The 144179-nt window shown below is 44.4% G+C and overlaps 2 protein-coding genes and 1 long non-coding RNA gene across 3 annotated transcripts; all 3 read left to right on the forward strand.

Moving 5' to 3' along the window:
• The first annotated feature begins 19565 nt into the window (after window positions 1–19565).
• On the forward strand, window positions 19566–46997 carry LOC120930575 (mucin-2-like). The gene is made up of 5 exons (XM_040341750.1): window positions 19566–19611; window positions 27373–32334; window positions 35083–35181; window positions 43184–43305; window positions 46980–46997. The coding sequence occupies exons 1-5, from the start codon at window positions 19566–19568 to the stop codon at window positions 46995–46997; spliced, it is 5247 nt and encodes a 1748-aa protein (XP_040197684.1).
• Window positions 46998–47155: 158 nt separating this feature from the next.
• LOC120930938 lies at window positions 47156–52596 on the forward strand. Its single transcript, XR_005747789.1, has 3 exons — window positions 47156–47214; window positions 47909–48057; window positions 52543–52596. It is a non-coding gene; the product is annotated as an uncharacterized LOC120930938 (long non-coding RNA).
• Window positions 52597–52770: 174 nt separating this feature from the next.
• LOC120930939 (mucin-17-like) lies at window positions 52771–72666 on the forward strand. The gene is made up of 5 exons (XM_040342071.1): window positions 52771–52862; window positions 56631–56795; window positions 64554–64654; window positions 70818–70873; window positions 72401–72666. Exons 1-5 carry the CDS (start codon window positions 52843–52845, stop codon window positions 72452–72454), a joined length of 396 nt encoding a protein of 131 aa, XP_040198005.1. The 5' UTR covers window positions 52771–52842; the 3' UTR covers window positions 72455–72666.
• Window positions 72667–144179: the final 71513 nt, after the last annotated feature.

Genomic DNA, 144179 nt, shown 5'->3' on the forward strand with positions numbered 1-144179 from the left:
ACTACATGGGGCACAGCAGTGCCACTGAGTCGTTGGTCCCGACTCACAGTAGTACCACCATTACACCGGTGCCTGTAGTACCCCCCCCCAGCCCCCAAGAGTCCAGCATCTTACTGTTCGACAGCGACAGTGATAGGGATATCTTGGGGGAGGCCATGCATCAGGCAGACCTTCAGCTCTGTCCTGATGGTCAGGACCTTTTTGAAGGGATGGATGAGGAGGATGGGATACCTGCTGGCAGTATCCCAGAGACATCCCTTCAAACTGGTGCTGCTGTTTTGGTGCAGGAAACAGCAGCACCTAGTCAGACCCAGGCGTGGGTGAGGGGACAGCGGAGCCAGGCTAGAGGCTCCATGTCAGTTGGTTCCCTCAGACCAACACATTTCAGCCCTTGGTCTGACATCTCTGGGGGCGAAGAGGGTGACCCATCATGGTTGCCATCTGACGCGTCGGCTCACTACGTCAGTGACGACGGGGAAGGTAGGCACCCTGGTGAAACGGTGCGCCAGGTCACCACCAGGGAGACCATCGTCAGGGTCTCCACTGGTGATGGCAGCAGGAGGTGTCAGGAGGAGGAGCAGCAGCAGCAGCAGCAGCAGCAGGCAGCTCCACCTGTGCGCACCGAGTCCCAGCAGGTGCAAGTAAGCGTCACCCCATCTGACAGGAGGGCGGTGCTGAAGTCACCTGTCTGGAATTACTTTACCCTGGTGGCAGACAACCCTACCGTGGCCATCTGCCGGATTTGTAAAGTGAGGGTGAAGAGAGGGAAGTGTTTGGCTCGGGTGGGTACCACAGCCCTGAACCAGCACCTGAGGATAAACCACTGGGCGGTGTTTGACGAGATGAAGCGTGGTGGTGGTAAAGCAGGTCTGCCAAGTGTTGTCCTCCTTCGAGCAGGCGACCAAGATGGTCAGCAGTGAGCACATCGGCCTCAATAGCGTGCTGCCAATAGTGTTCATGCTGGAGAGGACACTAGATCGCCTGCTCGAAGCTGGGGAGAGTGCCTTGGTGGAGCAGGAGGAGTCAGCAATGCTCCACCGAGACCAGGGCCAGGACGAGGAGGAGGAGGAGGATGATGATGATGAGGAGGAGGTGGTTGCTGGTGTCGTCCCGGAGTCAGGGCCTGGTCAGGAGGGAGAGCCGGTGTTGGGGGCACCGATAGTCCGGGGGTTGGGCATCTCTGAGCGTGACCAGCAGCGCCTCAGGGATGAAGAGTCGGACCTCATTCACCTGGCCAGCAGTGTGGAGTCACAGCGGGCTGTGCTCTTCCCCATGGCTGCCCACATGCTGAGATGCCTCAGGAGGGACCCCCGGGTTAAGACCATCAAGGCAAGGGATGATTTCTGGATGGCCACCCTTTTGGATCCCAGGTGCAAGGGGAAACTGGAGCAGTTCATCCCAGCCAGCCGGAGGCAGCACCGGATGGAGGAACTGCAGGCAGGCATTGTCAGCCGGTTGGAGCAGGCAACTCCCCGGCCTCCAGTTGTCCCCCCTCATCTCACCCAGCAGGTGGCTGCACCCAGCAGCAGCCGAGCAGGGGACCTAATGGATGAGATGAGGATGTTCTTCCAAACCGAGCGACCCAGTACCAGCACCAGCAGCAGCAGCAGTCACCACCAGCGGCTGGCCCACATGGTGGCAGACTACATGGCGTCCGTCGGTGCTTCTGACAGTATGAGCACCGACGACCCCATGGAGTACTGGGTTGCCAGATTGGACACCTGCCGCGAGCTCGCTCAGTATGCGCTGGAGTTATTGTCTTGCCCCCCCTCCAGCGTACTATCTGAGCGGACATTCAGCGCGGCAGGTGGGGTGGTCACGGACAAGAGGACCCGTCTGTCCACAGACTCCGTGGACAGACTCACATTCATAAAGATGAATGAGTCCTGGATCGGCGGTGACTTTCTGGCACCCGTCGTCGGTTCAGGGCGCTGAAGGGTCCCTTGTCATGCATTCCCTGATGAAGCCCCGGACCTGATGTATTTACAGTGCTGAATATAACTATTTTAACATCTGAGAAAATCAATGTTAATATTTGGTACAGTAGGCTTTCTTTGCAATTACAGCGGTCAAACCTTTCTTGTAGTTTTACACCAGCTTTGCACACACTGGAGGAGGGATTTTGGCCCACTCCTCCACACAGATCTTCTCTACATCAGTCATGTTTCTGGGCTCTCGCTGAGAAACACGGAGTTTGAGCTCCCTCCAAAGATTCTCTATTGGGTTTAGGTCTGGAGACTGGCTAGGCCACGCCAGAACCTTGATATGCTCCTTACAGAGCCAATCCTTGGTTATCCTGGCTGTGTGCTTTGGGTCATTGTCATGTTGGAAGACCCAGCCTCGACCCATCTTCAAAGCTCTAACTCAGGGAAGGAGGTTGTTGCCCAAAATCTCGCAATACATGGCCACGGTCATCCTCTCCTTAATACAGTGCAGTCACCCTGTCCCATGTGCAGAAAAACACCACCAAAGCATGATGCTACCACCCCCATGCTTCACATTAGGGATGGCGTTCTTGGCATGGTACTCATCATTATTCTTCCTCCGAACACGGTTAGTGAAATTATGATCAAAAAGTTATATTATGGTCTCATCTGACCACATGATTTTCTCCCATGACTCCTCTGGATCAGTCAAGACACCTATGTCAGCAGTTATTTCACACCCTATATACTCTTATTAATACTGCTGTTCATCATGGCACCTCCTGCCCAAGTGATATGACTCTGTATCAACTACTACTGCTAATACTACTACTGCTGCTTCTGCTGCTGCTGCCCAGTCAAGACACCTATGTCAGCAGTTATTTCACACTCTATATACTCCTATTCCTACTGCTGTTCATCATGGCACCTCCTGCCCATGTGATATGACTCTGTATCAACTACTACTGGTAATACTACTACTGCTGTTTCTGCTGCCCAGTCAAGACACCTATGTCAGCAGTTATTTCACACCCTATATACTCTTATTAACACTGCTGTTCATCATGGCACCTCCTGCCCAAGTGATATGACTCTGTGTCAACTACTACTGTTAATACTACTACTGCTGCTTCTGCTGCTGCTGCCGCCCAGTCAATACACCTATGTCAGCAGTTATTTCACACTCTATATACTCCTATTCCTACTGCTGTTCATCATGGCACCTCCTGCCCATGTGATATGACTCTGTATCAACTACTACTGGTAATACTACTACTGCTGTTTCTGCTGCCCAGTCAAGACACCTATGTCAGCAGTTATTTCACACCCTATATACTCTTATTAACACTGCTGTTCATCATGGCACCTCCTGCCCAAGTGATATGACTCTGTGTCAACTACTACTGTTAATACTACTACTGCTGCTTCTGCTGCTGCTGCCGCCCAGTCAATACACCTATGTCAGCAGTTATTTCACACTCTATATACTCCTATTCCTACTGCTGTTCATCATGGCACCTCCTGCCCATGTGATATGACTCTGTATCAACTACTACTGGTAATACTACTACTACTGCTGCTTCTGCTGCCCAGTCAAGACACCTATGTCAGCAGTTATTTCACACCCTATATACTCTTATTAATACTGCTGTTCATCATGGCACCTCCTGCCCAAGTGATATGACTCTGTATCAACTACTACTGCTAATACTACTACTGCTGCTTCTGCTGCTGCTGCCCAGTCAAGACACCTATGTCAGCAGTTATTTCACACTCTATATACTCCTATTCCTACTGCTGTTCATCATGGCACCTCCTGCCCATGTGATATGACTCTGTATCAACTACTACTGGTAATACTACTACTGCTGTTTCTGCTGCCCAGTCAAGACACCTATGTCAGCAGTTATTTCACACCCTATATACTCTTATTAACACTGCTGTTCATCATGGCACCTCCTGCCCAAGTGATATGACTCTGTGTCAACTACTACTGTTAATACTACTACTGCTGCTTCTGCTGCTGCTGCCGCCCAGTCAATACACCTATGTCAGCAGTTATTTCACACTCTATATACTCCTATTCCTACTGCTGTTCATCATGGCACCTCCTGCCCATGTGATATGACTCTGTATCAACTACTACTGTTAATACTACTACTGCTGCTGCTGCCGCCCAGTCAATACACCTATGTCAGCAGTTATTTCACACTCTATATACTCCTATTCCTACTGCTGTTCATCATGGCACCTCCTGCCCATGTGATATGACTCTGTATCAACTACTACTGCTAATACTACTACTGCTGCTTCTGCTGCCCAGTCAAGACACCGATGTCAGCAGTTATTTCACACCCTATATACTCTTATTAAGACTGCTGTTCATCATGGCACCTCCTGCCCAAGTGATATGACTCTGTATCAACTACTACTGCTAATACTACTACTACTGCTGCTTCTGCTGCTCAGTCAATACACATATGTCAGCAGTTAATTCACACTCTATATACTCCTATTACCACTGCTGTTCATCATGGCACCTCCTGCCCAAGTGATATGACTCTGTATTGTCAATGTCTACTACTACTACTGATCAATCAAGACACCTATGTCACTAGTTATTTGCCACTCTATACTACTATTACCACTACTGATGCTGCTGCTGCTGTTCATCATGGCACCTCTTGCCCGAGTGATTTGACACTGTATTGTCAATGTCTACTACTACTATTACAGCTCAGTCAAGACACCTGTGTCCCAATTTTTTGGTACACTATTGACTACTATGACCACTACTGATGCTGTAAAGTATTCCCCAAGTGTTTTTATGCTATCTATTACTATTACCACTACTGCTTGTAAATCATGCCTGTGTGATACTTAGTGGGAATGCTTTAATAAGCATTCCCAGTATGGATACCCGTAAATGTATTAATCTTAATTAGTGTGAATGCTTTAATAAACATTTCCAGTATTGATATACGTAAATTTAGTAATCTTATTATTCCTTACGTTTTTTGGTTCTGCGTAACTTCGGCATACTTTCAGCTATTGAGACCATTCAACTGTAAAAATGTTCGTCTCGTTCAGCTAATGATGGGACTTCAAGTTTTTTTCTACTTTTTACACTTTTATAAATTTTAAGCTTTTAGACCCTTTTTTTTTAACATTGAAGTCAATGAGAACATCCTTTTCCCCTTTGAATTCACATGCCCTGCCAAAAGTTTCAGCTACTTCATACTTTCACTTACAGACACTGAAAAAACTTTAAAGCGGTCACAAAATATTTAGCTATCCGGCTATGACTTTTCAGATCGTTATCGTTTACAATTTTTTGGTGAAAACGCAATTTACGTTTTGCGAATTTTTCACAAAAATGCAATCGGTTATAATGTAATCCTATGGAGGGGATTTAGAGTCTGTCATGTGACCTTAACATTGGAGATCTTTGTAATTAAAAATATCTTTAGAAAAAGGGGAAACAAATTGGTCTCACGCCCACAAGATCTACTTTTCATACACAATTTTTATATCAAAACGTAGCTATGCTTGTCTGGTTTATGGCAATGTGATCAATTCTGCGATACGTATTTTAGTTTTAGTTATTGGAGCAACAGCCAGAAATTATGTCTCATAGACTCTCATGTTAAATTATCTAAAAAATGTTGCTGCAGAACTCACAAAGACGCTATTTTCTAAATCGCAGACATGGCCACATTTTTAAGTTTATCAACATAAATTTCATATCGATGCGTTTACAAGGGCCGTGTATTTCAAACGGTGTAGTCGTTGTATCAATTGCATGTACGTTTGAGGATTTATTAAGCTTTGTTTGGAGGCTTAAATCATGTATTAGATCTGTGAATTAAAAGCGTTTGTAATGTTATTTCTTTCCATAAATAACTTTCCTGACCTCAGTGCAATATTCCTCCTCACTGACCTGGGGGGGAGGGGAAACCTATTGAGGGGGGAGGGGCGACCAGGAAGTCAGCATACTCTATACTTTGCAGATAGAGAAAGAAGCTGTGTGTCCTAAAGATAGTGTAGTGGTTATGGTGAATGTCTTTGGCAAGGGGCTCACCAATTAAGCTATTCAGCATTCCCACTCGCATTTTCCTCAGGAAATGCATTGTCTAGTTATATTATATTTTAATACTCCTGCTGCTGCCTCCATGCTGAGTAAAGCTTCATGACCTCTCTGGCACAGCGGATCCACCAACAGCCTCCGCTACAAGCTACCAGACCGGATCTAAACAGCAAGTGTAACTATAACAATGAACCTTATGTTAAACCCTGTTTTGCGGCATTTATACTGCAACCATTGGGCTGTCTGCAAGAGCTCATCTGCATTCTCTCTCTTTCTTGCTCTCCCTCTCTCTCTCTTTGTATATATATATATATATATTGTTGCTTTTGTTATGTTCATTTTTCAACAGTTTATTTTGTGTTCGTCGTGTCTGTGTCGTGTGCTTTAGTTTGTCCTAGGTTACTGTTAAATAAAATAATAGTATAAAATGTTTTTGCTTATTATGAAGTTAAATGTGTTGATGTTGATTTGTTTGATGTGAAGTTAGATGTGTTGAAAAACCTACAACTCTATCTAAAAAAGAAATGAAACATTTCCAAAAAATAAGATTTTTTTATACAAAAATAAATTCAAATATAACTATCAATGCGTTTCTGAATGCGTTCCAGTTCCGCAATATGATCCGATAGCTGCTGCTCTAGCAGAGCATTTTGTTGGGTTAGGTAGCTCATCTTCCGCTGGTTTTGCAGGATCCTCTGGTGGGTCTTTTTGATGAGTCTGTTCTGCCTTCTCAGATCTCTTGATGCTGTTAGGATATAATAAAAAAACATTTGGATTTCAAAGAACGTTACCAAATAAATAAAATATTTTTTTGGCTTATTAATCAATCATTATCATGTGTATACACTTGTTATGTGTCTAACACATCCCGGGAGTGCAGAATTATTAGGCAAATGAGTATTTGGACCACATCATCCTCTTTATGCATGTTGTCTTACTCCAAGCTGTATAGGCTCGAAAGCCTACTACCGATTAGGCATATTAGGTAATGTACATCTCTGTAATGAGAAGGTGTGTGGTCTAATGACATCAACACTCTATATCAGGTGTGCATAATTATTAGTCAATTTCCTTTTCTTTGGCAAAATGGGCCAAAAGAAGGACTTGACAGACTCTGAAAAGTCCAAAATAGAGAGATATCTAGCAGAGGGATGCAGCACTCTTAAAATTGCAAAGCTTCTGAAGCGTGATCATCAAACAAAAGAAGCGTGTGGAAAAACAAAGGTGCAAAATAACTGCCCATGAACTGAGAAAAGTTAAGCGTGCAGCTGCCAAGATGCCACTTGCCACCAGATTGGCCATATTTCAGAGCTGCAACATCACTGGGGTGCCCAAAAGCACAAGGTGTGCAATACCCAGAGACATGGCCAAGGTAAGAAAGGCTGAAAGACGACGACCACTGAACAAGACACACAAGCTGCAACGTCAAGACTGTGCCAATAAATATCTCAAGAAAGATTTTTCTAAGGTTTTATGGACTGCTGAAATGAGAGTGAGTCTTGATGGGCCAGATGGAAGAGCCCGTGGCTGGATTGGTAAAGGGCAGGGAGCTCCAGTCCGACTCAGACGCCAGCAAGGTGGTGGTGGAGTACTGGTTTGGGCTGGTATCATCAAAGATGAGCTTGTGGGGCCTTTTCGGATTGAGGATGGAGTCAAGCTCAACTCCCAGTCCTACTGCCAGATTATGGAAGAGACCTTCTTCAAGCAGTGGTACAGGAAGAAGTCACCATCCTTCAAGAAAAACATGATTTTCATGCAGGACAATGCTCCATCACACGTGTCAAAGTACTCCACAGCGTGGCTGGCAAGAAAGGGTATTAAATAAAAAAAAGTAATGACATGGCCTCCTTGTTCACCTGATCTGAACCCCATTGAGAACCTGTGGTCCATCATCAAATGTGGGATTTACAAGGAGGGAAAACAGTACACCTCTCTGAACAGTGTCTGGGAGGCTGTGGTTGCTGCTGCACGCAATGTTGATGGTGAACAGATCAAAACACTGACAGAATCCATGGATGTCAGGCTTTTGAGTGTCCTTGCAAAGAAAGGTGGCTATATTGGTCACTGATTTGTTTTTGTTTTGTTTTTAAATGTCAGAAATGTGTATTTGTGAATGTTGAGATGTTATATTGGTTTCACTGTTAAAAATAAATCATTGAAATGGGTATCTATTTATTTTTTGGTTAAGTTGCCTAATAATTCTGCACAGTAATAGTAGTCACCTGCACACACAGATATCCCCCGAAAATAACTAACACTAAAAACAAACTAAAAACTACTTCCAAAAAAATTCAGCTTTGATATTAATGAGTTTTTGGGGTTCATTGAGAACATGGTTGTTGTTCAATAATAAAATGAATCCTCAAAAATACAACTTGCCTAATAATTATGCACTACCTGTATACTTCTAGCATCAATACCATATTATGGTTCTACAATCTGACAGGTGCGCTTTATATGTTGTCCATTTTTATATCTACATTTTATTGTTGAAATGTTATTAATCATTGTGCACATATTTACCTTCCTGAACGAGGCTCACAGGACCGCTGTCTTCCTCCTGCTCTTCTGCTTGAGAAGTTGGGGTGGTGGGGGGGGGGGAGCTCCTCAGCTTGCTCCTCAACAGGAGCTGGGGTTGGGGAGTGGAAGGGCCCTGGCTGCTCCTCCTCATCCATCTCCTCCTCTGCCGCATCCTCCTCTGCCGCATCCTCCTCCTCCTCCTCATCGGCCTGGCGCCTTCTGCGCTTGGCGCGCACAGCTGGTATTGGAGCACCTATAAAAACACAATGTTCATATATTATAAAAATGTTTTCTAATGACGTATGCAAATTCTGTGTACTCTGCTGTATTGTATATGAATACAAATTGATTTATATAGACAGTTAACCAATGGGACAATGTTATATTAAAGGGTCTTGTGGGCACTACAGGGGACTGAGCGTGAGCTGGGATGCCACCATGTTAAAATTAGCTGTTTTTGTCTCCTTTGTTTTGTTCAGACGATCTCATGTTAAAAAAAGGGCCTGATGGAGCACACGGGATTACTATAACAACCCCACGCCTAACACAGGAATTTAGTGGTAATCTATATATATAAAACTCAACGTGTGTGTGCATGCATGTATGTATGTATGTATGTATGTATGTATGTTCCAGCATCACGTACAAACGGCTAAAGATATTTATATGAAACTTGGCACACAGGTTACTTATATGTCAGCCACAAACATAGGATAGGTGGTTTAAACCTTACCCACCCCCATTTGCCATGGTCGGGGTTTTTCTTTAAAGTCCCATGCAAAGCAATGGGAAAAGTATGTTCCCACATAACTTCTGTGTTCCTGTCTGCTGTCCCATGTCTTTTTTCAACAGTACTATGAATACCTTGGCTGGTGGTGATATATGTTAGCACAACATGGCATCTTGGTTAACAACATCTGACCTTACATGAATTACATATGACCTTACATAACTGTCACCAAAGGAGCTGTGGTGGCTCCACGCGATTGCCACTGCGCTGACAAGTGATTCACCTCTGCAGCTAGGGGTTCGGATCCCGCTCTCGGCTACATGTGAATTGAGTTTGGTGGTCTCAGCCCCGCCCCCGGTGGGTGTGCTATGCGAGGTTGGGTTGGGAGGACCCCCTCACACCCGCCATTGCCAACCGGGGCATGGAGAAAGGTGGCAGATTGCCTCTGGGGGAGGCCTCCCAACTCCTGCAGGCCGGCTCCTCTCTCTTTCGAGTTCACGCACAAAATACACTTTTGAAAAAAAAAACATAACTGTCAACAATAACTTACCTGGATGATATCTAGCCCGAAGACGTCTGACCTGATCCATTTGGCGCCTCTTCAGGTCAGACCACTTCTTCACAATCGCCTTGTGGTCGTGTTGGCCGCCAAAGTCAGCGATTAGGGCGCTGACCACAGCCCTTTTCTCTGCCTGCCTGCGGAGCAGGTCGTATCCTGTTTCCAGGAACTTCTGCAAGATGAAGAACAAAGTATATTGTAATACTTCTGTTGACAGCCTTATGGATATATGACGTAAATGTATGCTATTCAACAATTGGAAGCATTCTCGCCTTATTAATCAATGACAGGGGTAACATGACAGATTTTATATCCTGCCATTTCGGTCGCCACCTTTTTTGCATAAATATAGCAGCCATTATCATTTGCATAATTATGAATATATTATTAACAACACAGGATACACGTATAGGGGAGATATGCGTTGCTTAATCTTTTCCCTGTCAGGAGCTTAACGCCCCGGGGGGTCAGAGACGGGACCTTTTTGGAGGACCACTGACGTATGTACCCGTCGCAGTTTTTTGTGATGTCACTCTTTAGGTGTGTGCACATTTTTCACTGCATCCGGGTGGAGTTTTTGGGTTGTGTTTTGCACGCTACAGGCTTTTCAACAGAAAAAAACCAGCTGGAGGCAGAATGGTTGCAAAACACTACGGGTTTGTTACCTAACTCTGGGTTTCAAGACCAGTCCACCTCCAGCTGTTGCAAAACTACTACTCCCATCAGCCACGGTCTGTCAGTGCATGTTAAGAATTTTACTTTTGCTGCATCTAGGGTGCCACAGTTTAGAGACCCGTGCATAAAGGCCTGAAAAATGGGGGCCTGCAGAACTTACAATACTAGAAGTGCCAGCATTCCCAGGCATGCTGGAAGTTGTAGTTCTGCAACATCTAAAGGGCAATATGTATTCGAACGTCCTTGGGCCTTGAGGACACTGAAGTCAGGACGTTCGCATACGTCCTATGTCCAAAAAAATGTTAAATTCATTATGCTAAATAACAAGGAAAAGTGCCTAAATACACATTTGCCAACCAGGGTGTCTGCAGCTGTCCAGGCATGCTGGGACTTGTAGTTTTGTAAAAGCAGGAGACACATTTTTTGTGAAATACTAATATCTGATCATATATACTAACTTTTAAACTAGACTAAAATGCAGTTGAAGATGATGAAATAACAGTGGTCAAAATACTTACACAAATCAGCATCTTTTCCTCAGACTTAGTGAAATTGCTTCCAACCATGTTGCTGTGTGATTGCGCTGCGATCATAAGTTGGAAACTGGCAAGGCTCCAGGAAATGGTCGCGTGTTGTTCGCGCAATTGCGCATGCGCGATCAAAAAATCGCAATCGCAATATGTTTTTTGGTTAAAATATCATAAATATTCGATTTCAGAGTGCTGCTACAGCAGTTTTCGAAATATCTGCAATCAATTTCGCATTCGCATTTTGTGAAATTGCGTTAAAATATCTCGAATATTCGATTTCAGAGTGAGCCAATCAGAGCGCTCCTCCAGCATATCTCGAAATTGCGCAATAAATATCGCATTTGCATGTTGCGATATTTCGATAAAATATCAGGAATATTCTGAGCCAATCAGAGCGCTCCTCCAGCATATCTCGAAATTGCGCAATAAATATCGCATTCGCATGTTGCGATATTTCGATAAAATATCACGAATATTCTGAGCCAATCAGAGCGCTCCTCCAGCATATCTCGAAATTGCGCAATAAATATCGCATTCGCATGTTGCGATATTTCGATCAAATATCACGAATATTCTGAGCCAATCAGAGCGCTCCTCCAGCATATCTCGAAATTGCGCAATAAATTTCGCATTCGCATGTTGCGATATTTCGATAAAATATCACGAATATTCTGAGCCAATCAGAGCGCTCCTACCGCAGTTATAAAAAAATCGCAATTATTTTCGCATTCGCAATAGCGAAAAATCGCAATCAATTAATTTCTATAAAATATCACGAATATTCGAATTTAGCGAATATATCTCGAATATTCGAATATATATTCGAGATATATCGCGAAATCGAATATGGCATATTCTGCTCAACACTAAACAAATCAATAAAAGAAAACCATATAGGATATATGATATAGAAAATATCCTCTGTGCATCGACGATACACAGAGGATATTTTCTATATCATATATCCTATATGGTTTTCTTTTTTTATTTGTTCTGTAAAAATATTTTGTAAACTTTTTTGTAATAAATTTATATATTTTTTGATATTCCCGCCTTGCCTCTAAAGTCCGACCACTAATTACCATTCCTTGAGTAATTATTTTTTCTTCCAAATTTACGGATGTGGCAAATGTGAGTGCTTCCCCCCTTTCTCCCTTCCCTAATTTTCTTGATTCAACTAAAAAAAGATGTATTATTGGCCTCAAAGCCATCAGACGGAGCCACTGGTATAACAATCCCCAAGTTTTTGAAGAAAGTGATTATTTTGAGTTGAAATTTAAGAGAGGACACAGTCTGTATTGTACAACGTAGGGCCACCCTGTCTGTTTTTTTTATTGCTGCCTGTGTCCCTACTGAAGAGGTTTTCCATGTTATATGTCCTAGTGACTCTGTCACCCTTCTTGTGTATGTATTTACATTTTCACTATCGTAGGTACAAACACATATGTTTTTCGAATGTCCCTTGAACAGGTTTGACTATATCTTGTATCTTGCCCATATTTCCCAAATTTCACATTCTATTTTTTTTTTCTACAGGACAGTAGAAGGAAATCTACCCAATAGAACACAGACAGTAAAAATTAAAAGTGATTTTATTATTATTTAATTGCTTTCAAAAAAATCTGTTGATGAATCCTTCGGTGAGGTAGTAATTTGCATTAGTACTAATAGTTAGACATGTGCATGTGCATTCGTTTTCGTCCGAATGCATTTTCGTCCGAATTTCAGGTATATTCGTTATCGTTTTAACAAACGATAACGAAAGCACAGAAAACGAGAAACGAAAGATCCGACATAAACAAATGCTTTATTTTCGTTTTCGTTGCGGTCGAATGTGCCTAACCTTAAGGCCCCATACTCACGACCAAACATGTCTGCTGAAACTGGCCCGCAGGCCAGTTTCAGCAGACATGTTTGGTCGTGTGTGGGCGCGAGCGGGCCGAATTCCAGCAAACATTTGCCCGCCGGGCCTTTTCCCAGCGGGCAAATATTCCTGGACTTGTTTTAAAACAGCCCGCTGGAATTCAGCCCGCTCGGACATGTACGGTCGTCAGTACAGACCTACCGTACATGTCCAGGCGCCCGCCGTCCCTCGCATGCGTCGAATGACTTCGACGCATGCGTGGAAGCATTTTAAAGGCGGGCCGCCCACGTCGCCGCGTCATTGTCGCGGCGACACCGCGTCATCGACGCGGCGACACCGCGGACACGCCCCGCGTATTGTTTACGCGCGGACTTCTGTACGATGGTGTGTACAACCATCGTACAGAAGCCCTCTGGCAGACATGTATGGTGAAAACGGTCCGACGGACCGCTTTCACCATACATGTTTGTCCGTGTGTACCCGGCCTAAGAGTCGGTTCACACTAGGGCGACACGACTTCCAGCACGACTTTCAGAAGCGACTCCGACACGACTTGAGCATGAACCACAGGGCAATCTGGGGAGATTTACAACACGACTTGAAGTCGTCTCCAGGACAGGAGACATTCCAGTGGCCAATAAAACAACCATCAGCTCTGGGAGAGGGAGGGGTTTGCCTGAGAAATGTATGTTATCTTCCTGGAAAGTAGCTTCAGTTAAAGACAGTGATCAGACTTGGAAGTGACTTCCATTGAAATCAATGGGTACAAATCGCCTAGAAGTCGGATTGAAGTAGTACAGGAACCTTTTCTGAAGTCGGAGCGACTTAAGTAGTGTGTATTAACACCGCTCCCATTCACTTACATTGCTTTTCTGGACAGCGCGACTTGGGACGACTTGAGACGACTTCAAGTCGGATCCCAAGTCGCCCCAGTGTGAACCGACTCTCATTCTATTAGTCCAATATTATTCTTCCAGTGACCAGTATGAGAGAGTGAGAGCGATAACTTTTATACTTTTCTTTTTTTTTTGTATTTGGACTATCATTGAAATTAAAACAAACATCTAGCCTTCTTACTTGTCATTTGTCTTAATTATCAGTATACACTACTGCTACTACTATTATACTAGTATTGTAATCGTGGTTAGAAGGAATTATGGTCATTAGTAATTATTTTGGGTGTAGTGGGCTGGTTGATGTATATATAAATGGTGGAGAAGCCGGTGGTTTCTACACTTGAAGACGTAGCAAATGAATGATGAAACACGTACGTAGGGACTTCCAGTTATTTCACTTCCACTTTTTGGAATTGGGGGATTTAGCAGCATTTCCAGTTTTGGGAATTCGGTTTGCTGTGTTATTGCTATGCAATACTTCTCTATTTATTTGGGGTTAAATAAATGTATTTCACAGTGAGAGGCTCTTCCTTCTCTTTTTACTGGTCCTGCTGCACAAGTCTGCTTTGAAAAGATCTGAATAAAGCATCGGAGTATCTTCAACACTGGTGGAGGATTCAGCATATGGTGTATCCAATATACAGGAGTTTACTTTAATCCAGTGTATGAAGTTTCCAGCATACACAAGCACAGTTTGACTTTCTTGTTTTATACAAGGGGTCACCATGGTCTGGTGAGTGTGGTGTGTGATTTCATGGTGGAGTGGAACACGCACAATTTGGCCACCTCCATCTTCACCCCTCTTTCTTCTGGGGCCGTGGACTCTGGCTCTTGGACTGGCTAGAGTCTCATGACGTCACTCCTGCGCATGCACGCGGGAGCCAATGCTCAAGGCACAGGCCCTTTAGAAAGGGCACGATCATGCCCCTTCTTTAATGCGCATGCGCCGATGACGTCGGCACAAGTGTATATGGTAAATTTCTCTTAAACCTTATTGTAGGCTTACCTGTAGGTAAAAGTGGTGTGCAAGGGTGTACAACCACTTTCCTTTATTTTATGTTCACAAGTTGCACATTTATTGTTGTGATACATTTTTTTTGGCAGCTCTGGTGTTATTTATTGATTTAATTCAATGACAATATTATGAAAGTTGACACTGGGACCACATCAAATGTTTGCTATGGTTTCCTATGATCTGTAGCTCCTACCTATCATGATGTCTCACATTATCAATTTTCTTCAGTTCTCATAAGCAAAACCCTTTGAGATTGGGCGAAAGGTCCTTTCTAAAACCTCAAGCTTTATTGAAGCTGACATTTGTTTTTTAATAACAATCTCAGTTTGAGAATGTTTTAAAAGTCTATACTTCACTACAAAAGTCTGCAGTACGTAGGGACAAAACAGTTATACAATCTGTTCTGCCTTTGGCTTGGCATTTATCATAGAAACCCATTAAATAATTAATCTAGGGCTATAAAACGTCTTGCTATATCATCCCATAAAGTATTCGATTGCGTAAGAGAACTGAGTCTATTACATTAAAGTTACTTGCAAATGTAACACTCACCCCTGTAAGGGCCGCTGATTTTTGTCCCAGGTCCTTCTACCAAATATGTGCAAGAGCAGCCAGGCACACAGCACCATCCACTCTTCTGGCTCAATCAATAGTCTAGGGCAGGGGTCTCAAACTGGCGGCCCTCCATCTGTTGCGGAACTACAAGTCCCATCATGCCTCTCCCTGTGGGAGTCACGCTTGTAACGGCCAGCCTTGCAATGCCTCATGGGACTTGTAGTTCTGCAACAGCTGAAGGGTCACCAGTTTAAGACCCCTGGTGTAGGGGCTGCCTTTTTAAAATCTATTGCTGAACAACTTAAAGGGGTTGTAAAGGAAAAACATTGTTTTCCCTAAATAGCTTCCTTTACCTTAGTGCAGTCATCCTTCACTTACCTCATCCTTCTATTTTGCTTTTAAATGTCCTTATTTCTTCTGAGAAATCCTTACTTCCTGTTCTTCTGTCTGTAACTCACCACCATAATGCAAGGCTTTCTCCCTGGTGTGGAGAACGCCTCTTGAGGGGGAGGGGGCGAGCAGGCAAGTCAGGACACTCTCTACTTTGCAGATAGAGAAAGGAGCTGTGTGTTAGTGAGTGTCCTGACACTCCTGCTCGCCCCCCCTCAAGAGGCTTTCTCCACACCAGGGAGAAAGCCTTGCATTACTGTGTGGAGTTACAGACAGAAGAACAGGAAGTGAGGATTTCTCAGAAGAAATAAGGACATTTAACCTCCCTGGCGGTATGATTATTTTAGGATTCAGATTTTAGGTGCTGAAAGCAGTACCATTATTTTCAAGGAAATTTGGCGTTTTATACTGTAAGCCTGTAATTCTTAGGAATAACTCACTTAAATCTGACCAAACAAGAGTCTAGTAGGCATCCCGGGTATGAATTTTTTTTTAAAAACAAAATTATAAATTATAATATAATAAATAATTATAACAAATAATAATATAATTATAATAAAAATTATTCAATAATGTAATCAACTCAAAATCACTGAAATTTGCTCAGTTGCAGAATTGTCGCTGTCATTACTTTTATTTTTTTATGACGAATTTCCCCACAAATCGCTATCGCTCAATTCTGCAAGTGATTATAATTTATTATCGCGGTTTTCTAGCTGCTCTAAAATCACTTTTGACATAAAGGGACACTTTTGGTTGCTATGGACATCTACAGTTTGCGGGGAGAAAGAACAGTTTTTATTATATAAAAGTACATGTAGGACACTGGGCAGACCACTAGGGACAAGGGGGGGGGGGGTGGTGTATTTTTTACATACAGTACTGTAATCTATAAGATTACAGTATACTGTATGTAATGTGTTTGTTTACCTTTTTGAATTTGGCGCCGTTCTCCGCCCTTGTGCGTCGTAACGTCGCAGGGAACGGAGATCGGCGGCACACAGAGGCACTGTGTGAATCGAGCGAGCACCCGCTCGCAGTGGTGGCATCGCTGGATCCAGGGACAAGGTAAGTAAACCATGCCTGTGGATTCTGACTCGGGGGTTGCCGATCGCAGCACAAAAATTTAACCCCGAGTCAGACTCGGGAATACCACCAGGGGGGTTAAAAGCAAAATGGAAGGATGAGGTAAGTGAAGGAGGACTGCACTAAGGTAAAGGAAGCTATTTAGGAAAAAACATTTTACCTTTACAACCCCTTTAAGTAGGATAAAGGGAGACATGGGATATTTCAGTACCTTGAAAAGTAATAAGAGGACACTCTTCTCTCTGCAGCTACTTTCTGGAAATGTCCCTTCAGCAATAGCTCATGAAATGGACAGCACTGGGACACCATGAGCAATGTTCTGGGCCAGGCAAGCATTAGTAACAGTGCACCAAGGTTTTAACCCAGAAACAGTCACTAGCATCATTCACTCAGGTCTATACTCACAGTCAGTGGCGGCTGGTGCTCACAATTTTTGGGGAGACGCAAACAAACTGAAAATTTCTGAAAAAAAAAATTCAATTGCAGCCTGTGCCCATCAAATGCAGCCACTGTGCTATCAAACACAGCCACTGTGCCCATCAATTGCAGCCACTGTGCCCATCAATTGCAGCCAGTGTGCCCATCAAATGCCGCCACTGTGCCCATCAATTGTCACCACTGTGCCCAAATGCTGCCACCATGCCCATCAAATGCTGCCACTGTGCCATCAAATGCTGCCACTGTGCCCATAAAATGCAACCACTGTGCTTATCAAATGCTGCCAATGTGCCCATCAAATGCTGCCACTGTGCCATCAAATGCTGCCACTGTGCCATCAAATGCAGCCACTGTGCTTATCAAATGCTGACACTGTGCCGATCAAATGGTGCCACTGTGCAATCAAATTCTGTCACTGTTACTCCCCCTCCGCTTGCTCGACGTCTGCCTGTCTCGTTGGGGCAGCGGATGTCGGCGACGAGCGGTGTCCTCCATGTGTCTCTTCTCGCCCTGTCTTCCTGATAGGCATCCAATTACAGCGCCTATCGTTTCAGCCAATCAGGTGACGGGTAACAGACCCGAGCTTTCCTGATAGGAAAGCGAATATTCATTTGCTGTTCTAACACACCTGGGTGAACTGCGAGCACCAACCATGGCACTGGCAGGTCACCTTTTTTACGCCTTTTAGAGCCTATGGCTCTAATCAGGTGCTTCAAAAACACCCCGCCACTGTAATTCAGGCGCCTGGCGCCCTAAAAGGGGGCGGGCGCCTGAATAGGGGGTGGTAGTGGCGGCTATGCAGAGTTTAAAGTTATGCATGAATCTATCCATTGGTCATAGAGGGGATGGCTGGAGAAAGGGGGCGGCGCCCGTGCGCCCTTATGCCCCTGGGAACCTGGATGCCTCTCTCCAAACTCAGCAGTAGCCAATCCCAGACGAAGTCCGTGGTGACGAAATGCGTAGGCGTGGCTTGCAGACCCGACGTCATCACGCCGTTCCAGACGAGGAAGCACAGAGCATACACAGGCAGGAGAAGGAGGTGAAGCTGCCGCATCTATTGATACGCCGCGTAACTTCTAGGATGCTCCGGCGTATCCTTGTTTTGTATCCACAAAACAAGATACGCCTGAAGCTGGGCTAGATCCGACTATCGTACGTCTTAGTACGCCGTCGGGTCTAAGGTGCATATTTATGCTGGCCGCCAGGTGGCGCTTCCGTTGATTTCCGCATTGAGTATGCAAATTAGCTAGATACGCCAATCCACAAACGTACGTCCGCCCGACGCATTTTTTTACGTCGTTTACGTAAGGCTTTTTTCGGCGCAACGTTACCCCTGCTCTATGAGGCGTATGCAACGTTAAGTATGGACGTCGGGCCAGCGTCAAATTTTCCGTTGTTTACGTCATTTGCGTACAACGTTCGCGAATAGGGCTTTGCGTAAATTCCGTTCACGTTGTCTAGGCATTGAGCGGGCGTAATTTAATTTGAAAATTCGACGTGATACTGACCATGCGCCGTACGAAAAAAGCGTAATTTACGTGGGGTCAAGCATATTTTACATAAAACACGCCCCCCTGTTCCTCATTTGATTTAGGCGCGCTTACGCCGGCAGATTTACGCTACGCCGCCGTAACTTTAGAGGCAAGTGCTTTGTGAATACAGCACTTGACTCTCAAAGTTGCGGCGGCGTAGCGTTACTACGATACGCTACGCCCATGTAAAGATACGCCTATCTACGTGGATCTGGCCCTCTAACTTTTGCGCAAACCAATCGATATACGCTTATTGCGATTTTTTTGTCCAAAAATATGTAGAAGAATACGTAGCGGCCTAAAGTGAGAAAAAAAATGTTTTTATATATTTTTGGGGGATATTTATTATAGCAAAAAGTAAAAAATGCTGTTTTTTTCTAAAATAAAATAATTTGCAATTCTTTAGAACACGCTAGCGTGTTAGCAAATTAAATGTCTTCCAGTTCGGATTTAATGCTATTTTCTTCATTGTGTTGTGCTTTTAATATTTTGTCATTTTGCCCCTTCTGTGCCTTTATGAAGCACAGGACAGGCACACTCGACTCTCCTATACACCTTTGTACCTGTAGGTTTGGAGTGTCAGGTTTTTCTTTATTATCGTACTATCAGGAAGTTCAAGCATGCAACAGTGACATAAGAGAAAGGTATATAAGGAGGGATTTCTAGCCTCAGTCTCCTTATTTCTGTTAAGCGAGAACCTTCTACAATCTCATCTATGAGAAGTCATTTTATCATTGGATTTGATTATTGGGGAGACACAACCATGAAGCTTTCAGTGATGACTGTGTTGCTACTTGTTGCAATTATGGGTAAGTAAAGCTCTTCTAATTACTGCCTTTTTATCCTCTTTTGTAGCTGTCTTGCTTTTCTGTTTGAAGATGCTTTTCTTTTTTCTTCTTAATTCAAATACGATACAGATGCTTTGACAGAATAGAATTTTGTCTTTTCATGTTCTTTAACCACTTAAGCCCCGGACCAAAATGCAGCTAAAAGCCCAGGCCAGGTTTTGCGATTCGGCACTGCGTCGCTTTAACAGACAATTGCGCGGTCGTGCGACGTGGCTCCCAAACAAAATTGACGTCCTTTTTTTCCCACAAATAGAGCTTTCTTTTGGTGGTATTTGATCACCTCTGCGGTTTTTATTTTTTGTGCTATAAACAAAAATAGAGCGACAATTTTGAAAAAAATGCAATATTTTTTACTTTTTTCTAAAATAAATATCCCCCAAAAATATATAAAAAAACATTTTTTTTCCTCAGTTTAGGCCGATACGTATTCTTCTACCTATTTTTGGTAAAAAAATCGCAATAATGGTTTATCGATTGGTTTGTGCAAAATGTATAGCGTTTACAAAATAGGGGATAGTTTTATTACATTTTTATAAATTTTTTTTTTTTTTACTACTAATGGCGGCGATCAGCGATTTTTTTCGTGACTGCGACATTATGGCGGACACTTCGGACAATTTTGACACATTTTTGGGACCATTGTCATTTTCACAGCAAAAAATGCATTTAAATTGCATTGTTTATTGTGAAAATGACAGTTGCAGTATGGGAGTTAACCACAGGGGGCGCTAAAGGAGTTAAGGATCACTGTGTGTGTGTTTACAACTGTAGGGGGGTGTGGCTGTAGGTCTGACGTCATCGATTGTGTCTTCCTATAAAAGGGATGACACGATCGATGCAGCCGCCACAGTGAAGCACGGGGAAGCCGTGTTTACATACGGTTCCCCCCGTTCCTTCAGCTCCGGGGAGCGATCGCGAGGGGGCGGCTAGAAACAAATAGCCGCCCCCTCATCCTGGATCGCTCCCCGACGATTTCCGACTGCCGCATGTACCGGGGGGGTCCCGATTGGACCCCCGACCGCGGAAAGGCAGCGACGTGCGGGCACGTCGTTCTGCCTGTCGGTGCCATTCTGCCGACGTATATGTACATGCATCGGTCGTTAAGCGGTTAAAGGGGTTGTAAAGGTACAATTTTTTTTTTCCTAAATAGCTTCCTTTACCTTAGTGCAGTCCTCCTTCACTTACCTCATCCTTCCATTTTGCTTTTAAATGTCCTTATTTCTTCTGAGAAATCCTCACTTCCTGTTCTTCTGTCTGTAACTCCACACAGTAATGCAAGGCTTTCTCCCTGGTGAGGAGTGTCGTGCTCGCCCCCTCCCTTGGACTAGAGGAGGGTCAGGACGCCCACTAACACACAGCTTCTTTCTCTATCTGCAAAGTAGACAGCGTCCTGACTCGCCTGTAGTCCAAGGGAGGGGGCGAGCACGACACTCCATACCAGGAAGAAAGCCTTGCATTACTGTGTGGAGTTACAGACAGAAGAACAGGAAGTGAGGATTTCTCAGAAGAAATAAGGACATTTAAAAGCAAAATGGAAGGATGAGGTAAGTGAAGGAGGACTGCACTAAGGTAAAGGAAGCTATTTAGGAAAAAAAATAATTGTACCTTTACAACCCCTTTAACGGCTTACCGATGCATGTACATATACGTCGGCAGAATGGCACCGACAGGCAGAACGACGTGCCCGCACGTCGCTGCCTTTCCGCGGGTCGGGGGTCCAATCGGGACCCCCCCGGGAAATGCGGCGGTCGGAAATCGTCGGGGAGCTTATCCGTATCTGGAAGCCCCCTTTAACAAGGGGGCCCCCAGATCCCGTCCCCCTATGTGAATGAGTATGGGGTACATTGTACCCCTACACATTCACTTAAAAAAGTCGTGTAGTGTTAAAAAATACAGTAGACAGTTTTTGACAAGTATTTTATTAAAAATATCTTCTTCTCCTTCTCCGCTTCTTCCACCAGTATTCCTCCATCTTCTCCCACATCTTCATCCTCCGGTCTTCTCCTTCTCCCCCTGCTTCTTCTTACGCTCTTCTTCTGTCTTCTTTGTCCGGTGTTCTTCTTCCTCTGCCTCCGTTCCCACCAACAATCCCACCTACAACCGCATAAACATTTTTTATTTTTTTCAAACCTGCAAGGCAAAAGGCATAATCAGCTAGTATGCACCGCATACTGGCTGATTATGAAATACTTACCTCGGAACGAGGTGAAGAACACTTACCTGGTCCACGCCGAGCGTGATGTCATCTTGCTCCGGCGTGTCTTCCGGGTATCGCCGCTCCAGCGCTGTGATTGGCTGGAGAGGCGATGACGTCACTCCCGCGTGTGCGCGGGAGATTTAAATTCGGCAAGGTCCGGCAGGTTGCCGGTCCTTTCGCCGTGGATTCCCCCCTGCGCATGCGCTGCTGCAATCAGCGGCGCATTGCGAGGGGAATATCTCCTAAACCCTACAGGTTTAGGAGATATTCTTTATACCTACAGGTAAGCCTTATTATAGGCTTACCTGTAGGTAAAAGTGAAAAAAGTGGGTTTACAACCACTTTAAATAACGATGGGGGCGTGGTAATTGGATTGCGTCATTTGGAGACCATGCCCCCTTGTGACATCATGGACCCATCATGCCCTGGGCGGTGATGTCACAAGGGGGCGTGGCCTCCGGATAACATAATCAGATTGCCACGCCTCCATCGTTATTTAAGAAATGCAGGACATCGGCACTGACAGATCAGTGGGACGCAGCATCTGAGGAGGGTTGTCGGTGAGAACGGCGGCAGAGGAAGAAGAACACCGGACACAAGCTACTTCTGACTCGGCTAGCTGAAGTAGCCAGAGTCGCAGAAGGTGATTTATCTTGGTTCTCCTCTTTTATGGACAACCGATCGTGCGGAGTCCCTCAAGGATCGCTTCTGTCGCCGGTGTTATTCAACATCTATCTTCGTCCGCTTTTTGAAATCATCAGCAGCCAAAAACTGCTTTATCATTCATATGCAGACGACACGCAACTATATTTCCACATTTGCAATAAAAAGGATCATCACCTCAATCTAGAGACATGCCTCTCTTTGATAGAGAACTGGATGACAAAGAGTTATCTTAAACTCAACGGAGCAAAAAAAAACTTCTCCTGTTTCACGTCAAGCGTATGAAACAACCTGCAACAACTTGGACCCCCCCGCCCATTCTGGGCAAAATCATCACCCCTAGCGCCAAAGTCAAAAGTCTCGGGGTCATCTTCGACTCCTACATGACAATGGATGCACAAATAGGGTCAGTAGTCAGCGGATCTCACCATCTGCTGCGCCTACTACGCAGACTTACTCCTTTCATTCCCAAAGAAGACATAGCAGTCGTAGTGGGAACAATTGTGAACTCCAGACTGGACTATGCAAATGCCCTCTACCTCGGACTCCCAAAGTACCAAATCGCTCGTCTGCAAGTCGTTCAAAATACGGCCGCCAGACTTGTGACTGGGAAAAAACCCTGGGAATCAATCTCACCTTCACTGAGAACCCTTCACTGGTTACCAGTTAAAGACAGAATTGCTTTTAAAGCACTCTGTCTAACGCATAGATGTATCCATGGGAAGGCTCCCCATTATCTATGCGAAAAAATAAAAGCTCATAATCCCAATCGCGTTTTGCGATCCACCAATCAAAATCTTCTTCAGATAACGAAAGCCAACTACAAATCCAAAGGAGAAAGGAGATTAGCGGTCCAGGGTCCCAGACTATGGAACGCTTTACCAACCAGCATTCGGTTGGAGGAGAATCACTTAGCATTCAGGAGAAAGATCAAAACGCATCTCTTTTGATACCAAAGGAGACAGGAACAACAAGCGCCCAGAGGCGATTAAGTTTGCATGTGCCGCGCTATATAAGTTTTTATTCATTCATTCATTCAAAGAAGACAGAAGAAGAGGGAAGAAGAAGCAGGGGGAGAAGGAGAAGACTGGAGGATGAAGATGTGAATGTACCCCATACCCATTCACATATGGGGGCCGGGATCTGGGGACCCCTTGTTGAAGGGCACTTCCAGATTTCCGATAAGCCCCCCGCCCGCAGACCCCGACAACCACCGGGCAAGGGTTGTCGGGAAGAGGCCCTTGTCCCCATCAACATGGGGGCAAGGTGCTTTGGGGTGGGGAGCGCAGAGCGCCCCCTGTCCCTAAGCGCCCATCCCCCCCATGTTGAGGGCATGCGGCCTGGGATGGTTTAGGAGGGGGGGCCCTCGCTCGTCCCCTCCCTTTCCTGACCTGCTGGGTGACATGCTTGGATAAGGGTCTGGTATAGATTTTGTGGGACCCCACACCATTTTTTTTTTATTTGGTGTGGGGGGTCCCCTCCGAATCCATACTAGGCCCAAGGACCTGGTATGGACCTGGAAGGGGGGGACCCCATGCTGTTTTCTTTCCACATTGGGCGGGAAGCCAGCTGATGGCCCCCTCCTTAGCAACCAGCTCTATACAGTGTAAAAAAAAAAGTAAAACGCAAATCGCTGCAAAATCGCAGTACTTGCGTTTTGGATGCGGGTCCATTGAATTCTATTACATGCAAAACACTGCATTTTGCAGGAAAAAAGTCCCCGACCCTTTCCAAAAATGCAGAGGAACAAAAATGCATTGATGTGAACATGTAAAATGCAAAGTGCATAAAAAAATGCATTAGTGTGAATTGAATAGAGCCTTAGGGGGGGATTTGAACTGTTCTGGCCATCATAAATAAGCAATTTAATATATATATATATATATATATATATATATATATATATATATATATATATATATATAGTATATACATATATATATATATATATATATATATATATATATATATATATATATATATATATATATGTGTATGTATGTACATATATATATATATATATATATACAAAAGACTGGGAAAACTTATTTAGCTAGATTCACGTACGGCGGCGTATCTTTTTGCCGGCGTAGCGCATCCCATTTGCACTACGCCAACGTAACTTAGTGAGGCAAGAACTGTATTCACAAAGCACTTGCCTCCTAAGTTACGTCGGCGTTGTGCCAAGTAACCCCGCCTAATTCAAAATAGGCAGGTAGGGGGCGTGTTGTATGTTAATGAATCGTGACCCCATGTAAATGAGGGCCGTTTGTACGGCGCATTCTCAGAATCACGTCGCAAATACTCCTTGCTTTCGATGTGAACGTAACCTACGCCCAGCCCTATTCACGTACGCTTACGCAAACAACGTAAAATTAGACGGCACTTCCAACGTCCATACCTTGCATGGGCTGCGCCATCTTTTTGGTGGTTTATCTTTACGCCTGAAATACGCCTTACGTAAACAGCGTATCGGGCGCAAGTACGTTCGTGAATAGGCGTATCTTGCTCATTTACATATTCTAGGCGTAAATCAACGTACACGCCCCTAGCGGCCAGCGTAAATATGCAGCTAAGATACAACGGCGTAGGAGACTTACGCCGGTCGTATCTTAGCAACATTTAAGCGTATCTCAGTTTGAGAATACGCTTAAAGATATTACGGTGCAGATTCGGACTTACGACGGAGTATCTACTGATACGCCGTCATAAGTAATAATGAATCCGGCTACCTGACTCTAGTATAAGCCTAGGGTGAGAAATGCAGCAGCTACTGTATGCGGAGAAGAGGGTCAACAATGCCCATTTGCACGCCTCACTGTGCCCATTTGCACGCCTCACTGTGCCCATTACAACCTCACTGTGCCCATTACAACCTTTCTGTGCCCATTACAACCTCTCTGTGCCCATTACAACCTCGCTGTGCCCATTGCAGCGTACCTTGACAGGCTGTGATGCGGGCATCCATTTTTTTTAAACTCGCGGCTTCCCCCTGGTCCTGTCCCGTTCTGTGATAGGCGTTTGACACTGTGTTTAGTGTTCCGCCTATCACAGACATTCTTTCATCCTTGGACTCAGTTTCCCAGCAGACACTGGGGCAGATTCATCAAGAGATACGACGGCTGATCTCCTGATCCGCCGTCGTATCTGTGAGACCCGACGGTCGGATCTGTGAGATCCGACGGTCGGAGCTATGCGACTGATTCATAAGAATCAGTTCCGCATAGATCTCCCTTAGATCCGACTGGTGTAAGTGACTTACACCAGTCGAATCTTAGGCTGTAATCTCCCGCCGGCCGCTAGGTGTCGTCGCTTTTTTTTACACGTCGCATATGCAAATGAGGAGAACCGCCGATTCAAGTCCGTACGCCCGCCCGTCGCTCTTTTTCAACGTCGTTTGCGTTCGGCTTTTTCCGGCGGATAGCTACCCCTGCTATATGAGGGGTAGCTAATGTTAAGTATGGCCGACGTTCCTGCGCCGAGTTTTAAATTTGTTACGTCATTTGCGTAAGTCCGTCGGGAATACGGATGGCCGTAAGTTACCTAGCCGCCGAAAACAATGACGTCCTAGCGACGTCATTTGGAGCATGCGCACTGGGCTTTTTCGCAGGCGGCGCATGCGCAGTTAAATCGGCGCGGGAACGCGCCTGATTTAAATTGTACACTCCCCCTAGCCGCGGAATTTGCATTCCGCCGGGGGGAGTTAGGATACGACGGTGCAATTTGCGAGGTAAGTGCTTTATGAATCATGCACTAGCCTCGCTAAATTGCATGAATCTGGCCCAGTGTGTTCAGTGTTCCGCCAATCACGGATGTTCTTTCATCTTCAGACAAGAGAAGGTCCATGATAGGCGGAACACTGGGAAACTGAGTCCGAGAATGAAAGAAAGTCTGTGATAGGCGAAACACTGAACACAGTGTCAAACGCCTATCACGGAACAGGACGGGACCAGGAGGAAGCCGCAAGTTTTAAAAAATGGACGCCCAAGGTACACTGACTTGAGTATAAGCCGAAAGGGGTATTTTGAACCGGGGGGGGGGGGGGTTGCTGCCGCCGCAAATTGAGGGCAGGGGGCTTTGGGTTCAAAAAAAGGGGGGGGATCTCTGGGCCCTTAAAAAAATATACACATATATAAAAAAAAGGGGGGGGTTGCTATCCGGGGACCTCCAGGCCCCGGGGTCCTCTAGGCCCTTTAATAAAAACAATATATATATATATATATATATATATATATATATATATATATATATATATATATATATATATAAAAAAGAAAAAGAATTACAAAATAAAAAGACAAAAAAAAGGGGGGTGCCATTCGGGCCCCTAGCGACCTCCGGGCCTCTTACAGGTGTACTGCCTGTACCCCCCTGATGGCGGCCCTGTATGGTATGTATATATATATATATATATATATATATATATATATATATACACACACACCATAGTTTGTAGACACCCTGACTTTCACCTTCCATGTAAATCAACAATTTTACACAAATAAATTAATTTACATTCATATTAGAAAAATTTCATACAAACCAATAACTATACACTTATTGTTTTTTTTTTTTTTTTTTTTTTACCAGAATACATTTTAGCCTAAATGTATGACATTTGATATTTTATTATATATATTTTATAACAAAAAGTAACAACATTTTTTTTTTTTAATGTATATCACAAATGTGGGCCCCGTTGATATTCATATCTTTGATAATTTTGTAGAAGAAGTCCCCTGAGAATATTCAGTCTGAATGTTTAGGAATACCATTACTGTGTGATTCATTTTATGTTGAAATATTTTTCAGGGTCCCATCCATTTTGATAATGTTTATTAATCTTGATTTAATTTCTCTAGGAAGTACTACAACTGCTTCTAGTACAGCATCTTTGAGTACAGGTGCTACAACTGCCTCTACTACAACACTTACGAGTACGAGCTCTACAACAACCATTTCTACTACAGAACCTAAGGCTACAAGCACTACAACAACCACCTCTACTACAGAACCTAAGGATACAAGCACTACAACAACCACCTCTACAGTACCTAAGGATACAAGCACTACAACAACCACCTCTACTACAGAACCTAAGGATACAAGCACTACAACAACCACCTCTACAGTACCTAAGGATACAAGCACTACAACAACCACCTCTACTACAGAACCTAAGGATACAAGCACTACAACAACCACCTCTACAGTACCTAAGGATACAAGCACTACAACAACCACCTTTACTACAGTACCTAAGGATACAAGCACTACAACGACTGCCTCTACTACAGAAACTAAGGATAGAAGCACTACAACAACTGCCTCTACTACAGAAACTAAGGATAGAAGCACTACAACGACTGCCTCTACTACAGAACCTAAGGATACAAGCACCATATCAACTGCCTCTACTACAGAACCTACGAATACAAGCACTACAACCACAACCTCTACTACAGTACCTATTACTACAAGTGCTAAAACAACTGTCATTACTACAGCATCTACAAGTACAAGTACTATATCCACTGCCTCTACTACAGCATCTACGGGTACAAGCATTACAATGGCTGCCTCTACTACAACACCTATGAGTACAAGTGCTACAAACACTCCCTTAAGTACAGCACCTTTGAGTACAAACGCAACCACCTCTACTACAACCCATTCGAGTACAAGTGCTACAACAACCACCTCTAGTACAGTACCTACAAGTAAAAGCGCTACAATTGCCTCTACTACAGCAAGTACAAGCACTAGATCAACTGCCTCTACTACAGCACCTACAGGTACAAGCACTACAATGACTGCCTCTACTACAGAACCTACGAATACAAGCACTACAACCACAACCTCTACTACAGTACCTACGACTACAAGTGCTAAAACAACTGTCATTACTACAGCATCTACAAGTACAAGTACTATATCCACTGCCTCTACTACAGCACCTACGGGTACAAGCACTACAATGGCTGCCTCTACTACAACACCTATGAGTACAAACGCTACAAACACTCCCTTAAGTACAGCACCTTTGAGTACAAACGCAACCACCTCTACTACAACCCATTCGAGTACAAGTGCTACAACAACCGCCTCTAGTACAGTACCTACAAGTAAAAGCGCTACAATTGCCTCTACTACAGCAAGAACAAGCACTAGATCAACTGCCTCTACTACAGCACCTACAGGTACAAGCGCTGCAACTTCCTCTACTACAGAACCTATTAGTACAAGCACTCCAACAACCTCCTCTTCTACAGCATCCATGAGTGCAAGTGCTAAAACAACTGCCTCTATAACAGCACCTACAAGTACAAACACTATAACACCTTCCTCTACTACAGAACCTTTGAGTACCAGCACTACAACAACCACCTCTACTACAGCATCCATGAGTACAAGTACTATATCAACTGCCTCTACTACAGCATCTACGGATACAAGCACTACAACAACCTCCACTACTACAGCACCTACAGGTACAAACACTCTATCAACTGCCTCAACTACAGCACCTACAGGTACAAGCACTACAAACACTGCCTCTAGTACATCACCTTTGAGTACAAGCACTACCACAACCGCCTCTACTACAACACATTCAAGTACAAGCGCAACAGCAACTACCTCTAGTACAGCACCTACAAGTAAAAGCACTAAAACTGCCTCTCCTACATCAAGTACAAGCACAATATCAACTGCCTCTACTACAGCACCTACAGGTATAAATACTACAATGACTGCCTCTACTAAAACAACTGCCTCTACTACAGCACCTATGTGTACAAGCACTACAACAACCACCTCTCCTACAGAATCCATGAGTACAAGTGTGAAAACATCTGCCTCTACTACAGCACCTACTGGTACAAGCACTACAATAACCAGCTCTAGGACAGCATCCATGAGTACAAGTGCTAAAACAACTGCCTCTACTACAGCACCGACAAGTACAAGCACTAAAACGCCTGCCTCTACTACAGCACCTATGAGTACAAACACTACAACAACCACCTCCTCTGCAGCATCCATGAGTACAAGTGTTAAAACAACTGCCTCTACTACAGCATCTACAAGTACCAGCACTATATCAACTGCCTCTACTACAGCACGTACAGGTACAAGCACAACCATAACCACCTCTACTACAGCATCTATGAGTACAAGTGCTAAAACAACTGCCTCCATTACAGCATCTACAAGTAACAGAATTATATCAACTGCCTCTACTACAGCACCTACAGGTACAAGCACTACGATGACTGTCTCTACTACAGAACCTACAAGTACAAGCACTACAACAACCACCTCTTCTGAAGCATCCATGAGTACAAGTGCTAAAACAACTGCCTCTACTACTGTACCTACAAGTACCAGCGCTATATCATTTGCCTCTACTACAGCACCTACTGGTAGAAGCACAACAACTGCCTCTAATACAGCACCTATGGGTACAAGCATGGGTACAAGCACTACAATAACCACCTCTACTACAGCATCAATGACTGCCTCTACTACAGAACCTACAAGTACAAGAACTACAACAACCACCTCTTCTGCAGCATCCATGAGTACAAGTGCTAAAACAACTGCCTCCACTACAGCATCTACAAGTACCAGCGCTATATCAACTGCCTCTACTACAGCACCTACAGGTACAGGCACTACAACGACTGCCTCTACTATAGCACCTACAAGTACAAACACTATATCAACTGCCCCTACTACAGCACCTACAAATACAAGCACTATATTAACTGCCCCTACAACAGCACCTACAAATGCAAGCACTATATCAACTGCCTCTACTACAGAACATACAGGTACAAGCACAACAATGACTGCGTCTACTACAGCACCTACAAATACAAGCACTATATCAACTGCCTCTACTAGAGCACCTACAAATACAAGCACTATATCAACTGCCTCTACTACAGCACCTACAGGTACAAGCACTACAACAACTGCCTCTACTACAGTACCTACAAGTACAAGCACTATATCAACTGCCTCTACTACAGCAACTACAAATACAAGCACTATATCAACTGCCTCCACTACAGCACCTACAGGAAAAAGCACTACAACAACTGCCTCTACTACAGTACCTACAAGTACAAGCACTATATCAACTGCCTCTACTACAGCAACTACAAATACAAGCACTATATCAACTACCCCTACTACAGCACCTACAAATACAAGCACTATATCAACTGCCCCTATTACACCACCTACAAATACAAGCACTATATCAACTGCCTCTACTACAGAACATACAGGTACAAGCACTACCATGACTGCCTCTACTACAGCACCTACAAATACAAGCACTATATCAACTGCCTCTACTACAGCACCTACAAGTACAAGCACTATATCAACGGCCCCTACTACAGCACCTACAAATACAAACACTATATCAACTGCCTCTACTACAGCACCTACGGGTACAAGCACTACAATTACTGCCTCTACTACAGCACCTACAAATACCAGTGCTACAATAACCACCTCGACTACAGCATCCATGAATACAAGTGCTAAAACAACTGCCTCCATTACAACATCTACAAGTACCAGCCCAATATCAACTGCCTCTAATACAGCACCTACAAGTACAAACACTACAGTGACTGTCTCTACTACAGAACCTATGAGTACAAGCACTACTGCATCCATGAGTACAAGTGCTAACACAACTGCCTCTAGTACAGCACCTTTCAGTACAAGCGCTATATCAACTGCCTTTATTACAGCACTTACGGGTACAAGCACTACAACAACTTCCTCTGGTACAGCATCTACAAGTACCAGCGCTATATCAACTGCCTCTACTACAGCACCTATGAGTATAAGCGCTACAACAACAACCTCTATTACAGCATCCATGAGTACAAGCACTATATCAACTGCCTTTACTACTGCCCCTACAAGTACAAGCAATACAACGACTGCCTCTACTACAGCACCTAAGAGTACAAGCACTGCAAACACTGCCTCTAGTACAGCACCTATGAGTATAAGCGCAACAACAACCACCTCTAGCACAGCATCTTTGAGTACAAGCAGTACATCAACTGCCCCTACTACAGCACCGACAGGTACAAACGCTACAACTGCCTCTAGTACATCACCTACAGCTACAAACACTAAAACTGCCTCTACTACAGCACCTACAGCTACAAACGCTACAACTGCCTCTAGTATAGCACCTACATCTACAAACGCTACAACTGGCTCTAGTACAGCACCTACAACTACAAACGCTACAACTGCCTCTAGTATAGCACCTACATCTACAAACGCTACAACTGGCTCTAGTACAGCACCTACAAGTACAAGTGCTACAGCAACTGGCTCTAGTACAGCACCTACAGGTACAAAGGCTACAACCGCCTCTAGTACAGCACCTACAGCTACAAACGCTACAACTGCTTCTACTACAGCACCTACAGCTACAAACGCTACAACTGCCTCTAATACAGCACCTACAGGTACAAACGCTACAACTGCCTCTACTACAGCACCTACAGGTACAAACGCTACAACTGCCTCTAGTACAGCTCCTACAGCTACAAATGCTACAACTACCTCTAGTACAGCACCTACAGGTACAAACGCTACAACTGCCTCTACTACAGCACCTACAAGTACAAGTGCTACAACAACTGCCTCTACTACAGCACCTACAAGTACAAGTGCTACAACAACTGCCTCTACTACAGCACCTACAGTTACAAACACTACATCAAGCACCATAGAGGTCAGTAGCACAACAGTAAAGATATCTGAGAAACCTCTTCCAGGTGAGTTATGTCTAAGTATTGAAGTATTCATTGAAAATAATCTAACTTGGGCCCCATGTGTTATCAGTCAGTAAGAATATCTTGATTTACAATGACGGAGATTTACTAAAACTGGTGCACACAGAATCTGGTGCAGCCGTGCATAGTAACCAATCAGCTTCTAACTTCAGCTTGTTCAATTAAGCTTTGACAATAAAACCTGGAAGCTGATTGGTTACTAAGCACCGCTGCACCAGATTCTGTGTGCACCAGTTATAGTAAATCTCTCCCACAGTGTACTATAGAGCTACTAGACTGTTGACTGTTCTGTAGAAGCTCTTTGTGTATCTGTAGCCAATATTTCAAATCGCACAATCAAAGCAACTTGTGCTCAGGCTGGAGGGAAAACAGGACTGGCTTGTTGACGGTCAGTCTATTTCCCTAAAAACCTGAAATCACAGGCCCAGGCGGTAAACACGTGATGCAACAGGCATCAATATGAATTATCAACTTTAGGCTTAAAGTTAGAGTTCCTCCTTAGTGAGTATAACTATAACCACTAAGTCACTGCTAAATGAAGAAGAAACAGGAGAGTCCTTGCAATGGAAATATCCGGTATCTTCAGCTAGCTTTGCGTTAGTGCCCTGTTTGGAAGGATGAGCAAAGTGTATTTCAAGGTATCCTGGCAGTCAGCGGTGATGGACAGTATGCTGGCAGTATCCTGGTAAGCAAGATGGATACTTTGACTTCTCAGCAGGGTGAAAGTGTAACACAGGTTCTACAGGTGTAGGCAAAGATAAAGCAACGTTGTCTGCATGCAATGTCGTTAAAGTGGGCAAATGCCTGCTCACCAATCCTGCAACCAAGGCCCAAAGGAGATGTCCTGGCAGGAAGGTTCTTCGGGTGGCCCAAATGGTTACCTCACAACCTGGAATGCCTCACGCCTTCAGGGATGCCTGGAGATTCACTTGGGTCCTCCCTCTGATGGGGTGTCCGTCACCAGCCTTGGAGCTGTGACAAAAACAGTTACACCAACTCAGGATGAGGGCACCTCTTCCCCTGTGTCTGGTTTCTCTCCTTGCCTTGAGGTGTCTCCTTGCTCCCAGGCAGCCTGTTGGTGTCCCATTCCTCCTCTCCCCTGTGTGCAGGCTGGCGTGTGTAGTCTTTCCCCCATATAGTCACAATAGGACCACCTGTGTTGGGGACTACATGTCCCAAGATGCCTTGCAGCCAAAGTTTTGGCTAATTGGCTCTCATCCTCCTGCCAATGAGGAAGCAGGGGAGGGAGCAGGGTGGGCAGCAACACTGTCTAATGCGAGGAAAGGGAGGGGGGAGAGATTTCCCCTGCAGCTGCTGACAGGCTCACTCTCACTCCCGGCGAGCCTGTCAATGTGCTTACTCCATTATGAATGGTAGTTTTAAGAATGAGCGCTCCCGTCTCATAGCTCACTTCTGGGCATGCACGGGTTTAAAATGTAGTTTTAGCCCACACACGATCATTTTTTACAACCCGAAAATGACATTTTAAAAAACGATGTTAAAAAATGCAGCATGTTCGAAGCCGAAAAACGATGTGAAGCCCACACACGATGATTTGAAATTAAGTTTTTAAAAACTTTGTTTTTTTTAATGCCGAAAAACGACCGTGTGTACGCGGCATTAAAAGCGCTCCGCTAGCGGCCGAAAAGCGCTGCCAAAATTACGATAAACTGCCCGTTAACCGACGGCTGGTCGCTGGGAGTTCGAAAGCACTCTTAGGAGCGGTGTATTCACCAATCCTAAAGCACTGAAAATAAGCTGCTGGTAGGACTTTTTTTGACGCCCTGCCTGCACGGCGCCCCAGTGTGAAAGCACTAAGGCTCTCATGCCCGTTTTTCATGACGAGAAAAATTCAATTTTTTAAATTGGATGTTAAAAACGATCGTGTGTGGGCTCCAGAGCATTTTTCTCGACGAGAAAAATGGGCATTAAAAATTTAGAACCTGCTCTATTTTTTTCGTCGTTTTTCTCGTCGTGAAAAAAAAACGCCCATGTGTAGGCTGTAACGACGGCAAAAAAAACCTGCATGCTCTGAAGCAAGTTATGAGAAGGAAAATTTGCATAATCAGCCCAAAGGGTGGCACCATTCGAATGGAACTTCCCCTTTATAGTGCCGTCGTACGTGTTGTACGTCACCGAGCTCTGCTCCAGCCTTTTTTATCACGATCGTTTGTAGGCAAGGCAGGCTTGAGAGGAATCACGTCGAGAAAAACTTTGTTTTTTTCCATGGCATGAAAAACAGTCGGGTGTACACGGCATCACACTGGGATTGCAGTTGAGGCTTTTTTCAGGCGCTATTTTTAGTCTCCAGTGTTAAAGAGGTCAAAAAGCTTATTTTGGGATGTCAAGGTTTTGTTTATCTCTTCCTGTATAACCAAAAATGACCAACGGCCCTTTAGCAAATAAAAGAGTGAACCATGTCAACTAATGCCAATACTAACTATGTTTAGCCAGTTCCATGCCACACAGCACCCTCCAGATCTGACCTCACTTTTCTCGGCTGCAGTTAAAGCAATAAAGCTTGGTCTAGGGCCTCCCCAGCCAATGATTGGATTGAGAGCTTTTTCCTCCTATCAGAATGCACAATGTGTACTGTACAATATAAGAAAGCCTGATTGGCTTACAGTGTTACTTTTTCTCATGACAGGCAACCCTTAAACCACAATAAAGACAAATACATATGTTTGGTTGCTTTTAACTAAGTCTGTATTTTTTCTTCTATTCCTCTAGTATGCCAAAATGGAGGTACCTATGTTGAAGGCAAATGTGTTTGTTTAGAAAATTTTCAAGGAGATCTTTGTGAATTTGTAAAAAACATTATAGCTGTTGGTAAGTGTGAAAAAAATGTATATAAAAATTTTTTTTTTATGTAACATATATCCTGCATTGAAGTTATAGTGGAAGTAAACCCTCCTATCGTTTTCAGCCAAGGAAGCTGCCATCCTGGCCTCTGTTTAATCTACAACTGCCATGATGCTGCACATGTGATCAGTTATGAAACCAGCCATTGGATGGTTTGACAGTTTGGTTGAGAGCACAAGCAAATGTGACAGCTAGCATTTCCGGGAATGTTAACTGTTTTTTGAAACTATCAAATCGATGGGTTTACTTCCGCTTTAAGTTATAGTCATGTAAACAGTTAGTTCGAGAAGTCGAGAAGACCCTCATCAACTTGGCAAAGTGCCATCTGTGTTTATTAGCTAACACTTCTAGACAAATTCCAACTTTCTACCATTTTCACTGTGTTTACGGAAAATTGGTGTTATCTCATTCCACCCCCCCCCTTTTTTCCTCAACCTTGTCCCTTCAATGTAATAAGCAGCTTCACTGGCCAATAGAGAGGCACCCAGATTAATTCTCACGGCAATACTTTTCGTATCTCCAGTGCTGTCCCCTGCAAAATGTTATTAGATGGTGTTGCTCTCTGCAGCTTTATCCTTATAGCCTAGGCCAGTGATGGCAAACCTTGAAACCCAGATGTTTTGGAACTACATTTCCCATGATGCTACACTGCAGAGTGCATGAGCATCATGGAAAATGTAGTTCCAAAACATCTGTGGTGGCAAGGTTTGCCATCACTGGCCTAGGGTGTCAAAGACCCTCCCATTGAATATTCATCATCAGGCTACTCTGGATTCGCAGAGGAGTCATGCCTCATTCCACCCTTCTTTGCCACACCATTGGGCTCTCAATGTGATGAGAGGCTTTGCTAGGCAATAGTGAGTAGACATGAGTAGACATGTGCATTTGTTTTTGTCCCAATACATTTTCGTCAGAATTTCAGGGATTTTCGCTTTCAATTTAACAAACGATAACGAACGCACAGAATCCGTAATCCAAAAGATCCGACATAAAAAAATGCTTTATTTTCATTTTGTAGCAACGATAGTTTGATATAGATAGAAGATTTGACATGACGGTGACAATATCTGTGTCTATCGAACCTGTGATCGAATGTGCCTAACATAACTCTATTAGTCCAAGATTATTCGACATAGAGAGAAAAGATTTGACATTATAGAGACATGAAGATTCGACATAGAGAGAAAAGATTCGACATAGAGACATGAAGATTCGGCATAGAGAGAAAAGATTCGACATTATAGAGACATAAAGATTCGACATAGAGAGAAAAGATTCGACATAGAGAGAAAAGATTTGATATTATAGAGACATGAAGATTCGACAAAGCAGCTAAAAACATACGATAGCCACGAGCGGACAAATGCTCCGCCCATAGGCTATAGAAGAATTCTAATGTTGGTTGACTAGTAATAATAATTCACAGTGATAAGTCCATCAACAATGATATGTGAGTATAATGATCACAAGTAGTGCAAGTGTCCCAAAAGACAAAATGAAATAAAAAATTGTCCATAAAGGGTGACAGTGGGATAGCATCAAATTATACACCAGGAATGAAGCATGGTTCCTTGCAATGTACACGTGGATAAAATTCCCCTCAGGAACAAAAACACCATCCGATCAGAGAAGAATTAAATATCCTTACCGGATTTGGTGGACCCAAAAAAACATACGGCGGTGGGTTTGATAAGCATGGACAGCCCAATGACTGGTCTGGATGGTTGTGTTGTCACGCTCCTCGCTTTCCACCGGGGTGTAGATCTCCACGGAAAATTATTGAATTATCAAACCTGCTTCGATCCCCTTGCCGTGATGGAATATATCACTTTTCCATTTACACTATATTTGATGATCACCAAATGCAGGAAAAAACAAAAAACAAAAGAGGATGCCTCCTCATAGTGTAAAAAAATACAATTTTTTTTTATTTAAATAGAAAAAGACCGGCCCGAGATTGTTCTTTGGGCTAGGTACATAGATGACATCCTCCTCCTTTGGAGAGGTGACCAACCATCTCTCGACAATTTTATGGCCATTTTAAATGACAATCAGGTGGGAATTTGCTTATCCTATGAGGCCAGTTATTCCAACATACATTTCCTTGATCTGGAGATTATGGTACAGGATGGTCAATTAATGACCAAAACTTTCTTTGAGGCCACCGACCGGAATGGGTACATTACGGTCGATAGCCATTAACATTCTTCATGGTTGGAATCAGTGCCCCCATAGCCAGTTACTCAGGATCAGGCGTAACTGCTCTAACCTCTCAGATTTCTATAATCGGGCAGAGGTATTGAAGATCAGATTTATTGATAAATGCTATCAGGGCCATGCTATCGATCTTGAAATTGGTAAGATTGCCATAATAGATAGGAAACCGCTAACATTAGAGCAATGTAAGCCCATACAAGAGCCTAAATATAAAAAATATTTTATAACCACCTTCTCTACCCAACACAAACAAATCAGGCATATTATACGGAAACACTGGAAGATCTTAAAAAGCTACCAAGTGTTAGGTCCCACACTCCCTTTAAATGCAGGAGTAATCTATAGGGGTGCTATGTCCTTGAAAGGACAAATTGCGCTGAATGTAACAGATCCTCCCACACATACAAGTTTCTTTCCACTTTCCAAAGGATATCATCCATGCTGTAGGTGTCCATAATATATGTGGAAGAAGAAAGACTATGGTTTTTCAATCTACCAGTACCTCCCTCTAATACCCCATAAAACATTTTTTTACTTGTGCCACCAAGCACATTGTATATCTTATCACCTGCCCTTGTGGAAAGCAGTATGTTGGCCGTACTATACAGACTTTTTCCACAAGGGTAGGTGAGCATATTACGAGCATCAAGAAAGGACATACTAATCATACGGTACCTAGACATTACCTTGAGCAACATAACAAGAATCCTTTGGGTACGAGTTTTCAAATTATTGATAGATTTGTTCCCCATTGGAGGGGTGAATCTAGCTTGAGAGGTGTATCCAGGCTTGAAACGTTTTGGATATACCAGCTCAAAGGTTATGTGCCGTATGGCCTTAAAGCGGAGCTCCGCTGAAAAACAATATTAAAAGCCATCAGCTACAAATACTGCAGCTGCTGACTTTTAATATTAGGACACTTACCTGTCCTGGAGTCCAGTGCCGTCCGCAGCAGAGGACGAGCGATCGCTCGTCACTCTGCTGCCCCCGCCATCCTCGGTGAGGGAACTAGGAAGTGAAGCACTCCGGCTTCACTGCCCGGTTCCCTACGGTGCATGCGCGAGTCGCGCTACGCCTGCCGATTGGGATATAAATGCTTTCATTAACCAGTCATGAGGCCATATTGGTATATTCTGGGAATAATTTGAAACAAAGTTGTTTTATATTAACCTTTGTTCTAATTTCTGTAACTTACCATTTGGGTTATGTCCAAAGTTTATGGGGTTAACGATTAATAGTTGCTTCATTTATATTTTACATTTATAAATTTGTATCCCTATATTTTCTTTTTTTCTCTCCGTTTCGGGGAGGAGGTGGGTTTTTACTGACTCCCGTCTGAAAGCCAGAATCTTATGATCACACTGAGAGAGATTGACGATTGTCATCTCGCTCCCTCTAGATAGGAGAGGCTTCATGGGCATATAGACTGGTGAGTTTATCCTCCCTGGAGTGCGCATGCGTAATACATTCAGGTGTACGTGGTCTCTGTTGCAGGGCAACGATCAGTGTTGTTGCCGCGATCACGTTGCCTGGCTATGACCTGTGACGCGATTGCGCATTTCCGCTCTCTCGCTGGCCCGTATGATTGGCTGCTTCTGTCTCCTTGGTGGGTCACGTGGTTCCGGCGTGACGTGGGTATTTCCGGTGTTTGTTTGGTTTCTCTCTGGCGACACTTGTGGAGGTGCACCTGGAGGGAAGTGGCCATTGGAGATCGGGTTTGTTCCGGTCTTCTGCATCTAGGAGAGAGTTTTGGGATGTTCAGTGGGAGTTCCTGTGTATTACAACTTCCGGTTTTTGGAACGCATGGAGTGACGTCATCACGGGGCTGCGGATTCCTATATGGAACGCACGCCCAATCCATGCGGCACTGAGGAGCGGGGTCTTACGTAAGCACCTCATTATTTTAATTATTTGCATTGGTATTTAAAGCGGAGCTCCACCCTAAAGTGGAACTCACGCTGATTGGAACCCTCCCCCCCTCCGGTGTCACATTTGACACCTTTCAGGGGGTGCAGATATTTGCACCCACTTCCGGCCCAGCATTCACGGGCAAAAGACGGGCATTGCATCACATCCTGTCACCCCCCGTTGTGTGCTGTGAACACTCGGCTCCCAGCACACAGCGGGAGCCAATCGGCGGGCGCAGCGCGACTCGCGCATGCGCCGTAGGGAACCAGGCAGTGAAGCCGGAGCGCTTCACTTCCTGGTTCCCTCACAGTGGATGGCGGGGGGCAGCAGAGTGACGAGCGATCGCTCGTCCTCTGCTGCGGATGGCACTGGACTCCAGGACAGGTAAGTGTCCTAATATTAAAAGTCAACAGCTGCAGTATTTGTAGCTGCTGGCTTTTAATATTTTTTTGGGCCGCACATCCGCTTTAAGCACAGCGGAGTGGAGGGTGAGTGTATGCCCCAGTTGAAGTCTTAGTAGACGAAACTGGTCGGGCACATACACTGGCCCCAGCCACTCCAATACTGTGCAAACTTTTTTTCTTACCTTTTACTTGATGTGGACATTTTATATGGATTTTTATTTTTGTGGATGGAATTTTTCTATTTGAATAAAACATTTTTAGTCTTTTTTTACACTATGAGGAGGCATCCTCTTTTGTTTTTTCTTTTTTCCTGCGTTTGGAGTTCATTAAATATAGTGTAAATGGAAAAGTGATATATTCCATCACGACAAGGGGATCGAAGCAAGTTGGATAATTCAATCATTTACTGTGGAGATCTACACCCCTTCAAATGGAAGGTGGAGGAGCGCAAGGTCTCTAACACCCACCAGCTCTGTGATATCATCATGGAGGAGTGGAAGAGGACTCCGGTGGCGACCTGTGAAGCTCTGGTGAACTCCATGCCCAAGAGGGTTAAGGCAGTGCTGGAAAATAATGGTGGCCACACAAAATATTGATACTGTGTTCCCAATTTGGACATTTTCACTTAGGGGTGTACTCACTTTTGTTGCCAGCGGTTTAGACATTAATGGCTGTGTGTTGAGTTCTTTTGAGGGGACAGAAAATTTACACTGTTATACAAGCTGTACCCTCACTACTTTTCAATGTAGAAAAGTGTAATTTCTTCAGTGTTGTCACATGAAAAGATAGAATAAAATATTTACAAAAATGTGAGGGGTGTACTCACTTTTGTGAGATACTGTATTTCTGTGACTTCAATTAGGCTTTAAAGAATTAAAATTTCTTTAGTAATGTAATGGTGGCCATACACATAACGATCTGATTAAATGAGATAGGCCTCGTACACACGACCGAGGAACTCGTCGTAAATTAAACATTGTTTTCCTCGACGAGTTTCTTGTTAGGCTTGTCGAGAATCTTGACAAGCTTTCTTTGCGTACACACTGTCAAGACAAAATCTCGTCGTTCTCAAACGCGGTGACGTACAAGACGTACGACGGCACTATAAAGGGGAGGTTTGATTCCACTGGCGCCATCCTTGGGGCTGCTTTTGCTAATGTTACTGCGTGTTAGGTAAAAGTTTGGTGAGAGACGATTCGCGCTTTTCAGTCTGTTACAGCGTGACAAATGTGCTATCTCCATTACAAACCCTACTTTTACCGAAGGCACGCTCCCATACTTTATTCTGAGCATGCGCGGGTTTCTAAGCATACACACGAACGTGTTTCTCGTCGTAAACCAGTCCGACGAGAAACACGACGAGGAAATTGAAACTCCCGAGTCGAGTTTCACGACAGTTTTCTCGACGAAAAACATACACACGACCGTTTTCCTCGGCAAAAAAGCTCTGCCACCAAGTTTCTTGATGGAGTCTGACGAGAAAAATGGTCGTGTGTACGAGGCCTCAGACAATGTGATCAACCATATGAGTTATGGAAAGGATACTTAGGGGACTCTTGATTAAAAAAATTAGCTGTGCGAATGTCTAATGCCGCGTACACACGACCGTTTTTCGGGATGTAAAAATTTTTTTTTTTTTAATGTCATTAAAAATGATCGTGTGTGGGCTCCAGAGCATTTTTTACGACGTAAAAAATGGGCATTAAAAATTTAGAACATGCTCTAAATTTTCACTTAGTTTTTAATGTCGTAAAAAATGGTTGTGTGTGGGCTTTAACGACGTGAAAAAAACACGCATGTACAGAAGCAAGTTATGAGACGGGAGCACTCGTTCTGGTAAAACTAACGTTCATAATGGAGTAAGCACATTCATCACGCTGTAACAGACTGAAAAGCGCAAATCGTCTTTTACTAACACGGAATCAGCTAAAGCAGCCCAAAGGGTGGCGTCATCCGCATGGAACTTCCCCTTTATAGTGCCGTCGAATGTTTTGTACGCCGACGTCACGCAGAGAGACAAGCACCGAATTCACAAAGCACTTGCCTCCCAAACTGCGCTGGGTTCCCTCGGCATAAGCCGTCGTAGGTGGAAGTGGGCGTGAGCCATGCTAATGAGGCGTGACCCCATGCAAACGATGGGCCAAGTGCCATACAAGTACTTAAAATGAACGGCGCATACGCTGTCCCGTGGACGTAATTCAGTGCGCATGCTCAGAATCACGTCGGAACTACTCCCTAAGATACGACGGATCACTGCCTACTAAGTGAACGTAACCTACGCCTAGCCATATTCACGTACTACGTAAACAACGTAAAATACGACGGCTGTGTTCCCTGGTCCATACCTTAGCATGAGTTGTGCCTCATATATGGGGAATAACTTTACGCCGGGCGCAAGTACGTTCGTGAATCGGCATATCTCCCTCATTTGCATGTGTGCATAGAAAATCAATGGGAGCGGCAAATGCGCCCAGCGTAAATATGCGCCCACGATACGACAGCGTAGGCAAGTTACGTCGGTCGGATGAAGCCTATTTTCAGGCGTATCTCAGTTTATGGGCACGGCGCATGGATACGACGGCGCATATTTACACTTACGCTGCGTATCTCGAGATACGTCGGTGTAAGTGCTTTGTGAATCCGGGCCAGTATGTTTATTTCCTGTGATCATCAGCTCCAAGTAGATAGATCCATATGATCGGTAAGTGTGTGGCACCTTGAACAATCTTTTAGATTTTTGGATCATATTTTTGTTTTGGACAATAAATCAATCAACAGTGCAATTGTACAGTGGAACCTCAGATTGTGAGTAACACAGTTAATGAGTGTTTCGCAAAATATGAGCACTGTATTTTAAAATATCCTAACTCGGTTTGCGAGTGTTGTCTCACAACACGAGCAGCATTCAGGCCAAAGCGCTGTGCAGTACCACGTTTTGGCCTGAGGTGGGGGGGGGGCGCCGGGTACCGAACGGCACAACGCCGTTCGGTAATGCACGGAAAGGCCTGAGGACAGCTCGGCTTACCTCGGCAAACTTTGGAAAGGGAGTCTTTCCATCTGTTTTCGAGGCTTTCCGGAGCCCCCGCCTCTGGTCGCATGCGGTATTGCATGCCATTGAAGTCAATGCGGAACAAATTATTTTAGTTTTCATTGACTTCAATGGGGAAACTCGCTTTGATAAGGGAGTACTTTGGATTACGAGCATTCTCATGGAACGGATTATGCTCGTAATCCGAGGTTCCACTGTATATAAGATTGTTCTGTAAATAGCCTTTATAAAACAGTTGTATAGCTTAAGGAAGGCTGGTAGAAGCAAGAGCAAAGAAAGCAGGTCCTTACTGATTGGTAGAAGTCATTGTGAGTGCTGGAAAATTGTCTGTTCTTTTTAACCAATAGTTTTTCTTTATCGTTAAACAAAATCATAATTAATATCATTGTAGAGAAAACCACCACTGCTGTTTTGAATGTAGACCTAACCTTCACCAAGATGAATTTTACTGAAAATCTGGCAAATAACGAAACCGTGGAATATAAAGCATTTGAAAAGGACTTCAAAAAAAATGTAAGTGCATTACAGCCTGTACTTAAAGAGGACCTATCATTATTACAATTCCAATTGCACCTGAATAGGTGGAGTGCACATAAGCATGATCAAACATCATTGAACTTTTAACCACTTCAGCCCTGGAAGATTTGGCTGCTCAATGACCGGGCCATTTTTTGCGATACGGCACAGCATCGCTTTAACTGACAATTGCGCAGTCACGCGACGCTGTACCAAAACAAAATTGACGCCCATTTTTTGGTCGTATTTGATCATCTCTGCGTTTTGTTTTTTTTTTTCGCTATAAACAAAAAAATGCGACAATTTAGAAAAAATACAATATTTTGTACTTTTTCTTATAATAAATATCCCCATTTAAAAAAAAAAAAAAGTATATATTTTTTTCCACAGTTTAGCCCGATATGTATTCCTCTACATATTTTTGGTAATACAAATTGCATTAAGCGTATAATGGTTGGTTTGCGCAAAAGTTCTAGCATCTACAAAATAGGGGATAGATTTATGGCATTTTCATTATTATTATTTTTTAGTAATGGCGGTGATCTGTGATTTTTATCGGGGCTGCGACATTATGGCGGACAGATCGGACGCTTTTGACACATTTTTGGGACCATTGAGAATTATACATCGATCAGTGCTATAAAAATGCACTGTGGCTGTATAAATGCCACTGAAGGGGTTAACACAAGGGGTTAAATGTGTTCCCTCAGTATGTGTTCTAACTGTAGGGGGATGGGACTGACTATAGGAGATGACAGATCTGGTTCCCAGCTAGTAGGAACTCACAATCTGCATCTCCTCTCCTCACAGAACAGGGATTTACACACACATGTCCCCGGTCTGCCTCTCGTGCCCGCAATCGTGGCGGTCATCGCGGCCACGAGCTTCGGCACCCCAGCAGCGTGTGTGCCTGCTATCCCACTTAAAGGAGCCGACGTACAGATCGTGCGGACCTTCCGCTAGGGGTTAAAGTATATCACCCCCAAAAAAAATCAAAATATTTATATTTTATTGTAGCCCTTTTTTCCTTTTTTTAAGCTATGTTTATTTTCTACCTGATGATCCCGTAACACACTCCCTGTCCTAGAGTGACAACGCTCACTCACCATACTGTATCAGGACAACAGACACATGCCTCTCTTCTCTTTTCCATAACATAGAGAGATGGGGTTCTGTAGTCCTCAAATAGAGCTGGGAGCAATAGTAAGCAAAAGCAAATTACTCACTAAATTACCGGAAAGATTAACTGGTCATTATTTGCACTTATCAAATAGCTATAACAAAACAGTTCCTTTTTCCGTACTGTAACCTACACTGATTCGGTAGTATAGCGGATTATACAAATAACTGGCTCCTTCCCATAGGGGATGTCCTTTGGATAGTTCATGGGGGCATTCAAGCATGCTTGCTCCCGATCCCTGATCTGTGTATCCATAAGACAAACAGAGCGAGGCTCAGCCCCTCCCCTTGCTCCTCGTCACTGGCTCTGGTTGACATCAGCGGTAGTGTATCTGAGCCAATGAGGAGCAAGAGAGCTGAGAGAGCCTCATTGCTGGATCGAGATCAGGCTCTGGTGTGTATTTAGAAGGCGCTACGGGGGAAGCTGCATGCATAAGGTTTTTTTTTTCTTTTATAATATATATTGAGAATTTTCACACATAACACAAAGCAAATAGACCATTTAAAAGAAAAAAAAAAAGGAAACTCAGAGCATACATAATATGCTGTACTAGATTGATACAACAATGAAGAATGGTTTCAAGAAATGATTAGATAAGCACCTGAACAACCACAACATAGAGCGATATACAAGGTAATACTGCCTTATAATCACACACATAGGTTGGACTTGATGGACTTGTGTCTTTTTTCAACCTCACCTACTATGTAACTATGTATGTAAGAAGAGCACCCATGTGACTTTAAATGAGGTGAGCACACAAAGGTCAATAAGAGTATGCAAAAGTAAACATAGGGCCAGATTCACAGCGGACTTACGACGGAGTATCTCCACGTACGCCGTCGTAAGTCCGAATGAAGCCATCGTATCTATGCGCCTGATTCTTAGAATCAGTTACGCATAGATTTGGCCAAGATACGAGCGGCGTAAGTCTCCTACGCCGTCGTATCTTGGGTGCAATATTTACGCTGGCCGCAAGGGGCGCTTCCGTAGATTTACGCGTTGAATATGTAAATTAGGTAGATACTTGCGCCCGCTACCCGTTTACGTTAGGCTTATGTCCGGCGTAAAGTTACCCCTGCTATATGAGGTGCAGCCAATGCAAAGTGGACGTCGGCACAAGCGTATCTTCTTACGTCGTTTACGTAAGTCGTACGTGAATGGGGCTGTGCGTAGGTTACGTTCACGTCACAGGCATTGAGCCAGCGTAACTTAGGGAAAAAATTTGACGTGATACTGAGCATGCGCGCGCATGCGCACGCATGCGCCATTCTTTAAGCACGTCATTTACGCGGGGTCACGATTGATTTACATACAACACGCCCACCTCTTCCACATTTGAATTACGCGGGCTTACGCCGGCCCATTTACGCTACGCCGCCGCAACTTACGGAGCAAGTGCTTTGTGAATACTGGACTTGCCCGTCCAAGTTGCGGAGGCGTAGCGTAAATAGGATACACTACGCCCGCACAAAGTTACGCCCATATACGTGAATCTGGCCCATAGTTTATAAATGTATTAAAAATGTATAACATTCATCGTATATATAGGATGCATAAACAAAGGTGCCAAACCACTTGGCAGTGATAGATACAGCATATCAAGCCGCCACATACATATATATTGGAATTGTTGATATACAGTAATACACATCCATCATGAAACTCAACGTGTTTTGCGAGTCACTGCTCGCTTCTTCAGAAGTAGACTTACACTGCATCCAATTCGCAGAACATTTGCAAACATGTCATTTTCAATAGGTATGGGTCACATATGTGCGTTGCATCCGCACTCCCCATTGCACAAAGATCGTGTGCATCTTCTAGGCAGTGCGGTGCGAATTGCAGGCGCATAATCTTTAATGGGAACGCATCTCATTCACAAATGTGTTTTGCTCTGTACAGGAATGCTCTCCCCCTCCCTCCTACACCTCCCCCTCTCCTAGGTCAGCTCATCCGCAGCTACAATGGAGAGGAACCGCTGAATGAATCATTTTTACCTTCGCACAGAAAATGGAACTGCAATTGGCACTGGACTAGTGTGAACACAGCCTTAAAGCGGAGGTCCAGCTGTAAAAAAAAATGTAAGTCATCAGCTAAAAACACTGTAGCTGCAGACTTTTAATCAGCACACTTACCTGTCCAGGGTGCCCGCGATGTCGGCCGCCCGAGGCCGATCCGTCCATCAGATCGGGTCCCGGCGCCGCCATTCGAAGTAAGGGAAACAGGCAGTGGAACTTTGTGGCTTCACTGCCCGTTTCCTACAGTTGCGCGGCGCTTTGTGAATGGTGGCTGTCTTCTGGGACACATATGTCCTAAATGTCCCAGAAGACAGCGAGAGGAGGAGAAGAATGAAGACTACCGCATAATAGGAAGTGGCAGATTAGGACGATCTGCCTAGTAACAGCCATTTCTGGTAAGTATTAAAAATGTTTTTTATTTATTTTCGAATTTTTAGGAGCTTTTTTTTTATTTATTTGTTATTCTTTAGGGGGGACCTCCGCTTTAAAGATCCCATTTAGGGTCATTATTTTCTATGTTAAACTTAAAGCTGTTAGTACCTCCCCAGAGGGGCACATTTTCTTCTCAGATGCAAAACTTTGTTTTCTATATTAGAAAGATGTTACTCTTACGTGACTGTTTGCTTTTCTTTTTCATATTCAATAGATGAGTGATGTCTATAGGAATATTACTGGGTTTAAAGAAGTTGAAATACTGTCCATAAGGTATGAAGACATTTTAAAGAAATTTTTTGATGCATCAGGAATTTTGTAACTTTTGAATGATAATTCCACATATATACTTTCAGGGCCACTGATAGGGGGGACCACCAGTCCTCCTGTAGGGGGCCCAGGCTCACAGGGGGGCCCAAACAGCAGAGGGAATCAGTGCAGTCGGATGAAGGGGCAATTACAGGATGCCCTATGTGACTCCCTGCAGCAGCTGAAAAATTATTTCTCTCCCTCCCACCGTCTTTTAGCTGCTGCAGGGAGAGACACAGACACAGCTGCCGGCTTCCCTGTTCCATTAAAAAAAAAATAACAAATTGTAACCCTGTATTGTTTTAATTCCTTGTAAAATTTAATAAAATTCTTGGAAAAAACTAAATTGTAAAAATTGTAAAAAAAAAAATTCAAAACATTTAAATGTTTTTTAAAAAAATATATAAAATGTTTTTGTTCAAAAATGTAAAAAATTATGTACAAAAGGGCTAATTCACACAGCTTCTCTGTAATCTTTGTGTCCGCTAAGAATGATTTTAGTATATTTTAAGTGAAAATCTTGTTTTGATATATTTGAGGGGGGCCCTGCCAGGTAGGCTGTACGGGGCCCCGTGATTTCTAACAGCAGCCCTGTATACTTTATACGGTATTTGTGAAAAAAAAATCCTAATCAGTAAAACATCTATGTCGCCGACAGGCAAGGAAGCATTATTGTGGCTCATAGACTTATTATGGTATTAGACTATAAGCCCGATGAGAATATAGATCAAATGTTCAACCAAGCACGTCAAGAGGTAGAAAAAAATCTTGAAGAAATGAGGAAAAACAACTGTGCAGATGCAAACAGTAAGTACAACACATGAAACAGTAAGTACAACACAGCTGCTAGCACTAGACCAATAGACTGGTTTGATTTTTATTTTAGGCTTTATGGGCCAAATCCACAAAGACCCGGCGTAACGGCGAAATTCTAATTTAAGTTACACTGCCTTAAAATTTCTACCTAAGTACCCGATCCACAAAGCACTTACCTAGAAATTTCTGGCCGTGTAACTTAAATTCCGCCGGCGCAAGGCGTTCCTCATTTCATGGGGGCGATTCCCATTTAAATGAGGCGCGCTCCCGCGCCGGCCGTACTGCGCATGCTCGTGACGTCATTTTCCCGACGTGCATAGCGCGAAATTACGTTACGCCGGGCTTTGTGGATTGCGACGGGTCAATAAAGTTGCGTCGGAAGAAAAAAAAGATACAGCGCAAAAAAAAAATTCAAATTCGAAAAAAAAAACGCGCCGCTAGACAGAAGGGTCTGCTTTTACATGGTGTACTAACTTTACACCTTGTAAAAGCAGCCCTAATTTTGCGTATGCAACTTAATACTTACGGAGAAAAAACGAAGTTGAAAAGCTTCGTGGATCTCCGTAAGTGCTAATTTGCATACCCGAGGCGGCATTTCGACACAAAATGCCCCCAGCGGCGGATGCGGTACTGCATCCTAAGATCCGGCAGTGTAATTCAATTACACATGCCGGATCTTCTCCCTAACTATGGAAAACTGATTCTGTGGATCAGTTCCATAGTTAGGACCAGGGATACGACGGCGTAACAGCAGTTACGCCGTCGTATCCCTTTTGTGGATTTGGCCCTATGTGTATGGACGCATTTACCCCTGCAGCATAAAATGTGTGGATATTATTGGTTCCTGGGATGTTTTGGAGCTGTGTAGAGAAACATGTGCACGGATGCAATGTCCCAAATGCAGCTAGTGTACATTCAGGCAATGCAAAGCATGGGGGGGGGGGGGTAGCTGGCACAATTGCCCCGGGCGCAACATTCAGAGGGGTGCAGAAATTAGTCCCGTTTTGTCCCGACTCCTGAGTGTGGGACTTATCTCACCGGTGCCAGGGAGGCTGATACTGACTTCTGGCTGCAGTCATCATATTGAGTATGGGCTAGGGCGTGTTTGCAGCTCCATGTGCCCGAGCCCGCCAGGAAGCTGACATGCGCATCGCTAATTACAGGCAATGAGGCATTTCCCGATCTGTGCAGCCACGGATCGGGAAATGTCTCACTACCTGTGATTAGCGCTGCACAATGAGTGCTTCCTGGCGGGCTCGGCACGTGGAGCTGCAAACACGCCCGAGCCCATACTTAGTCATTATTGGTGCGGGGTCGTATCTATGCGCCTGATTCATAGAATCAGTTACGCATAGATTTCCCTAAGATCCGACTGGCGCAAGTGTCTTACACCGTCGTATCTTAGGCTGCATATTTACGCTGGCCTCTAGGTGGCGCTTCCGTATATTTACGCAAGGAATATGCAAATGAGCTAGATACGCCGATTCAGAAACGTACGTCCGGCCGGCGCATTTTTTTACGTCGTTTAGGTTAGGCTTTTTTAGGCGTATAGTTACCCCTGCTATATGAGGCATATCATATGGGCGTCGTTCCCGCGTCGAGTTTTGAAAATTTTACGTCGTTTGCTTAAGTCGTTCGCGAATAGGGCTGGACGTAATTTACGTTCACGTCGAAAGCAATGACGATTTGCGGCGGAATTTCGAACATGCGCACTGGGATTTTTTCACGAACGGCGCATGCGCCATTCATAAAAAACGTGAAATACGTGGGGTCACAGTTAATATACATAAAACACGCCCACATCATCCACATTTGAATTAGGCAGGCTTACACCGATACAGATACGTTACGCCGCCGTAACTAAGGGCGCAAGTTGTTTCTGAATATAGAACTTGCGCCCAAATTTAAGGCGGCATAACGTATCTGAGATACGTTACGCCGGGCGGATAGATACACCATTGTATCTGAATCCAGCCCACGATCTGTAAGAGAAACCCAATTAACCAACGCTCACTGGCACGCATGCCCGCATTCAGGGGTCAGCCTGTTAGTGCTCAGACCATACGCTGCACGCTGCATCAAATTGGTCTGTATGGCTGTCGTCCCAGAAGGAAGCCTCTTCTTAAGATGATGTACAAGAAAGCCTGCAGACAGATTGCTGAAGACAAGCAGACATTGGGGCAGATCCACAGACAGAGTACGCCGGCGTTTCTACTGATACGCCGGCGTACTTTCAAATTACCCGTGTCGTATCTTTAGTTTGAATCCTCTGGGTTAGATCCGACAGGTATACGTCCTCGTACGCCTTTCGGATCTAAGATGCAATACTTCGCTGTCCGCTGGGTGGCGTTCACATCGTTTTCTGCGTTGGGTATGCAAATTAGCTATTTCCGACGATCCACGAACATACGCGCGGCCGTCGCATTTTCTTACGTCGTCTTCAGTCAGCTTTTTCCATTGTATAGTTAAAGCTGCTTTTTTTGCGGCGTATACCGTATTTATCGGCGTATACCGCACACTTTTTTGCCCTGAAAATCAGGGCAAAATCGCGGGTGCGCGGTATACGTCGATACCCGCTTTCCTGCGCCAAGTTTTGAATACTGCGCCGACATATACCGAGCGCAGTACACTCGGGTATAGTCGGCCAGTCTCGGCTCCTTCCGCGCTCACGTCCTGGACGTACAGAACGTGAGCGCGAGTGTTGCCGAGCCTGCCCGACAATACACGAGTGTACTGCGCTCTGTATATGTCGGCGCAGTATTCAAACTCGGCACGGGAAACGAGCGCTGAGGACGCAAGGACACCGCAGAAGGACGCCGGACCCGACGAAGAGGACACCCGAAGCCCGCAGACGGACCCCGGACCCGATGAAGAGGACACCCGAAGCCGCAGTTGGACGCCGGACCCGACGAAGAGGACACCCGAAGCCCGCAGACAGACCCCGGACCCGACGAAGAGGACACCCGAAGACGGACGCCGGACCCCGACGAGGCTGCCCATGGACGCCGCGCAAGACACCAAAACTGTAAGTACAAAAAACTTTTTTTCCACAGGATTGGGCCACTTTAGGGGTGCGCGGCATACGCGGGAGCGCGTTATACCGCGATAAATACGATAGTTAGATTTGCCATGTTAAGTATGGCCGTCGTTCCCGCGTCAAAATTTAATTATTTTTTTTTTTTTGCGTAAGTCGTCTGTGAATCGGGATGGACGTAAGTCACGTCTAAGTTTAAAAAATGACCTCCTTGCGACGTCATTTCGCGAAATGCACGGCGGGAAATTTAGGGACGGCGCATGCGCAGTTCATTCGGCGCGGTAACGCGCTTCATTTAAATGAAACACGCCCCCTACTCGCCGATTTGAATTAGGCGCCCTTACGCCGCGAGAGATAGACTACGCCACCGTATCTTACGGCGCAAATTCTTTGAGGATTCGAAGTTTAAAAATGTAAGTTACAGCGGCGTAGAGTATCTCCCATACGCTGCGCCCGTGCAGATCTCTGTGGATCTGCCCCTAAGTATATGGATTACTGGAACCATGTCCTGTGGTCTGATGAGACCAAGATAAACCTATTTGGTTGAGATGGTGTCAAGCGTGTGTGGCGGGGCCTCAGGTAGGCTGTATAGGGCTCTGTTGCCCTGCCTGTTGTAACCAGTTGAACAATAAAGATTTTCGATTTTTAATTTGGCTCTCTTTCCGACCTATTACACTTGAATCAATTCCACCTGACAGTCGGCCTCTGTAATGCCGCATACAGACGGTCATTTTTTATGATGAAAAAAAATGACGTTTTTGAAAACGTCATTTAAAATGATAGTGTGTGGGGAAAATTTCGTTTTATGTCTTCAGAAAAACGACGAAAAAAAAAATTCGAACATGCTCGAATTTTTTGTGTCGTTTTTCAAAATGTCATTTTTTGTGTCAATGAAAATGATAGTGTGTGGGCAAAATGACGTTTTTAAACCCGCACATGCCCAGAAGCAAGTTTTGAGACGGGAGGTAAAACTACCATTCATAATGGAGTAAGCACATTCATCACGCTGTAACAGACAAAAAAGCACGAATCATCTTTTACTAACAAGTAACCAGCTAAAAGCAGCCTGAAGGCAAATAGAACTTCCCCTTTAGAGTGCCGTCACTTTGTTCATCATTTTTCAAAATGATGGTGTGTATGCTACATCGTTTTTGAAAATGAAGTTTCAAAAATGTCGTTTTTTTTCATCACTTCAAACGTCATTTTTTTTTCATCACAAAAAATGACCGTCTGTATGGGGCATAACAGTTGGGATGTTATGAAAAAACATCAGTGGCAGTGAAAGAATTGAACCTTATTTGTCAGATAAATGCCCATCATGCTCAGCGTTTAAATCACAGACATCCTAAAGTTACTTATCTTTATGTCATCTGCAAACACAGAAATTATACTTTTTATACCAAACTTTACATCACACAATCTTATGTTTTCCCATCCTATAGACAACCTGTGTGTTGCCGAAGATTACACAGTGACTGGAACACCACCAAAATCTCTTGAAGGTAGGTGAAATGTTGCTATTTTTCAGTGACTTGTCCTAGGATGTTCCAGATACGGTAGCAAGACAAAGCCACATGGTATCTCTTGTCTCCTCAGAGCAATGCAAGCAAACAGTTGCAGAAGGTTTTCAAGAGTTTTTCACTCCGATTTTTGAATCTGGGAGTCCTATCTGCGTGTCTCACTGTGAAAACAAATCTCCTTCTTATGTGGATTGTCATAAAGGAACCTGTCAGATCCAGAAGATGACGGGACCCCAGTGCTTGTGAGTATTCTTTGATCTACAGTGCCTTGAAAAAGTATTCATACCTCTTGTAATTTTCCACATTTTGTCATTTTACAACCAAAAACATAAATGTATTTTTTGGGGATTTGTATGTGATAGACCAACACAAAGTGGCACATAATTGTGAAGTGGAAGGAAAATTATAAATGGTTTTCATTTTTTTTTACAAATAAAATATATGAAAAGTGTGGCATGCATTTGTATTCAGCCTCCTGCATCCCTAACTAAAATCTAGTGGAACCAATTACCTTCAGAAGTCACCTAATTAGTAAATAGAGTCCACCTGTGTGTAATTTAATCTCAGTATAAATGCAGCTGTTCTGTGAAGCCCTCACAGTGAGGTTTGTTAGAGAACCTTAGTGAACAAACAGCATCATGAAGGCCAAGGAACACACCAGACAGGTCAAGGATAAAGTTGTGGAGAAGTTTAAAGCAGGGTTAGGTTATAAACAAATATCCCAAGCTTTGAAAATCTCATGGAGCTCTGTACAATCCATCATCTGAAAATAGAAAGAGTATGGCACAACTGCAAACCTACCAAGACATGGCCGTCCACCTAAATTGACAGGCCGGGCAAGGAGAACATTAATCAGAGAAGCAGCCAAGAGGTCCATGATAACGCTGGAGGAGCTGCAGAGATCCACAGCTCAGGTGGGAGAATCTGTCCACAGGACAACTATTAGTTGTGTTCTCCACAAATCTGCCCTTCATGGAAGAGTGGCAAGAGGAAAGCCATTGATGAAAGAAAGCCATTAGAAGTCCTGTTTGCAGTTTGCGAGAAGCCATGTGGGGGACACAGCAAACATGTGAAAGAAGGTGTTCTGGTCTGATGAGACCAAAATTGAAGTTTTTGGCCTAAAAGCCAAATGCTATGTGTGGCAGAAAACTATCCCCACTGTGAAACATGGTGGTGGCAGCATCATGTTGTGGGGATGCTTTTCTTCAGCAGGGACAGGGAAGCTGTTCAAAGTTGATGGGAAGATGGATGAAGCCAAATACAGGGTAATTTTAGAAGAAAACCTGTTAGAGTCTGCAAAAGACTTGAGACTGGGGCGGAGGTTCACCTTCCAGCAGGACAACGACCCTAAACATACAGCCAGAGCTACAATGGAATGGTTTTGATCAAAGCATATTCATGTGGTAGAATGGCCCAGTCAAAGTCCAGACCTAAATCCAATTGAGAATCTTTGGCAAGACTTGAAAATTTCTGTTCTCAGACACTCTCCATCCAATCTGACAGAGCTTGAGCTTATTTGCAAAGAAGAATGGGCAAACATTTCACTCTCTAGACACACTCTGCCAAGCTGGTAGAGACATTCCCAAAAAGGCTTTCAGCTGTAATTGCAGTGAAAGGGGGTTCTACAAAGTATTGACTCAGGGGGGCTGAAAAAAAAACGCTTCTATTTTTCTACCCCCAACCACAAGTGTAAGCTAAGCTCAAAAGACACGTCTTAAAGCATGCACTGAGCCCCATAGCTCAGGGCACATATCAGTGGGCAATTTGTTGTGGTACAGCAACCCCAAGGGCCATCCCATATCAGTAATCCTAATGCTGCCATCAACTTGTTATTGTCGTTGTGGTGCCTGTCCCAGTGTTGTGTCAGTCTTAGGAGGACTGCTTTGCCATCTATGGATCCGGGGGGAACCGGAGGAAGGAAGGGCTGTTGAGATTCTCTAAGTAACAGGATAGCTAAGGGGCTCTTGGGGGGTTTTGAGGAGTAGGGGGAAGGTCTAGGGTTGAGTTGTTCCCTACTCACCTAATTCAATCCTTTTTCTCAGTGCCTTAAATGATTTAAGGCAGCTTCTCATTCTTCTTTTCTAGTCATATGATATAACATGACAAGGGGAGACAGAAAAAATATCAGTGTGCCCTCACTGCCCATTGATGCCACACCGAGACGGAAAAGAGTTCTCAGTGGGCACCTGCTCTCATCTGCCCAATGCAGGCTTCTGTTGGAGACAGGAGTAAGCAGAACCCTCCCTCCAGCAGCTATTGAGGCCCCTGATCAAGTGAGTTGCAGAAAAATAGAGTTCCATATACACTCTGACTCCACATGTCAATACCTGCTTTAGGGGCACTTTACCCTTCTGCCCCCCATCCCTTGTCCTGGCCCTGCCAGCAACTAACCAGCAATAGAGTCACTAAAAAGAGCATGCTCCTTTGGCATTGTTCCCTTGTGGACAAGACTCTGCAGAACCTACTTCATCAGGAAAGGCGCACCTACCAGGTGACACCCAGAGGTAGTCACACCACAGAAGTCAATGAGTGCTGTCTTATCCAGCTCATTGACTACAGGATTTTTGTTTATAATGGAAAAATTCCCCAACAGTTGATCCAGCTAGTCAACACAACCAACCAAATTATGAACCTTTTCCATCATTTAGAAGGGAAAAACAAGGATTTTGTTGCTATTTAATGCCCATATAGGCTCCTTACAGCCTGGAATGTGATAAGTATCTTAATCTTTTGGAACCTCTTTACTTTGCTACTATTTCCTAACGTGTACAGTACCTGCTAGTAGACAAGACTACTGACCACATATGACATTCCTAAGCTTGAACAGTGATCCCCTAAATGGTAATTTCATTCCATGAACAATACCATGGGGTGTACCAGAGGTATGCAAAGAGGTAGATCGGCACTTTTGATGGATAATGTGAAATTAATACTTTAATGAAGCAACTTAAAAGCAGCAAACGTATGCTATGTGTTTTGGGATGGAAAAAGTCCTTTCTCAAGCAATACACAAAAGCTTACATGGACCTGTCATACATATCCTCATTGCAATATGCAAAACCTTGACTGGCACATATTAAATAACATGTAATATCTAGATTAGGACAAATTCTCCCTTGCAGTGGGGTTAGGGGAGAATAAAAATACTTTTACCTATCCAACCCTTAGCTGTGTCCGCAGACGGCGCTCCCCCATGCTCACCAGTGAACTGTTCCTTGGAGTACTTACATCCAATACAGGACTTTGTTCCCTGCATTGTTCTTGATGACATTAGTACCTTTGCTCACTGGAGCATGGGGGGGGGGAGACGCTACAGTGATTGGTCGAGCAACACAGAAGAGTGGAAGATCGAATAAGTAAGTCTATTGTTCTATGTTCCCTTGACCTAAACCAAGCCTCAGGCCCCATACACACCATAGAATCTATCCGCAGATAAATCCCATCAAATGGGTTTCTGCGGATAGATCCTATGGTGTGTACACTCCGTCGGATATCTATCCGCAGATAAATCTCCCCTGGGATGGATTTCCAGCAGATGGATATTTGCTGACATGCTCAACAAATCCATCTGCTGGAATCCATTCCAACGGATGGATCCGCTCGTCTGTACAGACTTACCGGATCCATCCGTCCAAAGGGATTCCCCGCACGCGTCGTAATGATTTGACGCATGCGTGGAATTCCTTATATGACAGCGTCGCGCCCGTCGCCGCGTCATAATAGCGGCGACGGCGCGACACGTCATCGGCAGAGGATTTCAGCGGGGATTTCAATGCGATGGTGTGTACACGCCATCGCATAGAAATCTGCTGAAATCCTCGAGAGGATTTATCCGCGGATACGGTCCGCTGGACCGTATCTGCGGATAAATCCTCTCGTGTGTATGGGGCCTCAGAGCAAGGGAGAATTTTCAAGTTTCCTGGAGTTGATGTGTAGGACATTAATAAAGGAAGTATGTTCACCAATGAGGTTAACAGTATTGTTACATATTTTGTATTACATTTTTTCAGTTGCCCAGCATTGGACAAGTATATGTACACAAAATCAGACTGTACAGGCTCAATTCTTAAGGATGCTTTATATGGCGGCGTGGGAGCAGCCATTGGTGTCTTGGTCATCATCATTTGCACTGTACTATTCCTCCTGTACAGATCGAAAACATCAAACAAGGACAGGTGAGACCATAAGCAAGATATAGTACATCTACTCTGTGGTACTGCAAACAATATCTGTATAAACAGCATGTGTCCCCATATAATAACATCTAACCTCAGACATTTGTTAGATTTGGATAGAGTGGGGTGAAATTTAAATCTAAGTACGGCACCAATTTCTATCTGTGAACCCATTGGGGAGATTTTTTTTTTTTACTCCTAGTCCATGTGGCACCCATGCAAAAACAGGGGCATAGGCATCTCTGGAACAGGAAGGCATGTATGGCCTACCCTTCCTCGGAATGAGTTTGAAGTTTGTCCTTGGAATGAGTTTGGAGTTTGTCTGAAATGTGGGTTTAAAGCTTTGTGTTTTTTCACCTTAACCTCCCTGGCGGTATGATTATTTCAGATTTAAGGTGCTGAAAGTGGTACCATTATTTTGCAAGGAAATTTGGAGTTTTACATTGTAGGCCTGTAATTCTTAGGAATACAGGAAAAAGAAATCTTGCGCCAAATGAATTACACTAAATTATATACTTGATGAATCAAGTGAAGCTGCTCCCAAATAAAATCAGGTGACTGACTTGCATATATTGTATAGTGAGGTGAGGGGCGCTATATCAAAATAGTGGATGCGTGTCACAATGTGCGTTTGAGTAGTACACAGTGTAACTGTGTACCCAAATCTATGTGAAAAACCAAACAGATTATAGTCTAAACTCTATAAGTACAATAGTGCCAAATGCTGTGGAAAATAAATAAAATATAAAAAAAAAAAAAAAAAAATTAAAAGAATGTCCAGCAAACAAATAGTTAAGTGCAAAATGGATCCAGTGTTGTATCAAATCCAGGTGAAAAATGCAAATAATCCAATCCCAAATCGCAGGGAAAAGTGCAAATGCTAAAGTGCTTGTGAATCTTCAAAATAGCCAAAGTGCGAGAAAGAAGTGATCCGCCTTCACCTATAGGTCACCAGAATAATAATGGATGGCTCCTTACCACACGGTGTTGACCAGATTACTTAAAATATGGTCGATCAGGCTTGTTTTAAATGAGGATCAGCAGGGTCTCATTGGGTTCCAATGTCAGCGATTGCAGCAAATGGTGTACCAAGAAAGGAGAAGAGATACCACCATAGTGTAAAACCATTTAATATACAAAAGTTAAAATTACAATGCCAAATGGCCTCTTACTGTTGCTGGTGCCCGTTCCCGGCACTGAGGCTGTAGGTGGTGGGGATAGTAAGACAAGATAAGAGATGGCCGCGTCCTGGTCCACTAGCGTGCGTTCCACCGCTAGTTGTCCATCAACCAGTGAGACCGGAAGTGCGTGGCTATGCATGTGCGCTCGGATACCGCCTCGACGTCACGTTTCAGTTAAACTGTCTTCAGGAAGACGGTTTAACTGAAACGTGACGTCGAGGCGGTATCCGAGCGCACACGCATAGCCACGCACTTCCGGTCTCACTGGTTGATGGACAACTAGCGGTGGAACGCACGCTAGTGGACCAGGACGCGGCCATCTCTTATCTTGTCTTACTATCCCCACCACCTACAGCCTCAGTGCCGGGAACGGGCACCAGCAACAGTAAGAGGCCATTTGGCATTGTAATTTTAACTTTTGTATATTAAATGGTTTTACACTATGGTGGTATCTCTTCTCCTTTCTTGGTACACCATTTGCTGCAATCGCTGACATTGGAACCCAATGAGACCCTGCTGATCCTCATTTAAAACAAGCCTGATCGACCATATTTTAAGTAATCTGGTCAACACCGTGTGGTAAGGAGCCATCCATTATTATTCTGGTGACCTATAGGTGAAGGCGGATCACTTCTTTCTCGCACTTTGGCTATTTTGAAGATTCACAAGCACTTTAGCATTTGCACTTTTCCCTGCAATTTGGGATTGGATTATTTGCATTTTTCACCTGGATTTGATACAACACTGGATCCATTTTGCACTTAACTATTTGTTTGCTGGACATTCTTTTAATTTTTTTTTTTTTTTTTTTTTATATTTTATTTATTTTCCACAGCATTTGGCACTATTGTACTTATAGAGTTTAGACTATAATCTGTTTGGTTTTTCACATAGATTTGGGTACACAGTTACACTGTGTACTACTCAAACGCACATTGTGACACGCATCCACTATTTTGATATAGCGCCCCTCACCTCACTATACAATTCTTAGGAATAACTCACTTAAATCTGTCCAAACAAGAGTCTAGTAGACATCTCGGGTATGATAAAGTTTGAAAAACAAAATCATAAATTATTATATAATAAATAACTATAAATAATTATAACAAATAATAATATAATTATAATAAAAATTATTCAATAATGTATTCAAATCAAATACACTGAAATTTGCCCAGTTGCAGAATTGTCGCTGTCATTACTTTTATTTTTTTTATGACGATTTTTCCCCACAAATCGCTATTGCTCAATTCTGCAAGTGATTATAATTTATTATCGTTTTTTCTAGCTGGTCTAAAACCATTTTTGACATAAAGGGACACTTTTGGTTGCTATGGACAATCTCCAGTTTGCAGGCAGAAAGAACAGTTTTTATTATACACAAGTACATGCAGGACACTGGGCAGACCACTAGGGACAAAGGGGGTGTGTATTTTTTACATACAGTACTGTAATCTGTAAGATTACAGTATACTGTATGTATTTTGTTTATTTACTTTTTTGTATTTGGCGCCGTTCTCGGCCCCTGTGCGCCGTAACGTCGCAGGTAACGGAGTTCGGCGGCACACAGGCACTGTGTGAATCGAGCGAGGAGACAGCTCGATCACACAGCGGAGAGGCATCGCAGGATCCAGGGACAAGGTAAGTAAACCATGCTTGTGGATGCTGCGAGGCAATCCCGAGTCTGGCTCGGGGTTACCGCTCTTGGTTCTGAAATTCTACCCTGACCCAGGAGGGTTAATACATCCTATGCACACCTTGCAGTTTTACTTACCTGATGCACGAAACTCCATGGGAGCGATCCAGGATGGTTTCCCCCAGCTTGAGGCAGCCGTCATTGGAGATTTATAGCAGCGCAGCCATTGGCTCCCGCTGCTGTCAATCAAATCAATGACACGGCGCACCGGGAGGTGGGGCCGAATGATACAGTTGGCAGCTATAGCTGCCTGCTGTATCACCGGAGCATTCCCCGCAAGCTAACCCCTTTGGGAGAGTGCTTCCCAAGAAGGGGATTAGCTCTTGCGGGGAGGAGCCGAGACAGACGCCGAGTGACCCCAGAAGACCAGGATCGGGGCCACTCTGTGCAAAACGAACTGCACAGTGGAGGTAAGTATGACATGTTTGTTATTTAAAAAAAAAAAATATATATATATATATATATATATATATATATATATATATATATACCTTTACAACCCCTTTAAGGTGTCTTAAAGAAGCCCAAATGGACCTATGAATGAATTCTGAATGATCTCAGTAGTGTTTCAAGCTGATGTCAAACTAATGTCATTGAGACAAGCCCAAAGCCGGCTGACACAGGCCCTAGTTGTGTATTCCTTTACCAGGAGATGTTTGGTATCTTAAGAACCTTCAAAGGGGTTACGTCAGTTGACTATGGGTATCTACTGTATATTATTGATAATAATGTGCTAGACCAAAAAAGGGAAAATATATCTAAAAATGTACACAGAAAGCAAGGTTCAAGCCTTTCCCAATAACCGGAGGGCCCATTCCAAGTTACATGTTCTGTTGCAGTAAATGCATACACACAAAATGTATACCCACATGCATTTTGATGGGCTATGATGCATTTTGTTTTGAGTTTTACTACACAATGAATGGTGCTGAAACACTGTACATGGAGGAGGTGTTTTGTCATGTGTTTTGGTAACGCGCCTTAATGCTCGTTCTTTAGCACTCGGTATGTTTACTACAACTCAATACTGCATTGAATATTCAGAAAACATTTGTATAAAGTAAAGTATCATTATTATGTCACAAACTATAGGCAGCCTGGAGCATCAATCATTTTTAGACATATCTAAATCCAAATCCAAAAATGTAATACATTTCAGCTTAACAGTCTTTAGATGTGGTGAGTGTGACAGCATATTTTTTAATCTTTCCTTTCAATATGTCTTTATTAAAATTTGTAAAAGTTACAGAGTCACAAACACACCTGCAAGGCTTTAACCAATACACATAGAAAATGTACAAATGATATTGGAAACATTTACTGCAATTTCTGAAGATCGTGCAATTATTTTTAAGAAGGAAACATGACCCTAAGATCAAGCAAGTAATAAGTAGGAAACAAAGCAAACAAAGCAACACAGTCAACTTGTTTTGTGTATAGACGGGTAGAAAATATAGCATTAAATAGGTAAAGACTGTTATACCAGTCGGCCCACGGCATCCAAGATGCACCAGCTGCCTGGTGTTTGCCACTAGAAGAAGCAAATAGTATTTCATATGTGGCATGTGTTTGGGTTACCTGGATTACTTCTCTTACAGTAGGAGCCTGGAGGTCTTTCCAGTGTCTTAGGCCGCGTACACACGGTCGGACCAAACCGATGAAAACGGACTGAGGTTCAGTTTCATCGGTCCAAACCGACCGTGTGTACAGCTCATCGGACTTTTGTCCTTCAGACCAAAGTTTTAGAACATGCTTTACAATCGGAATGATGGACACCTGACCGTCGGTCAAAACCGATGGTTAGTACACAAAAGCATTGGTTCAAAACCCGCGAATGCGAAGTCGACGCATGCTTGGAAGCATTGAACTTCGTTTTTTTAAGCACGTCGTGTGTTTTACGTTACCGTGTTTTGACCCGATCGTTTTTTGAACTGATGGTGTGTACGCACATCAGACCATCAGTCTGTTTCAGTGGTGAACCAATGAAAACGGTCCGTCGGACCATTCTCATCGGATGGATCGACCGTGTGTACGCGGCCTTACTAGTGTCAGGTATGCAGCTAACAAAATATGAGTTACTATACCTCTCAGATTGAATGATACCAATTATATTTCCAATGAAAATAAGGCCTTTCCAGAGAATATGGGAATTTTTTTATCCTTAATATTCAAGTAATTCATCGAAAGGTTTCTAAACAAAATGTGGATACAGCAGGGCAAGTCCATAGTATATAGTGCAGTGTACCTATTGCTCCACAATTTCTCCAACATGTAGGGAGTGTGGTGAGAATTTGGAAAGTTGGTACAGAGTCAGATACCAGCATAGCAATATCTTTACTGTTAACTTCCATAGGTTTGCACTTCTAATTACTGGTCCATGGTCATGTTCCCAAGCTCTGATAGGCGCAGATTTAGTAAAAAGTGCTTTGTTGTTAAGCATGTTGTAAAATAATGAGATGGGATGAGAAATAAATGAGATTAATGTTGGTATTAGTCATGTTATAAAACTGAGCTATCTGCAAACGCAGAGAAATAGTGGTGTTTGGGTTAGAGTGTATGAAATGCACGACTTGTAGATATTTTCAATGGTTGAGTAAGGATATTCTAAAGTCTATTTGTAAGGTCCTAAAACTTGTAAGCGCTGGGCACACTAAAAGGTCATAAGTCACACCTTTTCCCTTGGTTTCCCATTGTGTAATGTTAACGTCAGGAATAATAATGGCCAAACTAAGAATAGGAAGGGAGAATGTAGGATCTTATTGGATCTTCAAGAGGCATATCCAGTAAAATATGTCACGCCTGTAGTGTAGCTATTATAGTTGGAGATAGTGAAGTGGAGGTACATGAAATATAATGGCTAGCCATTAAATAGTTGTATAAGCTGTTACCCTTAATTTGATGGCTTTCCAGTCCAACCCAGAGAGTGTGAAGGGCCTGGGGAAATGATGCCTTCAAGTAAGTAAGAAGCAATGCTAACTAATGGTCTTTAATTAAAACATACCCAACACACCACCTGCTTACCTAGTTGCCACTAATTGACTTGCCCTTCTGCCTTGCCATAGGAAGCGGTTCACCAATGATTGTGCGGTTACAAAAATAATTAGGTACAGGAATAGGCAGTGTTCTAAACATATACAGTAATTGAGGTAACAGTATCATCTTGAAAGCTGCCAAAAGGACATGACCATGACAATTCAACTTCTGCTAGGCTTGAAGAAAAGCGTGTGGATAATTTGTTGTGATAAGGTTTTCCACATTAGGAGTTAAAGCGGAGGTTTTCGCGGTTTCTCGATTTTTTAGTTGTATGTGCAATGCATAATAACACACATCTAGCTGCTTCTAATAGTTTTGCTTTGTTTTCCATGAGAAAAGAAGTTTTAAAATTTTATCCTGGCGTTTCCCATCTTACTTGTGGGCATTGTGAAGCCCACAAGCAAAGACTTCCGGGAAGCGGTGATGCGCCCTCATCACATGACCCACTTGTCGAGTCACGCGACCCGCTTGTCGAGTCACGTGACCCGCGAGATCGCACGAGAACACTGTTTTTGCAAAAGTACAGATTGTCTCCTGGGAATCTCGACACATAACTCCCAGGAGACATTGTGCACAGCTCCCATCACACAGTGGGCCGTCGGGGAAAAGGAGCGACACGCCCACTCCCGCGGGGAACAGTACCCGGAAGCTAGATGAAAAACATCATAATCAAGGTAATGATTGACCTCTGGAAAAAAAAAATAATGGATTCTACATGTATTAATGCTGCAGTTCTTAGTAATATAAAGTTCAGGTTGAGGATGAACCTCCACTTTAAGGTTATACCTAAGAAATGTATCCCTTCCTGTTGCCACACATATGGGAATGTAGACTTAAGCTTCTGTTTCAGAGAGGTAGGAATACTCAGATCCAATATATATTATTTTGTTTAATTAATCTGGAAGTATGATATTTGAATAAACAAGGTCAAAGCTGAGTGAACTGAAGCCAGGGAATTCTCCACATCAGTTAACATCAAAATTATATCATTGGCAAAAAGGCTAATGGTGTGCATTGTATTTTGTGTGTGAACATGCATGCTGTAGGATATGAATGTGTCCATCTGTTTCTGTAGAGTAGACAAGTAATTTGTGTGCCTATTTGTGTTAAGTAGAAAAATAATTTGGTAAGACTTGGGAAAATTACAGTCCATGGGAAACATTGATACATTGGAAACACGTAAGAACCCTGATTGGGGTTTTCCTGCTCTCTATGTCTACATTGAATAGATTTCCACTAACTTCCTATCCCAAGGACAGGTTGCCACAGGGGCCTAATGGGACACTATTAACCACCCTTAAAATTGGGTTCTACATGTCAATGTTTTCATCTACAAGCCTCTACAAAACAGAAGAGTTAATCTTTTTTCAGTTTTGGTGGTGTGACCTTTTCTACAGTGTTATCTATCATACCTCTGTAGGCGAGCATCCATTCTCATTGGACTGGTTTATGAGGTGTGTTTGTGGGTGAACCTGTCTACATCTCTCCATTGGGCACACAGACAAGTTTCTGTTGGGGTCTTTTTGTTTTTGTTTTAAGGACACCCGCTCTCTCCATTTTTTCTTCTCGAATCACAGAATGCAGAAGTGGAAACTCCCTAATGGTGTTTCAACCTTCAATAAACCCTGGCAAGGATTATAACGCACCCCTGTCCCATCTAAACCTGGTTTAAGCTATAATTAATGATGTGTATAAAAGCTGGGTTGTTCAAATTAATGGCCCAATTATTTATAGGCAAATTTACTATATGTTGTACAGATTATAAAGTTATCCTATTATTCATTTGCATAATATATATCACAACATTGGTTCTTTTTAATTCTCTGTAAATCCTTTTGCTATTAGGGAGGCAATCCTAAATGGGGGTGACCAGTGGTTTGAAGAAGACAAAAATGATGAATGGACTAACAACATTGACATAGATGATGGAAATCAAGAATGGCAAGGTATGTGGAATTCCTTCTATAGAAGCATAGGAACAGGAGTGGCATTGGTCATTTTGTGATCCCCTTCTTCCACTTCCTGACTTTTGAGACCTGGAATTGTAGTAATCTAGTCTGGCTGCACACATTTAAGAACAATATATTCTCTTTATAAATGTCTTGGATGTCTCTACAAATCCTTATGTCACAGGTGGAATGACATGATTGTGATACGTTGTATACAGTGCCTTGCGAAAGTATTCGGCCCACTTGAACTTTGCGACCTTTTGCCACATTTCAGGCTTCAAACATAAAGATATAAAACTGTAATTTTTTTTGAAGAATCAACAACAAGTGGGACACAATCATGAAGTAGAACGAAATGTATTGGATATTTCAAACTTTTTTTAACAAATAAAAAACTGAAAAAATTGGGCATGCAAAATTATTCAGCTCTCTTAAAGTGGAGGTTCACCCTAAAAAAATTCTAACAATACATTGAGAAGACTGATTACACTGCGGGTATGCTGTTTTTTTTTTTTTCATACATACCTCGTTATCGCCGTTTCATCCCCTGGTGTGTACAATCCAGCAGATATTTTTCCGCAGATTTTTTCCCCCGGGGATGGATTTCCAGCGGATCAAAATCTCTTAACATGCTAAGAAATCTATCCGCTGGAATCCATTCCAACGGATTGATCCGCTGGTCTGTACAGACTCACCGGATCAATCCGTCCGAATCCATCCCCCGCATGCGTCGTAATGATTCGATGCATGCGTGGAAGTCCTTATATGACAGCGTTGCGCATGACGCGGCGACGGCGCGACGCGTCACCGCGGACGGAATTCCGCGGGGATTTTGATCTCATGGTTAGTACAACCGTGAGATCAAAATCCGCCAGAGGATTTATCCGCGGAAACGGTCCGGAGGACCGTTTCCGCGGATAAATCCTCTCTTGTGTACTAGGCCTGAGACTATCACAGTGCATCTGCATTTATACGGAGACTTGATTACACACAGGTGGATTCTATTTATCATCATTAGTCATTTAGGTCAACATTGGATCATTCAGAGATCCTCACTGAACTTCTGGAGAGAGTTTGCTGCACTGAAAGTAAAGGGGCTGAATAATTTTGCACGCCCAATTTTTCAGTTTTTTATTTGTTAAAAAAGTTTGAAATATCCGATAAATTTCGTTCCACTTCATGATTGTGTCCCACTTGTTGATTCTTCAAAAAAACTTACAGTTTTATATCTTTATGTTTGAAGCCTGAAATGTGGCAAAAGGTCGCTAAGTTCAAGGGGGCCGAATACTTTCGCAAGGCACTGTATGTATAAACTCGCTGGGGTATGCAGGTTGTGCTGTCATTACTTAAAAGTACAAAGGAGGGTGTAGGCAGGTGGCCTACTGTATGTTTAGTTAGCATTGTCTGCCCAGGTTAGGGGGAAGGGGTTAACACTTTGCTGCCTTCCCTGAGTGTGTTCACAGGCCTTTTCTGGGGTCCAGCTTTCCTCCCGTGTGTTATAAAGGAGTAGAGGTATGGATCCTAGGGGGCTCAGGGCTTAAAAGAGTATGGGACAAGTGTGAAGACTTGCTGGGACCTGTGGTCCTTTACAGGATCCTGATAGATTGGGGCACCCCAAAATCATGGACTTCACCATTCAATTCTTCCCAAGTATGGACTATTCCCAAAACTATGTCACCTATGCAGACAACCTGGAGGGCAACCACAATTAGGTGTAGTTAGGATAAGGATGTTATTGCATGTTATGCATGTTCTACAGAACTTTCAGAAAAGTTGTTTCCACTACATTGAGCCTGCTCTGAAGATATTCAAGGGGTGCATGTTGGGTACAAAAGATTAACCTTTAACAAAGCTGAAAAGAGGCAGTATTTGCCATGGGTAACTGCAAGGAAAGAACAGCTACAGCAACCGTCGTTGGTGTTGTGGAACACAGCAGTGGTGGCTAGTGTTCAATATTTTAGGGGGGTCGTCAAACTAACGCCATACCACCGCTAGGGAAGTCAGGAAGGCGGCGATGCATCCACCCCCCTCCCCCCTAGGGAGACAATTGGGAAGGTGGCAATACATCCACCCCCATGAGTGACAGATGTGCAGGCATCGATTTCCTAACCACCCGAGAGAGACGGACAATCAGAGGCCTCCTTACCTTAGGAGACAGATGACAAGAGAAGAGCCGGGGCGGATCTGAAGACATGTAAAGCTTTGTACCGCTCAGGATCTGGGTGATTTTTCTCCAGGCCGAACAGGAAGTAAGTCCTAAAACTCTCTGGCCAATCAGATTTCAGGACCCGATTCCTGATTGGCCGGGTGGAGAATCACGAAGACAATAGCGAATATTAATTTGCAATTTTCACACAACTGGGTGGGCTCAGGGAGCCTTCGGCTTTGATCATGTGCTTCTAAAAAAAAAAAAAAACCCAGTTGGAATCCATGCGTCCGGTGCCCTGTGGTCACTGGGAGCAGACTAGCGTTACGGAGATCTAAGGACTGATCACTAGATATAGGAAGGAAAGAGTTAAATGCGGACACCCATGAGACCCGCGCTACATGTCCAGTGGGGTTTCATTCTGTTACTGGGAGTGAGGTAGCGTAGGTATGCTGGACTGGTGGAGTGGGCAATTACTCTGCTTGTCCCTCCAAATGCAACACATACAGTTACAAGTGTGTAGTTACTTGGGACAAAACAGCTTATGGAGGAACTCTGTACATTATTACTACACACAAGTGGTTCATCTCTAAATCCAGGACGGCCTTAATATTTGATTCTTTGCATGGCTGCAGTCTCCGCCTGGTCCCTGGCATTGTTGAGCATACCTTCAGACGATGCGTTACCCCACCTGCATGGGTGCAGTCAGGCCCCATCCACAATAGGGCCATTGTTTATTAAGGTACATTTTTCTCTTGTTATGGGGAGAATACTCTTGTCAGGTTATTTTCTTTCCTTTCTGTGTCTTGTCAGGGAGATTTCCATTTAATTCTTGTCCCAGAAGACACAGCAGGAAGTAAAAGACGTCCTCTCCAAAACAAAGGATGGTCCCCACTTACAACAGTTGCCACCAGAACAGTTTCCATATTGGAAAATTTCCTTCATATCCTGTTGATGTGAACAGTCTAAAATGTTGGACTTCCCATCACTTTATATCCTGGAGACAATGGTCACCATGAAAATTTTGAGTGTGAATCTCTACAGAGGGTGACACAACAATAAAAAATGAAAAAAACAAGCAGGAGCTCTAACTTCCACCGACTATCCAAAATGAAATATTAAAATGTTTTAGCATTGCATACACTTAACTCTCATCTTTACAAAAAAATAAACTTTAAAATAATTGACATATGTCACTTTGGAGTATCGGTGCTATTTAAATTTAGAGGTAGATCAGAGTGTAGTTAAACACTGATCCAAATTGTAATGTTCAAAACAGGGTCTCTGTCTCAGCTTGGCTGTGCTGTGGGCTCATTCTGTTGTACTGGGGTGTTCTTCCCACCCCAGTGCAGTAGATGGCAGCAGTGGAGTCAAGGTTTGGGTGCTCTTCCCCAGCGACCAATCAGAGGGGTTTGGCCGCGCTGTGCATGCTGGGGGAGGGTATTTAAGGGGCAGACGCCATTGGTTCTGGGTCTTCTTTGTCCCGTGTGGCACCCACCTTTAGGGTGACCACATCACAGTGCCCCCGCGTTATGGCCTACCTGGCCGGGGCGTGCGTGCCACGCGGTGTTTCTGGTTCCAGGACCATGTTGGTCCGGAACGGTTGAGCAGCGACAGGGGACCCAGTGATCGACTGGGTTCCCACTTTTGAGGATCCCAAGCAGTATAGCTGTTTGGTGGGGCTGGCGGTCCAAAAGGATTTCGACAAACCACCGGGGATCGAAGTAGCCGCACACTGAAGGATTGATCACCTGTCAGTCAGTACCTGGGCGACATTAAGAAGGAGATCCAGGCGTAATTCACCTAAGGAGGATTGCCTCCGTAACTACAATCAGAGAGGGCCTGTGGCAGAGGTGTCTCCCTGACGTTTATTTAAGGAGGGTCTGTGGCAGAGACTTTATCCTACAAAGGTTTGAGTGATACTCCGGCTGCCAGGTCAGTGAGAGAGGCCTGTCTGGGTACACTAAACCCACTCAGGCAGGAGTGGTGTAGAAAGTGTTACATGTTCCAAATACTACGCCTGAATCAACGCTGACTCTGCCATCGGCGGTTCCCCCGATCGTGTCACCGGAGGTAAGCGATGCTGAAGACAGAACGTGTGTGCCTGTTGTGGAAGCGGATGCTGAAACGGAGACAGAGGCTACCAAGACATAGCGGTCGTGGTGGGAGCTATTGTAAACTCAAGATTGGACTATGCAAATACCCAAGTACCAAATTGCTCGTCTACAAGTCGTTCAAAATACGGCCGCTAGACTTGTGACTGGGAAAAAAACATGGGAATCAATCTCACCTTCACTGAGAACCCTTCACTGGTTACCAGTAAAAGACAGAATCACTTTTAAAGCACTCTGTCTAACGCATAGATGTATAGATGTATGTATAGATGTATCTATGGGAATGCTCCCCATTATCTATGCGAAAAAATAAAAGCTCATAATCCCAATCGCGTTCTGCGATCCACCAATCAAAATCTCCTCCAGATAACGAAAGCCAACTACAAGTCCAAAGGAGAAAGGAGATTCGCGGTCCAAGGGCCTAGACTATGGAACGCTTTACCAACCAGCATTCGGCTGGAGGAGAACCACTTGGCGTTCAGGAGAAAGATCAAGACTCATCTCTTTTGATACCAAAGGAGACAGGAACAACAAGCGCCCAGAGGCGATTAAGTTTGCATGTGTTGCGCTATATAAGTTTTCATTCATTCAGAGGCCCCCCGGTCGGTACATTTTCAGTAACAGAGTGGTCCTCAAATGTCCCGGAAAGGTCGATCAAGTTTTCTCCATTACCACTGAAAATCAGCGAGGGGACATTATCACTTTGCCTGACCCAAGGTTCTACAAGTAGGACATTTGCCTACAAGTGCTATTTGCTTCAGCTGCTGCTTTGAAGAAGTCCCGAGGGGGAGAGCCCCCCTGTCCAGTTTTGTTTTTATCCTTGCCGGATCCACATCGGAACATTTGTGCAGAACTTTGGGGGATAATAGTAAGTAAAGATAGGGCCCCAATGGCTTCAACATCAGCAGGTCATCATCAGAAAGAAGAAGAAAGTAATTTTTTTTTGCTGTTTGCTCTAATTGAGCCATGGACTGCCTTATTCTAGTAGTACCAGCGCACTGACCACTAGGGGCAGTGTTCTGAAACTTCTGCCAGCGCAAAGAGACTATTGTACATAGTGATTTCTCCTTAGCCTTGCAGTCCAGAAAAGTTCAAGTTCATTCAGGAGCATCTCTGGCAGAGACTTAATCCTACAAAGGTTCGAGTGAGGCCTCGTACACACGACAGAGATTCTCGGCAGAATTCGCCGAGAAACTCGGTCAAAACCCGGATTCTGCCGAGAATCTCTGTCGTCTGTACAGTTTTGGCTCGATGGAGCCGCCGAGGAGCTCGACGAGAAAATAGAGAACATGTTCTCTATTTTCTCGTTGGCCGCGTTGTTCTATAGGAGAAGGCGGCCCGCCGAGCTCCTCGGCGGCTTCATCCCAAAACGAGACGAGGAACTCGACGTGCCAAGCACGTCGAGTTCCTCTGTCGTGTGTACGGGGCCTGATACTCTGGCTGCCAGGTCAGTGAGAGAGGCCTGTCCGGGTACACTAAACCCTCTCAAGCAAGAGTGGTGTGGAAAGTGTTACATATGGGAGCAGGACTGTTCCAAATACTACGCCTGAATCTGCTGTTCTCCGTCTTCTTCCAAACTCTATCCTTTCATCACCAGTTTATTGTTTTTACCCGGCTGGGTAATAAAGAGCACAGAAAAGACACTTGTTGCGGACATTCCCTTACTACTGCTATATGCACCATTCACCCCTAGGAATTTGGAAGAGCCACAATGTAAATGTGCCACCCAAAACAAACCAGCAGCTCCTCCGGGGGTAGTGCTACATATATTTTTCCTATAAAAAAATAAAAATTTTGACTTTGAATCCCAAGGGATAGGTCAATAAGATTTTAACTAATTCTAGGGAAACTGGCAAATGAGAATTTACTAATTTCTTCTTTGTACCTTATTTTTAAACAGGTGCTTCCAGGAGGAACTTTAGACCAATCTTGGAAAACGTCAACACACAAATGGAGGTATGAAGACAACTCGTCGCTTTTTTTGTCTGTTTAAAAAATAATCTTTATAAATATTTGGCTTGTTGTTTCAGCACTGCCTCACTAAAAAATGAACTTTTGTCACACATATAATATATCCAAGTAAGCAAGAAAATATGCAGGCAAAACTCTTGACATGTTTTTCTTCAGCTGATCTTATTTATACTGTACGTATATCTACAAAAAAATGTAAGCCAAAACCGCAAACGGAAATATAAGATCATAATAAATATCATTTACAGTCAGTAGGATGTGTCCTTTGTAGACATGTGCGGTTAGTTTCATTCCGAATCAAAATGTGGACACATTTTTCATTATTCAGTGATTCAAAAGTATCCGAATTTCCAAATTACAACAGTAACAAATTTTAACAAATCCAAACTAACGAAACAAAATGTCAGCCGAAATTCAAATCGCATTGAATTTAAATCAAATTTGAATTAGAAAATGTTATCAAATTTGAAAACAAAAATAGAATGAAAAAGAATAGAAAATAATCGAACAGAGTAGAAAAGAATAAAATAGAAAATAATAGAATAAACAAGAAAAAATATATAATACAAAAGAATAGAAAATAAGCAAATAGAACAGAATAAAATAGAATCATCTATCCATCTTCTGAAATTCAAATAGATTAAATTCAAATAATATAGATTAGAATAGGATAGAATAGAAATACTTTAACTTTACACAAGATCATTTTGACCAATTTGTCAAAGATCTTTATCTACCTAAACTAACCTCCTTGGACCTTGAAAAACATAATACCCCTATTTCCCCTGAAGAATTTGCAAAAACAGTCATGGACCTTCTCGTTCATAAATCCCAGGCCCCGATGGCCTCACATACCACTACTATAAAACTTTCTTGCCCACTTTGATACCACACATGCTGGAGTTGTTTAGAACATCGTTCCATGGAGACACCCCACACTCCCAGTTAACTCATTCCTGTATTTCAGTTGGACCCCTCTATACTGGACAACTACAGACCTATAGCCCTACTAATCTCTGATTATAAGATCTTTACAAAAATCTTGTCCTCTAGACTGTCCCAATTTATAACTAAACTTGTTAATAGGGATCAAGTGGGTTTTGTGCCCTCCAGACATGCTGGAGACAACACAAGGCGCACCATTGATCTGATTGACCTATTGAACAAATTCCCTCGACCGGGGCTTATACTGAGTTTAGATGCCCAAAAGATTTTTGATTGATTAAGCTGGTCCTACATGTGTTCAATGCTTTGATGAACCATTGTACTTTACCCTAAGTTTAATAAAAAAACAGCAGACCCTTTGCAGTCCCCAGGGGTGAGAATTTCTAACAATACCCAGGTAGGTAGAAGATGTGATCTTTACCTGAATTTTAAGTCAAATGTAGAAACACCAGAACTGTCTTCTATTTCAGCAATGTAAAAAAAAAAATCACACAAAAAATGTCGTTTAGTAATGCTTACATGTCTAATTTTCACCTGTTAATGCCTTTGCCATTTTTTTCTGTATAGGTGAAGATCAAAAGACCAGAGATTTACCCACCCCTGTATTACAGCTCATGTTGAAATGTTCCTAGCATGTGCAATGGGAATGTAAAGTTGTTTTGTGTGTCTATATATATACTGTAAATATACTGGATATTTTTATATTTTTGTTTTAGTAAGTTTCCCAGTCTGTTCTTACCTCCTGTTTTCTTTTTTAGAAAGGGTTTGTTGTTTACAGAACTCAATAGCTTAAGCTTACATTTGCATACACAAGTCAAAGAGGCAGAGCACTCCTCCCCTTCTCTCTCTGTATAGTGATCTTTAAGATTCTACTGAATGACAATGTGTATGAAAGGAAACAACTTGGCCCAGATTCACAAACGAGATACGACGGCATATCTCCAGATACGCCGTCGTATCTCTGAGTCTGGGCGGTCGTATCTATGCGCCTGATTCTTAGAATCAGTTACGCATAGATATCCATTAGATCCGACAGGCGTAAGTCTCTTACGCCGTCGGATCTTAACTGCATTTTTTTGCTGACCGCTAGGTGGCGCTTCCGTCGATTTCCACGTCGAGTATGCAAATTAGCTAGATACGCAAATTCCCGAACGTACGCGCGGCCGACGCAGTAAAGTTACAACGTTTACGTTAGGCTTTTCCCGGCGTATAGTTGCCCCTGCTATATGAGGCATAAGTGCGGCGTACCAATGTTAAGTATGGCCGTCGTTCCCGTGTCGAAATTTGAAAAAGTTACGTTGTTTGCGTAAGTCGTCCGTGAATGGGGCTGGACGTCATTTACGTTCAAGTCGAAACCAATGACGTCCTTGCGGCATACTTTGGAGCAATGCACACTGGGAAATTCCACGGACGGCGCATGCGCCATTCCGCAAAAACGTCAATCACGTCGGGTCACAGTAGTTTTACATAAAACACGCCCCCCCTGATCCAAATTAGAATTAGGCGGGCTTACGCCGGCCGATTTACGCTATGCCGCCGCAACTTACGGAGCAAGTGCTTTGAGAATACAGCACTTTCCTGTCTAAGTTGCGGAGGCGTAACGTAAATCGGATACGTTACGCCCGGGCAAAGATACGCCGCTGACTGAGAATCTGGCCCCTTGTGTTTTCTATTTGGAAAGCCCATTATGTTCTGGTAAATAGGTAAATAAAATTGACCCTAAACTCTTATAGTCCCCCGTTAAGTGTATGTATACTTACAGTAACAATGTGTATTTACTGATAATACCCAACTGTTTCACATTGAGCCAGTACAGGGGGTCCCCGACTTACGAACAACTCCTGCTTATGAACGGGACGTATCTGCCCTTCTGAAAATGCGCAGCCATTCTAACATCGGAAAATTACGTAATTGCCGTTCTGCGCATGCGGTATCGACTTACGAACATTTTCGACTATCAGCCCCATTCACTTGGTACTCAAAAAAGTCAACGCTGGAGTCCATACATGATTTGCCATGTTTTTTTATTAAAATCCAAAGGGTCCATAATAGAGCAGAAATCTAACGCGTTTCGGCTTACAAACCCTTATTCATCACTTATTCACACACAAGTTATGAGTAAAGCTTTGTAAACTTTCTGCTGTATACTGGACCACTTGATTTTAGATCAATAAACTATGTGGATTATGTATGGACTTCAGCGTTTAATTTTTTGAGTACCTGTGCCTGTGTAGCAGCCTTTCTGTCCTTAAAGTGTCTTAAACCCATAATTTTAAAAACTAACAATAAATTGTGTATTACAAGCTGTTCATACCCATCCAGCCATGGTGGGATTCCTTTTCTGTATTCTGCAAAAAACCTGGTTGATCCTGCTGTTCTATATCTCCCCCTTCTGTCCATGTCCTCACTGCAGTTGGGGAATTTGCAGAGCAGTGTTGAGAGCTCTACACAGGCTCAGTTTTTAGATTTTAGCATTTCCTCCCTATCATATCTGAGCAGCCCATGTCACTATATTTTTCACACATGTGGGCTTACACACAGTGGTATATAACAGCCCACTCCCTCTCTCCTCCTCCATGCCCACTTACCAGCTAAACACAACGGGGGTGTGATATTACATCTAGATTGATGGAGGTTTCACCTCCCTCTTATTATAAGATATAGGCTGAAGGGGCGTGACACAGGCTGTGACTGACAGAAATCCACCCACACTGTGTTATGGCCAAAAATAATAAAGATTTGATTTCAAATTTGTATTTGTAGGACAAATTAAAACAATGTATTGATATTAATAATTTATTTTTACTCTGTATCCCAAAGGCTGTTTATTTTTATTTTTTAACATGTAACTAGTAGCTGAGGACTAGAAGCTCCTCCAGCTATTGTTTACCTGCAGACAGGCTGGGAGAAAGCTGGGTCATGTGACACCGGTATATCGATTAGGAAAAGTTACTTAGATATGTTTTACATTAAAATAATTAAAGTGCCATCATCCATATGCAGTGGAACCTTGGTTTACGAGTAACGTGGTTAACGAGCGTTTTGAAAGACAGGCAACTTTTTTTTTTAAATGTTGACTTGGTTTGCGAGTGTTGTCTCGCAAAACAAGCATGATTTAAGCCTATGTGGTGTGCAGTACCGCATTTGGCCAGAGGTGCGGGGTGCCGGTGACACTCGGAACGGTTCGGAGCTGTTTGGAAACACTTGAATATACTACTCTTCGTTCCCAGGTGTTTCTGAGTTCAACCAAGCTGTCTCCGAGTATTTCTGAGTATCTCCGGTGCCCCCATCACCTCTGGCCACATGCGGTATTGCATGCAATAGAAGTCTATGTGGAACAAATTATCTTTGTTTCCATTGACTTCTTTGAGGAAACTCGCTTTGATATGCAAGTGCTTTGGATTACAAGCATTCCCCTGGAGTGGATTATGCTCATAATCCAAGGTTCCACTGTACAGAAATAGAAGGGACAATGTACATTACACAAGGTGTGTTTAGTATCACCTTAACTGTATGTTTACTGTTAGTAAATTACAATGTAAGTACTTGTCGACAGGGAGCTTCCTCTTGTCTCCCATATTGCTCCTTTCAGACTGGGCACAGTTATTCTACTGGAGCTTAAAGCGGATGTCCGCTCAAAAAAAGATATTAAAAGCCAGCAGCTACAAATACTGCAGCTGCTGACTTTTAATATTAGGACACTTACCTGTCCTGGAGTGCAGCGGCGTCCGCAGCAGAGGACGAGCGATCGCTCGTCTCTCTGCTGCTCCCCCCGCCATCCTCGCTGAGGGAACCAGGAAGTGAAGCGATGCGGCTTCACAGCCCGGTTCCCTACGGCGCATGCGCGAGTCGCGCTGCACCCGCCGATTGGCTCCCGCTGTGTGCTGGGAGCCGAGTGTTCCCAGCACACAACGGGGGACGGACAGGATGTCAGAGAAAAACCCGTCTTTTGCCCGTGACGTGCGGCCGGAAGTGGGTGCAAATACCTGTCTTTAGACAGGTATCTGCACCCCCCTCCCCCCTGAAAGGTGTCAAATGTGACACCGGAGGGGGGAGGGTTCCGATCAGCGCAACTTCACTTTTGGGTGGAGATCCGCTTTAATGCATATCTAAACCTAAGTACAAAAATGTATTATATTGCAACTCACCACTCCTTTTATTTTAGTGGCTACATTCGTTTTCTTCTTTTTCTTTTTTCATCTGGTGATCCTGCCAGTAACACGCCTCCTGTCCTAGCGTGATTACGCTCACTCGCTGTACCTTGTCTATAAATGAGCAAAGCTCCTTATTTAAACTATAAACACCCCCCCCCCCATCTCCTATTCTCCATTAGACAGGGGAGTGCTCTGTGTTCCCCAGAAGAAAAATGGGAAGGCTGATGATATTGTTTCAAATTTAATTTCACTGGACAGGAAGTTACAAGGACACTGGAATTTTTTTACTGTTAAAAAAAAAAGTCTATACTGTATATATGTATATACAAAGTTTCAATTTACAATGATGGCTTGGCTTGAACATTGAAACTCTCAATTATTTTATCTTTTTACATGGATTTCAAATGTAATTGCTGTTTTAACAAATGTATAAATGAGGAACCTGTTCTTGTTAGCATATTTATAATAAAAAAATATTTTTTTGTACAAAATGTGTTAATGGTTATATAATTGAATCTTAGGCCCCATACACACGATAGAATCCATCCGCTGAAAAATCCCAGCGAATGGGTTTCAGCGAATAGATCCTATGGTGTGTACAATCCAGCGGATCTGTTTCCGCGGATATTTCTCCCCTGGGATGGATTCCAGCAGATCGAATATTCGCTGACATGCAGAACAAATCCATCTGCTGGAATCCATCCCAACGGATGGATCCGCTGGTCTGTACAGACTCACCGGATCCATCCGTCCAAAGGGATCCCCCGCATGCGTCGTAATGATTCGACGCATGCGTGGAATTCCTTATATGACAGCGTCACGCACGTCGCCGCGTCATAATCGCGGCGACGGCGCGACACGTCATCGCCAGAGGATTTCGGCGCGGATTTCAATGCGATGGTGAGTACACTCCATCGCATAGAAATCCACGCAAATCCTCGAGAGGATTTATCCGCGGAAACGGTCCGCTGGACCGTATTCGCGGATAAATCCTCTCGTGTGTATGGGGCCTTATTGTTTGTGTGGTAAAGGATTATTCCACTTTCACAAAATGATATAACATATGACTACCACTCAATCCATTTTGTAATGCAATGTTTAATAAAGATCACCTTTAGGCCCCTTTCACATTGAGGCGTTTTTCATGCGGTACAGCGCTAAAAATAGCGCTGCTATACCGCATGAAAAAATCATGCCCTGAAATCCACATCCAATTTACATATATACTATATTACCAAAAGTATAGCATAGCTCCCAACTGTCCCTGATTTGGAGGGAATGTCCCTAAATTGGAGGGACTGTCCCTGATTTGGAGGGAATGTCCCTAAATTGGAGGGACTGTCCCTGATTTGGAGGGACTGTCCCTGATTTGGAGGGATTGTCCCTGATTTGGAGGGACTGTCCCTGATTTGGAGGGACTGTCCCTGATTTGGAGGGACTGTCCCTGATTTGGAGGGACTGTCCCTGATTTGGAGGGAATGTCCCTGATTTGGAGGGACTGTCCCTGATTTGGAGGGACTGTCCCTGATTTGGAGGGACTGTCCCTGATTTGGAGGGAATGTCCCTGATTTGGAGGGACAGTCCCTGATTTGGAACAAAGTCCCTCTGTCCCTCTTTCCTCCTCATTTCCCCCTCATTTTTGGTCTGATCTATAGAGTTGTATATAAAATGCACTTTTTATCTTTCAAAAAGTTTTTCCCAGCGCTAAACCTTTCATCTGATCTCTAAATTGCTGCATTTGTAAATTTCCAAAGAAAAGTAGTGATACAAAAAAATCACTTCTAGGTTTAACTAATATATATATTTTTTTATAATTCTCCTTTAACCACTTAACCCCCAGACCATATTGCTGGTCAAAGACCAGGCCACTTTTTGCGATTCGGCACTGCGTCGCTTTAGCTGACAAATGCGCGGTCTTGCGACGTGGCTCCCAAACAAAATTGACATCCTTTTTCCCCACAAATAGAGCTTTCTTTTGGTGGTATTTGATCACCTCTGCGTTTTTTATTTATTGCGCTATAAACAAAAATAGAGCGACCATTTTAAAAAAATGCAATATTTTTTACTTTTTGCTGTAATAAATATCCCCAAAAAATATATACATTTTTTTTTCCTCAGTTTAGGCCGATACGTATTCTTCTACATATTTTTGGTAAAAAAAAATCACAATAAGTGTTTATTGGTTTGCGCAAAATTTATAGCGTTTACAAAATAGGGGATAGTTTTATGGCATTTTTTATTAATATTTTTTTTTTTTACTAGTTATGGCGGCGATCAGCAATTTTTTTTGTGACTGCGACATTTTGACATTTTTGGGACCATTGTCATTTTTACAGCGAAAAGTGCTATAAAAATGCACTGATTTTAATTCTGTGAAGATGACAATGGCAGTGAAGGGGTTAACCACTAGGGGGCGCTAAAGGGGTTAAGTGTGTCCTATTGTGTGTTTCTTACTGTAGATGGGTGTGGCTGGACGTGTGACGTCACTGATCTTCATTCCCTATGACAGGGAACAGACGATCAGTGACAAGCCACAGAGAAGAACGGGGAAGGTTTGTTTACACTCACCTCTCCCCGTTCTTCAGCTAAAGGGTCCGCACATCTCGCGGGCGCGGTCATGAAGCTTCGGACCGGGTCGCGAGTGCGACCCACGGCTGTGTTCTTAAAGGGGACATACATGTACGCCCTTGTGCCCAGCCGTGCCATTTTGTTGATGTATATCGGCGTGCGGCGGTCCTTAAAGTGGGGGTTCACCCAAAAAATTTTTTTTAACATTACATTCAGCCGAATTGTCAGAATGACAATCGGCTGTTTTTTTTTTTTATTTTATTCCCGTACATACCGCATTTTCACCGCCGCTTCCGGGTATGTCTTCTGGGCGTTCCTAAATGATTGACAGGCTTCCGACCGTCGCATACAGCGCGTCACGAGTTGCCGAAAGAAGCCGGACTGCGAGTCGGCTCTATACGGCGCCTGCGCACCGACGTTCGGCTTCTTTCGGCAACTCGTGATGCGCTGTATGCGACGGTCGGAAGCCTGTCAATCAATTAGGAACGCCCAGTCCCGCAGAAGGCATACCCGGAAGCGGCGGTGAAAATACGGTATGTACGGGGATAACATAAAAAAAAAACAGCCGATTGTCATTATGACAACTCGGCTGAATGTAATGTTAAAACATTTTTTTTGGGTGAACCCCCACTTTAAGTGGTTAACAAACTCTAATAATACATTTTGTCCTCACCATTATCAGTCATTACACCATGCTGTAGATATTTATAATGTCATTACCCTAGCAATATATATGGGGAAATATGCTATCTTTGCTCGTATCCTTCCTGTACATCTTCATTGCGGTAATATGGCTGTTGTACTAGATATGAGGTAAAATAAAGAATTTAAAAATATAGGGAATTATTATTTTGTCTTCTTCCTTGTTAATATTATTTTCACAATCTATGATGCTGTTGCTGAAGTGATTGAACCTAATAAGGAAACAAAATGATAAGAGCCTTTATTTTCTTATCTCCCTTGTTACTCAGATTGCTAATTTCAAGGACAAAAAAGAAACTGATGTTCCTTAAAGGGTTTGTAAAGGAATTTTTTTTTTTTATCTTAATAGCTTCCTTTACCTTAATGCAGTGCTGTTTTCATGTCCTCATTGTTCGTTTTTGCTCTCAAGTTGCTGTAATTCTTCTCTGATGTCCACACTTCCTGGTTGTCTGTTTCCTGATGACCACAGTGCTGGGAGCTTTCTCTCTGCGGTCACTAATCAAGGAGGTCTGATTACTGTGGGGCAGATCCACGTACCTTTGCGCCGGGCGCAGCGTATCTAAGATACACTACGCCGCCGTAACTTATTTATTTTATTTTGAATCCTCAAAGAATTTGCGCCGTAAGTTACGGCAGCATAGTGTATCTCTGGCGGCGTAAGGACGCGGAATTCAAATGAATGTAATGGGGGCGTGTTTTATGTAAATACGTTGTGACCCGACGTAAACAATGTTTTTTTTTTAACTGCGCATGCGCCGTCCGTGGGGGTATCCCAGTGCGCATGCTCGAAATTAAACCGGAACCAGCCAATGCTTATGACGGTGACGGCATTCGACACAAATTCCTATTCGCGAACGACTTACGCAAACGACATAAAAAATTTAAAATTGTACGCGGGAACGACGGCCATACTTAACATTGAGTACGCCTCAGAATAGCAGCTTTAACTATACGCCGGAAAAAGCCGAACGCAAACGACGTAAAAACAATGCGCCGGCCAGACGTACGTTCGTGGATCGCCGTAACTAGCTAATTTGCATATTCGACGCGGAATTCAACGAAAACGCCACCTAGCGGCCGACAAAAAATTGCAGCTTAGATCCGACGGCGTACTAAGACGTACGCCTGTCGGATCTAGCCGAGATGCCGTCGTATCTTGTTTTGTGGATACAAAACAAAGATACGACGCGCAAAATTTGAAATTACGCGGCGTATCAAGAGATCCGCCGGCGTAATATCTTTGTGGATCTGCCCCTGTGTGTCTAAAACCCCTCAGCACCAATCAGTTTCGTTTTCCAAACCATCACTGCCCTGTAGTGGCTCTGTGGCAGAGAGGCAGGAAACAACATGCAAAAACTAAACTAGAAACTGCAGGTACATTATATGATTGATTTTGATCTATTTTTAATCTTTTTTAAAAGGAATCAGTTAACTATTATGTCTCTATACCCTGTAAACAGTCATTTCAGCATAACATTTTTTTTTTTTATTTACAAATCCTTTAAGTGCTCTATGCACAATGCAGAACAATGACTTAAGTCTCGTACACACGATCGGATTTTCCATCGGGAATTGTAAACTATATTGTATTAACCACATCAGCCCCAGAAGGACTTGACCCCTTCCCGACCGGGCCATTTTTTGCGATACGGCACTGCGTCGCTTTAACTGACAATTGCGCGGTCGTGCGATGCTGTACCCAAACAAAATTCAAAGTCCTTTTTTTCCTACAAATAGAACTTTCTTTTGGTGGTATTTGATCACCTCTGCGGTTTTTAGTTTTTTTTGAAGGCACCCTTTACTGACCACTAGCTGTATCTGGCACCACCTTGCCTTTTTACGGCCCCCAGCCGCAACTTACGCCAGCTCAGGCACAATTGTTTGGCCAATTCACCAGCCGATACAGTCAACTGCCCCACCACGTGTTACTTCCACTCTTATTAGGGCAGGTACACCCATAACAGAGATGGGCCCGAACCCATCGTTCTCCAAAGAACGAAACCATCCCCGCCTTCAAAAACCCTACAACCTCTGCCTGCTGCTACCACACTATGCACTCCCCATCAAACCTGAACTAAAACAATCACAAGTAAAACCATAGACAAACATAACAAAATTGGGGCGGGAGAATCTCGTCTGTCCCCTCCCACCTAGTAAACCCTTGGACCACCCTGTCCACACTAGATATGTGCAATTTGTTTAGTTTCTAATACATTTTTTAACGAATTTTGGGAAATTCGTTAATTCAGAATTTTTGGATTTCCGAATGTTTCAATTTCCGAAATTTTCGGTTTTCCGAAATTCCGTATTTCCGAATTTTCGTATTTCCGAATTTTTCAATTTCCGAATTTTTCAATTTCTGAAATTTCGAATTTCCGAATTTTTTAATTTTTCAAATTTCCAAATTTTCGTATTTCCGAATCTCTGAGTTTTAGTAAATTTTGATTTCCGAAAATTCGGACATTCCGAAATTCAAATTTTCGAATTTCCGAATCTCGGAAATTCTAAAATTCTAAAATTAAAATTTTTAAAAAATTCTAAAGTTAAAAAAATTCTAAAATTCTAAAATTAAAACATTTGAATATTTGGAAGTTCGGAATTCTGAATTTTCGAAAAAAAGCAAAAAAAACGAATAAAACGAAAAAACGAAATTTTCGATTTTCCCGAATTTCAGAAAAAAGCAAAAAAAATGAATGAAACAAAAACAAAAAAAATGTTTTTTTTGGCAGTGCACATGTCTAGTCCACTATCCCTACTATCCTCCAATAAGGTGATTTCATGAATTCCCCTACTATAGCTGACTATTGTTAACCCCTAACTTACTGAGGCCTTCCTGACCAAACCCCATCATGTAGGCCCTACGCCTATGCTGCCCCTGAGCTTCTGTCCTATACTTACTTGAGGTGATTGTAGCCGTATTAGTGCAATTGTGACAGAGAAAATTGAGTACTCTCCGTGATACTTTTTTAATTTGCACTAACATATAATTTTTCATGGACGAGCTTTCGGGGTATGTCCCCTTCTTCAAGGTCCAAGCAGTACTGATTCACAAAAGTTTTAGCAGAAGGTGAAATGTTACAACAACACAGAACAACAAAAAAAATCTCTGATAAAAAAGGAAAAAAAAAAAACATATAAATGAATCAGGTACATTTGCGCGATATTTGCGGGGGAGCAGGGCAACGATTTTGCCCTGCGCCCCCGCAAATATTTTGCGCTGCCCTCGATTCACGGAGCAGTAGCTCCGTAAATTGCGAGGGCGCGCCGGCAAAATTGCCCGGCGTAAGCGCGCGCAATGTAAATGATCCCGCCGGGGGCGGGAATCATTTAAATTAGGCGCGCTCCCGCGCCGAGCGTACAGCGCATGCTCCGTCGGGAAACTTTCCCGACATGCATTGCGGCAAATGACGTCGCAAGGACGTCATTTGCTTCAAAGTGAACGTGAATGGCGTCCAGCGCCATTCACGAATCACTTACGCAAACGACGTGAAATTCAAATTTCACGTCGCGGGAGCGGCGGCTATACTTTAGCATTGGCTGCCCCTACTATTAGAAGGGGCAGCCTTGCGCTAAAGTTGCTGTACGGAAACTCCGTACCTGGCTTGCGCAGGGCCCGCGCAAGTTTGTGAATCAGTGGTAGTATGCAATTTGCATACTACACGCTGATCACAATGGGAGCGCCCCCTAGCGGCCCACGCAAGAATGCAGCCTAAAATCTGCGTGGCATAAGAGCCTTATGCCGCGCAGATTTTAGGCTGCAGTCGGTGTAACGAGGTTCCTGAATCAGGAGCACTTGTTACACCGGAGCAAGTAAGCAATTGCGCCGTGTAACTTATGGTTACACGGGCGCAATTGCTTCTTGAATCTGGGCCAATGTGTATACACATGTATTTCTGCAGCATATTTGGCAAATACAGAAACACAGTAAATATAGAATAATATGCAAAGTGGTTGGAGGGAAGCTTCAGAATGACAAAGATATTTTTATTACAAATTATGTTAACAGACTGCAGTTCCTCTTTAACTATGGGCACTGCACAATGGTCTCAAAGCCTTTCTGGGACCTGTGACGTGTCCCAGAAGCTTGCAGGCAGGGAGGGAAGGAGGAGAACTTGTGGTGGATCAGCCGCAGTGATCCAACCAGAAGTAGGAGTGGGTCCCTATCAAAACCAGGTACTCCACCCCCCTCAAAAAAATGCACTTCAAATGTGGCAGAGGAGGGGGGAGGAGGAAAAGCAGTGAAGTTCTGCTTTAAGATCAGTGACAGCGGAACCACAGAGATGGGTCGCTGGGGCCACATCAAACTTTGCCCCACGATATGTAGTTATATACCTGCCTAGCATGATGTCTTAGGCCCCATGCACACAAGAAGCAAATGCAAACACATGTAAACTCAAGTTTTCAAAGGCAAAAAACGGCGTTTAAAACGCCAGTTTTTGCCGCGAATTTCGCAGCGTTTTGCCGCGTTTAGCGGCGTTTTACCGCGTTTGCGGCTATCAGCGTTCATAACAAAGACATTGTAGACCCTCCCAAAGCTTTGAAACGCAAAAACGTTTGCGTCTGAAAAAACAAGCCTAAACCAAACTGCTTTAAAACGCCAAAAAACGTGAATGTGTGCATGGACACATAGGATAACATTAAATGTGTTGAAAAAAATGCCCAAATGCCTCTGAACTCGAGTTTACCAGCGTCTCGTGTGCATGGGGCCTAAAACTATCACTTTTCTTCAGTTCTTCAAAGAAAAATCCTGTGAGATTGGGAGAAAAGTTATTTCTTAATTTTATAAAAATGTATCATATACAACGAAGTAAAACATTTTCCCTTCCAGTAGGGATATACATTGACAAACCTTATTTCCAAAACATTATCTACGTGTAGCACTACCCCCGAAGGAGCTGCTGGTTTGTTTTGGGTGGCATGTTACCTCTATTCCTCCGCCGTCTAGGGTATACGATGAGAGCTGAGAAGAACTGCAATGTCCACACTTGAGGTGTCTTTTTCTGTGCTTTATTACCCAACAGGGTAAAATAATAAAAGTAGTAGTAGTAGAAGAGGTAGAAAGGATAGTAAGTACTGTAGTATACAACTTTGTTTGGAAACACTCCTGCTTCCAGCGATAAAACTCTTGTCGCCACTCTAGCCAGAGTGGGTATTGCACACCTGGATAGGCCTCTCTCACCAGCCTAGCAGCCACACGGGAACTTTAGCAAAGTCTCTGCCAGGGACCTTCCCAAAGGTGGAGATGTATTCGGTCCAGAATCCTTCTCAACACTGGATTAAGCACCCGGATCTCTCTTGAATAAACTTGGGTAAATTCAGAACTGACAGGTGACCATCATTCAGCCTTTCAGTAATGGTGAGTCCTTCGATAAAGTTTAAGGCCTCTCCTGAGATACCAGCCTCGTGCTCTGTACTCCCCCAGACAGGTTCTTCATCGGGTGGCTTCCTCCCTCAGGACGGACAGCACAGGACCACTCTGCAACTGTAGACCCAGTCTGACTACTAGGCCCACACGGTAGATTACAACCCTGGACCAACGTGGTCCCGAAGTCAGGAACACTTGAACACACACCCTCGGCCATGAGGGCGACACACGGGGGGTGGTGGGACGACAGACCCGCAATCGACAACCGCAAACCAATGACGTCTGTCCCTTAAGTACTCTCCCCCAGCATGCACAGCGAGGCGATCAACCCCCACTGATTGGCTGCTGAGGAAAAACCCCATCACACCCTGACTTTACTGCTGCCACCCTTGGCCTGGGGTGGTACAGGCACCCCAGACAGCAATAGTGGTCACTCACAGTACAGCCATGAGTTCATTCCTGGGCATGCTGCACACATCATCCTTCTAAGTCCATGTGTCGTTCAGGCATAAAGAGTCCATATTTGTTCTTTGGAATGAGGAATTTAGGAAGGAGGGGGGGGGATAGCAGCTGAATAGCTTTCTGTTGTCTCTTTCTCCCAATGTTGAACCGTAACTTTAAAAACATCATATCTGATATAAATTCTCAAGGAAAACAAACACTTGTTGCAATACATATTTTTCACTCATGCATATATATATAGATAATGGGCCAGATTCAGAGACGAGATACGATGGCGTATCTCCTGATACCCGGTCATATCTCTGAGTGCGGTCGGTCGTATCTATGCGCCTGATTCAGAGAATCAGTTACGCATAGATATCCCTAAGATCCGACTGGTTTAAGTGTCTTACACCGTCGTATCTTAGGCTGCATTTTCAGGCTGGCCGCTAGGTGGCGCTTCTGTATGTTTACGCAAGGAATATGCTAATTAGGTAGATACGGCGATTCAGAAACGTACGTTCGGCCAGTGCAATTTTTTACGTCGTTTACGTTAGGCTTTTTTCGGCGTATAGTTACCCCTGCTATATGAGGCGTAGCTAATGTTAAGTATGGCCGTCGTTCCCGCGCCGAGTTTTGAAATTTTACATCGTTTGCGTAAGCCGTTTGCGAATAGGGCTGGACGTAATTTACGTTCACGTCGAAAGCAATGACGTTTGCGGCGGATTTTCGAGCATGCGCACTAGGATTTTTTCACGAACGTCCTATGCGCCGTTCAAAAAAAAAACATAAAATATGCGGGGTCAAAGCAAATTTAAGATACGTTACGCTGGCCGGATAGATACGCTCAGGTATCTGAATCCAATGAATATGAGAAGAGAAAACATTTCTGTGGTTCTAATAAATGAATTAGATTAACTAAAAAAATAGGAATTTTAGTATAATCTATCACACCGGTTGTTGTTTTTCAAATATCAGTCTCAGTTTGAGAAAGTTTTCCAGTCTTTGCTTCACTACAAAAGTCTACAGTAATAGAAACAAAACTGTGTTATAATATATTCTACCGCTGGCTTGGAATGTATCACAGTTTACTAACCAACAAATAATAAATCTAGGTCTAAGTGCTAAGTAGCGCTATAAAACTTCTTGGTAGACGGTCTGATAAATTGTTGACTTGCGTAAGGAATATCAATCTATTACGTAAGTGGTATGCAAATTGTCCTGACTAAAGGAATGGAAAGATAACACGATAATATATCCAAGTAGGTGTAAAGATAAACTAGCATAAAATGCAAATAAATAACTGCAACTGAGGCTTCATATTGAAAGAAAAATCCATTCATGGTTTCAATTTAAATACTTATGACTAATGCCGCGTACACACGATCATTTTTCGGCATGAAAAAAAAAACGGCGTTTTTAAAAACATCATTTAAAATGATTGTGTGTGGGCTTTACATCGTTTTTCGGCTTCTGAAAAAAAATCCGAACATGCTGCATTTTTTAACGTCGTTTTAAAAAATTTCGTTTTTCGGGTTGTAAAAAATGACCGTGTGTGGGCTAAAACAACGTTTTAAACCCGCGCATGCTCAGAAGCAAGTTATGAGACGAGAGCGCTCGTTCAGGTAAAACTATTGGGGCAAATCCACAAAAACGTAGCCTAACTTAACTTTTACCATTTAAGTTACACTGGGGGAAAATTTCTACCTAAGTGCCCGATCCACAAAGCACTTACCTAGAAATTTTCGGCCGTGTAACTTAAATGTCTCCGGCGCAAGGTGGTCCTCTTCTGCAGGGGGCGATGGCAATTTAAATGAGGCGCGCTCCCGCGCCGGCCGTACTGCGCATGCTCGTGATGTCATTTTCCCGACGGGCAGCACGCGAAATTACGTTACGCCGGGCTTTGTGGATTGCGATGGGACAATAAAGTTGCGGCGGGTAAAAAAAAAGTTACGCGCCGAAAAATAAAATTCTAAATTTAAAAAAAATAGCGGCGATCAAAAAAAAGGTCTGTTTTTACAAAGTGTAACTAGTTTACACTTTGTAAAAGCATCCCTAATTGTACGTATGCAAACGTAAACTTACGCAGAAAAAACAAAGCTGAAAAGCTTTGTGGATCTCCGTAAGTTCTCATTTGCATACGCAAAGCGGCATTTCAACGCGAAATGCCCCCAGCGTCGGATGCGGTACTGCATCCTAAGATCTGACAGTGTAAGTGTCTTACAGATGTCAGATCTTCTGTCTATCTTTGGAAAACTGCTTCTGAGGATTAGTTCCAAAGATAGGCACAGGGATACGCAGGCTGAACATTGTCTTCTAGATTAATCTATCAATGAACTTTGCCCATTAACACTTCACCCATTAGATTATCACACAGAGGCTTCTTCTAAACTCTTTTTGTCCTCTGAGTCCCTTGTTGTAATTCTTCCAACAGGCCTTCTATTTCTTCTGGAGGGACAAACAAGAGGACACGCCAACCTCTCACTCTGCCCATTTCTCCTTCTTGTGAACTTCAAATAAGGAGAACCAACCCCAGCCCCTCTCTAGGGTGACCACGTGTCCCGGATTGCCCGGGACAGTCCTGCATTTTGCAGGTCTGTCCCGGGCACAATCATTCCAGGACAATACATTGTCCCGGAATGAAACTGACGCAGCCAACCCCCGAGCCAATCTGATGACCTCAAAAAAGGCTGCCACATCACCCCTTTACTCACTGACAGTACTTATCCTGGCCAGGAATGCCTGGGGGAGCACAATCCCGCCCCCTGCTTGTGATTGGGGAAATCATAAATCCCGCCTCTTGTGTCCATTCACTGTGCTGCGATTAGTTACAGCACAAGCTGATTTTTGGGAAGGGAGGGTGTCCCTGAATGGTAGTTTGGAAATGTGGTCACCCTACCCCTCTCTCAATGGGGAGAGCACAAACCCTGGAAGAGGACCTCTACTGTCTCTCCAACAGTCAGTCAGAAGCCTGCAGTCTCAGACTCCACCTGCCTTAAATAGGGACACCTTGAATACTCAAAAAAATAGGAGGAGCAACCCTTAAGGGAAACACTACTTGTCTACAAGCTAGTGGAATCATGGCAGGTAAAAGACAAATAATAAAAAACATATTTCATTCCTGTACCTGTATTGCATGTACTGAAATGCTAATAAAATACTAATATCAAACTGTAATGTATAAATGTATAAAAATTCAAGTCCTGAGCTACTAGCCAGGCCTTAAGAGTTATTCGCCACCAGTTACCCCTACCCTGTCCCGCCCCTAAACTCAAATTAAATTACAACGTAATTATAACCCCCAGCATTGGTGTCAGTGGACGCTATAATACCCCCCAGCATTGGTGCCAGTAATAATAACCTCAAAAACAGGTATCAGAGGCTGCGGTAATAACCCCCAGCATTGTTGTCAGTGGATGCATTAAAAAACCCCAGCACTGGTACCAGACGCCATAATAACCCCCAACGCAGGTATCAGAGGACGCATAAATAACCCCTAGCATTGATGTCAGTGGGTATCATAATAACTCCCAACACTGGCATCAGAGGACGCATTAGTAACTCTCAGCATTGAAGTCAGTGGACGCATTAATAACTGCTAGCACAGGTGTCAGTATTAAAGCGGAGTTCCACTCCAAAGTGGAACTTAAGCTCATCTGATTCCTCCCCCCCTCCGGTGCCACAATCGGCACCTTTGCAGGATACCTGTCTTTCACAGGTATCCTTTCCCACTTCCGGGAGCCTCAGCCGCAGGTATTGACGTCACGGCTGGGGCTCCCTCCTTCTTCCCCTTTCGCCAGGCCAGTAGGAGAGAGGAGCAGAGCCTCGAGCATGCACAGTAGGGTTCCCGGTGTGAAGCCAAAAGGCTACACTGTCGGGTTCCCTTACCCGCAATGGAGTCGGCAGTACCTGACAACTGATGGAAACATCAGCTGCGGTGCCGACATCGCTGGACTCCAGGACAGGTCCCATTATTATAATCCAGCAGCTGCAGTATGTGTAGCTGCTGGTTTTATAATTTTTTTTGGGGGGGCAGAACACCGCTTTAATGTCCCCCTCTCCTCCTATGTTAGTGGCATTGAAATGTAACCCCTCCCATGACCCCCAATGTGGGGGTAGAGGGTTAACTTTCACTGACATTACCACAAATGCAGAAGGGGTGGTGGGTTAAAATGTCACTGCCAGGGGCGTGGCTAGCCATCGAGCTGAATGGACGGCTGATTCCTCAGCTCCCGCACGGACCGGAGATTCGACCCGCTAACGGCACTGTCCCGAGCACAGAAATGCAACACCAAGACCCCCACACAGTGGGGAACCAGACCGGAACCTCCCGCAAGCGAAAGGAGTACCGGGCCCCTCGGAAACTGACCGACTTCTTCTCCTCAGCGCCCGGAGGCCATATCCAAGATGGCGCCCGCGACCGCTCCCCACTCGGTGATCGAGCATACACTGACCTGCCTGATGAGGAGGACTTGTTCACCCAGCCGCAAATACCATCCCCGGATCCCTCCACTGCTCCTGGGCCTCCGTCCACCTCCAACAGCCCGGCGAAGGCGCGGATGCGGCTCGACTCAGGCATACAGGCCTCAGAGGTAAGGCCTGCTCAGGACGCTCTCCTCTCACTACCTCCCGCACCATCCCCTATTGCAGCCTTCCCCACGTCAGGCCAGCCTGTCGTGGACACACAGCTAAAAGAGATGCTCACCTCACTGCATAGCTCACTACACAGTGACATTTCCTCTATGTTTGCTGCCTTTAAGCTGGAGGTGGGATACATAGGGAACAGGATGGGACATATTGAAAGCCAGATGAGCGCCATGACAGACACAGTAAATGACCTAGTGGACGCCCACGACCATGTTAGAGATGAGCAACAGTGGGTACGGGCCAAAATGGCGGACCTCGAGGACAGGTCGAGACGTAATAACGTCAAGATTCGCGGTATACCCGAATCGATCATCCCAGCGGATCTCAATACATATGCTAGAGAAATGATTTCAATCCTTACTGCCTGATCTTCCTCCTGTGGAAACTATAATAGACCGCATACACCGCCTGCCAAAACCCCCTCACCTACCGGCAGAGGTCCCCCGCGACACGCTAATGAAAATACATTTTTTCCACACCAAGTACATGCTCCTGTCCAAAAACAGACGCCTGGATCACCTACCACCACCATACTCCAAGCTTCAACTCTATGCGGACATTTCCCAATACACTAGGCAACAACGCCGGCAGTTGCAAACCATCACCAAGCCGCTCACCAATCATAAAATACCCTACCAATGGGGGTTCCCGACCAAACTCCTAGTGACCAAAAATGGAGTGAAACATGCCATACACACAGTTGAGGAAGGAATACGCTTGCTTAAAAAATGGAAGATCATCCCGGAGGGGGTGCCATTACCCCACACACCCGCTGCAGGGAAACAGCTGCCTCCCATGAAATGCCCTCACTCCGATGGGATCAAATGACCTTGTTTCAGTGCTGCTCTGTCTTTACTTTTCACTAAGCACTCCGGTCCGGTGCCTGCTCGTTGCAGCTAGTTCACAAACTTTTACCCTCCAGCTACGCTCAGTGGTTCTGCTGGTATACCACTGATCCTTGTTTGTGTTTTTTGCTCCTTCCCCTCATTTCCTTACCTGATCCCATTGCATATCCGTTCTATTGCAATAACTGTTGTCCTCTTCTCCCCTCCACCTATCCTGTTCCAGAAGAGCACCTATCTACCGCTACACAGCCTCCACTGAAGAACCTACCTTCGTAACCCTCCAGAACCTCAGGACTTGCGAGATCCTACCAGGTCCTGATCCAGAGCCACACGAACTGTGAGTACTACCTCTTCCATTTACGCACCGCACCCTTTTGTTTCCACGATGCCGAAATTTCTGTCACTGAATGTAAAGGACCTGAACCACCCGGCCAAAAGGGCATCTCTATGGAAAACAGCCCAAGACTCCAAATGCGATATCCTCTGTGTACAAGAGACACATTTTCAACTCACTGCAGAACCCAAATGCACGAACAAGAACTTTCCTACCATACTCAAAGCCTCGGGACCTGACAAAAAAAATGGCATACTGATGGCCTTCAAGACCACGGTATCTCTAGTCATTCACAATACTCTCACTGATCCCAACGGCAGATTCTTAGCACTGGACTGCTCTCTGAATGGTGTCAGACACACCATTGTGTCGGTGTACGCACCAAACAAAGGCCAAATCCACTTCTTGTCCAAACTGATGAAAAAAATAGACCGCTTTAAACAAGGCCGCCTTGTCATCTGCGGTGACTTGAACATTGTACCAGATAATTCAATCGATGCTTCTTCCAGGCTCAACAGAACAGCATCGCCTATGGGCGCTTTCATACGCTCACATGACCTATACGATGTGTGGCGTTGCCACCACACCACCGAAAGAGACTATTCCTTTTTCTCTCCTTGCCATAACTCCTACACTCGAATTGACTACTTTTTGGTTGACAAGTGGACCCTGCCCACTGCCTCAGCATCTGAGATAGGTACCATCACGTGGTCAGACCACGCACCTATTACCCTAACTACAAGTGACTCTCCATCTGCCTCTGCTACAAGAATTTGGAGGGCTAATTCAGCTCTCATGAACTCTCCGCTTTATTCAGATTATATCAGGACAAGTTTAGAGGAATTTTTTTAATTGAATACTGATTCTGTTGCAGATAACTCTGTTTTATGGAATGCCCATAAGGCATTCGTGCGGGGTATTCTCATCCAGATTGGGGCTAGAGAGAGGAGGAGGAGAACACAACGTCTAGACTCCCTGACGGCAGAAATCAAATCACTAGAAAACCTAAACCAATCTCACCCTGACAGGGCCCTTAAGCATAAATTAGGTCTCCTTAGACAGGAGCTGAGGTCCCATCTTTTAGACTCCTACGAGAAAGCCCACACACGAGTCGGGGCCAAACATTACTCCACGGGCAATAAAGCCGGTAAAGCCATGGCTGCCAGGATGAAAGGGCATTATGCCAAAACCAAAATCGCCCATATATATCACCCTACCTCCAAACAAAAACTAGTAGACCCCTCGGCCATTGCCGAGGCTTTCCGCCATTACTACAATACCCTCTATAACCTGAAAGACGACTCCTCTGTTCCGCAGCTCTCCCCTCAAGACATTTCAGCATTTCTAGAGCACATTAACCTTCCCAGACTGTCTAGCGACCAGCTCTTGACGTTGAACACCCCATTTAATCCTCAAGAGATTCTAGAAACCATTTCGAAATTGCCCTCTAACAAGTCCCCGGGCCCAGATGGACTCACTAGTGAGTACTACAAACTCTTTGGACAAACACTAGCGCCCTTCCTCTCGAATGTCTGCAATGACACTGCCTCGTCCTCCTCTCTCCCTCCTGAAATGCTGTCCGCCTTGATTATTACACTACCGAAGCCAGGCAAGGAACCCACCCACGTGCAGAACTTTCGCCCTATATCCTTACTCAATATAGATACCAAGATTTATGCCAAACTCATAGCCAACCGGCTGATTAACTTGATGCCCCTGCTCATTCACAAAGACCAGTCGGGCTTCACAAAAGGGAGGCAAACATATGACGCTACCCGCAGGATTCTCAACATCATACATGGTGCTGGATCCACCCGAACGCCTTCTCTGCTCCTTTCTCTGGATGCAGAGAAGGCGTTCGACAGAGTCCATTGGGACTATATGAAAGTGACTCTTATTAAATTCGGTTTCCAGGGCCACATACTGTCGGCCATATTGGCGCTATACTCCTCCCCCTCGGCCCAAGTATATACCTCGGAAATGTTGTCACGACCATTCTCCATAACCAATGGCACCCGCCAAGGCTGCCCTTTGTCCCCGCTCATATTCAACCTGGTCATGGAACCGCTCGCGGAACATGTCAGGTCTCACCCCGATATAGCGGGCTTCCGCTTCGGCATTAAAGACCACAAAATCAATTTATTCGCGGACGACGTGATACTAATGATCACAGATCCAATATCCTCCCTGGCTTCGGTACAACTGCTGTTACAGAAATTTAGTGCTGTTTCGTATTACAAAGTAAATGAACAAAAATCTCATATTCTAGACCTGGGCTTGGACGCAATTACTAGTAACATACTCAGACACACTTATCCTTACTCCTGGACAGACGATGGCATAACATACCTGGGTGTAACACTATATAAGTCGCTAAAAGATACCTCAAAGCATAACTACACTAGCATTAAGCAAATACTGATCAAAGAAACTAACAACCTCTCTAAACACGAATTCTCATGGGCGGGTCGCCTCGCGGCATTCAAAATTATGCTACTCCCCAGGCTGTTATACATCTTCCGCACGTTGCCCGTGCCTCTTTCACGCTCCTATCTCAATTCTCTACAGTCCATTTTGACACAATTTGTATGGCAAGGGAAAAAATCTCGATGTGGCCACTCTAAACTCATTAAACACAGGTCAGTGGGCGGGATGGGCCACGTAGACATCAGGGACTACTATTTAGCCTCAATCCTCTCCCAAATGAGGGACTGGTTCTCCTCTTCGCCATCTACACTATGGGGAGACATAGAAAACACCGCGACACCGGGACCTAACCTAGCCAGGTGGCTGTTTAGCATGACCACAAAAAATGCACCATTGACAATCTATTCTCCTACCGTCCAAGCCTCTGTTAAGGCATGGAAAATCCTTCACAACACCCGATGGACGAACCGTCTGACCAAGCCCATACCGGTCCCGCTAGAAACATTGGAACTGCTATCCCCTGACCTGACCATCCCGACTTGGCTTGCAGACCGAGTACACTCCACATCTGACTTACGCTCCCTTGTGGCTACTACTTCTTTTCTACAACTACAACAACAATTCCTCGCTCCAACCAGGGATTATTTCACATACTATAGAATACAAAAGTGCCTAGCGGCAAACCCTTCTCTAGAAGGCTCTTTACCAATTCACATCTGGAACTACTTCCTAAATGACGTTAGTAAACCAAGGGGTACATCCATATTGTACTCCACTTTCCAGGACAAGACCTTATTCCACAAAACTAAACCCCTGGACGATTGGGAAACTGATGTCCAGACTCTCTTTACTGATGAGCAGTGGCAAACGGCAATTAAATCTGTTTATAAATACACCTCTTGTACCTCCCTGTGGGAGCTGACCCAAAAAATACTAATGAGATGGTACATGACACCCCACAAGATAGCCAAGTGTTATACACATGCCTCTGACATGTGTTGGAGAGACTGTGGCCTGCCCAGTACACTCTTACACATCTTTTGGACATGTCCACTCGTACGACAACTTTGGTCGGCAGTTGAGACGACCTTACGGGACATCTTTCGTTCCCCCATACTTCTATCTTCCCACCTAGCCGTTCTCAACTTAACTATCGACGACCTACCACCGACCCATCGACTGGTGACCACACACGTTTTCTTAGCGACGAAACTACTGATTGCTAGGAAATGGAAAACAAAAGATACCCCCACACTCACGGAAGTCATTAACCTAGTACAGACCCACTACACATATGAAACAGTCTTAGCTCGGGGGAAACCCACTTACTCTAAAGTGCTCGCCCTCTGGAAACCTTGGACCACTTGGTACACAAACACATACGCCAAGTGATACAATTTTGATCTATGTTGCAATCCTTACTGGTGCTCTCCCCTCCCCTCCCCCCCCCCTTCCTCCCCAATCCCCTTGACATGACTTCACCCGCTCCCTATTTCCCCTGCCTCCCCTCCCTCTGTGTTATGCTCTTGAAGTAACGCACACTGTGTTAACACCATGACCCTCCCTCTTGGTATGGTTTTTGTTCTTTCCGATGTTACTATGGTACTATAGATATACCGAATCAAATCAGGTGCACCTTAGCGCACTCATAGTACTTGCCTAATGTTCATCATAGGTACGCTGTCATTTTTTGGCATATTTTACACTTTGTTATTGTACTCGCTATACTGTACTTTGAAAACCTCAATAAAAACTATTTGAAATAAAATGTCACTGCCATAGAGACCAATGCAAGGTGGGGGAGTTAACTTTCACTACCACTGACCTCCCCTCCACATCCCCCACCTGCATTGGTGGACATGGCAATGCTAACCCCTTACTCAATTTCAGCCTGTTCAAGTGCCATTGCCCTAACGCTATGGTGCTGGACGGGGAGATGAAACAAGCAGTTAGCTGAGCTTACCTCAGCATACACTCGCTCCTGATAAGTTAACATCCCCTCTTTCACATCTCCTCCTTCAAGAGTGCAGGCAGATGGACGGGTGGGCAGTTCAGGCAGATGGGCGGGCAAGTGGGTGGGTCAGCAGGCTGACGATTCAGGCAGGTGAGCGGGATCTCAGAAGATTGCTGCATCCCCATCCTGCCCACACAACAAGCAGCCAGAGCCTGAAACTGCCAATCACAAAGCTGGAGGGAGGGGGAGCAAAATCCTCCCTCCAACAGCCATCAGAGCCTTTTTGTGTGGTGCTCAGAATGATAGGAGTGACGGCAGCATCTCTCCTATCATTCAGGCAGCTGGAGAGCACTGGGCACTCAGTGTCACTCATGCTCTCAGCGCCCCCTCTCCACTCGCCCCCAGCTAATTTTCACTCGCTAAATGCGAGCAGGCGAGTTAAAATTTTGAGGGCTGTGTATATAACTTCCTGACTCTAGGGTTGCTGGAAAAAAGATCCTGGAAAGAGAAAGTTAAGAGAGAGAAGGTCTGTCCATGTTACTAATATCAGATCAGAAGAGATGATTATTGCCAGATTACTACGACAGCGTTCCATTGTTTTTGGGTGATGGGTAAAAGGTCTCCTTATTACTGCATGTAAGCAGTCTAAAGCAGTCAGTGGGTGCTGTCCCGGTTGGTGTAGATGTATACAGGACAGATTATGTATACCTGCATACCATGATCTGTGAGGCTGAGCTATATACCCTGATCTGTAATTCTGTGCTATATACCCTGATCTGTGAGGCTGAGCTATATACCCTGATCTGTGAGGTTGAACTATGTACCCTGATCTGTGAGGCTGAGCTATATACCCTGATCTGTGAGGCTGAGCTATATACCCTGATCTGTGAGGCTAAGCTATATACTTTGATCTGTGAGGCTGAGCTATATACCTGATTTGTGAGTCTGAGCTATATACCCTGATCTGTGAGGCTGAGCTATATACCCTGATCTGTGAGGCTGAGCTACATACCCTGATCTGCGATTCTGAGCTATAAACCCTGATCTGTGAGGCTGAGCTGTATACCCTGATCTGTGAGGCTGATTTGTGAGGCTGAGCTGTATACTCTGTCCTGTGATGCTAGGGCTGTATAATCCTGTCCTGTGATGCTGAGCTGTATACTTCTGACACTATGGGTGGAATATAGGGGATGGAGTGGGTGGATTCTATAAGGGGTGGGGCTTAGGGGAGGGGTCAAAAAGGAAGGGCAGGGTCTAGCGCCACCCATCCTAAAACTTCACCAGCCGCCACTGGTTAGTACCCCGGTCTCGGAGCTGGGAGTTGTCACCCCACAACAGGAAGCCCTTGAAAAGGACTTTGACGCCAGAATTACCAAAACCTTCATGACAAAATCACCAGCACCTTCATGGTAGGATTATAAGGATACTTTTAATGAAAGCTGCCTCTTTATAAAGTTAAAAATTACTTTTGAAGTTACATTAAAGCTTAGCCTCGGTCCACACCTCCGTGACTTGTCAGGCAACTTATTTGTTTGACAAGTCGTTATCCATTAAGTGCAATGGAACCATTCAAATCGGATCCGATTTAGAAAAAAGGTTCCTGCACTACTTGAGGGCGACTTAAGAGCAGCTTGCACTGACTTATTTTAAAGAAGTTGCATGCAAGCTGCAATGATGTCACGCAGCGCGGCATGGCTTCAAAGTCGCACAACTTTGAAGCCCACCAGTTTGAATCGGCCCTTATATGAAATTTTAGTGATTGGGTTTACATTTACTTTAAGACTGAAAACCAGGAACAACTTAGGAGCTGAGATGCAGATTCTTATGCCGCGTAAACACGACCGTTTTTCATGATGTGAAAAATGCAATTTTTTAAAATGTTCATTAAAAATGATCATGTGTAGGCTCCAGAGCATTTTCTCGACGTGAAAAATGGGCATTATAAATTTAAAACATGCTCCAATTTTTCTCGTAGTTTTTCACTTCGTGAAAAACGGTCGTGTGTGGGCTTTAACGACAGGAAAAAACGCACGTGCTCAGAAGCTAGTTATGACATGGGAGCACTCGGTCTGGTAAAACTAGCGTTTGTAATGGAGATAGCACATTCATCACGCTGTAACAGACTGAAAAGCACAAAGCCTGAAAGCGCAAATCGTCTCTCACCAAACTTTTACTAACACAAAATCAGCAAAAGTAGCCCAAAGGGTGGCGCCATCTGAATGGAACTTCCCCTTTATAGTGCCATTGTACGTGCTGTACGTCACCGCGCTTTGCTCGAGAATTTTCGTTTGTATGCAAGGCAGGCTTGACAAGTTTTTTTTTCTAGGACATTAAAAATGGTCATGTGTATGCGGCTTTACAAATGCTCATACTTAAAGCGGAGGTTCGCCAGTAAAATGGTGTTTTTACCCTTAGATGTATGCTCATTTAGTCTAGGGGAATCGGGTTGTTGTTTAAAAATCCGAGCATTACTTACCGTTGTAGAGGGCGATCTTCTCCGCCACTTCCGGGTATGGGCTGCGGGACTGGCAGTCTTCCGACAGGCTTCCGAAAGGCTTCCGACGGTCGCATCCATCGCATCACGATTTTCCGAAAGTAGCCGAACGTCGGTGCGCAGGCGCAGTATAGAGCCGCACCGACGTTCGGCTTCTTTCAGCTACTCGTGACGCGATGGATGCGACCGTTGGAAGCCTTTCGGAACACTGTCAATTAAGAAGGAACGCCCACTCCCGAAGACCCATACCCGGAAGTGGCGGAGAAGATCGCCCTCTACAACGGTAAGTAATGCTCGGATTTTTAAACAACAACCCGATTCCCCTAGACTAAATGAGCATACATCTAAGGCCCCGTACACACGACCAAACATGTATGCTGAAACTGGTCCGCGGGCCAGTTTCAGCATACATGTTCGGTCGTGTGTAGGCGCGAGCGGGCCAAATTCCAGCAAACATTTGCCCGCCGGGCCTTTTCCCAGCGGGCAAATATTCCTGGACGTGTTTTAAAACCGTCCGCTGGAATCCTGCCCGCTCGGACATGTACGGTCGTCAGTACAGACCTACCGTACATGTCCGAGCGCCCGCCGTCCCTCGCATGCGTCGAATGACTTCGACGCATTCGTGGAAGCCTTTAAATGGCAGGCCCGCCCACGTCTCCGCATCATCGCCGCGTCATCGTCGCGGCGACGACGCGGACACGCCCCGCGTATTGTTTACGCGCGGACTTCTGTACGATGGTTAGTACAACCATCGTACAGAAGCCCTCTGGCAGGCATGTACGGTGAAAACGGTCCGACGGACCGGTTTCATCATACATGTTTGCTCGTGTGTACCGGGCCTAAGGGTAAAAGAGCAGAAACGGCCTTTATGGGTGAACTCCCGCTTTAACAGTCTCTCTTTAATAGACCTTTAAGTATTTAAGAAAATTTAAACCATTAAGGGATTTTTCTTACACTTTCAAAATGAAGCCTAATGCCTCATACACACAACCGTTTTCCTCGGTAAAAACCATAAAGAAAACTGCTGGCAGAGCTTTTTTGCCAAGAAAAACGGTTGTGTGTATGTTTTTCGTCGAGAAAACTGTTGTGGATCTCGACGAGAAAAAAAGAGAACATGCTCTCTTTTTTCTTGTTGGGAGTCTCAATTTTCTCGTTGTGGTTCTCTTCGGGCTGGTTTACAAAGAGAAACACATTTGTGTGTATGCTTAGAAACCCGTGCATGCTCAGAATAAAGTATGAGACGGGAGCGCACCTTCGGTAAAACTAGCGTTCGTAATGGAAATAGCACATTCGTCACGCTGTAACAGACTGAAAAGCACAAAGCCTAAAAAAAGCGCAAATCGTCTCTCATCAAACTTTTACTTAACACGCAGTAACATGAGATTAGCAAAAGCAGCCCCAAGCGCCAGTGGAATCGAACTTCCCCTTTATAGTGCCGTCGTACGTGTTGTACGTCACCGCGTTTGAGACAGTGTGTATGCAAGGAAAGCTTAAAAAAAGAATCTCGGCAAGCTTGACAAGAACCTCGTCGAGGAAAACAACGTTTCTTTTACGACGAGATTCTCGGTCGCGTGTACGAGGCCCCTGTTGCAGTTATTCATTTGTAGTTTCTGCATGTTTACCTTTACATCTACTTGGATATTTTATTGTGTTTTCATGACTTAAGGAATAAACCAGAAAATTTGCATATGACTTTTACGTAATAGATTGCTATTTCTTACGCAGTTCAACACAAGTTTTATTGTCCTGATCAGCACAAAGACCTAGATTAATAATTATACCGTCCCTTATATGATATTTTAGTGATTGGTTTTGCATTTACTTTAAAACTGAAAACCTGGAACTTAAAGGGGTTGTAAAGGTAAATGTTTTTTACCCTTAATGCATTCTATGCATTAAGGTAAAAAAACTTCCGACAATACCGGCCTCCCCAGCCCCCCCGTTTACTTACCTCATCCCTCGAAAGTCTCGCGCCGTGAACGCGCTGTCATCTTGGCCGGCTTCACGGCTCTTTCAATGGTCGATTAAAGTAGTGCAGCCATTGGCTCGCGCTTGTGTCAATCACAACCAATGATGTGGTGCGCCAGGGGGCCCGCAAGGACTCCACACCATGCAAGCTCGCTCACATGAATGTGTGGAGTTCTTGCTGGGAGGACCAGAGACAGCCACCGAGGGACCCCAGAAGATGTGTATTGGGGCCACACTGTGCAAAATGAGCTGCACAGTGGAGGTAAGTATAACATGTTTGTTATTTTTAAAAACAATTAAAACATTTCCTCTACAACCCCTTTAAGAGTTGAGATGCAGATTCTTACAAATGCCCATTCATAACTGGATCTCTTAAATAGACCTTTTAAGTGTTACTAAATGCTGCTGGATCACTTTTAGTAGCGGCGGAAGGGGGTCAAGCCCCCCTAATCCCCCACTTTATGGTGGTTTTCGGGCTTACTTGAACAATTGGTAGCTCCACTAACCAATCCGGTGCTGGCAATGGCTGCTCACAGAAATGAACAAAGAAAAAATGGCCTCCACTTATCTATAAGGCCTAGAAGGACCAGAGCAATGTCATGACGGGACTTCCGGTTCCGGACCCAACAAGGCCATATTTTATAAAGCAAAAGATAAAAAAATGAATGTAGAAGAGAGATTTTGGGTCTAATAGACCCCAGATCTCTCCATAAAGGGGACCTGTCATGCTGTATTGTTATCGCAAGGGATGTTTACATTTTCTGCGCTAGCAATAAAAATGATAAAAACAAAAACCTTTTTAAAGGGACGGTGCAACAATAAAAAAAGTTTAATAAAATAAATAATAATTGTAAAAATGTTTTAAAGTGCCCTCGTCACCACTGTGCCCATGCTCATGCATAGTGGTGAATGCATACATAGGTCACACCCACATATGTAAATGGTGCTCACAACAACACATGTGAGGTATCACTGTGAACGTTAGAGTGAGAGCAATAATTCTATTGTTGCCTATGGATATTTTTAAGTACCATAGTTTGACGCCATTCCACGAATGTGAGCATGACATGTTAGGTAACATTGCGTAACATTATATTTCATATTTTACCAAAAAATGGGGTATATATTGTGTTCTGTTTTTATTAATTTGTTAAAGTGTAATTTTTTCAAAAAAAATATGTTTTAAAAACTGCTGCGCAAAAACCATGTGACATAATTGCAAGAGCCGTCATTTTATTCTCTTTTGCCTCTGATAAAAAAAATACATGTATAGTGTTTGGGGTAAAACATTAAGAATACTGATTATTACTTGTAAAACAAAGAGTGTCAGAAAAAGGCCCCGTCAGCAAGTGGTTTATATCGAAGAGCCGCATTTAGCTCATGCGACTGTGGATGAAAGTTTCCCACAAGAGCTAATAAAAAATCTAAAAACAGCTCCATAAGCAGGCTGATTTACAATATTCATAAATCATATACAGTAATATGAAAATATATTCTGCCTTTGTTTTGACCTTGCTTGAATAGAAGGATTCATATACTGTATATTGAAACAGTGCCTCTTATTATCAGACTAATAAAGATTAAGGATGAGCCGAACACCCCCCTGTTCGGTTCGCATCAGAACTTGCGAACACACCAAATGTTCGTGTGAACTTTAGAACCCCGTTAAAGTCTATGGGACTCGAACATTTGAAATCTAAAGTGATAATTTTAAAGGCCAATATGCAAGTTATTGTCCTAAAAAGTGTTTGGGGACCTGGGCCGTTTTTTCAGGAGCAGTGAATTTAATAATGCTAAAAGTGAAACAATAAACGTGTAATATTACTTTAAATTTCGTACCTATAGGGGGGGTGTAAAGTCAGCATGTGAAAAAGCGCATGTTTCCCGTACATAGAACTTTCCCTGCACAAAGTGTAATTTCTGAAAGAAAAAAAGGCATTTAAAACCGGCTTTGCGGCTCTAATGAATTGTCGGCTCCCGGCAATTCAGAGATGATTCATTCATAAAAAAAAAAAGGTAAGCCTGCGCTTAGTACGCCCACCCCCCTCCCACAAAAACCACGACACTTACACGCACTCGAAATTGTGTTAACATGCACGCACTTTGACCATTCGGTCTCTAAAAAGAGAGGCAAAGGACCAACGGGGCTGGTTGAGCTGGCTAGATCCTCTCACTCCCTTATAGGGAGTCCCTCTGCCCCATTGGGCTTCAAAGCGGAGCAGGTAGGGCGGGCTGTGTGGGAGGACCCCCTCACACACCCACCATTGCCACCCGGGGCATGGAGAAAGGTGGCAGATTGCCTCTGGGGGAGGCCTGCCTACTCCCAACTCCTGCAGTCCGGCTCCTCTCTCGAGTTCACGCACAAAAAAATACACTTTAAAAAAAAAAAAATGACACTTTGCTACAATATAAAGTAGTGAGTGTACAGCTTGTATAACAGTGTACATTTTCTGTCCCCTCAAAATAACTCAACACACAGCCATTAATGTCTAAACCGCTGGCAGCAAAAGAGAGTACACCACTAAGTGAAAATGTCCAAATTGGGCCCAATTTGCCATTTTCCCTCCCCGTTGTCTGGTAAATCGTTAGTGTTACAAGTTCTCAGGTGTGAATTGGAAGCAGGTGTGTTAAGTTTAACATGGCACTTCATGCTAAAGAACTCTCTGAGGATCTGAAAAAAAGAATTGTTGCTCTACAAAGATGGCCTAGGCTATAAGAAGATTGCAGAGACCCTGAAACTGAGCTGCAGCACGATGGCTAAGACCATACAGCAATATAACAGGAGAGGTTCCACTCAGAACAGGCCTTGCCATAGTTGACCAAAGAAGTTGAGTGCACATGCTCAGCGTCATATTCAGAGATTGTCTTTGAGAAATAGACGTATGAGTGCTGCCAACATTGCTGCAGAGGTTGAAGGGGTGGGGGGTCATTCTGTCAGTGCTCAGACCATATGCCGCACACTGTATCAAATTGTTCTGCATGGCTGTCGTCCCAGAAGGAATCCTCTTCTAAAGATGATGTGCAAGATAGCCCATGTAATAGAGGGAGCAAATACCGCGCTAATGGGAAAAATAATGAGAGATAAATACTAATGTAACCAAGCTCCAACACAAAAGCATGTGATAATCATGTAAAAATATATGTGTAAAAAGAAAAAGTCACGCTAAGTGTATATATGAAAAGTATATATATAATGTGATATTATAATGTGCAATTGATAAAATTAGTGAACCTTAAAGGGGTTGTAAAGTTTTTTTCCCCCTAAATAGCTTCCTTTACCTTAGTGCAGTCCCCCACTTACTTCCAGTGGCGGTTCGTCCATAGAGGGCGCTGGAGCGCCGCCCCCTCTGGCTCTCACCGCCACTGAGTCTAATAACATAGATTCATGCATTGCACCAATCTATGTTATTGTCGCCGCTGCCGCTGTTCTATTCAGATGGCCGGACATGAGGCGCCGACCATCTGAATAACGGCAGCTGGTTGGCTGTACGGAAGTGCCTATAAGAGCCAGCAGCTCTGATAGGCTTTTCGAGTACAGCCCTCGGGTCCCCGGAAGCTTATCCTCGGAACGCATGGGGGGTGCGTTCCTTGGATAAGACTGACAGGCGTCTCAGCCAATCAGGTTGGCTGGTTCTGGCTACCAGAAAATTGGCACAGCGGCATGAATGGGCACAGTGGTGACAATTAAAGGGCACAGTGACATCAATGGTCACAGTGGCGACAATGGGCACAGTGGCGACAATTAAAGGGCACAGTGGTGACAATTGGCACAGTGGCGACAATTGATGGCACAGTGGCTGTGTTTGATGGCATGGCACAATGGCTGTGTTTAATGACATGGTACAGTGGTGACAATTGATGGCACAGTGTCTGCATTTGATGGCATGGCACAGTGGCTGCGTTTAATGGCATGGCACAGTGGTGCGAATTGATGGCACAGTGACTGCGTTTGATGGCATGGCATAGTGACTGCATTTGATGGCATGGAACAGTGGTGACAATTCATGGCACAGTGGCTGCGTTTGATGGCATGGCATAGTGGTGTGAATTGATGGCACAGTGGCTGCGTTTGATGGTATGGCACAGTGGTGACAATTGATGGCACAGTGGCTGCATTTGATGGGCACAGTGAGGCTGCAATTTTTTTTTCCGTTTGCGTCCCCCCAACAATCTTGAGCACCAGCCTCCACTGCTTACCTAATCCACCGTCGTTTTACGTTGCTACTTTGAAGAGAAATACCTTTGTTATGGCAGCAGCTAGCTACCATAACCACCTGTATCCTCTTCAAGAGCGGGTGGTCCGCTTTGTGATAAAAGTGGTTTATGTGGCGGATTCACAGCAAGATCACTTTTATCAGTGGTGGAGAGGGGCCGCCCCTCTCTGGTGCCCTCCGCTGCTTACCGGAGCCGACAGTAGCAGTGAAGGCAATCAGATCCTTTCACATCAGTGACTTGGAGATGAGTGAGGGGAAGATGGCCCACACGGAGCGCTGTCCCCGGAATCCGGGCTGGGTACCACAGTGGAGCCTAGTACAAAAACACGTTCTGGTACTAGGCTTCACTAATTAATTTTGTCCAGTGCGCATGGAGCAGTCTCCTGTCTGCCCCACCCCCTCTGCGTGTGTCGGCTCTTCTCCCATAGGCGGTGTGAAGAGAGACTTCTGGGTTGGCCGGAGCTGTTGCCAATCATCCCGTGCACTCCCAGAAATGCTCTCCAAATGCCACCCACCAAGTAACCAAAGATGCCACATATGCCCCGCCCCCCTGTAATGTGCTTCTGCTCCCAGCATGTCCGAGCTACAGGGATCTGTTGGACAAGTACTGATCTATAGGGACACCTGATGTGGGGGGCTCTGATGGGGACACCTTCTGTGGGGGGGTCTCTGATGGGGGACACCTGCTGTGGGGGGGCTCTGATGGGGACACCTGCCGTGGGGGGCTCTGATAGGGGATACCTGCTGGGGGGGACTCTGATGGGGGACACTAATGAAGACTTCTTAGGGGAGCATCTCTGTGGTTGATTCATAGCCATGGAAACATTTATAAAGGGGAGGAGTTAGTAAGATGACCATGCAGGGGCGGGGGGCGACAGAAATTTTTCTGCACCCAGGCGTGAGTGACCCTAGGATCGGCCCTGGCCGCGATTACTATCACTAATAATTCTAGCCCTAGATCTCCTCTCTAACTCAAAACATGCAGCCTGTAGAATTTTTTAAACGTCGCCTATGGAGATTTTTAAGGGTAAAAGTTTGTCACCATTCCACGAGCGGGCGCAATTTGGAAGCGTGACATGTTGGGTATCAATTTACTCGGCCTAACATTATCTTTCACAATATAAAAAAAATTGAGCTAAGTTTACTGTTGTCTTATTTTTTTATTAAAAAAAGTGCGCTTGTAAGACCGCTGCGCAAATACGGTGAGACAAAAAGTATGGCCATTTTATTCTCTAGAGTGTTAGGAAATTATATATATATATTTACAGTACAGACCAAAAGTTTGGACACACCTTCTCATTCAAAGAGTTTTCTTTATTTTCATGACTATGAAAATTGTAGATTCACACTGAAGGCATCAAAACTATGAAGTAACACATGTGGAATTATACATAACAAAAAAGTGTGAAACAACTGAAAATATATTTCATATTCTAGGTTCTTCAAAGTAGCCACCTTTTGCTTTGATTACTGCTTGGCACAGTCTTGACATTCTCTTGATGAGCTTCAAGAGGTAGTCACCTGGCGCAGCACCCCATCACTCTCCTTTTTGGTCAAATAGCCCTTACACAGCCTGGAGGTGTGTTTGGGGTCATTGTCCTGTTAAAAAATAAATGATGGTCCAACTAAACGCAAACCCGATGAAATAGCATGCCGCTGCAAGATGCTGTGGTAGCCATGCTGGTTCAGTATGCCTTCAATTTAGAATAAATCCCCAACAGTGTCACCAGCCAAGCACCCCCACACCATCACTCCTCCTCCTCCATGTTTCACGGTGGGAACCAGGCATGTAGAGTCCATCCGTTCACCTTTTCTGCGTCGCACAAAGACACGGGGGTTGGAACCAAAGATCTCAAGTTTGGACTCATCAGACCAAAGCACAGATTTCCACTGGTCTAATGTCCATTCCTTGTGTTCTTTATCCCAAACAAGTCTCTTCTGCTTGTTGTCTTTCTTTAGCAGTGGTTTCCTAGCAGATATTCTACCATGAAGGCCTGATCACACAGTCTCCTCTTACCAGTTCTAGAGATGTGTCTGCTGCAAAAGGTGGCTACTTTGAAGAACCTAGAATATGAAATATATTTTCAGTTGTTTCACACTTTTTTGTTATGTATAATTCCACATGTGTTCATTTATAGTTTTGATGCCTTCAGTGTGAATCTACAATTTTCATAGTCATGAAAATAAAGAAAACTCTTTGAATGAGAAGGTGTCCAAACTTTTGGTCTGTACTGTATACATATATATATATATATATATATATATATATATATATATATATATATATATATATATATATATATATATATATATATATATATATATATATATATATATATAATGTTTGGGGGTTCTAAGTAATTTCCTAGCAAAAAACAAAAATATTTTAACTTGTAAACCAAATCTCAGAAAGAGGCTCGGTCCTTAAGTGGTTAATGTCTTGTCATTGTACCCCTTTCATGTCTATATGAAGCACATAACATGGACTCTAGACTCTGAACACCTTTGTATCTTTAGGTTTGATGTACCAGGCATTCCTTTACTGTATGACAATCAGGAAGTTTTTTCTTCTCTGACTTTGAACTGTTATTCAAATTTATTTTCTATTATATTATTTTACACCCCAATTTATCCTGCAATAAACGTATGTGTCTGTGCAATGTATGCAATGGTGACGTAAGAGAAAGGTATATAAGGAGAGATTTCTAGTCTCAGATTCCTTATTTCTGTTAAGGGAGAACCTTCTACAATCTCATCTATGAGAAGTAATCTTATCATTGGATTTTATCACTAAGTGGACACAACCATGAAGCTTTCAGTGATGACTGTGATGTTACTTGTTGCAGTGATAGGTAAGTAAAGCTCTTCTTATTACTTTCTTTTTATCCTTTCTTGTAGCTGGAGGCATGTTTTGACTTTCTGTTTAAAAACATTTTTTTTTTTCTTCTGGATTCCAATAAGATACAGAATACTTTGACAGTATAGAATTTAGTCTTTCTTCTCCCCCTTGAAGCTCTAGCTGTTCGGGTCAATTTTGAAAAATTTCACATACATGAGAAAATCAGTATTTTCTGCTAGAAAATTACTTAGAACCCCCAAATGTATATTTTCTGAAAGCAGAGGCCCTGGAGAATAAAAATAGCACTCATTCATCAATTGTAATTTGTCAGTTTTAGTACACACAAACACAATATAATACTACATTTTTGGTAAAATATAAAAGATGATGTTGTGTCATGTAAATAGATGCCAAACATGTTAAGATTTAACCACTTCAGGCTTTTTCTATAAGTTTTTATTAAAGCGGGAGTTCACCCGACAACAATTTTTTAACATTAGATTGCTGCTCATTTTGTCAAGGGGAATCGGGTAGTTTTTTAAAAAACGAAGCAGTACTTACCGTTTTAGAGAGCGATCTTCTCCGCCGCTTCCGGGTATGGTCTTCGGGACTGGGCTTCCTATTTGATCGACAGTCTTCCGAGTAGCCGCGTCACGAGTAGCCGAAAGAAGCCGAACGTCGGTGCTGCTCTATACGGCGCCTGCGCACCGACGTTCGGCTACTTTCGGAAAATCGCGACGCGATAGATGTGACCGTCGGAAGCCTGTCAATCAAGTAGGAACGCCCAGTCCCGCAGCCCATACCCGGAAGCGGCGGAGAAGGTCTATCTCTATAACGGTAAGTACTGCTTTTTTAAAAAAAAAACTACCCGATTCCCCTTGACAAAATGAGCATCAATCTAAGGTTAAAAATTAACATTTCCGGGTGAACCTCCACTTTAAAATATTTAAATTTGTATTTTTTGCTAGAAAATAACTTAGAAGCCCAATACATTATATATATATAGATCTATCTATCTATCTATCTATCTATCTATCTATCTATCTATCTATCTATCTATCTATCTATCTATATCTATATATAGATCTATATACAGTAAAACCTTAGTTTGCAAGCATAATTTCTTTCCAGAAACATGCTTGTAATCCAAAGCACTTGTATATCAAAGCATTTTTTACAGGGTTTAAAAGAGAAGAGAGGCGCCTCTAAGTGTAGCAATAAGTTGCTAAATGTTGTACCTTCATTAAATGTAACCATATTGCTACACTCAGGCCCCGTACACACGACCAAACATGTATGCTGAAACTGGTCCGCGGGCCAGTTTCAGCATACATGTTCGGTCGTGTGTGGGCGCGAGCGGGCCGAATTCCAGCAAACATTTGCCCGCCGGGCCTTTTCCCAGCGGACAAATATTCCTGGACGTGTTTTAAAACCGTCAGCTGGAATCCTGCCCGCTCGGACATGTACGGTCGTCAGTACAGACCTACCGTACATGTCCAGGCGCCCGCCGTCCCTCGCATGCGTCGAATGACTTCGACGCATGCGTGGAAGCCTTTAAATGGCAGGCCCGCCCACGTCTCCGCGTCATCGCCGCGTCATCGTCGCGGCGACGACGCGGACACGCCCCGCGTATTGTTTACGCGCGGACTTCTGTACGATGGTGTGTACAACCATCGTACAGAAGCCCTCTGGCAGACATGTATGGTGAAAACGGTCCGACGGACCGCTTTCACCATACATGTTTGTTCGTGTGTACCCGGCCTTAGAGGCTCCTCTCTTCTTTGTTATACTCAGTTGTGACATGACTCTACTCTTATATCAAGACATCACTTGTATATCAAGGCAACATTTATTAAAACATTTTGCTTGTCTTGCAAAATGCTCTCAAACCAAGTTACTCTCAAACCAAGGTTTTACTGAATAGATATATAGAGATCTAAAAATTAAGATGATTCTGGTAATAATGAAACCCGTATTCAGCGCCACTGATAAAAGTTTGTGTGCAGTAAATGATATGAGAACAGTTCAGAGCATCAATAGGTGTAAATTAACGGTTTGTTCAGGGGTGCACCTTCCACCAAAAAACAGTGTCCGTATTCCACCTCGTGAAGCAAACTCCCCCAGGGGGTCAAACTCACCAAAATCCTCTAATGAGAAAGCCTTAAGTAATGTGATCATCAGCCACTTTGCACTGGGTACTCACCATCAACTAAGATCCACTGGTACAGGGGCTCCAATGTGAGTCATAAAACACAAGAATGGTTTGCACATAGCATAATCCTGTTTAATATGTCAAAACCCACCCATACAACAGAACACCCCTTAATAATAACTGCGTACATTTGATAACTAACAACATGCATACAATTGTGACCCAAGAGGGCGCTGTCACCAGTGTCAGCCGTCCGAGAGGAAGCGTGCGTCTCCTTACAGACACCGCGATCACATCCGGGTGGAGAACGGTGGATGGTGGAGCGCAAGCGAGATGTCATGCGGGTCTTCTGTTGTATGGGGGGTTTTGACATATTAAACAGGATTATGCTATGTGCAAACTAGGGTTGTCCCGATACCATTTTTTTAGGACCAAGTACAAGTACCGATACTTTTTCTCATCTACTCGCCGATACCGATTACGATACTGTTTTTTAATGTCAGTGAGAAGAATGGAGAATAAGATATAGTAGGTGTGGCTCTGTTCTATGTGATGTCATAAATAATTTAAAAATATGAAAAAACATCATGCTATATAAATATAAAAAATAAATGTAGAAAATATAAATAGTCCGAAAGTGAATGCGTGCTTGGTGCAACTGATGCAAGTGTGCAATATAACAAGGTGTGCAATGAATATAAAAGTAGTGCACCTGTGCTGATTAAACTGTGCAATCAATGGGCCAGATTCATGTACATTTGCGGCAGCATAACGTATAGCATTTATGTTACACCGCCGCAAGTTTTACGGGCAAGTGCTTGATTCACAAAGCACTTGCCTGTAAAGTTGTGGCGGCGTAGCGTAAATCCCTCCGGCGCAAGCCCGCCTAATTCAAATGGGGCGTGGATCATTTAAATTAGGCGCATTCCCGCGCCGAACGTACTGCGCATGCTCCGTTTTGAAACTTCCCGCCGTGCTTTGCGCGAAATGACGTTGCACCGACGTCATTTTTTGAACGTAGACGTGAGTTACGTCCTTTCCTATTCACGGACGACTTACGCAAAAAAAAAAATTTAAAATTTGACGCGGGAACGACGGCCATACTTTAACATGGCACGTCTATCTATACGCCACGACATAGCAGCTTTAACTATACGCCGGGAAAAGCCGACTAGGGACGACGTAAGAGAATGCGACGGCCGCGCGTACCTTTGTGAATCGCCGGAAAAAGCTAATTAGCATACCTGACGCGGAAAACGACGCAAACTCCACCCAGCGGGTGCCGAAGTATTACACCTACGATCCAAAGGCGTACGATGCTGTATGTCTGTCGGATCAAAGCCAAAAGCCGTCGTACCTTGGTTTGATGATTCAAACTAAAGATACGACGCAGCAAATTTGAAAGTACGCAGGAGTATCAGTAGATACTCCGGCGTACTTCTTCTGTGAATCTGGCCCAATAAGTTTAATAAACCTGTGCAAATCAAGAATAATAATAATCCGCTGCAATCAATAGATAACAGCTGGTGCAGACATATTAAAGTGCATATGAAATCCTGTGTAACAAATATCAAACTACTGTGAAAAAGTCCATTGTTGGCAGGTGAAAAACAGTACAAATCCTGAAAAGAATTCTGAAAAGAATTTCCCTCGTGCTGAATATTTATAGATGCGTGGTTGGTGCTTGGTGAAAGTGACACTTTTAATTCCAGTGGGTGGACACTGCAATCCGTGCCCCTGCAAAGCCCACACTCACCGGATATATACCCCCCTCTTGGGGTATGGAACCTTTACAGTGCAAGCCACTGTGTCACTCTCTGGCAATCAAACCAACCTTTTTGCTGTTCTGTTTTTTTCACTCCAGCTCATGTACAAGAGAAAAAAATGGGAAGAATGTTCCTTACATTGGTGATCAGTGAGAAGAATGTTCCTTACATTGGTGATCTGTGGGAAGAATGTGCCTTACATTGGTGATCAGTGGGAAGAATGTGCCTTACATTGGTGATCAGTGGGAAGAATGTCCCTTACATTGGTGATCAGTGGGAAGAATGTTCCTTACATTGGTGATCAGTGGGAAGATCAACCCTTACATTGGTGATCAGTGGGAAGAATGCTCCTTACATTGGTGATCAGTGGGAAGAATGTTCCTTACATTGGTGATCAGTGGGAAGAATGTCCCTTACATTGGTGATCAGTGGGAAGAATGTCCCTTACATTGGTGATCTGTGGGAAGAATGTCCCTTACATTGGTGATCAGTGGGAAGAATGTCCCTTACATTGGTGATCAGTGGGAAGAATTTCCCTTACATTGGTGATCAGTGGGAAGAATGTTCCTTACATTGGTGATCAGTGTGAAGAATGTCCCTTACATTGGTGGTCAGTGGGAAGAATGTTCCTTGCATTGGTGATCAGTGGGAAGAATGTTCCTTACATTGGTGATCAGTGGGAAGAATGCCCCTTACATTGGTGATCAGTGGGAAGAATGTCCCTTACATTGGTGATCAGTGGGAAGAATGCTCCTTACATTGGTGATCAGTGGGAAGAATATTCCTTACATTGGTGATCGGTGGGAAGAATGTTCCTTACATTGGTGATCAGTGAGAAGAATGTTCCTTACATTGGTAATCAGTGGGAAGAATGTGCCTTACATTGGTGATCAGTGGGAAGAATGTCCCTTACATTGGTGATCAGTGGGAAGAATGTCCCTTACATTGGTGGTCAGTGGGAAGAATGTTCCTTGCATTGGTGATCAGTGGGAAGAATGTCTCTTACATTGGTGATCAGTGGGAAGAAGGAGGAGGACACACCCTAGGAGCTCTCTGAGAGATCCAACCTTTTTCAAGCCTGGGCCTTGCCTGCTAGCTTGGCCCAGGAATAATGCCTGATCCTGGGGGAGGCCCCGGGACGGATCCCCCTGATGACACGGGGCCTAGTGAGGAGGAGGTGGAGGATCTGTCTGTAGATCCAGGCCCTGCTGTGGATGCGAATGTCTTCAGTCAGAAGAGCATTGATCGTTTTAGGGCGATTGGAAGAGCTGAAGAAAAACTTAAAATTTTGAAGGCTGAACACAAATCCTTCAAAATCAAGTACTTCCAGGCCTGGAGTAAAAATCGTTTGGCCATGAAGCCTGAGTTGCAGGAATTGGAGGAAAAGGTAAAGGAACAATCTTTATTATTGGAAAAGCTGAAAGATAAAAGTGGAGAAAAGTTTGATAATGAGAGGAGATTTGCCAGCCAGACAGCAAGTTCCAGGGACCAGCCTCAGATAATGGATGACCCGGGTCCATCTGCCTCTGCACCTCTCCCTCCATGTCAGGGCTTGGAATCGCCAACGGCAACCAGCCAGGGGGTTGAGAGTGGGCATGGCACCCTGAAATGTATCCAGGAGATGGAGTCACCCCTGAGAGCAAACAAGCCTGCTAATACAGAAGTCCCTGAAGCCAAGCCAGTACAGGTGGAGAAATGTCAGCACACCTCACTGCCTTCCAACATGTCTGCCCAACCTGCTGTGGTGGACGGTGTCCTGACTAAGGAGCAGAAAGGGAAGGCCTTGTGCAAAGCGCTGCCTGGAGTTTCTGCTGGGACCTGTAGTTCCTCTGTACAAGGTATGCCTGTTACTAGCAATGAGATTGCCTCACCTGAGCCTCCCTGTGGTGGGGGAGGGGATCAGCATATTGCACCATGTGCAGTGGAAGAAGCAATGGAGGTTTCACCTGCTGCAGTATCAGACCAGCCTGCACTATCCCCTGATGACAACCCTGTCCTGACAGAAGAGAACCGACCAGCTGAAGCTTCTACAAGCACAGCAGTGGGAACTGACACTGCTGGGAAGACTGCAGGAACTGTGAATATTCCAGCAAGTACTAAGAATGACAGTAATGATAAAACAATGGATGTGGTGGGTGGTGAAGGGGTTAATACTGCTGAGAAAAATCAAAATGACATTCCTCCCCCTGCTCAGCAGAGGAAAGACTCACCGATTGTTCAGACCAAATCTGTGCAATCGATATCTGCTGCAAATGTGTCAGATGGTTCAAAACAAACCAATGGTTTATCTGCTGGGAGTTACGCGTCGGTTTTGGGGAATCGCACCAGGGAGGGTGGGGGGAATGGTGCAAATGTTGGTGGTCACAATTTGGGGGGGTTTAGTGGTGGGATGGTTGGTGGGTATAAGCGGAGAAATGTGGTCCAGTTGAAGTGGGAGGGGGAGGGGACCCCACCAGTAAGGGGGAGGGTGGCAGAGTTGATCCTGGAAATGGGGTTCAAAGTCGCAGACATTTTTGCTTTGATTTGTCCCGTTGGGAGTTGGGAATTTGATTTGTCCTTTGTAAAGCCTGAGGGTCTGGATTTATTTTGGGAACGTTTTAGGGGGCGCAGGGACCTTCCGCAGTGGAATGGTTGGATGCCAAAGGTGGTTTCCAGGCAGCCTCTAATAAAATCAGTGACGATCCTTGTGCGTAACGAATCCATCCCAGAGGCTGATTTGGTAGTATGGTTACGCCGCTATGGTGAAGTCCTCGCTCCACTGCGGAAGGTCCTTGATCAGCATGGGATATGGACAGGGGCCTGGACAGTGTCACTAAAATTGGGGGTGCAGGGAGATGTTGTTCAACATCTGCCCTGTTCAGCCTTTCTGGGGAGGGACAGGCTGACCATTTTTTACCAGGGTCAGCCTAAGGTGTGCAATAAATGTGGTGACAAGGGCCATTTTGCCTCCACCTGCACCCGCAAGAAATGTTCTTTGTGCCAGGAGCTTGGCCATTTGGCTAAAGACTGTACTGACATTCGGTGCAATTTGTGCCAAAAACTTGGTCACCCGTACAGTCAATGCCCGGAGGCATTACATAACCTGCCAGGGTTGGTGGCTGAGCTGCAGAGGCTGGATAAGGAGGATGAGGCCACTGAAACTCTTGTTGTCCCTCCTGTGTCTGTGACATCTGTTTCTGTTCCCCCTAGTGATGTGGTCCCTGAGTCTGTCCCTCCTGTGTCTGTGACATCTGTTTCTGTTCCCCTTAGTGATGTGGTCCCTGAGTCTGTCCCTTCTGTGTCTGTGACATCTGTTTCTGTTCCCCCTAGAGATGTGGTCCCTAAATCTGTCCCTCCTGTCCCTAGTCCATCTATTCGTAGATCCTCCAGACTGGCGGAGGCTGCTGGGGGGGCAGGTTTAGCGGATCTTCCCACTCAGCCTCCAGTCCCTGCCCCTCGGCAGCGCAAGCGTGGTCAGGGGAATGTGGGGGTGCTGGATGAGGGTGGGGCTGATGGAAGGGTGTCCGTACCCCATGTTTCACATTCCATTGATGGGGATTCGGATGAGGAGGGGTGGGAGAAGATTAGGAGGAGGAAAAAAATGAAGAGAAAGACAAGAAAACCGGTCGTCTCTTCCTCAGAGTCGGATCCAGGAGGGGTTCCCCTTGGTAACACCTTTAATGTGTTGTCAGGTGAAAAGATGTCTTTGTCTTCTTCTTTTTCATCTATGGATGAGTCACGTTGTTTGAAGAGAGCGGTTTCTGGTGATGAGAGTGTGGTGAAGGTCAAGAAACGACTACCCCAATCATCCTGATGGCAGTTCCCCCTCCGATAAAGGTGGCGACCATTAATGTCGCCAGCATTAAATCTGCAAGAGCTCGTGATATGGCCTTATTTTTGCTCAGCGAGTTTGATGCCGAGATTTTATTTTTGCAAGAGACCTGGCTCCATACTTTGGCCGATGTCCACCTGGCAAAAAGGGAGTGGAGAGGCGGTCCCTCCTTTTGGTCTCTTGCGGCTGAGCCCTGCAGCGGAGTTGCGGTACTTTTTGAAACCGATATGGTAACGCGCCGGCGGGTATTTGAGGTAGAAATAGGTGGATGCATGGTGTTGGACGTTTCTTAGAAGGGCTGCATGCATAATGGGTGCGGGTTTGTTTCTTGACCTTGCAGGTTTGTCTGGTGTAGTGGTGTGAGTTTGTATTAAGATTTACTTTCCTGGTGATTACATGATTTTTGCTTTGCTGTAAAGTGTTTTGTTTGAGAGCAGATTTGCTATATTTATTTTCATTTATGTAAATATGTGTATATTTATGTATATCTTATAGTGATTTTATGCTTTTTGTTTGCAAGACTTTTAATAAACAAAATTGGGAAGAATGGGGGGTAATCCATAAAGATCCAGCGTAACTTAATTTTTCCCATTTAAGTTAAACTGCCTTAAAATTTCTACCTAAGTGCCCGATCCACAAAGCACTTACCTAGAAATTTTTGGCTGTGTAACTTAAATTCCACCGGCGCAAGGCGTTCCTCTTTTCATGGGGGCGATTCCCATTTAAATTTGGCGCGCTCCCGCGCCGGCCGTACTGCGCATGCTCATGACGTAATTTTCCCGACGTGCATAGCGCGAAATTACGTTACGCCGAGCTTTGTGGATTGCGACGGGTCAATAAAGTTGCGTCGGAAAAAAAAAAGATACGGCGGGAAAAAAAAATTCAAAACAAAAAAAAAATTGCGTCGCTGGACAGAAAGGTCTGTTTTTACAAGGTGAAAACAGTTTACACTTTGTAAAAGCAGCCCTAATTTTGCATTTTTCAATTTTCGAATTTTCCAAGTTTCGAATTTTCGAATTTTTCAAATTTCGAATTTTTTAATTTTCGATTTTTTCACTTTTTCAATTTCGAATTTTTCAGATTTCGAATTTTTCAAATTTCGAATTTTTCAAATTTCGAATTTTCGAAAATTAGAAATTACGAAAATTGAAAAATGAATTTCATATTTCCGAATTGAAAATTGAAAAATTCGAAATTTAAAAACATTTTTCAATTTTCGAACGATTTTTTCAATTTTCGAATTTCGAATTTTTCAATTTTCGAAATTTCGAAATTCGGAAATACGAAAATTCGAAATGTGAAAAATTCGAAATTTGAAAATTGAAAAAATCGAAGTTCGAAATTCGAAAATTGAAAAATTCGAAAATCTAAATTTCGAAAATTGAAAAATTCGAAAATCTAAATTTCGAAAATTGAGCAATTCGAAAATCGAATTTTAGAATTTTTCAGAAATTTCGAAATTTGGAATTTGGAATTTTTCAATTTTAGAATTTTTCAATTTTAGAATTTTCGTATTTCCGAATTTCGAAAATTGAAAAATTCGAAATTCGAAAATTGAAAAAAATCGAAAATTGAACAAAAAATCAAATTTCGAATTTTTTAATTTCCGAATTTTCGTATTTACGATTTTTCGTAATATCAAACTACTGTGAAAAAGTCCATTGTTGGCAGGTGAAAAACAGTACAAATCCTGAAAAGAATTCTGAAAAGAATTTCCCTCGTGCTGAATATTTATAGATGCGTGGTTGGTGCTTGGTGAAAGTGACACTTTTAATTCCAGTGGGTGGACACTGCAATCCGTGCCCCTGCAAAGCCCACACTCACCGGATATATACCCCCCTCTTGGGGTATGGAACCTTTACAGTGCAAGCCACTGTGTCACTCTCTGGCAATCAAACCAACCTTTTTGCTGTTCTGTTTTTTTCACTCCAGCTCATGTACAAGAGAAAAAAATGGGAAGAATGTTCCTTACATTGGTGATCAGTGGAAGAATGTCCCTTACATTGGTGATCTGTGGGAAGAATGTCCCTTACATTGGTGATCAGTGGGAAGAATGTGCCTTACATTGGTGATCAGTGGGAAGAATGTCCCTTACATTGGTGATCTGTGGGAAGAATGTCCCTTACATTGGTGATCAGTGGGAAGAATGTTCCTTACATTGGTGATCAGTGGGAAGATCAACCCTTACATTGGTGATCAGTGGGAAGAATGCTCCTTACATTGGTGATCAGTGGGAAGAATGTTCCTTACATTGGTGATCAGTGGGAAGAATGTCCCTTACATTGGTGATCAGTGGGAAGAATGTCCCTTACATTGGTGATCTGTGGGAAGAATGTCCCTTACATTGGTGATCAGTGGGAAGAATGTCCCTTACATTGGTGATCAGTGGGAAGAATTTCCCTTACATTGGTGATCAGTGGGAAGAATGTTCCTTACATTGGTGATCAGTGTGAAGAATGTCCCTTACATTGGTGGTCAGTGGGAAGAATGTTCCTTGCATTGGTGATCAGTGGGAAGAATGTTCCTTACATTGGTGATCAGTGGGAAGAATGCCCCTTACATTGGTGATCAGTGGGAAGAATGTCCCTTACATTGGTGATCAGTGGGAAGAATGCTCCTTACATTGGTGATCAGTGGGAAGAATATTCCTTACATTGGTGATCGGTGGGAAGAATGTTCCTTACATTGGTGATCAGTGAGAAGAATGTTCCTTTCATTGGTAATCAGTGGGAAGAATGTGCCTTACATTGGTGATCAGTGGGAAGAATGTCCCTTACATTGGTGATCAGTGGGAAGAATGTCCCTTACATTGGTGGTCAGTGGGAAGAATGTTCCTTGCATTGGTGATCAGTGGGAAGAATGTTCCTTGCATTGGTGATCAGTGGGAAGAATGGGGGGTAATCCATAAAGATCCAGCGTAACTTAATTTTTCCCATTTAAGTTAAACTGCCTTAAAATTTCTACCTAAGTGCCCGATCCACAAAGCACTTACCTAGAAATTTTTGGCTGTGTAACTTAAATTCCACCGGCGCAAGGCGTTCCTCTTTTCATGGGGGCGATTCCCATTTAAATTTGGCGCGCTCCCGCGCCGGCCGTACTGCGCATGCTCATGACGTAATTTTCCCGACGTGCATAGCGCGAAATTACGTTACGCCGAGCTTTGTGGATTGCGACGGGTCAATAAATTTGCGTCGAAAAAAAAAAAGATACGGCGGAAAAAAAAAAAATCAAAACAAAAAAAAAATTGCGTCGCTGGACAGAAAGGTCTGTTTTTACAAGGTGAAAACAGTTTACACTTTGTAAAAGCAGCCCTAATTTTGCATTTTTCAATTTTCGAATTTTCCAAGTTTCGAATTTTCGAATTTTTCAAATTTCGAATTTTTTAATTTTCGATTTTTTCACTTTTTCAATTTCGAATTTTTCAGATTTCGAATTTTTCAAATTTCGAATTTTTCAAATTTCGAATTTTCGAAAATTAGAAATTTCGAAAATTGAAAAATGAATTTCATATTTCCGAATTGAAAATTGAAAAATTCGAAATTTAAAAACATTTTTCAATTTTCGAACGATTTTTTCAATTTTCGAATTTCGAATTTTTCAATTTTCGAAATTTCGAAATTCGGAAATACGAAAATTCGAAATGTGAAAAATTCGAAATTTGAAAATTGAAAAAATCGAAGTTCGAAATTCGAAAATTGAAAAATTCGAAAATCTAAATTTCGAAAATTGAAAAATTCGAAAATCTAAATTTCGAAAATTGAGCAATTCGAAAATCGAATTTTAGAATTTTTCAGAAATTTCGAAATTTGGAATTTGGAATTTTTCAATTTTAGAATTTTTCAATTTTAGAATTTTCGTATTTCCGAATTTCGAAAATTGAAAAATTCGAAATTCGAAAATTGAAAAAAATCGAAAATTGAACAAAAAATCAAATTTCGAATTTTTTAATTTCCGAATTTTCGTATTTACGATTTTTCGTATTTACGAATTTCGAAAATTCGAAATTGAAAAATTCGAAAATTGAAAAATTTTGAATTTTTCGAATTTCGAATTTTTCAAATTTCCGAATTTTCGTATTTCCGAATTTTCGTATTTACGTATTTCCGAATTTTCGTATTTCCGAATATTTTCGTATTTCCGCATTTTCGTATTTCGAAATTTCGAAAACTAAAAAATTCTAAATTTCGAAAATTAAAAAATTCGAAAATCGAAATTTCGAAAATTAAAAAATTCGAAATTCGAAATTTCGAAAATTGAAAAATTCGAAAACTGAAAAATTCGAAATACGAAATTTTGAAAATACGAAATTTCGAAAAATTCGAAATTCCGAAAAATTCGAGATTCGAAATTTCGAAAATTGAAAAATTCGAAAATCGAAAATTCGAAAATTCGTAAATTTCCGAATTTCCGAAAATTCTTTTTTTTTTTTTCGTTTCATTCGTTTTTTTCGCTTCATTCGTTTTTTCAGTTTTTTGCTTTTTCGGAAATCCGAAAATTTCCCGAATTTACTAAATAAAAACAAAAAAACGAAAAAAAAATGTTTTTTTAGAAATTTACGAATTTCCAAAAAAACAAAAAAACTAATGAAACAAAAACGGAAAAACAAAATTTTTCGAACTTCCCGAATTAAGAAAAAAAACAAAAAACGAAAATAACATAAACGAAAAAAAAACGATTTTTTTGGCAGTGCACATGTCTAGTAAAGTGATAAATGTGATCCAAAATTAGATGTGCACAACCAAAGTGTGAAGGTGAACAACATAAGGTTACCAATTCAGTACTGGTTACAGCGCTAGCACCTAGGTGGACAATATAATAGTAGATTAGCATGAAAGGAAGCACCGCATTGAGTGACACAGGCAAATAGAAAGGAACTTACTGTAAAGTGCACGTGATGCACTTATCCTGGGACCCGGGCTCCAATGCAGAGAACATGGAGAGATCTCTGTGTTTAAGTATGCCGGGTAGTGAGTGCCATCCCCCTGACGTCACCACGTCGGTGGACGTGCACTGCGTCTATGGGGTTTGTCATCTGAAGGGGCGCAGTACGTCTATTCGGTGCAGCAAAACTGGGTGGTGTGCCGTAGGGCGGGCACAAATCCGCCACGGCGTCAGTTCGCTCAGCCGGCGTGTGCGTGCCTGCGCACCGCAGACTGAGGGCTGAGGCCAGTGTGGGCTCCGTCATTGTGTGGGCAAGGACTGATGGCAACAGAAAGAAGAGAGAAAGTAGGCGTGAAGGGGCAGGTGAGGGTGGAGCTCAGTGTAGGGGGTCAATCAACATCTATGGTAGTTGGGCGAATCTGGGGAGGGGGACAAATAGGCAGGAGACAAGACCTGTGTAAAGTAATACATTCATGGGTAAACGTAAGAGTAACAATACAAATATGTACATGCAAAAGACAGTAAATCTTTATACAGAAGCAGTATGGTAATACAATAATGAATAGCACCTTACATTACAAAGGTGCTTCCAGCAAGAAGCACAGACAATTTATCACACAACATGGTATAGTGCATGAAGAAATATCAATGGTTGCAGGGCAATGAACCATATATTGCTGTTGATTGCACTAATGGAACGGGGGGACCCAAAGAGGGGAGAGAAACAGGAGAAAAGCTGGAGATCATAGGGGTGACACAATAATAATGAGGGAGGAGGCCCTATGAGCATGGAGTGACTATTATAAAATAAGGTCTAAACGAGTTCATTTCGTTGAGGCCAGGAGGAATGGTGGCCTCCAATCTTTCGATCCATAGGGTCTCACGTTGTAACAAGGCTTTGTCTCTGTCTCCACCTCTAGGGTCCAGGGGCAGTACTTCTAGTACCAGAAATTTAACTGCACGGGGATTGTACCTATGACATAGGCCTATGTGTCGGCCAATTGTGGTGAGTTTGCCATTAGTAGAACAATATAGGTGGTTCCCTATCCGTTGTCTTAATTCCCTTATTGTTTTGCCAACATAGAATGCGTGGCAATCGCAAATCATTAAGTAAATGACTCCAGTGGTGCCACATTGGGCTGAAAAATGTGGAGAGAAATGCTCTCCATTCAGGAGTATATGTCGGCGCCCCGAGAGAATCCACGGGCAGCGGGGGCAAGAGCCACAAGCTGACGTGCCCCTTGGACCCAGGGCCGTGGATTTATGGTGTTCGTAGGGGCTACTTGTTAAGCGGTCTTTGAGGGAATGTGCTCTGCGGAAGACTATCTCCGGAGTGGCACGTAGATGTTTACGGAGTATGTGGTAGTCACTCTACATGTGCCAATGTCTATTCAGGATAGAGCGTAACTGGTCATGATGAGCAGAAAATGTTGTGATTACTTTGGCCGTATTGTGGCTGGGAATTCGTGGCTGGGTGAATAATAGGGATGATCTACTGCGTGCCTTGGCCTTATTGAAAGCCCTCCTCAGGGTAGAATGAGTATAACCCCTGAGGAGAAGGCGTTCGCGTAGGGCACACGCCTGCAGGTAAAAATCCTCGTCCAAGGTGCAATTTCTGCGTAAACGCACATACGGGATACTCTGTACAAGGGAGTGCGGGTGGGCACTCGAGGCGTGTAGTAGAGTATTACCCGCGGTGGGTTTACGGAAAAAGTTAGTGCCAAGGGTTCCTTCAACATTCTTCATGATTCTCAGATCCAAGTACGGGATCTTTGAGTCATCAAAGGTGTATGTGAAGAAAAGATTGTCGGAATTGTGGTTTAGGGTTTGGATGAATTCCTTGAGTAGCTGGCTAGAGCCGTCCATATAATGAAGATGTCATCTATGAAACGGTACCAGCATAGGACACATTGGAGGTAGGAGGTGTAGGCATCATTGGCAAAGACCCTTCTCTCCCATGCACCAAGAAATAAGTTGGCGTAGGAGGGTGCACACAAGGTGCCCATAGCCACTACCTGGCTTTGCAAAAAATGTTGGTTTTCAAACATAAAGTAATTTCGAGTCAAAATGAAAGAAAGTAACTTAAGAATAAACTCGTTTCGGGGCCATAATGTTTGTTCCTCCTCCATGAGGAAGGATCTGGCTGTCAGGACACCCTGCTCGTGGGGGATGCTCGAGTATAGGGCCTCTACATCGATGGCCACGAGCAGGGAGTCTGGAGGGACCTGGATCCCCTCCAGATGGCGTAGGAGGTCGGAGGTGTCACGAATGTATGAGGGCAGGCTCTGGACATGAGGTATCAAAAAAGTGATCTACAAATTTGCTTGCATGATCGGTCAGGGATCCAATCCCTGACACGATCGGTCGACCAGGGGGTCGGGATAAATGTTTATGAGTTTTGGGTAGTGTGTAGAAAGTTGGGGTACGGGGATGTTTGGGTATCAAGTAGTTCAATGTGTCTTGGTCGATAAATCCACGCCAGAAGGCGTCAGTACAGATCTCTAAAAATTAATCAACAAAAGTTTGAATATGTGTTGAGGGGATAGGTTGGTACCAGATGGAGTTACTAAGGACAGTGAGGCACATAGTACGGTATTGATCATGCGTCATAATGACGATGGGCCAGATTCACGTAGAATCGCGGCGGCGTAACATAACCTAGATAAGTTACACCGCCGCAATTTTTCATCTCAAGTGCCTGATTCACCAAGCACTTGCGATGAAAACTACGCCCGCGGCCTCCGGCGTAAGGCGGGCCAATTTAAATGGGCGTGTGCCATTTAAATTAGGCGCGCGCCCGCGCCGGACCTACCGCGCATGCTCCGTTTCCAAACTCCCGCCGTGCTTTGCGCGCCGTGACGTAATTTTTTGGAACGGCGACGCGCGTAGCGTACTTCCGTATTCCCTGCGCCTGCGTATCCCTTTTGTGAATCTGGCCCGATGTTCCTACCTTTGTCCAATGGCTTAATAACAATGTCACTACGTTGCTGTAGTGCTAGTAGGGCCGTTTTTTGGTTGAGGGTTAGGTTGGGATGGAAAGTCTGCCAGCGACTACGTTTTAGATCTTTGATGGTTTGTTGTAGAAATGCCCAGATGACCGGACATGTCATGAGATCTGGAAATTTGCGAGAACTGGGTTTAAACTTGGTTGGTTTAGCTGGTCCATAGGGAGGTATCCCCATGGTCCCGATTGAGGGTGCAGCGGTGACCCCGGACATCTCCGAAGAGGCAGGCGCCGAGGGGTCATCGGTGCACCCCTCATCATATAACAACATCAGGTCCCTCAATGCACGGAATTCGTCCATAGAGAAGTCCTTAGTACGTTCACGTTCTAAAGTGATATTGCGACGATCCTTATCAAATATGTATTTGAATGTCAGATTGCGAGCGAACAAATATAGGGCCAGATCCTCAAAAGGGATACGCCGGCGTATCTACTGATACGCCGTCGTATCCCTGTTTCTATCTATGGTAGTGATCCACAGAATCAGTTTCCAAGAGATAGACAGAAGATCCGACATGTGTAAGGGACTTACACTGCCGGATCTTAGGATGCAGTACCGCATCCGCTGCTGGGGGCATTTTGCGTCGAAATGCCACCTCGGGTATGCAAATTAGCACTTACGGAGATCCACAAAGCTTTTCAGCTTCGTTTTTTCTCCGTAAGTTTTAGTTTGCTGTCGCAAAATTAGGGCTGCTTTTACAAAGTGTAAATTGTTTACACCTTGTAAAGGCAGACCCTTCTGTCCAGCGACGCGTTTTTTTTTTGTTTAAAACAATTTTTTTCGCCGTATCGTTTTTTTTCCCCGACGCAACTTTATTGACCCGGCGCGATCCACAAAGCTCGGCGTAACGTAATTTCACGCTATGCACGTCGGGAAAATGACGTCACGAGCATGCGCAGTACGGCCGGCACGGGAGCGCGCCTAATTTAAATGGGAATCGCACGCATTTGAAGAGGAATGCCTTGCGCCGGCGGAATTTAAGTTACACAGCCGAAAATTTCTAGGTAAGTGCTTTGTGGATCGGGCACTTAGGAAGAAATTTTAAGGCAGTGTAACTTAAATGGGAATTTTTACATTACGCCGGCTCTTTGTGGATCTGGCCCATAGATCCTTGATGGTCTCAGTAACCTGTATGGGGTCGGTCGGGCAAAAGCCCAGGCCGAGTTGTAAAACTGATAATTCGTCAGTCGATAGTACGAAAGGAGTTAAATTAATGATATTCAAATTGGCTGAGACAGGGGCTGGCTCAGTAATGGCGTGAGGGGCACTTTGCGTGTTAAAGTGTCTATCTTGAGTTGTTGTTTGCGAGTGTCGGGGGATGTCAGGTCTAAAAAATCAAGGTCAAGAAGTGCTTTTTTGGGATTGATCGAAGCCAAAAGCCGTCGTATCTTGGTTTGAGGATTCAAACTAAAGATACGACGCGGCAAATTTGAAAGTACGCCGGTGTATCAGTAGATACGCCGGCGTACTTCTTCTGTGAATCTGGCCCTTTGTTTTTAAAAAATGTCATTTAAAATGATCGTGTGTGGGCTTCACATAATTTTTCGGGTTCTGAAAAACGACAATTTTTTTTTCCGAACATGCTGCATTTTTTAACGTCGTTTTAAACAATGTAATTTTTCAGGTTGTAAAAAATGATCGTGTGTGGGCTAAAACGACATTAAAAACCCGCGCATGCTCAGAAGCAAGTTATGAGATGGGAGCGCTTGTTCTGGTAAAACTAGCGTTCGTAATGGAGTGGTGTAAGGGCGGTGTCCTTGGTCTTTGATGGTGGCAGAAACAGATGTGGTGGAAGTGGTGGAGGGCTCATCGGTGGTATGGGCCCCTCTGGGGTATTCCAGTGGAACGGTGTCTGCTGGAATACGGTATTGGTTGCACTGTGGGAAAGGGGTTGTCTCCAAGCTGGATTCGGCTGGAGGCCTGGTATGGTAAAAAGGTCCCGCAGTGTGGTGGTGGAAATGTGAAGTTCGGGGTGCCGTCAAAGACCAACAGGCTGTGTGTTTAAAAGTTGTCGTTACAAAGGTTATTTGGAAATTATTAAAATATTTTGGTTAATAAAGAGGCCATTTATACTCCAAAATCTTGTCTGGTCTTATCAGTGGATGGTGGTATGGGAATGTGAGTGTGGGGTTTAAGGGGTGGTAAGAAAATTGGAAATAGCTTGACTACTATCTTGACTACACTGGTCAAGTACAACCACTAATTGGTGGTGGTGAATAGTTGTTCACATTTTGGACTTTCATGGCTGTTATTGACTCAAGATAATAGAATGATATAGACCTAGCCCCTTGCCACACACAAGCAGAGGGTTATAGGACCCTGGCCAATTGGACTACGTCTGAGGCCAATGAGCTTGATAGAGTTGGAAGCCTTGGAAGAGTTGTGTAATTTACACACTTAGGGCTAGATTCAGGTAGGACTTACGCCAACGTATCTCGATATGCACCGCGTAAGTCAAAATCTGCGCCGTCGGAACTATGCGCCGTACCCTCAAAAATAGATACGCCTGAAATTAGGCTTCTTCCGACCAACGTAACTTTCCTCCGCCGGCGTAACTTAGGAGCATTTTTACGCAGGGCGCATATTGCGCTCCCATTGTTTTCCTATGCAAATATGCAAATGAGGGAGATACGCAAATTCACAAACATGCGTGTGTCAGGCGCAGTCTGCGCACATTGCGCGCAAGTTGTACACCCAGCGCAAACTTGCTTCTCATAAAAGCAGGGGCAACTTGGCAACAGACGTCCACAGGTCAGCTGGAGAGCAGCTACAGCAGCAGCGTTACGGACGAGCTGAGCAAGCTGACAAACCACACTTGCAGGACAACACATCTGTGTGCCAACATGCCAGGGGCAGCCATGGTCCTAGCAATACTACTGTGTCAACCGACTCGTAGGAGGGCACGTAGGAGGGCACGGGAGAGGATATACCGCACGCGCATGAACATCTTTGGCATGGGGGATTCGGAGGTCTTTCGCATTTTCAGATTCAGCCCTGATGCCATCCAGGAATTAGCCAGAACCCTGCATGATATCATCACCAGCAAGACACACCGCTCACATGCAGTGCAGCCACTGGTCAAGGTCCTGGCAACACTGCATTTCCTGGCCAGTGGCTCCTTCCAGCGTACAAGTGGAGTCGTGGCTGGGATGTCACAATCCACCATGAGCAGATGTGTGCACCAGGTTGTCCCCGCAATCCTCAGACGCATGTCCCACCACTTCATCAAACCCACCCAGGAGCATCTGCGGCAGAAGGCAATGGTGGATTTCTATCAAATTGCAGGATTTCCACGCACCGTGGGGGCCATTGATTGCACACATGTGGCACTACGCCCCCCCCCCCGTGACACAGAGCACATATACCGCAATCGGAAGCACTGGCATTCCATCAATGTACAGGTGATAGTCGATGCCCAATGCCTCATATGGCACGTCCGTGCCAAACACCCAGGGGCCAGCCACGACAGCTACATATACTGTCAAAGCCACATCTCCACAGAATTTGAACAGAACGTGTATGGGGACAGCTGGCTGGTTGGTGAGTGACATGGGAGTCAGGCATGACTGTCCCCCAATGATGCAGACATCACGAGGGGCACATGCATGACTAACATCCTCCTGTATTTTCCCTTCCAGGTGACGCGGCATATGCACTTGGACCCCATCTCATGACTCCATTCCGGAATCCCCAAACCCCAGGAGAGGAAAACTACAATGATGCACACATACGTACCCGTGGAGTGGTGGAACGCACCTTTGGCCTCCTGAAGTCCCGTTTCCGATGCCTGGATACGTCGGGGGGGGGGGCCCTGTTGTATTCCCAAAACTTTGTGTGCCAGATCATTGGGGCATGTTGCATTCTACACAACTTTGCCATGAGAAAGGGCCTGGAGATTGACCTACGTGATGACCTGACCCCCCAACCACACAATCCCCCCCGAACCGAGGCTACCCCCTCTGCTGAGGGAAGAGCAGTCAGGAGATGCCTAACAGTAGGCATCTTTGCACGTTAAACACACACATTCATCATGGCACAAGGAGAATGCACGCATGCACACCACTGTGGTCCCTAGCACACACATCACATTGGATTAGCCCAAGTCAGGACTTGGGAGCAGCAATACCACGCCAAGGCTCCAATTATGTTGCTGTACATTCATACTACATCCACACGGCAGAGGGTGACACCCCTTTGCTGGCAGGAGTGACACCCCCCCACATTCACACACCACTCACACTGTAGTTTACACTCCTCACCGTGTGTAGGAACTACAACTTAAAAAAAAAGCTCATACTTTGAGCAGCATATAAATAAGAAAAGAAAAAACAGAGCAGAATCGCTGGTGCCACGGGAGCCTGGGGTGGGGGAGGAGGGGGGGAGCAGCATCCCCTGCTCGGTCACTCCTGGCAGGTGGTGCCTGCCTGCCCTCCATAGCGATGGCAAGGCGGGTGAGCACGGAGTTGGTCTGTGCCAGCATCCTCAGCTGGCGGGTTGTATTATGATGGTGGTGCCGCCGGGTTTGCCTCCCCTCTGCATGCACAGCAGCAGTGTTAGCCTCTACAGCCCCTGCCAACCTGCTCACCTCCGCTGTGAGTACTGCTGTGGCGGCCTGCTGCTCCACAATGCATGTGGCCATCACCACACAGTTGAAGCTCAGATCCTGCAGGCTCTCGGTATTTTTGCTGCCCTGATCAGCCTGCAGGGTGAGGGCCTGCTATAATGTGGCTGCGCATGCAGCCTGGGACTTGGACGAGGAGGCCAGGTTGTCCGTCACCTGCCACAGGTCACCCACCATAGCCCCGATATGGCAGGTCTGCCGGCCCTGCTCCTTCTGCAGCCCTTCTGTAGAGCCTTCCTGGGAGAAGGAGAGGCTTGGTCCCGTCCATATGGGGAAGACCGGGATGGGGTTCCCCTGGATGGGGTTGCCCTGGATGGGGTTCCCCTGGATGGGGTTTCCCTGGATGGGGTTCCCTCTGGATGGGGTTCCCCTGGATGGGGCTGCCCTGGATGGGGTTGCCCTGGATGGGGTTCCCCTGGATGGGGCTGCCCTGTATGGGGTTGCCCTGGATGGGGTTCCCCTGGATGGGATAGACCTGATGGTCGGGGAGGTGGTGGAGAGTCCAGGGATACTGGGAACCTCCTCTAGGTAGATGGAGTCCTCCTGGTGGAGGTCAATAGACTCCTCCACAACAACCTCAAGAGATGACCTATGGGCACTCCCCTCCACCAACAAGCCTAGGTTTCCCACGGGGGTCCGGCTGAGCCTCATGATGTTCCGGGGAGGTTGTGGGTCGCACAACAGCCGACGACGGCCCAGTTTCATCCTGCACATCTGTGGATGACACAAAAAAAACACATGTTGTTGGACCCACACACTTGTTACATGTTCCCTTCTACCCCCTCCCATGCTACACACCAAATGGAGGATAAAACACACTTACCTGTCCTCAAGTCCCGATCAGTGGAGTCCCATCCCTGAACGCCCTCCACCTGCTCCTGCGACAGACACCTTTCAATGATCTCCTCGCAAGGGACAGGCTACTCCTCCTCCCGTGCCCCTGGCATGCTTTTTAATCAGGGCCAATTTGTCCCAGACCCGACGCCGCATGTCATTCAGTTTTTTCTGAATGTCATCAGTAGAGCACTTTTCATTCCCAATGGCATTAATATCCAGGGCGATCTTGGCCAAAATCTCCCTCCTCTGTGCCTTGGTGGTATCTTTACGTTTGGCACCATGCAGGTTGGCATCGTACTTGGTCAGTGCCGCCAACATAACCTCCATCTCTGCTGGGTTGAAGTTATGCTTCCTCTTTTTGTCCTTGGCCACTTGAGGAGATGCCATCTCACGAGCAGACAAAATTACCTTGCTCAGGGGGGGAAAAAAGCAGGATGTAATTTTGCGCCTCACGGGCGCATGTCTGGGCGTATTTATGCGCTCGCCGTAAGCCGGTGGGCCGGCGCATCCCAGGAAGTTGGGCCGGCGTTGTTGTGAGCATGCTCACATGGAAGCTACCAAGAGTCCACGCGATTGCGCAATCCACTGATCCAAGTTCAGCACATCATTTGCATAAGGGCACACCCACTTACACTTGCGCCGGCTTGCGCCTTCAAATTTACGTTATGCCGGCGCAACGTTACGCGCAAATGCTTTATGAATACATTACTTACCTCTCAAAATTACGTTGGCGTAGCGCAAAAGAGATACGCTACGCCAGAATAAAGATGCGCCAATCTACCTGAATCTAGCCCTTACTGTTAAGAGGAGAGTTATGGATGATTGAGCAAGCCTTCCAGCTCTCAACGTGTTAGGACACAGCTCCGCTTTGTTCAAATCCTGGGGCAACACCACCTGGAATGGTTGGCCAGTATGCTGCCCCCCATATGAAAAGTCATGAACTTGAGGATTGTTGTCTGCTTGGGAACCCAGGGCTGCACCAAGTGAGGAAGGGGAGGAAGTTGCACATTCCTCTATATATGGAAATGGCAGGTATTTCATGGAGCTTTGGAAGGTAAACAAGGTGACTTGGGAAGGGTAAGTCTCCGCAGCAGTGGGGCAGGCTACTCAGAAAATCCATTACCTTTGCCTAAATAAAATAAAATAAAAATGCCCTTCATTTACCTGGGAAGCTTATACAGGCCAGTGACGTTTAAGCATTCCTATTTTGTCTTATCCATTGTATTTAGAAAATTTACCAGGAGAAGAGTCCCAGACGTGTCGATGATCTTCCATAATCTTGTTTTCATTTTTTTCTAGGAAACAACAAAATCACTGCTCAGACTTCAAGTTCACCTACAGGAACCCCAACTACAGCACCTACGAGTCCAAACACTGCAACAACCGACTCTACTACATCACCTACGAGTCCAAACACTGCAACAACCGAATCTACTACATCACCTACGAGTCCAAACACTGCAACGACCCCCACTGCTACATCACCTACAAGTCCAAACACTGCAACGACCCCCACTGCTACATCACCTACAAGTCCAAACACTGCAACAACCCCCACTGCTACATCACCTACAAGTCCAAATACTGCAACGACCCCCAATGCTACATCACCTACAAGTCCAAACACTGCAACGACCCCCACTGCTACAACACCTACAAGTCCAAACACTGTAACGACCCCCACTGCTACATCACCTACAACTCCAAACACTGCAACAACCGACTCTACTACATCACCTACGAGTCCAAACACTGCAACAACCGAATCTACTACATCACCTACGAGTCCAAACACTGCAACGACCCCCACTGCTACATCACCTACAAGTCCAAACACTGCAACGACCCCCACTGCTACATCACCTACAACTCCAAATACTGCAACGACCCCCACTGCTACATCACCTACAAGTCCAAACACTGCAACGACCCCCACTGCTACATCACCTACAAGTCCAAACACTGCAACAACCGAATCTACTACATCACCTACGAGTCCAAACACTGCAACAACCGACTCTACTACATCACCTACGAGTCCAAACACTGCAACAACCGAATCTACTACATCACCTACGAGTCCAAACACTGCAACGACCCCCACTGCTACATCACCTACAAGTCCAAACACTGCAACGACCCCCACTGCTACATCACCTACAAGTCCAAACACTGCAACAACCCCCACTGCTACATCACCTACAACTCCAAATACTGCAACGACCCCCAATGCTACATCACCTACAAGTCCAAACACTGCAACGACCCCCACTGCTACATCACCTACAAGTCCAAACACTGCAACGACCCCCACTGCTACATCACCTACAAGTCCAAACACTGTAACGACCCCCACTGCTACATCACCTACAACTCCAAACACTGCAACAACCGACTCTACTACATCACCTACGAGTCCAAACACTGCAACAACCGAATCTACTACATCACCTACGAGTCCAAACACTGCAACGACCCCCACTGCTACATCACCTACAAGTCCAAACACTGCAACGACCCCCACTGCTACATCACCTACAACTCCAAATACTGCAACGACCCCCACTGCTACATCACCTACAAGTCCAAACACTGCAACGACCCCCACTGCTACATCACCTACAAGTCCAAACACTGCAACAACCGAATCTACTACATCACCTACGAGTCCAAACACTGCAACAACTGAATCTACTACATCACCTACGAGTCCAAACACTGCAACGACCCCCACTGCTACATCACCTACAAGTCCAAACACTGCAACGACCCCCACTGCTACATCACCTACAAGTCCAAACACTGCAACAACCCCCACTGCTACATCACCTACAACTCCAAATACTGCAACGACCCCCACTGCTACATCACCTACAAGTCCAAACACTGCAACGACCCCCACTGCTACATCACCTACAAGTCCAAACACTGTAACAACCCCCACTGCTACATCACCTACAAGTCCAAACACTGCAACGACCCCCACTGCTACATCACCTACGAGTCCAAACACTGCAACAACCCCCACTGCTACATCACCTACAACTCCAAACACTGCAACGACCCCCACTGCTACATCACCTACAAGTCAAAACACTGCAACAACCCCCACTGCTACATCATCTACAAGTCCAAACACTGCAACGACCCCCACTGCTACATCACCTACGAGTCCAAACACTGCAACAACCCCCACTGCTACATCACCTACAACTCCAAACACTGCAACGACCCCCACTGCTACATCACCTACAAGTCAAAACACTGCAACAACCCCCACTGCTACATCATCTACAACTCCAAACACTGCAACGACCCCCACTGCTACATCACCTACAACTCCAAACACTGCAACGACCCCCACTGCTACATCACCTACAAGTCCAAACACTGCAACAACCCCCACTGCTACATCACCTACAACTCCAAATACTGCAACGACCCCCACTGCTACATCACCTACAACTCCAAACACTGCAACAACCCCCACTGCTACATCACCTACAAGTCCAAACACTGCAACGACCCCCACTGCTACATCACCTACAAGTCCAAACACTGCAACGACCCCCACTGCTACATCACCTACAACTCCAAACACTGCAACAACCCCCACTGCTACATCACCTACAACTCCAAACACTGCAACGACCCCCACTGCTACATCACCTACAAGTCCAAACACTGCAACGACCCCCACTGCTACATCACCTACAAGTCCAAACACTGCAACGACCCCCACTGCTACATCACCTACGAGTCCAAACACTGCAACAACCCCCACTGCTACATCACCTACAACTCCAAACACTGCAACGACCCCCACTGCTACATCACCTACAAGTCAAAACACTGCAACAACCCCCACTGCTACATCATCTACAACTCCAAACACTGCAACGACCCCCACTGCTACATCACCTACAACTCCAAACACTGCAACGACCCCCACTGCTACATCACCTACAAGTCCAAACACTGCAACAACCCCCACTGCTACATCACCTACAACTCCAAACACTGCAACAACCCCCACTGCTACATCACCTACAACTCCAACCACTGCAACAACTCCCACAGCTACATCACCTACAACTCCAAACACTGCAACAACCCCCACTGCTACATCACCTACAACTCCAAACACTGCAACAACCCCCACTGCTACATCACCTACAACTCCAAACACTGCAACGACCCCCACTGCTACATCACCTACAAGTCCAAACACTGCAACAACCCCCACTGCTACATCACCTACAACTCCAAACACTGCAACGACCCCCACTGCTACATCACCTACAAGTCCATACACTGCAACAACCCCCACTGCTACATCACCTACAACTCCAAACACTGCAACAACCCCCACTGCTACATCACCTACAACTCCAAACACTGCAACGACCCCCACTGCTACATCACCTACAACTCCAAACACAGCAACAACCCCCACTGCTACATCACCTACAACTCCAAACACTGCAACAACCCCCACTGCTACATCACCTACAACTCCAAACACTGCAACAACCCCCACTGCTACATCACCTACAACTCCAAACACTGCAACAACCCCCACTGCTACATCACCTACAAGTCCAAACACTGCAACAACCCCCACTGCTACATCACCTACAAGTCCAAACACTGCAACAATCCCCACTGCTACATCACCTACAAGTCCAAACACTGCAACAACCCCCACTGCTACATCACCTACAAGTCCAAACACTGCAACAACCCCCACTGCTACATCACCTACAACTCCAAACACTGCAACAACCCCCACTGCTACATCACCTACAAGTCCAAACACTGCAACAACCCCCACTGCTACATCACCTACAACTCCAAACACTGCAACAACCCCCACTGCTACATCACCTACAAGTCCAAACACTGCAACAACCCCCACTGCTACATCACCTACAACTCCAAACACTGCAACAACCCCCACTGCTACATCACCTACAAGTCCAAACACTGCAACAACCCCCACTGCTACATCACCTACAACTTCAAACACTGCAACAACCCCCACTGCTACATCACCTACAAGTCCAAACACTGCAACAACCCCCACTGCTACATCACCTACAACTCCAAACACTGCAACAACCCCCACTGCTACATCACCTACAAGTCCAAACACTGCAACAACCCCCACTGCTACATCACCTACAACTCCAAACAATGCAACAACCCCCACTGCTACATCACCTACAAGTCCAAACACTGCAACGACCCCCACTGCTACATCACCTACAACTCCAAACACTGCAACGACCCCCACTGCTACATCACCTACAACTACAAACACTGCAACGACCCCCACTGCTACATCACCTACAACTCCAAACACTGCAACGACCCCCACTGCTACATCACCTACAACTTCAAACACTGCAACGACCCCCACTGCTACATCACCTACAACTCCAAACACTGCAATGACCCCCACTGCTACATCACCTACAAGTCCAAACACTGCAACAACCCCCACTGCTACATCACCTACAACTCCAAACACTGCAACAACCCCCACTGCTACATCACCTACAACTCCAAACACTGCAACAACTCCCACTGCTACATCACCTACAACTCCAAACACTGCAACAACCCCCACTGCTACATCACCTACAAGTCCAAACACTGCAACAACCCCCACTGCTACATCACCTACAACTCCAAACACTGCAACAACTCCCACTGCTACATCACCTACAACTCCAAACAATGCAACAACCCCCACTGCTACATCACCTACAAGTCCAAACACTGCAACAACCCCCACTGCTACATCACCTACAACTCCAAACACTGCAACAACCCCCACTGCTACATCACCTACAACTCCAAACACTGCAACAACCCCCACTGCTACATCACCTACAACTCCAAACACTGCAACGACCCCCAATGCTACATCACCTACAACTCCAAACACTGCAACGACCCCCACTGCTACATCACCTACAACTCCAAACACTGCAACGACCCCCACTGCTACATCACCTACAACTCCAAACACTGCAACAACCCCCACTGCTACATCACCTACAACTCCAAACACTGCAACGACCCCCACTGCTACATCACCTACAACTCCAAACACTGCAACGACCCCCACTGCTACATCACCTACAAGTCCAAACACTGCAACAACCCCCACTGCTACATCACCTACAACTCCAAACACTGCAACAACCCCCACTGCTACATCACCTACAAGTCCAAACACTGCAACAACCCCCACTGCTACATCACCTACAACTCCAAACACTGCAACAACCCCCACTGCTACATCACCTACAACTCCAAACACTGCAACGACCCCCACTGCTACATCACCTACAACTCCAAACACTGCAACGACCCCCACTGCTACATCACCTACAACTCCAAACACTGCAACAACCCCCACTGCTACATCACCTACAACTCCAAACACTGCAACGACCCCCACTGCTACATCACCTACAAGTCCAAACACTGCAACAACCCCCACTGCAACATCACCTACAGCTCCAAACACTGCAACGACCCCCACTGCTACATCACCTACAACTCCAAACACTGCAACGACCCCCACTGCTACATCACCTACAAGTCCAAACACTGCAACAACCCCCACTGCTACATCACCTACAACTCCAAACACTGCAACAACTCCCACTGCTACATCACCTACAACTCCAAACACTGCAACGGCCCCCACTGCTACATCACCTACAACTCCAAACACTGCAACAACCCCCACTGCTACATCACCTACAAGTCCAAACACTGCAACAACCCCCACTGCTACATCACCTACAACTCCAAACACTGCAACAACCCCCACTGCTACATCACCTACAACTCCAAACACTGCAACGACCCCCACTGCTACATCACCTACAACTCCAAACACTGCAACGACCCCCACTGCTACATCACCTACAACTCCAAACACTGCAACAACTGCCACTGCTACATCACCTACAACTCCAAACACTGCAACGACCCCCACTGCTACATCACCTACAACTCCAAACACTGCAACAACCCCCACTGCTACATCACCTACAACTCCAAACACTGCAACGACCCCCACTGCTACATCACCTACAAGTCCAAACACTGCAACAACCCCCACTGCTACATCACCTACAACTCCAAACACTGCAACAACTCCCACTGCTACATCACCTACAAGTCCAAACACTGAAACAACCCCCACTACCACATCACCTACAAGTCCAAACACTGCAACAACCCCCACTGCTACATCACCTACAAGTCCAAACACTGCAACGACCCCCACTGCTACATCACCTACAACTCCAAACACTGCAACAACCCCCACTGCTACATCACCTACGGTTACAAGCACTGCAACAACTGTCTCTACTACAGCACCTACGAGTCCAAGCACTGCAACAACCGCCTCTACTATCGCACCTACTGGTACGGTTTAGAAGATATTTACAAATGAGACTGGCACCGATGTCTACAGCGCATGCGCCGTAGACAACGGTGCAGGTGCACTTTAGACTCCTTTAGAAACGGTGAGCGTGCCGTTTCTAAAGGTGAATGTGCTGTGACTGGCGGCTCCCACGCGCATAGTAGCCCATTATGCTTTACCTTTGCAGGGAAATAAGGAGAAAGTAAAACCCATCAGGGTTTACTTCCTCTTTAAGGTTTCTGTGATAACAGCATGCTCACTGCAAACTCCAGGACAATGAGCCAAGCTGTCAAAAGCAGCTCCTAGCCTCTTTTTTTGATCGAGAGCCAACAGGATTGATTTCAGATGTGACCAAAGTAGGGCAATTAGAGGGCCTGCCAAGAGGGGGCAGATAAGAATAAATAAGTACTTTATATGCTGCTGTTAGTGAGTCAAGCCATGTATATTTGGTAAATATATGGGCACAAATCCCAAGATTTTTTTTTTTTTAGCATATTTAACCACTTCCCTACCCGCCCAGAGTGAAATGACGTCCACATATGGGATCTCCCATCCTGGGTGGACGTCATATGACGTCCTGGGCTTCCCGGCCATCTAGATGGCACGCGTGTGCACAAACAGATCTATGTCCTGTCAGAGGTGTGGAGACTGATGTGTGTTCCCAGTACAGGGGAACACAGATTGGTCTCCTCCCCTTGTGAGTCCCTTCCTCCTATAGTTAGAATCACTCCCTAGGGAATATATTTAACCCCTTGAGCGCCCCCTAGTGTTAACCCCTTCCCTGCCAGTCACATTTACACAGTAATCAGTGCAGTTTTATAGCACTAATTGCTGTATAAATGTGAATGGCCCCCAAAATGTGTCAAAAGTGTCCGATATGTTCGCCGCAATGTCACAGTCACAATAAAAATCGCAGATTTCTGCCATTACTAGTAAAAAAAAAATAATATATAAAAATGCAATAAATCTATTTCCCATTTTGTAGACATTATAGCCCGGATTCACATACATCGGCGCATCGCACAGAGGCAAGCACAGTATTCACAAAGCACTCGCCCCCAAATCTACGCTGGGTTTCCTCGGCGTAAGCCAGCGTAGGTGGAAGTGGGCGTGAGCCATGCTAATGAGGCGTGACCCCATGTAAATGATGGACTGAGCGTCATAAAGATACGAATAACGTACGGCGCATGCGCCATCCCGTGGACGCATCCCAGTGCGCATGCTCAGAATCACTTCGAAACAACTGCCTAAGATACGTCGAATCACTGCCTACGACGTGAACGTAACCTACGCCTAGTCATATTCACGTACAACGTAAACGACAAAAGATACGACGGCTTGTGTTCCCTGGTCCATACCTTTGCATGACTTGCGCCTCCTATATGGGGAATAACTTTACGCCGGACGTACGACTTACGCAAAGCGCGTATATTATGCGCCAGGCGCAACTACGTTCGTATCTCTCTTATTTGCATATGTGCATAGAAAATCAATGGGAGTGCCCCTTGCGGCCAGCGTAAATATGCGCCCACGATACGCCGGTGTAGGAAAGTTACGTCGGTCGGATGAAGCCTATTTTCAGGCGTATCTAGTTTTGTGGGCACAGCGCACAGATACGACGGCGCATATTTACACTTACGCGGCGTATCTCGAGATACGTCGGCGTAAGTGCTTTGTGAATCCGGGCCTATAACTTTTGCGCAAACCAATCAATATACGCTTATTGTGATTTTTTTTACCAAAAATATGTAGAAGACATATCGGCCTAACACGAACATACTGCGCATGCGCCATCCCTAAAATTTCCCGACGTGCATTGCGCTAAATGACGTCGCAAGGACGTCATTGGTTTCGACGAGAACGTAAATGGCGTCCAGCCCTATTCATGGACGACTTACGCAAACGATGTAAATTTTCAAACGACGGCCATACTTAACATTGACTGCGCCTCATATAGCAGGGGCAACTTTACGTGTCGCAAATCTAACGTAAACGTCGTAACTTCACTGCGTCGACCGCGCGTACGTTCGGGAATTCGCGTGTTTTGCTCATTTGCATACCCGACGGGGAAAACGACGGAGGCGGCACAAAAAAAAAATGCATTTAAGATCCGACAGCGTAAGAGCCTTGCGCCGTCGTAAGCCCTTTGAGAATCTGGGCCCATGTGTACTGTGCAATATAAGAAGGCCTGATTGGCTTACAGTGCTGCTTTTTCTCATAATTTTGCAACATTTTAAAATAAAGGCAAATACTTCCGTGTGGTTGCTATTTAATAAGCCTGTATTGTTTCTTCTATAGCTCTAGCATGCGTGAATGGAGGTATCTATGAAAACGGCATCTGTAACTGTTCAAGCGCTTTTGAAGGAAAACTGTGTCAAGACATAAAAGAAAAGATAAATGTTGGTAAGTGTGGAAAGAAATGCTTTATTATTTAACATACAGTATATCTAACTTTTAAGTTGCAGTCACATAAACAGTTACTTAGTGTGCAGCGGATGTTTCAAAGTGTCATTAGCATTTAATAGCAGACATTCCAACTATGCTTAAGAGATTGGTGTTACCTCATTCCACCACCCTGTCCCCCCACTTTTCCTCACCATTGGCCCCTCAATGTTATGAGCAGATTCACTGGCCAGTAGTAAGGTATAGGACCCGCTCTCACTGCTTTACGCCAGTGCGCTCTCTTGCAGAAAGTTCTCTTAACCACTAGATGGAGCTCCTCTCTTGAGCTGTCTCTTGTGAGCCCAGGATATCACAGACCCTCCCTCTGGTTGCTCATTATCAGGGCACCCTGGACCCTGCTGCCTCATTCCACCCCATCTTTGCCCCACCCTTGGCCGCTTAATTTAATGAGTGGCTTTACTGCCAATAGTGAGAAAAAGGGGTCAGCTCTTACTGCAATACATATCCCAGGGTGGATAAAAATTAATGCTTAAAAAAAATAAAAAATTGTTTATTCAACATGAAATGGAGCTTAGTTATGTAGCACAAGGCTGTATATTCTGCAATATTAACATTTTTGGTAAACTCATTCAATGAATCCAAGCTCTGCAAGCTGAGATAACCTGCACTGCATTGATGCATTCAGACAATTTCACAGTAACCATGAGATAAAATAAAGTTCAGGAATATTCCTTTATCCTATTGTTTTGCAAATCTATGTACACTACAAACTGTATGATTGAATCGGTTCTGATATCGCTGTTTTACTAACCTGACAGCTTATTATTCTAAATAGGAAACCTTCATTTTGTTTGCAAATATTAAAGATTTCTAACTACCGGCAAGCATAAGTCCTTACATTTAAAGAGCACCTCTCATTTAAGATCCATCATGGCAGTGCCTGTTAGCGGCATTCACTCAACTGCTGTCGCCACATCCCTCACTATGTTGTGTCACTGCCGCATCACCAGCCGTCCCATTAAAAATGAACAGGATTGTCAGTAGGAGTCAACAGTGGGTCAGAGGAGGAGCTGCTGCGGGACAGAAATTACAGTTGTTCTTTAAAAATTATATAGACGCCCATAGACATCCTCCCGAGCATGAACTGTCTGCGTGTCCCTGCAGGGACTGTATGGGACTCGGCTGATCACAGATCGGTGTAAGGGGCCGATCCCGGCCCCTACTACGTGATCAGCTGTCAGCCAATGACAGCTGTCTACGTGATGTAAACAGAAGATCGGTAACCTGTATTTTTTTTCCCTCACGCTGTCAGATTGAGGGGGGAAAAAAGCCGATCACCGCCTTCTGTCAGGCGGATATTGGTCTCTCACAAAGAGTGCCACGGCTGCCTCATCTGTGCCAACCAGTGCCACCTGCCAGTGCCCACCAATGCCACTTATCATTACCCACCAGTGTCACCTACCAGTGCCCACCAGTGCCACCTATCAATGGCCACCAGTGCTGCCAATCAATGCCCATCAGTGCCTCATCATCAGTGCCACCGATCAATGCTGCCTATCAGTGTCACCAACGAGTGCCTAACAGTGCCCATCAGTTCCACCTTTCATTGCCAACTCTTAGTGCCCTTCAGTGCCACCTAGTGGTGCACTTTAGTCCTGCCCATCAGTGACACCTATCAGTGCCCATTAGTGCCACCTCATCAGTGCCTATTAATGCTGTCTTATCAGTGCCCATTAGTGCCACCTTATCAGTGCCTATCTGCGCATTAGTGAGCTTTCACCCCTCACTATGGGCTCAACCGCATCCACTACCCAGCCTGCTTAAATGGATTCATGTGAAAACACAGTGTAGCTCTAGACATCTTCAAAAAATACAACATGCTAGACATGTGCACAGAAATTGTTTTCGTTTTTTTTTGTTCCGTTTCGTATCGTTCCGTAGGTTCGTTCCCGTTCGTTTTTCGTAAGACGCCCGTTTTCCTGTTCTTTCCCGTTCGTTTTTCGTACGACGCGATTTTTTCGTATTCCGATCGTTTCGTATTTTGGTTACCGTTTTATTTTCGTACATGCGGGATGGTTCGTTATTCTGTTTAATTCATGTTCGTTACTTGTTAGACAATCATTATCGTGAATTTTCGTCATTTTGTACTTTCGTAAATATATCGCGGGATTCGCGGCACTTTCAACACGCGGCTCATCCATATTAACTATTGTTAAGCTCCATACACTTGGTCAGACTTTTTTAACAACAAACATAAAAACGATCGTTTTACCGAACGTTCGTTCGTTTTTAATCTCCATCAGAAAACCATTTTTGGGTTCCAGGTTCAAAAGTCTGGCCAACTGATCTCTCCCTTCAGACGAAAATCCACAGGAAAGTTTATTTGGCTTTACTGTACTACTCAGCACAAAAGAGAAGCCGCTTCACTAACTAACTACACTCACTGTCCATTCAAAAAAACGAAAATTACATCTTATAACAAAAGATTTGCATTCTGTATTTTGAAACCAAATTACGAACAGAAAAAAGGAATTCAGAATACAGAATGCAAATCTTTTGTTATACGATGTCATATGAACATACAAACAGAAAAAGGATTCAAACAAAATACAGAATGAAAATCTTTTGTTAGATGTCATATGAACATACGACTGAAAATCAAAATACGAACAGAACAAGGATTCAAACAAAATACAGAATGCAAGTCTTTTGTTACAGATGTCATATTCGTTCTTTTGCCGTTTTCCTTTTGTCGTATTTTCATCGGATCGTTCGTTCGTATTTGCAGTTGTTCGTTATGCGACTCATTCGTAATCCCGTCGTTTTCGTATTTTGGTGCTTAAATGTTTTCGTATGTACACATTATTCTGCGGGTACGAAAATGAACATTTTCGTACGAAAATAACATTCGTACGAACGGGAATGCACATATCTAGTATACAGTGCATAGAAGATGAGAATAGCAATATTGTATCCATAAAAATAATGATGTATACAGTAAATTAGTCCTCATAAAATTTAGTGAATTTAAGCGGTGAAACCATAAAGTCACTGAGTGAACGTATTGATATGAGTGTCCACAAATGTGTAAAGCTGAAACCCACTCCAAGATGGAACTTGGAATAATGGGACCAAACGTGGTTGGCCGTTGGGACACCAGGAATTGTAGTGTGTCCTCCACCAAAAGAATATAGATGAATACTCTTACCGGACAGAGTGGACACACATGCCAGCGGCAGTAAGTCAATCAGGCTTGTAGCGACCAAATACTTGGACTTCAAAGCTGTACAAGACGGGATGGAACTGGAACCAGGTTGAGGATCAATCCAACGATCGGTAATAGGTGATAGATGTTCTCATCCACAGGTGTATACTCCACAATTATCATCAGTCAAGGAAACTAGCCTGACATACGTTTCGTCCAATGGGACTTCTTCTGTGAGGCAGAAGAAGTCCCATTGGACGAAACACACCTCAGGCTAGGCACAGAGCAGCGGTGATGTCTAGGGATGAGCTTTGTGTTCGAGTCAAACGTATGTTCGACTCGAACATCGTATCTTCAATCGTTTGCCGAAATACGAACAAAAAGGTTTGTTCGCGCCAAATTCGAGTGACGCACCACGGCCCATAATTCACTGCGGCATTGCGCGCTGATGATTGGCCAAGCATGCACTATGGCCCGCATGCTTGGCCAATCACAGCGCCGTCAGTACAGAGAGACGTAATTGGCCAAAGCCAGGGTGGCTTTGGCCAATTATGGCTCAGGGCTTTAGTACACGCCCCACACTATAAAAGGCTGCCTGCAGGGCGGCCTCGTGTAGTGTGTTGCGGCGCTGGTTATAGATCAGTCAGAGAGAGAGAGATTGTCTTTTTTTTCTAGCTAGATAGAGCAGGCAGGCTAGTCAGTTAAATTTACAGTGTGTAGAGGATATATATACATCCCAGGTGTTGTACATATAATTATACACTGTATAGTTTAGTTAGATTAGTTCTTCCTAATCTGTCAGGCAGTTGATTGTGTTAACAGCAGTGTTCTCACGTGTTGTATTGCCCGTGTGCTCAGTGCACCTAAACCTACTTGGTGTATACTGCAAGTGTGCTTATTAGTTTGCACCTAAAGTTACTAGGTGTGTACTGCACGTGTGCTCTACATGTAGTTTGCACCTAAACCTACTTGGTGTTTACTGCACTTGTGCTCTATAGTTTGCACCTAAACCTACTTGGTGTATACTACAAGTGTGCTCTGTAGTTTGCACCTAAACCTACTTGGTGTTACTGCACTTGTGCTCTATAGTTTGCACCTAAAGATTCAAGAGCAGTGATTTTAATGATGCTTAAATTTAAAAAAAAAAAAGAAAAATTCCTTTAAATATTGTACCTGCTGGGTGTCTATAGTATGCCTGTGAAAATGTCTTTGAGAACCCGGGTCTTGCCCAAGGGAACATGTATCAATGGAAAAAAAGTTTTAAAAACTGTCTTTTTTTTTTTCAATACCAATGATGAAAAAAACGACAATTTTAAAACTTTTTTTCCATTGATACATGTTCCCTGGGGCAAGACCCGGGTTCTCAAACCCGTTTTACAACAATAACTTGCATATTAGGCTTTAAAATTAGCACTTTTGAATTTGGACGTTCGAGTCTCATAGACGTCAATGGGGTTCTAAATGTTCGCGCGAACGTTCGGTCCGTTCGAAGGTTCTGGCTGGGTAGTGAATGTGGTTGAGCCCATAGTGAGGGGTGAAAGCTCACTAATGATTAGGGATGAGCCGAACACCCCCAAGTTCGGTTTGCACCAGAACCTGCGAACGGACTGAAAGTTCACGCAAACTTTAGAACCCCATTAAAGTCTATGGGACTCGAACGTTCAAAATCAAAAGTGCTAATTTTAAAGGCTAATATACAAGTTATTGTGCTAAAAAGGGTCTGGGGACCCGTGTCCTGCCCCAGGGGACATGTATCAATGCAATTTTTTTTTTAAACGGCCATTTTTTTGGGAGCAGTGATTTTAATGATGCTTAAAGTGGAGTTCCACCCATAAATATAACATTACATCAGTAGTTTTAAAAAAATGTCATTAGTCCTTTACGATTTTTTTATTTTTTTTAGATGTCTTCAAAGTGTTGTTGCTAGGCAGAATAGTTAATCTTCCCACTTCCTGCACCTAGGTGCTTAATGCTTCCTAACCTACACCGCACAGACTCCTGGGAATGTAGTGGGTGTAACTTTCCAGGAGTCTGTGCACTCCCCAGTCTCAAAGAATCATGTGACTTGGACAGCACAGGTGCTGAAACCTGATCTGACACTGCTTGTTCAGCACTGAGCATGTGCGAGATCTGCAAGGCTGAAATCCAGGAAGTCATACAGTCTGGCTTCATGATGCCCACACTTAAGATGGCCCCAGTCAATTTCTATTTTATAAAGTGTCTAAATGCTGTAACAACCTAACAAAACGGACCTTAGTTTACAGACTAACTTTACTAGAATACATTAAGCTTGTGTATTACAGGGGTATCTATATTTAAGAAGTGAAATTGTGTCCGGAACTCCGCTTTAAAGTGAAAATAAAAAGTGAAATATTCCTTTAAATATCGTACCTGCTGGGTGTCTATAGTATGCCTGTGAAGTGGCACGTGTTTCCCGTGTTTCCCGTGTTTAGAACTGCCCCTGCACAAAAAAAGTCATTTAAAACTGCTTGCGGCTATAATGTATTGTCTGGTCCTGTGCAAAGGACACTAAAACAAAATACTGCAGCTCCCTGCCTGTATTTGTATGAGAACACCAATAATTGTATTCAGGTAAGTTTTAGGTGCACACTGTGCAAAGGACATTACACTAAGTGAAAATACTGCAGCTAGCACAATCACCTGCCTGCCTGTCAGTATATTATGAAGAGAATACAGGAACGGATCTAGCTAAACTGAATACAGTGTATACATATATATACAACACCTGGGATGCATATATATCCTCTACACACTGTAACTGCAGCTAACTGACTCGCCGCCTGCCTGCCTGCTCTATCTAACTCTCTCTCTCTATCTGTCTTTAACCACCGCAGCAACACACTACACAAGGCCGCCACGCAGGCGGCCTTATATAGTGTGGGCGTGTACTAAACCCCCGAGACATAATTGGCCAAAGCCACCCTGGCTTTGGCCAATTATGGCTCTCTGTTTTTTCTGTGCTGTGATTGGCCAAAGCATGCGGGCCATAGTGTATGCTTGGCCAATCAACAGCCAGCAATGCACTGTGATGCCGCAGTAAATTATGGGCTGTGACGCGCCACTCAAATTTGGCGCAAACGGCCCATAATGTTTGATATTCTGCGAACGGTCGAACAGCCGATGTTCGAGTCGAATGTGGGTTCGATTTGAACTCGAAGCTCGTCCCTACTAATGGGCAGATAGACCCTGGAGTGTCTTAAAATCTGGTAAGCAGATATACTTACCCTGTGGGGAGCCCT

The sequence above is a fragment of the Rana temporaria genome, chromosome 3 (assembly GCF_905171775.1).
Source record: "Rana temporaria chromosome 3, aRanTem1.1, whole genome shotgun sequence".
Taxonomy (NCBI): Eukaryota; Metazoa; Chordata; class Amphibia; order Anura; family Ranidae; genus Rana; species Rana temporaria.

Bases quoted from the DNA above. Each gene is read 5' to 3' on its own strand.
- LOC120930575 (XM_040341750.1), top strand. From the start codon at position 19,566: ATGAAGCTTTCAGTGATGACTGTGTTGCTACTTGTTGCAATTATGG. The intron at 19,612-27,372 runs GTAAGTAAAGCT...TAATTTCTCTAG, and splicing joins GCTACTTGTTGCAATTATGG to GAAGTACTACAACTGCTTCT. The intron at 32,335-35,082 runs GTGAGTTATGTC...CTATTCCTCTAG, and splicing joins ATCTGAGAAACCTCTTCCAG to TATGCCAAAATGGAGGTACC.
- LOC120930939 (XM_040342071.1), top strand. From the start codon at position 52,843: ATGACGGGACCCCAGTGCTT. The intron at 52,863-56,630 runs GTGAGTATTCTT...ACATTTTTTCAG, and splicing joins ATGACGGGACCCCAGTGCTT to TTGCCCAGCATTGGACAAGT. The intron at 70,874-72,400 runs GTATGAAGACAA...TTTTCTGTATAG, and splicing joins ACGTCAACACACAAATGGAG to GTGAAGATCAAAAGACCAGA.